Source organism: Esox lucius, chromosome 6 (assembly GCF_011004845.1).
Source record: "Esox lucius isolate fEsoLuc1 chromosome 6, fEsoLuc1.pri, whole genome shotgun sequence".
NCBI lineage: Eukaryota > Metazoa > Chordata > Actinopteri > Esociformes > Esocidae > Esox > Esox lucius.
This window is the reverse complement of record NC_047574.1, coordinates 16,263,906-16,384,714: the sequence shown is the minus strand read 5'-3', so window position 1 is coordinate 16,384,714 and position 120,809 is coordinate 16,263,906. Positions and strand designations below refer to the sequence as shown.

Below are 120,809 nucleotides of genomic sequence, written 5' to 3'. Positions count from 1 at the left end.
TTTGAATAGTTACCAAAGCTCCACCTATTTCAGGAATCCATTTCAGATGAATGTGACTCTTACAGTTGCATGTAGAGACATGGTTTCTATTTGCACTTAAGACTATATATATATTTTTATGTCCTTTTATATCTACCTTTTTAACGTAGCAGCCTCATGACATCCTAGCAGTCACATCCTGATCATTACTATATGGTTGAAGTTCATTATCCAGCCCAAGGTTTACATTTACCCTGGTCTCACTACAGATTGTCATTATAACCTTTTATTTACAGGAGATTCAGTAGTAGATATGATGATGGAACACTGCAATATAAAAAACACAATTTGCTTGTAAGTCTTAAGTGCTGCACCTTGGAAGTGGAATTAGAATGAAACATTATAAGCTACACATTTTTTTTTGTTTTTTTGCGGATATTGCTGGTTCTGAATTGCTGTGACAATGTTTGCAGTAATAACAATTGATATAGAGGCTCTGAAAAGTATTCCCTCCCCTTAAACTTCCACATATTGTGTTACAACATGAAATCAAAAGGTCAAAGTGAAACTTTCCTCAAAAATTCCTCTAAATGAATATAACACAGGAACTGTTGTATCTGGTTTGCTATGGCACTGAATGAGCTGTGGTGTAGCCAACTGTCTTGTCGTTGGTTGCTTGGAGTCCACCTGTATGCAATCAAGGATATTAGAACATTTTGACTGTATTGAAAATCCCTGGCCCACAGTGAAGTCCATTATTAAGACATGGAGAGCATATGACACTGTGAATCTGTCTAGAACAGGCTGTCCTCAAAACATAAGAGTCTGTGCAGGGAGGGTACTGGTAAGGAAGGACACCAAGAGGCCTAATTAGCGCCAATGGTGCCAATACCAAATATTGTCTAAAGGGAGTGAATAATTACGCAATCACTTGTAAATCTGTTTTCTATTTAGAACAATTTCTACATTTTATTTTTCACTTTTGACATTATGGAATTTTTGTTGGCAAAAATACATTTCTACTTTGTGCTGAAACAGTGTGGAAAAGTCAAAGAGGGGTGAATCATTTGGAGAGCCTTTGTACAAATAATATTATTAGCCTACTAATTTCTTCTGCCAGGAAAGTAGTGATAGTGGTAAAACATTATTTTTGTCATGTTATCGGTTTCATGAATTCATTTACTGAACAACTGACAACAATACATTTTCAATGTAAACTATTATGTATGTTTCTGGTTACTCAGTATATGGAGCTTTGAACAATCAGTCTTGTGCTGACCCTGACATCGAATCAATATAGACAGTCTCTTCAGGTACCGTCCATTTGTGTCTTGTATTTCAGTCTGCTTCGGGAATGTATAAATTATCAAATGTGTAGTGTTCAGATTAAAAATAGCAAAATTCACTCACAAAAAGGATGAGGCAAAGTTTATTCCAGTTCTCTTGCATGATAGGTAGAGATTTTGTTGCTATTCCCTCCACTGTCATGTTTACTTCTCTGTAACTTCCTCCATGATGGATCTTCTACAATACTCTGTAAAAAGGTCTTATTAATCTGTGTGCAGTGTGGGGTAGTGCTGCTGCCAGCTGTGATAAGGCCATAGTGGCCATGTCCACTAGGAAGTGCTGTAGAGTTCCCGGCATGAGTATAGGCAGCAGGTAGGCAATGAAGTGCAAACTGTGCCTGCTACCTTACAAACTGCTCTGGGTGAATAAAAGTAACACTCCGGACTGCCAGAGGTCAGGGTGGGCTTTGCCTGTTTTACTTTACAATTGTCTGGTATAGAGTTTGATACATCCATGTTTACTTTTCCTGGCTGACAAAGAACAAAGATGTTGAAGAAGTTTTTTATCTGAATTTTGGAACTGAATCTGAAAATATTAACCATATTGAAACTGAATATATAAATACTGAATTAGATGATTTATGTACAAATTTGAATGACATTTTGAAACTGAATGCAATAGTCCACCAATTTAATTAATGAATCCAATTATTGCAGAAAGGGAGGTGACCAAGAACACAATGGCCTCTCTAACGCCTGAATAAATGAATAAAGAAGTTGATACCTAGGTTATGATATTTTTTTCGCTTGTTTACTGTGTTTTTTTTTTATGTAGACAGATTGCAAAAAGAAATACATTTAATACATTAAGCCTGTAACAGAAGGAAGTGTGGAGAATATTAAGGCGTCTTCACACCGAAGTCACTATTTACAGCCTTCATGAGGATGGGTGTAGAGAGTAGGATAACGATTAAACTGTGGGATGACTATTGCTCTACGAATTCTCTCAGGGACAGAAGGGTCTGAGAGTTGCATTGCTTTCTCCCTACAAAAGCGATGTAATTTAACTTTGTGAAACGATTTTTTTTACCTGAGAATAATATTCTGTAACACCGAAAACTACACATTTGGGACCCCAAGTCGGTGGTTGTACAAGTACATGTTGTTTTAAAATCTGCTTTCTAGGTTATGAGATTTTTTTTTTGCTTTAGATAATTTTATTTAATCGATTTGATATTATAGCAAAGGCTGCTCATTACAAACTAGATATTTAACCAACGTAAGCAATACATCTGTAGCTATTAAATTATCACTTTGGCTACGTACGGAGTTCGTCTGGTATTACCTTTACTTGAACGTGCATCCTGCAACCAGCTCACAAATGTACACTCTATAAACCACGCCCATTCCAATGTAGTGCGAAGTGTGGAATGCTGTGTTTTAGGGGAGTGTGAGGAGAAAAAGGGAAAGCTTGGAAAAATGAATCGGAATTGTTATGCACCGATCACGCATGCTCAAATCCTACAACGAACTCCCTGGTAACCAAACTAAAGCCAACTGTGTGTGTGAGCCTCTGCACGTAGCGTTTTCTGAAAGGATGGCGAGTGGAGGATGATGACACGCAAACGATAAAAGAGACTGGAGGTTGGGCTGTCGTAAACCGAACCAAAGCTCGGAGCAGGAGACACCATTGGAGAGTTACGGGAGCCGGTGACACGTTTTGCACATCAGAGTGTGTTGGTGCCGCAAATTCAGGACAAGTCTCTCTTATCATTTCGGTAATTATTTAGTTTTGTTTGCATGTTGACGAATTTGTTGGGAATCTGCATGTATCATCAATAACGTTCTGTATGAACTCGTACTAAATGTAAACCTATTATGGTACTAAACTGTCTATGATTCAAACTGATATTCACATTTAGTTTATGTTTACGCACAAAACCTTTCGTAAAAATGTATCTATTCCAAACATCCGCTGCGTAAAATTCCGCTGCAATTCCATTGCAATTTACAACCAGTACGTCTGTTCTCCATCTTCCCAAGCAAGGCTATCACAAGTTCTATGTTTGAATTATACATATTGCTGTATTCTAGGCTTGAAAGGTGAGGGTTATGAATATGCCATGGCTTTAAGACATCCAAAACAAAACTTTCACCCAAATACTCCCGTGCCTGAATTGAATCGTGTATCTGTTATTGTTGTTACTTTTATATTTTATACTGTAGGGCAGCACATTTCATGCACATGTTGTTAACGTAGCCAGCTTATGTTTATTGCTGGGTAATTAAGAGAAATCTCCAGGCACGTTTGCTCTCTGTAGCCTATATTTGCCTGTCAGATTGTACTGAGAAGTGCTGCGGAATCTTTATCCTGGACCAACAGTCCGTTTTTTTCTACCTTCTGTGTTAAACTATGCGCACCTAGTGTCATAGTGTAGTTCTGAATAGACGGATATGATACAAGAGTTTGTGCTCTCCAAGCCAGCTCTGAAGCGGAACAATCACATCACTCACTCGCATCCCAAACGGAATCGTCCTTGCGAAGGAGGGGCGAAGACGTGGCAGCTGTGCTCCTGTCCTGACTGATTCTGGAACTTTCACTTTAAATATATTCGCCGAACTTACTGGGATTGTTTTCCTTTACATTTATACAATTACTATATAATTAGTAATTGTATAAATATATATATAACGTTTGTTATTACATATATAGTAATTGTTTTCTATGTGTGTATATATATAAGTTCTATGGTCTTTTCTATGAGGTTATAACAGATTGTCTACCGTTAGACAATCTGGGGATAAGACTCCATGGAAACGTGCATTTAAGATTAGACAATAGTCTGGATTTAAAAACGTCTTGTAAAATGGAGTTATGTTGTGCGTTTTTGAAGAACCAGAATTGTCATTTTGGTTATATACAGAAATTAATTGTACTGGAATTGGATGTTGACACGATAGTCATCCAAATGTCATGGATTGCTACACAGTAAGAATATGGGATTAACATGATAGTATTCTCTTATTTTTAAGTAACTCTTGTGGCATGGTACTTCTATCATATGTAATTCTCCCATTGACCGTTGCCCTCTATTTGAAATTCATTGGTAGCTGAAAGATAATAACAGACTGCTTTAAGCATCGCTGGGACATAAGCCTCAAACTGTGAATGAGTGATTGAACCCCATTGATGTGTGTGATTCCCAGGTAACACAGGGTAATGAGAGAGTTGAAATAAGGACTTAACTCCACAGTAGCACTGGATCACTCTAACCCCAGCCTTTGAAATTAGTGTCCTTTGCAGGCATATTACAAGAACAAGCGGGTTACAGGGCCAACAAGGTCCGTAAATGGTGAAACCTCAGAAGTACCAAGTTAGACATTTAGTTAAGTGTTTTTTTTTATACAGGCCGACGGATGTCTCCTGTGACTGGTTTTGAGCTAATTGAAACCCAGTTTTATAGCAGTGCATGCCAGGGTCTGTAGAGCAGCAATTTGAGGTTAGTGGCTTTCCTAAGGGCTTGGTAATTAACTATTAATAATTTTCATTATCTTATTTCCATTCCTTAGCCATTCTCTCATATACACAGTTAAACAGCCGGTCTTGGATGTTAAGAATTGTCATTCCTCAGTTCAGTATCATTCAAACTATCAAATGTTGCCAGATTGAAATGTGTCAGTGTGCCACTGCTTTTTGCTCTGTAAGATACTTATAACACCGGAAGGTTAAGCTGCAGTCTCTGTCCAGTGTTTCCATTAGATGTAACCTAATGAGTAATGATTGGTAGGTATGCTACTAATGCTAATGTTTAGACAGTTGATTCACATTTGTTGGCGAAAGAACAGCCAGCTGGATAGTGTCGTAGCATTCACAGAAACTTTCAGTGTTAGGAGTTGATGGCAATGTGTTCTCTACATTGGGTTTGGTCATTTTTTTGTTTGTTTTAAATCCCTTCCCTTATATGATGTGTGCTTGTGGAAAACAGTTTATGTGTATGTGTGAATGAAATTCCCTCCTCCCTCTTCTAACTTCCTCCATGTCGACCCCGCAGGGTAGTATAGACTGGCATGTTTATTCAAGGCCTACACTGCTTCCCTGACACACACACCAAAAACTAGTGGAGGCTCGCCACTGGGGGTAGTTACAGCACAGTTTCACTCCAGCGGTGCTGAGGCATATATGTGTTTTGGCAGCCATGACAGTACCAACTCCAGCGCTCCTGTGCCAAACTCACCCTGTATTCAGAAATCGAGGGTTATATTCTGCAGAATGTGGTGGGCGTGATACTGAGGAAGTCCTTTTAATTTAATGCTGTCTAAAAGACCATCTGTTCTTTAAACCCAACCACCCACTTGCTCTTCACCCAAGCCATGGAAAACCTGTCTTCCGTTGACCAATAGAAATTGAGACGTTTCGGATGCGTGTTTGTATGCACCCAAAATAATTAGTTGGGCTTCCCTCAGGCTATAGTCTTTACAAAGCCAGAGGAAATTAGTCAGCCGGGCTTTCCTGCAATGTAATGACTGATAGGATGATTAAGACAAGTTCAGTGGCTCTGTTGAACAGGGACAACTTTCTACCTGCCACTAGTGCGATTAAGCAGTCTGTGAAACACAATACTATCTGCAAAACACATACATTTTGTAGGCCAGACTTTTCCAGCACAACATTTAAAAAATACCGGTGCGACTCATTATTATAGATGAAACACCTTCAGTCTCTCAATTATATAGGGAGAACACCCCACATAGAGCCCTTGATGTAGTTCTATATACCAGTAGCAGAACAGCTGCAGTTAAATGTTTTGTTTGACATCTGTCAGATTAGTCTAAAGAATCTCAGGGGGAATACATAAGTGGGCTACAGTATAGATTATACTCATTGGCATTTGACTCATCTCCATTTTTCTTTCTTCCTCCCAGTATGTCAAATATGGAGCGATGGTGTGGGGGTTGTGTACTGGTGTTGAGCTGCTTGCTCCAGACTTTCTCAGCCTACAGTGACTTTTACACGTCCATTGGTAAGACTGTTTTATTTGGATGCTATCCCTTTTGTTTTGGCACCCATTCCATGACTTCAACAATAGGCTGATACATAACTCAATGTATTCCTTATCTCTTTGTTGATTATTTTAAATGAACTTTAAATACATTTTGTTTGTGTCTATTTTTCTCCCTTAGGTCAGATGACAGATCTGTTGTACACAGAGAAAGATTTAGTCACTTCACTGAAAAATTATATAATGGTAGAGGAGATGAAGCTGAAGCAGGTCAAACAGTGAGTGTACTCACACCTATACCTGTGGAGAAAATGATTCAGTATTTTCCATAACCCTAATCATAAAATGAATCTAACCTTAACCTCAGTAACCTAACATTTATGCCCAAACATAATCTAACTTTAACACCTAATCCTAACACCTAACCACTGCCTGAAATACCTTGCAAGGACCAAATTGTGAGATTTTACTTAATGGGAACTTACTGGTAAAACTGGGATCACAAATGTCTGTGTTTCAGATCTAACCCAGAACTCAGAATGTTAATCCCTGACCCCAAACCTTTATCCTAAATCCCAAACCCCAAGCCTTAATTTATCATTAACCTGACATGCACATTATACCTATATGTAATCTAGCCCAAACCCCAAGCCTTAACCTATCATTAACCTGACATGTACATTATGCCTGTGTAATCTAGCCCTAACTCTAAACCTTATTTTATCATTAACCTGACATTGTCTTAACTTAACCTGACATATGCCTATATGTATATAACCTAGCCCTAACCTGTAATCCTGTGCTTAAACTGTTTCAGGTTGTACTAGTTTTGGGGGGACCGGTTGAAACATGTGCACAAACATATGGATCTCTCTCTCCATCACACACACACACATACACAAATACACACACACTCACACACACTCACACACACACACACACACACTTCAGGAATCTCTGTTATTGATGGAACAAAGTGATTCCCATTCAAAATGGACCCCCTTTCTCTTAACCATATCCTAATTTAAACTGCTTGTTTAAACCCATAAGAAGGAAATAGCCTTCTTTATCACGGGAATTGGCGAAAGGCCCTCATATAACAAAGTTTAATTGTCCTTAATTTAATGTCCTTGTGGGATTTATTTGGCACTGTCAGTTCAGTAAAACAAGTATGTCATTCAAACCCTCTCAGGTGGGCAGAGAAGATGGACACGTTGTCAGCCACGGCAACACAGGACCCAGAAGGATTCCTGGGGCACCCGGTCAATGCCTTTAAACTTATGAAGAGGCTAAACACAGAATGGGGAAACCTGGAGAACCTGGTGCTGAAGGACAGCGCAGAAGGTTAGACATCATGACATTTAAAGGACCACATTACCAGGGATGAGCAGCAACAGCAGATAGGTTTTCTGCAATGTTTGCCTTGGACCCAGATCACACCAGATCAAGCTCTCTCAGGTGTTATCCAAGTAAAATTTCTTCCAGAAACTGCTAATTAATTGTTGAAAAGCACTGTTTCTATGGATTGGTGACCGGTACACCAACAATAGAATGGTGTGGGTGTCTACTAGTTATAATATATATTTAAGTGAAAAGTGCACTGATCTGTAGCTGGTTCATTCTTCTCTAGTCAATTGTTTGGGGAGCTCAAACTCAACAGAAGGAAGATATCATCCTTCTAAACATCTTTCACATTAGGTTTTGTGATAGGTGAAGTGTGTTGCTGGGGGTTTATATTAGAAGCATTTTCTGCCAGACAATGTATGTGGCAGTTATTTTTTTTCCTGGATATTTGAAAATTGTACCAGGTACATAGAAGCCCTTTTACCACAATTATGAATGCATAATTTTAAACTAAGATAAAATCCATGTCACATATCTTGAAAGCATGTGAAATAATTATAGAATATGTTTGCTTTGACGACAACCGTTTGGCATAAGTCTGGCCCTCTTTTGAAGACATCTTTCTATTCTCTCAGGCTTCATCTCTAACCTGACGCTCCAGAGGCAACACTTCCCTACAGATGAGGACCAGACGGGAGCAGCCAAAGCCCTGCTCAGACTGCAGGACACCTACAGATTAGACACCAACACCATTTCTACAGGAGACCTGCCGGGTAAGAGGTTAGGGAACCCTTGAGACCCAACTTAGCCCATTTGTAATGTTTACCGTTCTAACCACTCAGCCATCCACAGGAGTGACGCACAAGAGCTTAATGACAGTGGAGGACTGCTTTGAGCTGGGAAAGATTGCATACTCTGAGGTGGACTACTACCACACAGAGTTGTGGATGGAGCAGGCCCTGAAGCAGCTAGAAGAAGGAGAGGAGTCCACGGTGGACAAAGTCACTGTGTTGGACTACCTCAGCTACGCCATCTACCAGCAGGGGGACCTAGGCAGGGCCTTGGAGCTCACCAAGAAGCTGCTTAGAATTGGTGAGTTACCGTATTTTAGGAGATTAATTAGATGCACCGAGCAGGAATTAAAGGTCCCCTGACATGAAATTTTCATTTTGTGAGGTTTTTTAACATTAATATGAGTTCACCTAGCCTATATATGGTCCCAAATTTTCTAAAAATTCCATTCGGTGTAAATTGAGCATTTTCTATCTTTCTCTGACTTGGAGAAAACGGAGAATCAAACAGGCTGATCTGGACCCGTCTCTTTGTGACGTCGCAAGGAGAAATTGTTAACTCCCATGGTAACTCCCCTTTTTCTGCTTTGCCCGCCCAGAGAAAGAATTTAAATAGAGCCAGGTGTGAGGCACACATGTGTGTGAGCGCGACTTCAATTTGTCTACGCGACGAGGAGGGGCATCATGGCTTTTGAGCGAAGGAAACACAATAATTGCTCAGTAATAGGATGTAGAGATGAGCAACGAAGCCTTTTTTTACTTCCTTCGTACATGCCACAGAAGAACCAGTGGAATGATTTAATTTTCTCCGGAAAAGCGCCGACACAGCTTCCCAAAGTTTTGCATGTCTGTGGCAAACATTTCACCGACGACTATGTACATAATGTTACACAACAAAATTATTTACTCCTGCGCGCACATAAATATATAAGCTTTATATATCTTGTGTAACGTGACTTCATGATATGAAGGGAGAATTTTTACATTTAAAAAAACCCTCTTCTCTAAACTAGAATATTTACTGATATAGATGCTAACACAGCTTTAAAATCATCACAAATCAGAGAAACATGAAAAGGCAAAAGCAGATTAGCTTTAGCTTTAACTTACATGATAATCAGACATCCTAACAAAGTATCATATAGACATAATATTTTTAACTAACCATTCGGAAACATCCTTCTGGAGGCGCTGAGTTGCAACTTCTTCATCCGTTGCTTCTCCATCTGGATCAGATTCTGGGTCAAACTGAAATGCTTCAATGTGTCTTCGTGCCATTGCAATATGATCCAGACATACCGGTAAACATGCACGTTACCTTTGCCGCAAGATAGTAAAGGCCACGCCCACCCACCACCTTGCCCCGCCTTTTTCATCCTCATTAAAATTTAAAGTCACAGACACCAATACGGGCCGTTTGAAGGAAGCTCATTCTGTGACTGTATTGTAGTGGCTATAATTCTGCAGCAAGGCTGAATTTTTGAAAAAAGATTTCAGATACAGTACTAGGGACCACTATGGCCTATATTAAAGCCTACAAAAGTAGCATGTCATGGGACCTTTAATAGGGATCAAACAAAGGACAAAGTTAGAGTAAAAGAGGGAACATGAGTACACTAAATGACCTGAAATAAACGATAGCTGAGGGAATGATGTGAATGATGTCTTCCAGGTGAATCACTGAGCAACAGCTTTTAACTTGTGTAAGTGTGTCTAATGTTAGAAATCTAGATAATCAGCTGACTGACTATTAAAAAGGAGTCTTTCTTGTGTTGTTACTGCACGTGCGTTAGTATCACCTCACACTCCGCTCTCACCACACACTCTGCTCTATCCTCACACTCCGCTCTCTCCTCACACTCCGCTCTCTCCTCACACTCTGCTCTCACCTCACACTCCGCTCTCTCCTCACACTCCACTCTCTCCTCACACACCGCTCTCACCTCACACTCTGCTCTCTCCTGGCTCCAGACCCGGATCACCAGCGGGCCAACGGCAACCTGAAGTACTTTGAGTTTCAACTGATAAAGCAGAGGAAGGCCCAGGCTGATGAGGCCAAGAAGGCCCAGGTTGAGGACAAAGACAAAAAGCGAAGGAAGAGGCAGCCAAGTGATGCCTCCAAGAAAAAGGCCTTCAAGGAGCCCGTCCCAGAGAGAAAGATGTATGAAATGTTGTGTCGCGGAGAAGGTGTCAAGATGGTAAGGGAGATTCAGACAGTGAAAGACGGCGCTCATGTGTACGAGTATACCTGTTACATGTACATGTTGTAGTTATCCGATGTCCTTGTCTTACTGACCACACCCATCTTTTCTTTACAGACCAATCGCAGACAGAGCCGGCTCTTTTGTCGTTACTACACCAACAACGGTAACCCCAGTTACCTGCTGAGTCCGGCCAAGCAGGAGGATGAGTGGGACCGGCCCTACATCGTCCGGTACCATGACATCATCTCTCACAGCGAGATTGAGAAGATCAAAGAGCTGGCCTTGCCTAAGGTGAGTTTCTCTCTATGAGAGAGTGTGTGTATGTTATATTTCAATAATGAAGGGTTTCCTGTATAAGTGTTTCATTGCCACACAGATTATACTGATATAGTATCTGAAGGGCTGCTGCTGTGTCTCTGCAGGGTCAAGGACATAACTAGATATACTGCATCATGACACAGAATGTATTGATTTGGTCAATGTCTGTTGACTGATTTTGAGGCACAATTTCAGGTCATTCATAGAGGTCTTTGCACTCTATGTTGATCTGATGGCCATTGCCCTGCGTCCATGAAAAAAAATTTTTCCCCCCATTGATTGCATTTTTCTATTGTAATAAATGGTTAGGCAGGATGAATAATGTTTATTGTGTGGTGAGGGGTGTATTGTAAATGGTGGTGGAGGTTGGTTGAGCCCTTTTGGCACATGCAGAATAAAGGTTATTGAGGGGTGGAGGCGGGTGACAAGGGTGGTGTCAGGGTACCCTGTAAACCCCCTGTCCCTGGCTTACAGCTTCGCCGGGCCACCATATCCAACCCTATCACTGGTGTGCTCGAGACTGCCCCCTACAGGATCAGCAAAAGGTAAGTCAAAGCCAGGTGTAGGCAGTGCCAGAGAAAGGGGTTGAGAGGATGGGTGGAGCTAGATGGGGCAGACGTGACCCCCTCCCGCTCCATTTTCACCCACTTCAACCCTTTCCTCATACACCTTCTGCTGGCGTAATTATGTTTGAGTTTGGTCCATATTCCTCCCAACTTTCAAACACCTAGGCTGGGAAACCCCTCTGCAGAACCACCATTTTTTGACTGTGTACCAACACCCACTCCCACACAGACTTCCTTACATCATACATCAGATGATAAAAACATCAGGTTCTAGTGTCAATAGTAAAGATCAATGTTTTAATTATTGCCCAAATTGTTTTTAGGTTGTTTCAGGTCTTTGCAAAAACCTATTTTGAATGCATGTGTTGCTATCTAGAATGCTAACACCCATTAAAATACGCTGTTATGTTATTGGAGGACAATGCAGTTTATTCACATGAGCATTTTAAATCCAATTATAGTAGAGAATTTGTGTGAAATGCCCTCATATGCGTTTCTTCTTTTTTGCTGGTGTTTTCAATATGCATTCATATTTGTTTTTTGCAATCCCAAAATATAATTTACTCTACGGTCCTGTCTATAGTGAAAACGGGATTCTGCTTTGGATTTTCACCCAGTGACGAGGGACAATAACATTTGTAACAATATAAGCTAGTTAACAACAGTAGTTAGCATAGTTTTAGCCAACTAAGGGTGTGTCTAGAGCAGTGCTCTTCACAGATCATCTGTTCAAGTAATCATTAGTTAAGATTTCTCCTATACTAGAGAAACCTGGTGAAACTTAGGATTAGCTTTGGGTAAAGGACTGGTTCTGAAACAATCCCTGGCACAGGTTACAATGAGAATAATATGGACCAATTCTGATGGAGTCTCCTTCTCTCTCTGTTTCTTTCATTTCCAATTCCCCTGATTACAACGATCATTTTGTTTTTGTCTTTTCTCTCTGTCTCGTTTCTTTCCTTGTTTTCCCTTGTGTCTGGGGAAGTAGCTAAAGCGTGCCACAGTGCATGACCCTCTAACTGGGAAACTCACCACAGCCCTGTACAGAGTCTCCAAGAGGTAAGGGGAAATAATGCATTAGGAAATAATGCACATCTCCTCTTTTGTTTATTCCATCCCATACCAACATAACCTGTATCCCCCAAAAATCCAGTCCAGTTTTGGTATTTGGGTCAGTACTCCCACCCTCCCCACCATTTTCTGCCATTTTCTATGCTACTCTTCTACAGTCCGAGGAATGTTCTCATTCTGGCTTCTCGATGCTGAGGCCAAATAGTTTCTCTGCAGACAGGGCCAATGACATCTCAGGCTTCTATCAGCTAATCCTTAGTTGTCTCCCCCCACTCACAAACATGCACACGGACTTGGCTCGTCCATTAGAAAGGGGGACCAAATCAGCCAGTAGATGGTATGAGCATACACATCTAGAATATATCAGTTGATCTATGACAAAGTAGATTTAGTTAAAATGACCAGAATCTTCACTGAACAACCAGTTGAATATCCTTTCTTCCTTCAACTCCTATTGACATGCAGAATAGGCTACTAATCGGTAATTAAGTGATCTTGTTGGAAATGGACCATTCTGAGTGGTGTGGGAGAGTTCCCATTCACACCAGCAGCTCTTGGCAACAATGAATAATACATCAGGTTGAATTGCAATAATTCACCGATTTCATAGCACTGGAAAGAAGAGATGTGTTATTGTCTGAAAGATTGAAAAATGCATCTAATTATAAGTTTTGGGCTGTTGAGAGCAGATGTGTGCACATTTTCCTTTGAACTAAATGGTGCCCTTATATAAAACTCTTACTAACTGTTGCAGGTCTCATATTGCAAAATCATACATTTGCCCTAACTATGACATATTGTCCATGACGTGAGAGATCTAAGATAGTGATGATAAAGTTAAATAAAACATTTTCCATGACCTCCAGTCCAGTAAGATTGGTACACTCTATTGGAGTTTTGACACTACTTGGCCTGAGTGGATGTGTGGCGTTTCAGTGTTTACTAAAAGCAAAGGGAATTCTCCTTTCTGGTTCCTCTAAGTTATCAACAAAGCCCTTTTGACGTCCAGAACTCCCTGTAAGATGTGATGACTGCAAACAAATCAAAGGTTCAACCAAATAAGGCATTTATTATATTCATGTTTTTCGAAAAAACACAACTTGAATGACTTACTCCTAAGCGTCATACACTCCCACCACTGTTACACGGACCTGATTGGAGACTTTGTCAGGCTACTTTCTCAAGTCTTTCCTTTGTCACTTATCTACAGATAATGCTTGTATCTACCATAGTTTATATATTTCATGTTCGGCAGTTGCTTACAGCATGTCATGTCGGTTCTCTATTATTCCTCAGTACTAACTACTATACTATAGTAACTATAGCATTATCCTGTGACAATCTGTAATGCAACATATTTCACCTGTTTTCCTTGCCCCATTTGTCCCTGCTCTGTCCCAGTGCCTGGTTAACAGGGTATGATCACCCTATGATTGACCAGATAAATCAGCGGATTGAGGACCTCACAGGATTGGAGATGGACACAGCAGAAGAGTTGCAGGTGAAGTGTAAAATCTTTTGGGGATTGTCAATGGTTCAAATGTACAACAAAATGTTAATTTATTGTTTAAATTTGTTTTCCCCAGGTTGCGAACTATGGTGTGGGAGGCCAGTATGAGCCCCACTTTGACTTTGGGCGGGTGAGTACTGCCCTACTGCCCTGATTTAGTTAGTCCACACATTATTAAGGATGTCTGGGTACGCCGTTTTTACTCAGTGGTCATGTCATGTTAACATTGTCCTCTTTCTCTCTCTCTTCTCGGGCCCACAGAAAGATGAGCCTGATGCCTTTAAAGAGCTGGGGACCGGAAACCGAGTAGCCACCTGGCTGTTCTATGTCAGTGACCCCGCCCCACCCCGCGATACGTTCATTCATTCGTCCTTTAGATTGAGTGACGACCAACGACGGTAGCTGATTTAACTATTTCTGGTCCTCTTGGTTCTAGATGAGTGATGTGGCGGCAGGAGGCGCCACAGTTTTCCCAGATGTGGGCGCTGCAGTATGGCCCAAAAAGGTACCCGCTGTTTCTGAGCAAGGAGCGTGTGTGTTAGCCGCCTGTTTGTGTCAGCGGTTTTTGTAAGGACTCTCTGCTGTGTGTGACGTATTGCAGGGGACTGCCGTGTTCTGGTACAACCTGTTTCCCAGTGGCGAGGGTGACTACAGCACGAGGCACGCCGCATGTCCCGTGCTGGTGGGGAACAAGTGGGGTGAGTTCCTTCTGACTGTTGTTATCTATTGTGACTGTTAAAGCGTCCACAATAAATCTCTAATTATGTAATTATGTAATTGTAGTTTACAGTCAGTCTACCAGTTGTTGGGACATCTGATATTATAGACTGAAGTACTGTATAATGTTTTACTAGAAGAGACTATTAGGGGTAACGTGTTTAACCTGTATTTGTTTTGAGAACAGACTTTTGTAGCTAACATGTATCTCTATACTCCTTCTCAGTATCAAACAAATGGATCCACGAAAGAGGGCAGGAGTTCCGACGTCCCTGTGGCCTGACTGAGATTGCATGACGAAAGGAACCACGCACCTTCACCTCTGATACCCTTCCCTTTGAACCCCAGGACCTGAGAACACTGCTGCAAATGACGGGCCACGAACAGGCGTTTATGGGCAACGTTTCCTCCTCTTTCTCCCTCCCTTCAATCACACCTTCCCTTCACTTAGTGCCTCTCTGAGCCTAGGATGTTGTGGAGCTTTCCGTTTGGACAGTGTTAGTGGTGCTTGAACTGACATGGTGCTCTCATCTGTTACATATTCATTGAAGACATTCTGTGTTCACAGTATTGTGTCTTTGTTTCCCTACTTTATAGAATATTTTTGTACTCAAATACAATTTTTTAGAGCACAGATCTTCTAGAGGAGATTATGTAATGTATACAGTGGGGAGAACAAGTATTTCATACACTGCCGATTTTGCAGGTTTTCCTACTTACAAAGCATGTAGAAGTCTGTAATTTTTATCATAGGTACACTTCAACTGTGAGAGACGGAATCTAAAACAAAAATCCAGAAAATCACATTGTATGATTTTTAAATAATAAATTAGCATTTTATTGCATGACATAAGTATTTGATCACCTACCAACCAGTAAGAATTCCGGCTCTCACAGACCTGTTAGTTTTTCTTTAAGAAGCCCTCCTGTTCTCCACTCATTACCTGTATTAACTGCACCTGTTTGAAATCATTACCTGTATAAAAGACACCTGTCCACACACTCAATCAAACAGACTCCAACCTCTCCACAATGGCCAAGACCAGAGAGCTGTGTAGAAGGTGAGGGATCAGCCCAGAACTACATGGCAGGACATAGTCAATAACATGATGAGAGCTGGGACCACAGTCTCAAAGAAATCCATTGGTAACACACTACGCCGTCATGGATTAAAATCCTGCAGCGCACACAAGGTCCCCCTGCTCAAGCCAGCGCATGTCCAGGCCCGTCTGAAGTTTGCCAATGACCATCTGGATGATCCAGAGGAGGAATGGGAGAAGGTCATGTGGTCTGATGAGACTAAAATAGAGCTTTTTGGTCTAAACTCCACTCGCTGTGTTTGGAGGAAGAAGAAGGATGAGTACAACCCCAAGAACACCATCCCAACCGTGAAATATGGAGGTGGAAACATCATTCTTTGGGGATGCTTTTCCGCAAAGGGGAAAGGGCGACTGCACCGTATTGAGGCGAGGATGGATGGGGCCGTGTATCGCAAGATCTTGGCCAACAACCTCCTTCCCTCAGTAAGAGCATTGAAGATGGGTCGTGGCTGGGTCTTCCAGCATGACAACGACCCGAAACACACAGCCAGGGCAACTAAGGAGTGGCTCCATAAGAAGCATCTGAAGGTCCTGGAGTGGCCTAGCCAGTCTCCAGACCAGAACCCAATAGAAAATCTTTGGTGGGAGCTGAAAGTCTGTATTGCCCAGCATCAGCCCCGAAACCTGAAGTATCTGGAGAAGGTCTATATGGAGGAGTGGGCCAAAATCCCTGCTGCAGTGTGTGCAAACCTGGTCAAGAACTACAGGAAACATATGATCTCTGTAATTGCAAACAAAGGTTTCTGTACCAAATATTGAGTTCTGCTTTTTTGATGTATCAAATACTTATGTCATGCAATAAAATGCTAATTAATTACTTAATCATACAATGTAATTTTCTGGATTTTGGTTTTAGATTCTGTCACTCACAGTTGAAGAGTACCTATGATAAAAATGACAGACTTCTACATGCTTTGTAAGTGGGAAAACCTGCGAAATCGGCAGTGTATGAAATACTTGTTCTCCCCACTGTATGTTTAATCTCTATTCTGATGTAAATACTCTAAGTATGTGAGTGAGCTATATGAATAGTTTTTTCTCAATTCAGGTGCAGTGTTCATTCCATGTTAAATGCATACATAAAGTCACACTATACAAAAATGTTTGTCTCACACATCACACACACACGGTTCAACACTACCATGTTCTGCACATAGGCTTCTTTGCAGGGCTGGGGTCAATACTATTTAACATGTTGTCACTTCAAATATTTAACCAAATTCCTATTAAAAATGTTCCTCATTGAATTGAAGAAAAACTGTGAAATGTTTGTGTTAAAAAAAACTGCAGCGTGAACCAACCCATACGCTTCTGTGTTACCTTTTAATGGAGTTTTGGATTTGATTTGAATGACGGGTTCCATGTGATCCTAGCCATAATTTTCTATTGGACGTCAAACCAACAAATATATACAGTGGAATCATACAACATTTGAACAAGATCATGCTTAGCAAGTGTGGGGTATTGTTGGAAAAGTTATAATTAAATACAATGATTATTTATTTGACCCAGAAATGTGGCATAATTTCATTGTTTATACTTATTTGTGTCTCAGTGTTTACACTGATGTTCTTTTCATTGGCCTTTTACTGTTGTTGTAGAATAAGATCCATAAGAATTAAATTAGATTAATATTAGCAGTGTTGTGACCATTGCTTCAGGCAGAATGGGTGGTTTTTATTAATTGGCCCCCAATATGCACTAGTAATACTAAATTTGTTCTGCAAAACACTAAGAATGTTTATTTTTTATTTATTTCTACTGTTTATTTTTACCAAATTTTAGATGGAGTACCATAAGTTCAGGCTAACTGCGAGTACTGTCCTTTCCACAACGCAAGATGACCAGATCATATATATGACTTTTGATGGCTGTCACCCAGCTATGTCATAGCTCCTGATTTTCCTTATGAGCCAGCTGTAAAACAAGGTCAAATCGCTTGGGTGTGGTCACTCTGTTTTGGTATTTCATTCTTTGCTTTTACACAAGGAGCTATTCCATATTTGTGTGGGAAGAAAGAGAGGGAGGTAGGAACATAAGGACATGGTCACTTCAAAATCTGGGCGGAATCTTTATGATTTGTCCAACCTTAGCTTCTCTTAGTTGATATCAACGTGGGCCAAAAAGAGACGAGATATGTTGGCCAAAAAAAGAAAAGCCATCGGATTTTCATTTGCCTGTAACATTTCTTTATGCAAAACTTTCTGCTTGGGAGAAATACGCAGTACTGTGCAAAAGTCAGGCATCTGAAAGTCCTACTAAAGTCATTCATTTGGATAGTGTTTGTACATCCTTTTTAATGCAAGAATATTTTCTATGTGACCTTTTCTACTGAAATAAAGTCCTTTCCATTAAACTGGTTTTCATCCACAATATTTGTAGTTTCTTAAACAAAACAAATCAAATGTCTTTAAAATATAGTTTCTTAAAAATGTATGATTTGTTCACAATTTGTTCATTCAACATGATACTTGTGTTTCTGTAAACTTGAGTATGAGAAATGGTAGTGGAAATGGAATTACATTTCAAATGATGCAGGCCTTTGATCTGAGGTTCTCCCACTACAACTCAGGACAGCATGTCCTTTATTAGGCTACAGATGAAACAAGTTATAATGAATTTACAGGGTCTTATGCTGGTGTAATAAGGATCGCTGGATGTCTGCTGTTTTTATCAAATACAACCAGTCCCACTCTTACCCATAATGATATCAGTGGTTTTCTGCAGGTGGTCTCTAAATATTTTTAATATAAAATATAATGTTAGGAAACACCTAGGGTTTACAGTGCTTTATTTCACATTTTGTTGTGTTATAGTCTTTATGATTTCAACCCCATAATGTTAAAGCTTAAAACACTCTTTCATTGTCACTGGCAACACATATGTTAAATTAACCCTTTTATGGTGTTTGGGTCTGTGGAACCTGTTTTTAATATTTACAAACAGTGAAATTAATATTTCTTTCAAACCTGAGAGTCATTGGCCTTGGCTCATATTCTGTGAGTGTGGAGCAACATGTTTTCATTGAGTGCACACTGCCCGCCCTACACATTTGCACTACATACAGGTGCTGGTCATATAATTAGAATATCATCAAAAAGTTAATTTATGTCAGTAATTCTATTCAAAAGGTGAAACTTTCATTACACACAGACTGATACATTTCAAATGTTTATTTATTTTAATTGTGATGATAATAACTGACAACTAATGAAAATCCCAAATTCAGTACCTCAGAAAATTAGAATATTAACAATACAAAAAAATTATTTTTAGAAATGTTGGCCAACTGAAAAGTATGAACATGAACAGTAGGAGCATGTACAGCACTCAATACTTAGTTAGGGCTCCTTTTGCCTGAATTATTGCAGCAATGCGGCGTGGCATGGAGTCCATCAGTCTGTGGCACTGGGCAGGTGTTATGAGAGCCCAGGTTGCTCTGATAGTGGCCTTCAGCTCTTCTGCATTGTTGGGTCTGGCATATCGCATCTTCCTCTTCACAATATCCCATATATTTTCTATAGGGTTAAGGTCAGGCGAGTTTGCTGGCCAATTAAGAACAGGGATACCATGGTCCTTAAACCAGGTACTGGTAGCTTTGGCACTATGTGCAGGTGCCAAGTCCTGTTGGAAAATGAAATCTGCATCTCCATAAAGTTGGTCAGCAACAGGAAGCATGAAGTGCTCTAAAACTTCCTGGTAGACGGCTGCGTTTACCTTGGACCTCAAAAAACACAGTGGACCAACACCAGCAGATGACATCACTGACTGTGGAAACTTTACACTGGACTTCAAGCAACGTGGATTCTGTGCCTCTCCTCTCTTCCTCCAGACTCTGGGACCTTGATTTCCAAAGAAAATGCAAAATTTACTTTCATCAGAGAACATAACTCAGCAGCAGTCCAGTCCTTTTTGTCTTTAGCCCAGGCGAGACGCTTCTGACGCTGTGTCTTGTTCAAGAGTGGCTTGACACAAGGAATGTGTCTTGCATACGTCTGTGCGTGGTGGTTCTTGAAGCACTGACTCCAGCTGTAGTCCACTCTTTGTGAATCTCCCCCACATTTTTGAATGGGTTTTGTTTCACAATCCTCTCCAGGGTGCGGTTATCCCTATTGCTTGTACACTTTTTTCTACCACATCTTTTCATTCCCATCGCCTCTCTATTAATGTGCTTGGACACAGAGCTCTGTGAACAGCCAGCCTCTTTAGCAATGACCTTTTGTGTCTTGCCCTCCTTGTGCAAGGTGTCAATGGTCGTCTTTTGGACAGCTGTCAAGTCAGCTGTCCTCCCCATGATTGTGTAGCATACACAATGTCTAGCCTGAGAGACCATTTAAAGGCCTTTGCAGGTGTTTTGAGTTAATTAGCTGATTAGAGTGTGGCACCAGGTGTCTTCAATATTGAACCTTTTCACAATATTCTAATATTCTGAGATACTGAATTTGGGGTTTTCATTAGTTGTCAGTTATAATCATCAAAATAAAAAAAAATAAACACTTGAAATATATCAGTCTGTGTGGAATTAATGTATACATTATACAAGTTTCACTTTTTAAATGGAATTACTGAAATAAATCAACTTTTTGATAATATTCTGATTATATGACCAGCACCTGTATGTAATGTTGGGGTCCACTGGACCCGCGAGATTTTACATGTTCTAATTTTGAGTGTAATTTTAAGCTGAAAAAAGACTTTACCAAAGGTGACAATAATTGTGGATGTGTTTTGTGACTCAAACTGTGTTTGGATTCCTCAAAAACCAAAGTAAACATTACAAGTGTTAAGTCACTTGAAGGAGCCACTTGTCAAATCACTTTAACTTATTTAATAGGGTCCAGATTTACATTGCAAAGGTCTGCAGTTTCCAGACCAGGAAATACAATTCTATATGACTTAAGTTATATGGTGTCGTACACTGTGCCTTTGTGTGTACAGTTATTTTTATACCATTTTAGAAATACTGACATTATACAGAATATTCATTAATATAACCATTTCAGATATAGTGTGTGTGTGTGTGTGTGTATGTGCGTGAGCGCCTGCGCTCCAGTCATATGACCCGTCAGTACTAATTTCTATCAGTGCATGTCCCCCTGTGATTACTGTATGGCAACTGCAGCCAGACAGGGAAAGGGGCAGAGCTGAGTGAGAGGGAATCAGATTGAGTGAAACAGAAAGAGGGAGTTAGTGGAGGTTATCCAGCCCAGGTCCATAATTCAGTTATCAGAGTCCAAACACATTTGGAAGACAAAGACACAGTCATCTGGAGGAATACAGAGACACAAGAAACGATGATGACCCAGATAGAGACAACATTACATTATGATAACGGATTCATTGATGATGAGGAGGACTACATGTTGCAGGAGGATGAGTGGGACAGGGACTTGTTGCTGGACCCCGCCTGGGAGAAACAGCAAAGGAAGGTAAGTAGATATCACATCTCACCTGGAAAAACAGTAATGATTCGGTTTTTTTTCTGCTGTACTTTAAACACAGGTAGCTGAATACCTGTGGAATTGATGCATAAGCACGCTTAAAAGTTTTTTCCCATATCAGCTCTGGTCATCTCCACATTGGGAATGATGTTCCATAAAAATGATTTGGCTATTAAAAATGACCCCATTATTTCAATTGGTTGTGATTGAACTAGTGGTGGCTAAAGTTTGGCAAAGTTTGATATGGCTGGACCATTGATTAGAGTTTATTTTGATCCATTGACTACTTGTGAAGTGAAGAACCGTCTAATATCAAGTTCTCCTTTAATGATGAATGAATGTTTAAACAAATGTACTTTACACAATGAAGGACTGGAAACTCAAATGACAGCAAAATAACATTTGTTAGCATTTATCAATTGAGCGTTATGCGATTCACGTTAGCTCAGACTCCTAAGCTTTACTCCTGGTTCCTGGTATTTGTTTCCGCTGGAGCTGAGGGTCTGTCATGGCTCCAGTTGACAGGGACCGATGTGGTGGGTAGCCCTACCAGCTAAAAATAGCAAAATGAGCAGCTCTCAAGACTTGTCATACCACTGATAGGCCTACGGGTGGAATGCAAACTGTCAACAGATGCTTCTAACTCACAATGACGTCCTTGGGATTAGAATGGATGCTATATCTAATTTTAACCTAGAGACTAAAAGGCATTATAGTGGGTTAATCCATTGTACTATGTGTGGAATTCTTTTGTCTATTGAAACCAATAAATACAGCACCAAGCATCTTAAAATAGATCCCCAACTCAGTATCAGTCATCTGCTCTCAAACTAAAGGTTATGTCTTTTTTCAAAAATTCCTACCTGACCTACAGGACCTGTCCCTTAATATTGGTTTTTACAATGCAAAACAGATATTTTTCAGGTACATGCTAAAGACTGGGCTGCCATAATACTTATAGTAGCCTGATCCTCTCCACATCTCTTCCAAAATTCCTTCCTTTCTAGGCAGTTTTTCCCAGCCACTGTGAATTTTAACAAGACACCCAGCTAATGTGAAGCATTTCGACTCAATGAGGCACAGTCAGTGTTAGGTTTGTGCCACACATAGCACTTACAGTTTAAGCAAAAAAAAAGCTCATCATGTGATTATCTGTTTTTTTACCTGATGTTAAGAAATACGCACTCCAGAAAAAAATATGTGTGGAACACATTGATGTGCTCTCCCCTCAATGAATTATTTATGCAGTGTGAATATTCAATCTTCAGTGAATATTTTTGTAATTTATGTGGAAATGTGGAAACAAATTTCTCCATTCACCAGAGAGATTTGGTTCCCAACATTAACCAAAAAGAGCTGTTTGTTTGCGAACGACACATCACTAATAGGGTAATGTGAAAGATGGGAGAGTGAGCTTTTCCATAGTGCCAGTAAACCCTCAGCCTTTTTGCCCGAGAGTGGCGATTTGTTATACACAGTTTTGCTACAGTTATTTTTATTTCTGGTTAGTATTTTATTACTTTTTTTATAGCAGCTCAGTACTAATTTAACATGCTACTTGACATGTCTAGTCAAAATAAAATAAAAATGTAGCTCTGGTAATACTGGGCGAACCACATGAATGATGTGTTTTGAATGATGTTAGCTAGAGTCAAGTTTTTTGGGAATGTTCTTCGTCATGTTTGCACTGAAACCTTTTTAAAACATTCAAGAAAAAGTTCAAAAGTTTCTGTGCAGTGAGGAACAGGGAAGTAACACGTTAACACTGTAAAGTATTCTTACCTCAATGGCTGGGTGGTCGACATTGGACTTGATTCATTAATATATTTAGCTCTGATCGTCAGGGCTGTTGTGGGGGGGGCATCTTTAGCTATGGCAGATCGGGATGGCCTGCCATGTTTTACCCACAGGGCAGCAGTTCAATGTCACATACACTCTGGTCTCATTTGTCATGTGGAATGCAGCCTTTAGTCCAAAGCATCTAATGTTCTTAATTTAGACAGGCGTCCCACCGGGCAGCCTCTCTAGGCGGGTGGCATTCATCCACAGCACTCAGGCTATGCACTGTAAGAATGTAAGGTTCTTAGGGGCCTGAGGGTCACTCTGCCAGACATGCTGTGCGGAGGGGAATGGTTGGAGAACACAGCTTGCCACTGAAGCATGCGAACATTCTCAGGGTTCACACACAACACAAATAAATGCTGGAAGCGGACTGTCAGATCACATTCCTGGTTGAGTTTGATCCAGTGATGCCTGCTTGGAAGGGATGTAAAATGTATCCCATCAAATATACTCATGGTCATTCCCTGTTTGTGACACGTACTGTACATGCAATGACGCGTTTATGTGATTGAATTAAGGCCATTAGCCTCTGTCCTTTCAGGATTCACATGTCTGGAAGGCCTAGGGCGGTAGTTAACGCTTCAAGTACTTTTGGATTCTTTGGAAATCAGTTAAAGATGCAGAATATTCTCTTTAACCACTAGTTGTAAAAATGTCGCTGTTGAGCCAAAGAAAACTCCATAACATTTCTGCCTCATCAAAACCACTTGCTTTCAAACATGGAATTTCATGGCTAATTGATGTACGATTGTTTTTCTATTTATAGATTATACATATAAAAACAATACATCCACAAACAACATATTACTCATCCAGTCCAAAATCCAGTTAAAATATTTTGTTAATTGCAAATGTTTCAGACCACACCTTTAATATTTTAGTAAAAGTGCCTATTTGCAAAAACATGTGAGAGAATAATGGACTGTATTCATGTGATATATTCCTATCATCATGATACTCAGCTAAAAGTATTTCTAATGGGTGTCTTATCATTAGGGTCATAAGTGCACACTCAGTTTAACACCTTAGATAATCTGGAATGTGACCTCAAGTCTGCTCACAGCATTCCTCTGAACAGTGATCATCAACAGTAGGTTCTGTTTAATAGTGACTTAAATGTAAAAATAGCATTTCAGTTGTTGGCTCTCATGTTGGGTGAAAGGATGACGTACTTTAAAACCAAAGGGTTTGCAAATAGGTTAATCTCAGTATGTGACACTTTCTAAAGGTTATCACAATTTATGGCCTCAGGCCAGAAGTATTACTAAGCAGCATGGCTATAGTATGTTTACAACCAGGCTATAAACTAAGCTACCTTCATGAAGTATGCATGACAAGCATCCCTAAATGAAACAGATACATGAGCCTTCCAATTGTTCATGGAAAATGGACCGTAGTTTAAATGTTTTGGAAGATATAATCTTTGATAAACAAAACCCTTGATGGAAAATTCTCCCATGGTTCTCTGATGAGCTCACAGGTATCATTAATGCTCAACCTCTTATTTAAAGTAACTGCATCAAAGTTTTATGAAATATCCTTTTCTTGGTAGACCTTTACAGCTTGGTGCAACTCCCACCTGAGGAAAGCAGGAACACAGATTGAAAACATAGAAGATGACTTCAGGAATGGCCTCAAACTCATGCTTCTTTTGGAAGTTATTTCAGGTACTGTTTCTTGATAATTCTGTATAGTTGATGGTTAAATATATTCAGTGGTTGCTGGTCATCACCAATAGAGTTTAGTACTATCTCGCCTTTCCTCCAGGGGAGAGGCTACCCAAGCCAGACAGAGGGAAAATGCGTTTTCACAAGATTGCCAATGTCAACAAAGCCTTAGACTTCATCACAAGCAAAGGAGTAAAACTGGTCTCTATTGGAGCTGAAGGTAATCTTTCATCCAGGGAGTGTAAATTGCTCAGACACCCAGCCAGACATCCTACTGTTAATTATGTGATGGTTTCATATTTTATTTTTAAGAAATTGTGGATGGTAACGTTAAGATGACTCTTGGAATGATTTGGACTATCATCCTCCGCTTTGCCATCCAGGACATCTCTGTAGAAGGTAAGGTATAACAAAATGGCACACTTAGAAATGAAACATAGCATTGTTACTAATGTGTATTTAGGTAACTTCCAGCATATTGATTCCCAGTGTTCCCATTGGTCTTCCTTGAGAAAAGATTATCTTTGCTGACTTCTTGGTTTAATGATACAAAAATGTCATTTTATATTGCTGTTGGAGAATTATTTCTCTTCCCTCTCAGAAACATCTGCAAAAGAAGGCCTTCTCTTATGGTGCCAGAGAAAGACTGCCCCCTACAGAAATGTTAATGTCCAGAACTTTCATGTTAGGTGAGAATGTTTTTTACTTTTTCTGTTTCAATAAATGTGAACAGTATAAACAAATTCTGTTCTAATAAGTTTGAAATAAGTCATAGGAAAGTCAAATCCTGCACACACTATAGCTCCTTTGGACCAATGTTAGTGACCTCTGCTTTGCTCAATTATCATGCTACTCTGACTTCTGACCTGGTTCTTCGTTGCCTGTTGGTGAAGCTGGAAGGATGGATTGGCCTTCTGTGCCCTGATTCACAGACACAGACCTGACCTCATCGACTACGCTAAGCTCAACAAGGTCTCTAGTGTGGTCCCAAATACTAACGATAACGGTGTCCATTTGCTCCGACATACTAACAAAGAACCATTCCCTATGACCAGAATATTAACTCTATAATCTTTTCTCACTCACCAAAACCTTTCAGGAAACCCGTTTTCACTTACTGAAGCCTCTTAGACCATGCCATGCTGTGTCGGACACACTTACGTTGAAAAAATATTTTAGAAATGGGTGGGACACCGGCAATGCAACACATCAACCCACAAAAACACCTTCTAAAGCAATACGAAGTTGCCGTCACAGTCTTCTATTTTAATAAAATGAAGCATAAATAGTGAGTTTTTCTTGAAATTTTAAATCCTATAGAATTACCATTGAAAACAAACCTCAAAGGAGGCGTGATGAGATGTGGGAGGTCTTGCAAGACTGGACTCACTGTAATAATGTAGGCAGATATGTTACAGCTTTTTTAGCATGCATCTACAGTATGTTTCATACCCCAACTATGCCATACCTTAAATACATACCCAGTATGCCTTTGATTTAATTCTTAATTTTCACAATATGTTTTACTCTTCATGACAATACACAATAAGTTATTATTTAAAACAAATCCTAATTTTTAGGTCTAGCTTAACCCTAATACAGTTTCCAAAAATGGCTTGGTTTTCAGTCCATGTTTAATGTACCATAACACGTCACAATTTAAAACAGCTTCAATTTACATACTTGCATTCCTGGATTAAGAAAATGAAGGGAACTTGTTAAAATAACTAAAATTGTGTAGTTCACTTAGTTTTGCGTTAGTACCAGATTAGCATTATGAGTAATAATGACTATTCAATGTCTTTGATTTACAATATGTTTTTGATAGACATGCCTTGGGATTAACATTGGCAGGGTGGCTTAACGTAAAATTATAAAGTTGATGGACTGTACATATAGAAGCAGATATAAAATAGTTAATTATCTTATACTCACCTAATCTCTCTTTCCCTGATATGTTAATTCACTTACTTGCATGCTCACCTGGCTTACCACTGTGTAAAGGTGGAAGGACGGACTAGCTTTTTGTGCTCAGAAACACAAACAAAGGCAATACCTAATCATCTGTCACAACCGGAAGGTGTCATACGTGTAGGTACAAAAGTGGTTGAACTCGACTGTCATTAGAATTGTGTGTGCAATTGTAGTAGTAGGTTCTAGGCTCACCACTTAAATGGTAGATTGGGTCTACATTCTCTAAAACCACCCAGGATTAGTTATTTGGTGATCACTTTGAACGTAGGAATAGCTTCATTTGCACTGATAAGCTAAAACATTATGACCAACATTATGACCAATATGCTGTTGATTTTCCACGTGTTGCCAAAACAGCGCAAACCCGCCAAGGCATGTCCTGTGTTATCTGGCACCATCACAGAGATGCTGAATCAAATGAAGATCTGGGGAATTTGGAGGCCAGGGAAACACCTTGAACTCTTCATAATGTTCCTCAAACCATTCCTGAACAATGTGTGCCACAGTAGACATTCTGTTGGTTCAGACCAGACAGGATAGCCTTCATTGCTCTCACGCATTGATGAGCCTTCAGCGCCAAACACCCTGAGGCCGTTTCAGAGATGCCTTGGCCATAACAATTTGGCCCTTGTCAAAGTAATTTAGGCCTTTACTCTGCCCATTTCTCCTTCATTCAACATGTTGACAAATGAGAACTGATAGTTCGCTTACTGTCTTATCTACCCAGACCTTGACATGTGCCCTTTGTCAGGAGATGATCAACGTTATTCAATTCACCTGTGAGTGGTCATAATGGTTTGGCTCATCAGTGTTGTAACGATCCTGGCCGAATGGGATCGTTCCGGTCCTTGTTTGAGTTTCGGTTCCTTGCTGGTTTGTGTCATGTCCTTATTTGGAATTCCTGTCCATGTTAGTTGATTGTGTCGTTCCTGTCCATGTCGTTCACCTGTGTTGAGCCCTCACCTGTTTCTGTTCTCCTCATGTATTTAGTTCAGTCCTTTTCTCCCAGTCCTGGTTCTAGTCCAGTCCTCTGCCTCCATCCCTAAAATGTGAGAAGTGTATGTATAATGTTCAGGTGTAGTGCATAGACGTATTCTAGAATGTGTGTTTTGAAATAAGACTAGGCTACAGTTCAGAATACTCCGGTTTGGAACCTGTGAGCTTCATAGTAGTCAGTCATATTTCCATCTCAAAACAAAGTAAAGCATGCCGTTCTGGTTGTCGCAGGTGCCTGAACTGTCTTGGTTGTGTCTCTGAATAGACAGACAAATGTGAGTCACATCCCAGGAGAGCCCTGGCTTTACCTCAGCTGTGGCTGTCAGATAGCTCTGGCTGGGAACGCTCTATAAAGGGCAATCAATCTATTCACTGTTAGGAAATAGACAGAAAAATGTATATATCTAGGGGTCCTAAACTTCATATAAAGCCTGAGGCTTAAGGTTTTAGTATAGGTCTCCTTCCCATTTCTCTTTTACGTATACACACACACACCCTTGCAGACTCGCAACTACACATACAAATACACACACTAACAAACACACAGAATCACTTACACGTGTGCACGCACACACACATACAGACACACACACACACCTATATGACCCCCTCCAACAATCCCACACATGCATTGAGCCCAGACAGACCCTGTCAGCTGTCATGTCTGGCTCCAGGTGAGCAGGCTCTGTAAGCCCTGAGTGCCTGAGGAAATGGCTTAGTGCGTGGAACAGGCCTATGGGCATCTGTCCATCCACAATCTCTGCAGCTGCCACTGTCCTGTTAGCCTTTGTCCTCTGCCAGAGTCAGTGGAACAGACATAGAATGGAACAAGCAGCGTGAGGCTTATCCTTCCCCTAAACACACTGACTCGCCCCTAACCCCAGAAGTGAGGACATATTGTCCATCGCTGTTTGGTCAGTTCATCACTATGTGCTAGCCAGTTTGTGAACCTGTTTATAATGCTGGTCCCTATGAAAATGCTTACTTTCAGTCTCAGTAAAGAAGTGTTAAGGTGGCCAAAGCTTTCTGTGGTTGAAATACAGTTCAGACATTCTATGATATCATCTTCTAGGATGATCCTATGGGAAACCTGAACCTGGCCTTTGAAATAGCTGAGAAGCACCTGGATATTCCCAAGATGCTGGACGCAGAAGGTAATGTCTTAAGGAAACAGAATGATGGTGGGTTTCAGACTATGGGTTTGGTTTCAGAATTGCCAGGAGGATTGTAGTTGCATACAGGTGTACCAGGTTTCACCAGACATTACATAGGCACAGCCAGCCCAGAGGTCAGGATTGTTATGATGTATACGTCCACGCATTTGCAGTGGAACAGAAGGTGAGGACACATTAATGCTCCGGTCCTAGTGTCCATAGGACCTGGTAAAGTTGTACATTCTTGTCTAAAGCTATTGGATTGACCACCCCGAGAGAAGCCCTGATCTAAAACATCAAGGTGTGGAAGGTGCACTGCTCCTTCCTCTCTCCATTCCGTGTCTTCCTCCTGTTCATCTTTTACCTTCTTCTGTCTCCCCCTTCGCCTGTAGATATCATCAACACCCCCAAGCCTGATGAGAGAGCTATCATGACCTACGTGTCCTGCTTTTATCACGCCTTTGCTGGAGCTGAGCAGGTATAGGAACTTGCCTCGTGAACCGTTTGAATTCATTTTGTGAATGAAATGCTACCACTCTTATGTCAATCATTCAAATTCACATGTTCATCCAATTAAAGTTTAAGTTTCTTCATTGCCCCTCACTACCAAACTACTGTAAACTGAATCTGTCCACGTGTCAAGACTGCATGTCGTTTGAGATTATGCATACTTTGTTATTGGTGAACTGGTAAATTGTTTGATATTGACATTAGCATTAAAAAATTATGCAGGCAAGTGTAATTCATGTGCCCGATGATATTAATATGCACATTAGGCCATGGCAACAAGGATCCCCCCCCCCCATCTCAGCTCTCAACCACCTACCCCTTGTCTTTTTTCCTCCTCCCCGTTTCATAGGCTGAGACAGCGGCCAACAGGATCTGTAAAGTGTTGGGTGTGAACCAGGAGAATGAAAAACTTATGGAGGAATATGAAAGGCTGGCAAGCGAGGTAAAGCTGTTATACTGGTGGAATGGCTTTCCAAAAGAACTGCCTCATTATGTTTTTTGATCTGCACCGAAATGAAGCTGATGGTGATAGACAATATTTATTTAGGCTTTTTTGTTTCATGTTCTAAAGATATGATGATGATTGACAGTCATTGACAGTCATGTGGTTCATGATGTGCAGTGAGATCAATGGTTGCTTAGATAGATCACCAATGTGGCACTAAAATGATGATGTGGCACTAAAATGATGATATGTGGCACTAAAAACCAATATGGCCAATATGAGTAGCACCTTTGACTCAGTCACAGTGTTTTAAACAATCTAGCCTAGCACATTTCAGAATGCAAAGAGGCAGTTGCTTAGAAATTACAGCAAATCTCTTGAGTTATTTTCTCTTAACAGTTCATCTTCAAGTTTAAAAAATTGTATTTACATGTTTGAGCTTCAAATGTTTATTATTTATGGTATCAACAGTTTATATCGCAACTGATAGTGATGGAGCTATTCACATATTTTACAAAATCGATAATGAACCAGCTATTCTCATGTTCATTCACTAGTGACTGACTAAAGATGGGGCGTTTGGCCTATCTCCACTGAAATATATAAGTATATACTTCTGGTCTGGATGAACGCTAATGGAGGTGCATATTAACATCAATTTTATTACGTTATTTATCAGGTTCTAGCAGTGTCACCTCATGCTACCTGAATTTAACTCAGAGTAAGGGACTTTCTTAGTATTACAGATGTGTAGATCTGTAATAACAACACATGAACCCCAAATCTGTAGCTTTTGTCATCCCTTGTGTTTTTAATAGCTATTGGAGTGGATCCGGAAGACCACCCCATGGCTGGAGAACAGGACTCCAGAGAAGACCATGGTTGAAATGCAAAGGAAACTGGAGGATTTCAGGGACTACCGCCGCATGCACAAGCCCCCCAAGGTGCAGGAAAAGTGCCAGCTCGAGATCAGCTTCAACACCCTGCAGACCAAGCTGCGCATCAGCAACCGGCCGGCCTTTATGCCCTCTGAGGGAAAGATGGTGTCTGTAAGTGTAAACACACAGCATATAGTGATAAATCATACCAAACGGATGGAAGAAAAGCTACCAGCCAAAGTAAAGTAGCTGTAAATACAGCTATGAAAGGTGTGAATTACAGGGCAGCAGGGCTTAGTACCCCTGGAATGAGACCTGAGCCTCCCAAATGCAATCATGGCTTAACTGCCGTGATTCAAGGGTGATAAGCACATGATCATTCCCAAAATGCAGCAGCATTCCCCAATCCAATTGATCACAAGGTCAAGCAGAGGTGTGTTCGGTAGCCTACGTTTAGGTTCCACAATGCTGTCAGTCAATTACATTAATTAATCAATACATTTACTTAATTCTTGCACCAAGAGATTAAAAGTTAAAGGTTAAACACACTACTCCAATTAATGAGTAACTCTGGAAAATTGTGTCAGTAATCAATAAATAAAATTTAAAAGATCAAGTTTTACCCTACTTGCATTATTTTCTGGTTTGGAGTCAGAGAACAAATATATATCATGTCTCTAAAAAAGCTATTTATTTGGATATGTACTGATTTTGCTGCATTACTTATTTTATGCTGGATGTGTGTCTGTCTCTGTTGGCTGCAGGACATAGCCAGTGCCTGGCAGGGACTGGAGGGGGCAGAAAAAGGCTACGAGGAGTGGCTTCTGACAGAGATTCGCAGGCTGGAACGACTGGATCACCTGGCTGAAAAGTTTCGTCAGAAAGCCACCACCCATGAGACCTGGGCTAATGGTTGGTCTCGGCTTTTACTGTCTGTCTGTGTCTGTCTGTGTCTGTGTGTGTGTCGGTCTGTGTCTGTCTGTGTGTTTGTCAATCTGTGTCTGTCTGTGTCTGTGTGAGTCGGTCTGCATCTGTCCGTGTCTGTGTGTATGTCGGCCTGTGTCGGTCTGTGTGTCGGTCTGTGTCGGTGTGTGTGTCGGCCTGTGTCTGTCTGTGTCTATGTGTGTCGGTCTGTGTCTATGTGTGTCGGTCTGTGTCTGTGTGTGTGTCGGTCTGTGTCGGTCTGTGTCGGTGTGTGTGTGTCGGTCTGTGTCAGTCTGTGTCTATGTGTGTGTCGGCCTGTGTCGGTCTGTGTCTGTGTCGGGCTGTGTCGGTTTATGTCAGTGTCTGTGGAGTGTTTACTTATTTATATGGTATATCTAGAGTTAAAACATTTAGCTTTAAATTATTTTAGGTTAGTCACTGGGATAATTTCTGAGTAAATCTTCAACATTTGTTTTTGTTATTTTATGGTACGTTCACGTGCCTCTCTTTCTTGCTGTCTTGCTTTTCCTCACTGTGACCAGGGAAAGAGCTGATTCTCTCTCTGAAGGACTATGAAACGGCCAGCCTGACTGAGGTACGGGCGTTGTTAAGGAAACACGATGCGTTTGAGAGCGACCTGGCTGCTCATCAGGACAGGGTGGAACAGATTGCTGCCATTGCCCAGGAGCTCAAGTATGGATCCTTCCACTAACCCTTCTCCTAACTGTCTTCCTAATCATCCTTAAAATCATTGCATTCACTACAACCAGTATTCCATTTACAGTCATACAATACTTTAGATTTACTTCCCGTGGTCTTGTGCAGTGAGCTGGACTATCACGAGGTGGCGGCTGTCAACCAGAGATGTCAGAGCATCTGTGACCTGTGGGATCAACTTGGTACACTGACCCAAAAGAGGAGAGAGGCTCTGGAGGCGAGTAACATTTTGAACATACTATTCTCTTCTAAACTACACTGGGATCATGAAGCAAACACTGTACAGTTTGGTAGTCTGAAAATACTGGCACTTACTGGCACTTATGACATCAAATATGTCACAACCCAAAACCAGGTCCAGGTTAAGAGAGACTTGCATGAGCTTCTGTCAACCCACTATCCATGCCCAAAAGATAGAGGTCTAATCCACATATATCACAGGGGTGATTTGGGTAATTTCACTGGGATGCAGCTTGGTATAAGGAATTAAGATGAATGAAATGAGATGACTGACAATGTATGATTTTTTTTTTTCTAGAGGACAGAGAAGCTGCTGGAAACTATTGATCAGTTGTTCCTTGAGTTTGCCAAAAGATCAGCGCCTTTCAACAACTGGATGGAAGGGGCTATGGAGGATCTACAGGACATGTTTATTGTACACACTATTGAGGAGGTCCAGGTATGCAACACCACCTGTTACCATATAATCAGTTGGCTGTAGTTACAAATGTTATGGCTATGGCTAAGTTTCATACAGTGTCCATCAATTGCTACATTATTGTAAGTATAAGCCAAAACTACAACTTCTATCTTTACACCCGAAGAGCCTGATCTCTGCACATGAGCAGTTCAAGGCAACACTCCCAGAGGCCGATGGAGAGAGACAGGCAATACTAGGGATCCAAAACGAGGTGCAGAAAATCTCTCAGAGCTACAGCATCAAGGCTAATCTGATCAACCCTTACAGCACAATCACCACAGAGGAGCTTCTTGCAAAGTGGGACAAGGTGCAACCTTTTTACATTGCCTAAAGAAAGTCTACACCAACTAAAACTGTTTTTCACACTGTTTTTTAAAACTGTTTTTTTGTCAAGTCAGGGCCAAACTGACAGAATTTGGAGTGCTTAGTGCTTGTTTTTGTGAAACACATTTGGACTATCCAACGAAGTGAACCTACAGAAACTGCAATGATGTGTGTCCATACTATTTAACACAGTGGGAAGACAGTTAACATGACGTGTGATTTTGAAGCTCGGGTATGCCAGTTCAGGCTTGCTACTGCAAGGGGGATGGAGATTTAGCTTTCTGCATGTACGGTATGCATTGTTGCTATGCTGTTTACCAGGTGAAGAAGCTGGTTCCTCAGAGAGAAGGTTCCCTTCAGGAGGAACTAGCCCGGCAACATGCTAACGAGAGGCTGAGACGGCAGTTTGCTGCTCAGGCTAACCTCATTGGACCCTGGATACAGACAAGAATGGAGGTCAGTTTTAATTAATCATAATTCATTATTTTACCCACAGACCACTGACTGAAACCTAATGGTCTGGGGGTAACTTTGGAACTGGAACAAAATCTAACTTCCTCATTTATGTGGTTCTGACAGGAGATTGGGCGCTGCTCCCTGGAGGTGGGTGGTACCCTGGAGGACCAGATGACCCAGCTGAAGCAGTTTGAGCATGTTATCGTCACCTACAAGCCCAACGTCGACAAGCTGGAAGGAGACCACCAGCTCATCCAGGAGTCCTTGATTTTTGATAACAAGCACACCAACTACACCATGGAGGTACAGTACTGTGGAGCACCACTGCAGGACATTTTCTACATGCAGTTTATGTTCTGTAGATTTGGTTGTGGCCATAATAATCAAAGTGCATTATTGGGATATTGTTTGGACAGTTGATTCATTTGTGTGTATTTCCATCTTTGTGTGTGTGTGTTATCGATGTGGAAACAGCACATCCGTGTGGGCTGGGAGCTCCTTCTCACAACCATTGCCCGAACCATCAATGAGATTGAGACCCAGATCTTGACCCGTGATGCCAAGGGCATCAGCCAAGAACAGATGCATGAGTTCCGCTCTTCTTTCAACCACTTTGACCGGGTACAGTGCTCTCTTCACACCCTCCAATAACAGTAGTCTGATTCAAACAACAAGATTCAACTCGATTTTTAAATAGCATTATACTGAAAATTAGAAATAACAATAAATCATTGAACCTTAACCCTAATGTGTGGCTTAATCTTTATAATAACCCTTATTATGATAACTAAACCCTAACCTGGAAATCAGGTTCTCTCCTACTGACATCTAATCCTTCCTCATCCCTGAATGACCTCCTGTTGATGACCTAGGCTTCCATCAATATGTTGAGCTCTAAGTAATGTACTGCCGCATTACAATTTTGGTGTCCTCAGGTTGGTCTGGGATGACTTAATTTAGAAATGATTCATAATGTCTTGTCTGGCTTTCTCTCTGTCCCCTGGTGCCACTGTGTGTCACTGTTCATCTGTCTGTCTGGTTGTGTGTGTGTCTCCATGTTGTTGTGTTTCCACTGCTCTACCATCCACCTCTTCATGTTCTCCCTCCTCCTCTTCATCCCATTGCCTCGCTGTGTGGCGACCCACTCCCGACCTCCTTCCAATGACACCTGACCTCCGTCTACAGAAGAAACATGGGGCTATGGACACTGATGACTTTAGGGCTTGTCTGATCTCTATGGGTTATGATTTGGTAAGGGCCGCAATGCTCATACAAAACGACAGTATGTTAACGTTTCATTTTAGGTCGGAAGGTTAAATTAAATTAAATGAATCAACCACAAAGTTATTAGTTCTCTTTTACCTGATTTCTCATTCTCTCTGTGACTGTCTGATAGGGTGAGGTGGAATTTGCCCGCATCATGATGATGGTTGACCCCAGTGCCACTGGCATGGTGTCCTTCCAATCCTTTATTGATTTTATGACCCGAGAAACGGCTGATACAGACACCGCTGATCAGGTCGTGGCCTCCTTCAGGATCCTGGCTGCTGATAAGGTATGTATATGTGTGAGTCAGACACTGATCAAGACCGAACTTGCATATCATTCTGAGATTCTGAAAATGTGCAAGAGCAGACCTCCCTAAATGATCCCCTGTTATCTCTCCTCTCCCCGTTCTCCCACCTCCACAGCCCTACATCCTGGTTGAGGAGCTGAGGAGGGAGCTTCCCCCGGAGCAGGCTGAGTACTGCATCTTGAGGATGCCCCCTTACAGGGGCCCAGGGGGGCTCCCAGGGGCACTGGACTACACCGCTTTCTCCACTGCCCTATATGGAGAGAGTGACCTCTAACACTGCCAGATTACCTTTAAACCCAAGCCGACACCTCTGGATGAAATCCCCCAAATCAAACACATTGTAGACTAAGTTAGCTATGTTCATTTCACATTAGGTATATGAACGTTATTGTACATGTACCTGTTATGTGTGGCACAACAGATTCCCTCATATGAGTTCTGTGGTTAATGTTAAAAGATAGCTTTTGTTAAGTACATTTACTTGTAAGCTATAGGTGTTTGTCATCATTCAACAGTGTTTCTTTGCTGATTACAGTAATAGCAGCAGTTATCTAGCTAGAACAGACAAATGTCAGACTAATAGTCAACATTGCTTGTGAATCTCTTTCAGTGGCTTAGTGGGAACTACGTCATGAGTTCGGATTTGGAATGAGACAAACGGTTAATGATTATTTACATTTTGGTATATCTGTTTGCTCATTTTGGAGATTTGATCTGAAATATTTTAGCTATAGCTAAAATTGAATGAATCTAAGTACGCTATTACATGAATCTTGAATGAATCTAAGTAAGTAATCTAAGTAAGCTATTACACAATCTAAGGGGGAACAAAAGGTGTCTGATTAAGGCTGATGAATGCATACTTTGTAATTTTGAGCAATGATCCAATAAACAAATTTTTCTTGATTATCATTCAGGCCTTTTCTTGACATATTAAATCAAACCTTCACCATGCCAGCCTGCTCTTGATTTCCATTCATTTAAATTAGCCATGAATCTGGAATCTGAACTGTGCTGAGACCAACTTGACTGACAGCCTCACTGTTTGGTATGGCAACTGCTCTGCCGTTAATTACAGGTGCTATATAGACGTCTCTGAACACCTCTATCCTAAGTGGCTACCTGGACCGGGATTTACTTCTTTTTCACTACTCATTTGCAATAATTATATGTACAAACACTGGACCTTACGATGAGATTACATTTCACCTTCTACATCATTTAGTACATGCTCTAATCCAGAGTGTTTTGCAATTGCGAGTGTACACATTTCACAGGCTATCCATTGACAATGAACACACAGCCCTGCCATTACACTCCTATTGAAGACATATGACAAAGTGAAAAAGAAAAACCGGGACTACAGATGTCAACTAGTTTTCAGTAAACTCTACTTATTTTAAAGGTTTTCTGTATGAAGGGTACTTCAAAATGTACCCCAACTTCAAAATGTACCACAACTCATTTAAACCTGCCCTGAAGGGATGCCATCAAGTCAAAATGGGAAAAGGAACAAGACACTTAAATGGGAGGTGAACTTATTTTCAATCATTGCTACTATACAATTCAAGATTCTAATCAAATTACATTATCTAAAAAAATGACAAAATGTCTGGTCTTTGTTCCAGCCTTTCTGTCAGATCCTGGCTGGGGTGCCTCTAGGCATCTCCATGCACCCGGGGGCCATACATTTGTTTATTTTGTTCCTACTCTGTTTTCAGTTATTTTGAAGAGAAAACAAAACACTCTTCTTGTATTATTCTGTTTGTGTGTTCAATAAAAAAAAAGGAAATATTGATTCCATAGATTATTTCTTTACCTGATTATACATTAATATCTTAATAGTTTGTTGGTTGTTTTCAAATACCTGACCAATTTTCTAATTGTTATATTTTATTTTAAAACATTAACACTCAGAATCAATTGTTGAAAGGTGCCATAATGATGCCTGCATAAGTATAAAATAAATTGCTGTAAAGAAGACAGTTACCTAACCAATGGAATCTACATGAGAACCATTGCTCTCACATTTTGTATAAAAACCCACTGTTGAGATAAAGTAATACAGGAACATGCTGTGGGGTAGAGTCATGCTGTGGGGATGATTTTCAACAGCAGACACTGGTCATCTTGTTAAAACTGAAAGAAGAGTGGAAAGAGCAAAATACAGATAGACACTACATGATAACCTGCTTCAGTCTGATAAAAATCTGATACTTTGATGGAAATTTACATTTCAGCGGAACAAGTGTCCCAGGCTTAAGATGTATGTACTTTGGAGTGGCTGAACACCAAAAATGTGAATTTACTTTAGTGGCCCAGTCAAAGCCCTGATCTCAACTACACTGAGAATCTTTGTCGCTATTTGAAAACTGCAGTCTACAACTATTGTAAAAGCATCGTGAATCAACTGGACCAAATTGTCCACAAACACTCCGAAAATGTGTGTAAAGCTGGTACATAAAACAGACTTAAAACTATTATTGGACTAAAAGGTGGCTTAACCAATCACAAATGTGTAGGGGTTGAATACTTATGCAAGTAACATTCCATTATTTTGTACATGGTTTAAAATAAAAGGGGGAAACTATTCAGCAAGATTCAGGTATTGGAATTTTCATTGTTAGTATAGCATTGCCCAGTTTTGTGGATGCATGCATGGTCATCTCCAAAATGTTTGCATGCAATGGAACCAATCAAACGTTTACGTGTCATGTATTGACTGGGACAAAATGACAAGGGAAAGGCGTTACTCCACTGCCAGCCAATCTCAAGGATTGTTTTCCCACAAGTCATTCCGTAACCTACCGTAGTACAGTGCATTGTTTCACCTGGTTGGACATGCCTGAATCAGGAGAAAGCGAAGATGAAATTCAATTCATCCGTACGGTGAGTAATATAATCTTACTGAGAATGTTACACAGGTGTTGGCATTGATGGAAAGTATAAACATTTTGCATGCCATGTTGGCTATACACAGTAGCCAGAAAAATAACTGCAGCAGTTAGAGTATACAAGGTTATTTACACTAAATTCTACTGATCACTTTTAGTCTACTTTGAGCCACACTGGTCTAGAGTACATTCACTACAATTATATTTAAGACACTCATTAAACATAAAAAAAAATTTGACCAAGCATTAAGATTAAATTGTGTTTCATCTTTATCCATTTACAAGTTACAAGATTCTTGGATTGACTGTTTGAATATTAAATTGCTTTAGATTAAATGTTTTAACAAGTTCCAATGTCATTTAGTTGCTAAGAAAATTAAACTACCCTCTTTTGTACTTTACTTTGAGGGGAAAACAACAGCCATCCCGGTTCTACTCTTGCAAGTGGCTTGCTGAGCTTTCCTTCAAACTGAAACTTTAAATACAATTTAATTCTATTAATTTATTATTCAAAATTATTCTATTAATATATGTTTTCTAAACATATATATGCCGCTCCTGCTACACTAAATCAAACTGTAGCACTGGTTCTATTTTAAGTGTCTTATCACTACTGGCATAATGGAGGCCTGCAATTCTCAGTAGTGGTGAATCCTCTCACAGCTTGATATCTCAGCTCTCTGATAAAGGCTTGTCATTTGTGGGGTGTTGATTCATGCTGTGCAGGACAGTCACATGCTTTGCTAAGGGCTGTAATGTTCGTTAACAAAGCCTGAAACGCAGTTTGCAGTTCATTGTCCCCTTCAATGAAAAGGGGGAGAGGACTGTGGGTCTGTCTCAATCCATATAGTATAGTACATCCATACATCGCATGCATTTTTGTAGACTTACATTTTTCTGGTATGGACTGCTTTGTTATGGACTACTCTGTTTTCTTTCTTCTTTTTTTTTTTATAAATGTTAGTATAAGGTTAGTATAAGGTTGAGTCATCCACTCTAGGGGTCATTTTAGGCGTACCAGGCCTTTTCTTGTTGCTGTGTTCATCAGAGCATTCCTTCTTTTCAATATTGTTTCCAAACTGTTGTTTTGGTAAGCCTAGGTTTTTAGTTGTGTTTCACATTCGTTGGTTCTGATATTTAAGCATTATAATGGCACCCCTGATGTTGACAGACACCAAAACAACTTGCCATCAGGGGGAGAACTGGTCTCCACGGCAACTGGTGTATCCATGGGAGGCTACAATAACAATCAGACTTGAACCATTTTGTCCACATTTGATTGAATTTTGGGTTCTGCAGAATACTGTATATCTGCATATTACATTGACTGTCTCAATGGGGTCACTGCATCATTCATGGGGGATGTGTTTACTGTTGCTTTGGCCATTATCTCTGCACACAAAAACTCACAGTCAGACAAGTTAGTCTGCTGCCCTGTCATGAATCTACAATGAATTGGTCGGAAACAGTTCTAACCCATTGAAATCGAATGGGCTTATTGACCATTTACAATTGATGACCTAAGCCAAAATGACAAACTCAAACATATCAGAGTCGTCGCCTTCCTAAATTAGGTCCCTAAGTGGTTTTGCATTGCAGTTTAAATGATAATGCCTAGAGGTTGCTGATAGCAGTTTGGAATGGAGTGAGGCACAGGTCAGGCACCAGAGTGACTCCACAGTTTTGGCATCATTCCCGTGGCATTGAGGTGTCCTGGCTCTGGCTCCCTTCATCTCTCTCCACAGTGTCATATCTCCTTACACGGCCTGATTGGCTTCATGTGGACTAAGGAATTAAGGACTCGTTGATATACAGTATAGAAGCTTGTTGTTATGTACACCATTTATTAGGTGAACTCAACTCGCTTAAAATATCTTTGTAACAGCAAGGTAGTCTGAGATATTGCGTGCATTTTGTTTTTAAAATTGGCACAGTAAACTGTCAAGTGTAACAACACTGGCTGCTTTTTCCTTGCTTCTGTTAGGATGATGAGGTTGTCCTGCAGTGCATCTTCACCACCCAGCAAGAGCATCTGAAGTTTTGTCTGGCCGCCGAGGGCTTTGGGTGCAGACTCTGTGGTCTGGAGTCCACCTCCAACTGCAAGGTAAAAATCTCACACAAGGCTCTTACTGTAGGACTCCTTCAACTTTGGATTGGGCTGTTTAAGTGAATTTAGCCTGTGTGTTTCCCAGAATGTTCCTCCAGATCTGTCGGTGTGTGCCTTTGTGCTGGTCCAGTGTCTGTCTGTCAGAGCTCTGCAGGAGATGCTTGTTAAGAAGTTGGACCAGACAGCAAGTGTAAGCCAACAGCTTGCGTCTCAGTCAAATATACTGTGCACTGAAAATATATTTGTCCCCTTTCTCGTTCTCTATTTTTGCTAATTGTTGTCACTATATTATTCAACAAAACGTTCAAACATACACCCGATGCCCCAGATGAACATATGATTGCCCCCATACACTCAATAGATGGTTAACGCTCAGTGACCTCAACCAAATGCTTCCTGTACTTGAACCAACGGCTTTACCTTAGCAACATTTGTAGGTTTTTGAGCATGAACTACACATTTCAGTTCCTGCCACAGAATCGTAATAGGGCATAGGTCTGTAAATTGTCTGGGCTATTCCAAAGTGTTAAATGTATTGCTTTCCTGGACCATGTCGGCAAACCAAGTTGTTCAGGTCTTTTGTCAATATTAAAGGCCTAATCTAACAATATCAGGAACGCAGATAGGCAATAGAATTCCATGTACAAGTGATTTTAACAAAAAAACAGCACCAGCTTTTTGCTAAATTAAGAGCCCTTTATTGTGTGATTTTGGGTGATGTAGGCTTGTCAGGGAGGTGGTCAACGCACTCTTCTTTATGGTCATGCTGTACTGCTCCGACACTCCTACAGCAGGATGGTGAGTATAATCAGAGAACCTTTCATTTGGTTGATTCAATTACATTTTCTGTAGATTCATGGTGATCCCTTCACACTAATTGTGAGGTTTAATATTGCAATTCATTTCCCCCTTCAGTATCTTGGCTGTCTGTCGACATCCCAGTCGTCAACAGATAAACTGGCATTTGATGTTGGTTTGCAAGATGATAAAACAGGTATTTTGCACATGTTCAATTGCTAGACAGAAAACTTAATGCTTGTTTTCATAATAGTTAGATTTCAGTTTGCCTAGAAAGAGGCATTCATTATTGACACTCAAAAGAGATGCTGTTTCCTCTGTTTCTAGATGAGGCATGCTGGTGGACCATTCACCCTGCCTCCAAGCAGAGGTCAGAGGGCGAGAAGGTTCGTGTCGGGGATGACCTCATCCTTGTCAGTGTTTCATCTGAGAGATATCTAGTGAGTGAGGAGATACCCAACAAGTAACAAGATACCTGCTGCATTTGCAAGACATAGCCCTTGGCCCAATAGTTCGATTTTATTGTCATGAAAGCAGACAATATTTTTCCTAATGGAATCAGTCCTTCAGACAGCATGTCATATGCCTTTTACTCCGGAGTGGCTTCCTTCTCTCCACTAAAATGTAATGGCCTTTACAATAAATGATACATTTTTGTGGCCATACAGAATATGCAATATACAGTTTCACCTGGTATTACAGCACTGTCACCTTTAAAAAAGCTTCTGGGCATCAACTAGCAAAACGACAATCATCATTGTGTTTCAAGGACTCTACTGAGTTTAAATAGATTGTAGGTCCAATTGTTAGATCCTAGCACCACATTTTGTGATGAGACTTCTTCAGAAAAGAACTGAAGAAAATGCTGTAAATAGTTAATTACAGCATTTTGTATGAATTGTAAAACTTTCCAGAATCCTTTAAAACACTGTTATAAAGTGTTTAATCTTCATAATAATCATAACAATAAAACCGTGCATTCTGTGCAATGCATTGGAATAATGCCTTATATAGGATTCAGATTCATAAAAAGATTCATAAAAGTCAAACAAGCACAGTTAAAAACATTCTACTACACGTGCACCTATTGATCACAGTAGGGGATGTTGCTTTAATTATTATCATTATTTGAATCCTGGTAACCTGTCTTGATGTCCTTATTGTGACTATAATATTGTTTTTTTTCATGCAGCATTTGGCCTATGGGAATGTGAAAGACAATAAGAACCAGAGTGGCTGTTTTATTGTGGATGCATCCTTCCAGCAGACTCTGTGGAATGTCAGCCCCATTTGCTCTGGGAGTGGAGTCGCTGATGGTAGGATCCCTCTTTCTGTCACTACAGAGAACACAACCTGGGTATTTTTGAAGTTACATCATTATGTATAACTATTGGATGGTAATCCGTGACTTTCCTTTAGGTTTTTTACTATCCTACATTTTAACAGGTTATCTGAAGGGCGGAGACACGTTGAGGCTGCTGCGTGGACACACAGATGAGTGTTTGACCATCTCATCTACCAACCAGGGGGAGGAGATGCGCAGGTTAGGCACAGAGACACACTCCTACCCATCTCATACTCAACAAAACATTTGGATGGATCAGATAAAGTCCAAAACATTCATTAATGTGAAGCTCCTCTATTACAGTGTGATGCATTTTGAAGGTGGAGCAGTGTCCAGCCATGCACGCTCTCTCTGGAGACTAGAGATGCTGCGTGTTGCGTAAGCCTGTCTCATGCCTGTTTCATACTCCTCATACACTGATTTTCTAACTTCACTCTACACTTTGGAGGATTGTGTATCGGACGTTATTAAAGATGCACTCAGCTTTGGGGGAAATCTGATTTTAGACATGTTTCTGCTACAGTATAATAATTATGTAAACTGCATGTGTTACATTTTCTATTTTCTCTGCCAGTGCACCACTTAAACAAAAAAGCATCACATAATTATGGATCACAGCCTGCAGCACTTAAAAATTATGGGTCTACATTTTCAGCACCACAATGAAATGATTATATGTAAATCTGAAGAAACTGATAATACATAAACAGCGTGAGAAAAAGTAATTACCAGTGTTTTATTAGTTTTGCATTTTTCATTAGTTTACATTTTTATTTTCGTTTTCATTCGTTTCAGTGATAGTTTTAGTCTTTTTTTTCTGATATGGGATATTTGTCAGAGGCGAGAATCAAAGGTCAGAAAATGTATAGTGTAATAAAAACTCAACAAAACATACCATTTAATTAAATGTATTCACTTAAGACAGATGAACAACCATCCACAAAAGATAACTATAAAATATGTCAGTCAGTGTTTGTGTCATTAACCAGCAATATTCAACTGGACACAACAACAGTACATTAAATATAGGAACAAATATGTTAAGTCTACACAAAACGCAGCCTTATGTGCAAAGTGTGCAATTCTGCTTCTGAGTTGAGATGAAGCTAGTGTGCTTGGTAAAACTCCAAACAGCCAATAGACTAAAGACACACATGAACAGCACTTACAGTATTAAACCCATTCATGAGCCACACATGACATGACATTAATTGGGAGCCAGAAGTTTCAGGATGCTCAATCTGAGAAAAAATTTAAAAACCCAATTTTCTGGCCTACGGTTGTCTCATGCTCCATCATGCTACCTGGAGTGGGATCAGCTGTTTAGGGTGAGTGGGGCTTGGCGTTCTCTCTTACCTTGTCAAGGTAAGCTAGATTAGCCTTCTTGTGCAAGCTTTTCAAATGGACTTTCAGATTTGTGGGATTTTTTCCCTCGAGAATATTTGATCACCTTCGACTGCAACGCACTTGCTCTTATCTGACATCACTGGCGTCGTTAGCCCTGGGCGTCCGGGGTTATAGCCCCGGATCTTCTATGAATAGCCCCGGATCTCAAACGGACCAAAAATAATAATAATTTTTAAAAAAGCCCCATATCTATTCATCTATAATTCCGATCGCGCATTATGACAATGTAGACGTGTAGGATGCTAGCGTGTAAATCCACATTTTCAGCATGTACATTCAAAACCCTGTACTTTCTGACCCGGGCGGGGCGGGAGGGTGGGCTATGCCCCGAATTAATTGTGCTCTTAGCGACGCCTCTGTCTGACACACAGAGTCGTATTTGAAGAAATCCCTAACGGGACACAGCCGCTTTCTCCTGACTTTCGCCGCCATGATGCCATGTAAGGGGCGTGAACTAAAACACGCACAGTAAAGAAATTGGAAAATGTGTTTCATATCCTCCAAAAATAGTAGGAAATAAATCGACAAAGAGGAAAACTGAAGACATTTTCTTTATAATTTGTGTTCATTTTAGTCAGTTTTGCAAACTCACAATACAGTTAGTATGGTAGCGTCTGGGAGGGCAGTGTCTCGAACCCGTGATGCTCCCCCGGCGAGCACACTACCCACTGCTCCAAATAGGGATATTCCAATTGGATGGGCGAGTAGCGGCCCTACCGAGGTCGCTACAGTATTTTTTATTGTCAAATCTTGTTTTTATTTTTATTTCAGTTAACGATTTTTTTTTTCCACACCTAGTTTTCGTTTGCTCTCGTTAACGATAATAACCTTGGTAATTACCTTCTCAAATATGTAATTCCATGGAAGATAAGCCTTCCCAAATAACAATACTTGTTGGCTAATTACATTATTCTTATGCTAAATGGTCAGTTGTGTTTGCGAACATAATGGGTTAAGGCCAGTAAGACTCTTCCCTTCGGCCAGTTAAATAAACACAACCCCTGTTAAACTGTCCCGGACTCTATAACTACTGTCACTGCTCTATGCACTATATCCTGACTTACTGCTAGCTGACTGAGCAAAACAAAATGCTATTTTCAATAGGTGGAGTAGTAGTCACATATGCTGGGGTCAGCCATTCCGGATGCACCATGTTACCACTGGCAGATACCTGAGCCTGAATGAGATGAGAGGCCTTCACCTGGTAGACTGCGAGGGGGCTGACGTCAAGGATACATCATTCTTCTTCCAACCCTCCAAGGTCAGTCAAATTGGCAAATTTAAAAATGTTCTATTGGGCCCGGACGCATAGTCCAAATCAATTGTAATACCCTGTGGTGATGATTGGTCAATTGTCGACGCTGACCGGAAAAACATTTCCTCATCACTCTTTAGGAAAGGCTGAAGTGTGTGCCAAAGAAGGACATAGATGGTATGGGTGCCCCAGAAATCAAGTATGGAGACTCCATATGCTACATCCAGCATGTTGACTCTGGTCACTGGCTCACCTACCAAGTCAATGATGCCAAGTGTGCCCGCTTGGGAGGGGTTCAGCGCAAGGTAATTGTATCTACAGAATCTTTCCGGTACTTGTTTTCGCAGAGCAGGGCTCTTTGAATAATTTCAAATTCAAATACAAATTCCAGTGCACACAACAGAAACATTGACGTACACATACAAATGAAACAGGTGCACTGTAGACTGACATGATGCCAGTCATTACTGGAAGAAGCATGTCTTGTGTAACTTTTATTCGTTGCCTCTGATTAGTGCTAAATGACTTCTGTATCGTGTTTCGTCGTAACACTTCACCACACCTAGGCCATTATGCACAGCGAGGGTCACATGGACGACGGCCTGAGCCTGTCCCGTTCCCAGAGGGAGGAGTCCCACACGGCCAGACTTCTCCACAGCACTGTTCTCCTCTTCACACGCTTCATCAGGTACTGTAGCCTTCTGGGTACCGGATTAACTGGGTGTCACCGTACGATTGGTCGGGAGTACAAAGGTGGGGCTTGGATTAGCCAAGCCTGAATAAAAACATGTTTGGAAATGTAGATCTGGTTGAATGCTGGCCGTCTTCTCTGAGACATTTCTGCTGTTTGTAGGGGACTCGATGGTCTCGGTCAGCGGGGGAATATTCCACTACAGACAGTGGGTAGGAGTCTGGAGGATCTTATTGGTTACTTCCAGCCACCTCGGAAAGAGCTGGGTTATGAGGCCAGGCAGAGCAGCATGCAAGCACTGAAAAACAGACAGCATCTGTTTCAAGAGGAGGTAATGGTAATTATCATGTTTGTAATGGTTGAGGGATGTTTTTGTTCCGAATGTGCTATATAATCTCTTTTTAACCGTCTCTCAGGGGGTCATAGGCTTGGTCCTGGACTGCATTGACCGTTTACACCTGTACAGCAGTGCCTCTGATGTTGCTGCAGCTGCTGGGAAGGAGACAGAAGATGAGTGGGAGAAGATTGTCAACTTCTTCTATGAACTACTGGGTGACAATGAACCCCTCAGTATCCAAATCACATAATACACCTCCGACACTCGGTTGCGTCATTGCCATCTACGTAGATTGGATTCAGTCCATACATACTACATATCAGAATTCCACCTACAACAACATAGATCCGCATGGTAAATATCAACCAGATTCATTAATGGGAGCTGAAATGGCTGGGGCATTAAAATGAAAAAAAAAAATTTGCAAAAAAAAAAAAGATTGACAATTACACCTTTTAACATTGCATACAATTTGGCAAATTTGCTTGAAATATTATAATACGCTATAGTTTCACATATCTTCCCTGAAAAAGAAGGTTACTGTGCACATAGTCACTTTGCTGTCACAGTGTAAGGGAAAAGGACGAAGGCAGATAAAGGAACAAAAATGATGTTTAGTTGCCAAGGAGTAACAATTGTGGGAACACCACCAAACCAGTGGTGGTTAACAGGATCTCCCCCCTAAGCAGACAAAAGAAGCTGGTACTCGGAATGGGGCATAAGGCCAAAAGAGAGACTGGTCAAACAGGTACACAGCGCTAGACGCGGCTAGAAACAAATGAGCACTTAACCAGCTAACGAACAGTGTGACGTTGAGACAATACTAGACAATGAACCGGGGAGCTGAGGGAACGTACATACACCCACTAATGGGGAATGGGAGTCAGGTGAGTGTGGTAGAACAAGACAGTCGGCTACGTTCAAGAGCGCCAGGTTGAGAGGGATTGGGAACGATGGTGATGTGGACCTGCACCGGGTAGGTTGTGTAAGAAGCACTGCTCTGGGAGGATCCGTGACATTTACACCTAATCTTCGTCGGCACCCATTGGACAAATTGGACTCAAATAAATTCAAAACAATATTTTGACAACATTTGCAAACCATTAATACTCCCAGATCTGCCTAAACACATTAATGGCTAACCAATTCATCTTCAATAAAAAAATGATCACCAGTTTCATAGTTTCATCTTTGGTTTTCTCTTCGTACCAGCTGCTCTTTTAAGGGGTAATCGGAGGAATTGTGCAGAGTTCTCAGGCTCCCTGGACTGGCTGGTGGGCAGGCTGGAGAGACTGGAGGCTTCAACAGGTAAGTGTAACAATTTGGGGATCTAATTTCACCCATTACCTCTTATGACCAGAATGGTGACACACGTACATTTTTTAAATTAAAATTCTGTCACTAACTCTCTGTTATGTAGGGGTCCTGGAGGTTTTACACTGTGTGCTTGTGGAGAGTCCTGAGGCTCTTAATGTCATGAAGGAAGCAAACATTAAATCCATCATCTCTCTACTGGATAAGCATGGTCGGAACCATAAGGTAGGTGCAGGCTCAGAGTAGAGCTGTTTGGGTTTAATTGTTGCATTTACCAGATTTATTCAGATATTAACCTTTGGATGGTTTCATTCCAGGTCCTGGATGTGCTCAGTTCCCTGTGTGTGTGCCACAATATGGCAGTGCGTTTCAACCAGCATCTGATCTGTGACAACCTGTTGCCAGAACGTGACCTCCTTCTCCAGACTCGTCTGGTCAACCAGGTCACCAGGTTGGTACATAACCATTACCTGCATTCTGTATTCACTTAATTTTTTAAAGGAAAACAGTGTGTGAGATTTTCTTATGGATTTATAGTTAATGAAGCCATACCATGGCATTACGCTGTAGCAAACATGTTATTTTGGAATTAGTAATTGTTCATCGACATGATGCCATGATTTGGCTTCATGAAAATATATTTTGTCCATATGCATGTACTCCTTAGTGGTTCTCCAGCACTTCTTGATCCCTCACCTTCTCTCCTTCATTTGAATTTCTCTCTGTTGCCATATTGTCTTAAGATGATCATATGCTTTCTTTTTTTCTCCAACTCTGTCACCATCACTTGTGTTTTTATCAAAGGTTCTCAGCCATTCTGGCCTATTTTTCTCTCATCTCTTCCAAAACGTTCTTCATCTCCCTTCTTCCTCTTCCTTTTCTTGATCAAGGTCAACTTGGATCTAGAGTTGGATCTTTCTGGAGTTAATCACATCTTCCTGTCCATCTCCTTAAACATTTCCTCTGAATGTGTGTCCTCTTAGTCTCCCTGATTTTGGAAAAAGTATTTCCATTTATTTTTCTCACCTTTTCCTCTCCCTCTTCAATCCTCATCTAATTCCAGCCTTCTTCCATTTTCTCATCCCTTCAGTACTCTTTTCAACTCTTTGCTCTTAATCGCTTCATTCTTTTTCACTCACAGTTTCTCAGCTTGTCCAGCCTCTCAATGGTGCGGTTTGAATTCTGTAATATTTTGCAAGAGCATATTCCAGCATATTCTCATCTGTGTGTTGGACATTTTGGCATGGACTTCTTTACCAATATTCTGAACTCCTGAGCATAAAAACACTGGGATGTTGGCACTTATCTTCTTATAAAAAAAATGTGATGCGATGAGAACATTTGTATGAAGAAAATAATATAGACATAGCAGGGAAAGCCTGGCCTAGCAAAACATTATTTTTGTAGCTTGATTCAAACAGATTAAAGCCTGTTTTCAGCAGTATATTCTTTTCCAAACTGTACACTAAGTAATTTTGTTTTGAATACTGCTACAGTACACTTGAGTGAGTCTATGCAATGCCTCAGAAGTTTCTTTTTTTTTTTTTAAGTAGCTATTGATAGTCATTGGCTTGATTAGTTTAGACTAGTCATGCAGATCACCAGTCTTCATTGTGCTGGTCTCGGTGTAAATAGTTTGCCAGTTAGATGTTCTTTAAAACTTTACCCCACATGTTTATTCTCTAACATAATCCCCAGTGTCCCATTGTCCTTCATTAATCCCTTTTTTATAAAAACACAATGCCCTCTAACAAAACAAACAAACTAAATTAGAAAGAAAAAAGACTTAACAGACATTAACAAAACAAACACGTTAGACCTGTCACTTTGCAAGAATAATTTGTCCTTTCCTTTTTAACATAGCATGAGGCCCAACATCTTCCTGGCCCTGGGTGATGGCTCTGCCCAGTACAGGAGGTGGTACTATGAGCTAACCATCGACCAGGTGAGCCCCTTCCTCACGGCTGAGCCCACACACCTGCGTGTAGGCTGGGCCAACACTGAGGGGTTCCACCCGTGTCCGGCCGGTGGAGAAGGATGGGGGGGCAATGGGGTCGGAGATGATCTATGCTCCTATGGCTTTGATGGGCTGCATCTCTGGTCAGGTGAGGGAACACTAAGAGAAGTTTATCTCTGTATTTGGGTATGTGTATCACATAAAATATGAACGGAGCTTAAGTAAATGATGTGTCTTACCCAAGAGAAAGAGCTTTAAATGGTGTCTGTTAATCATTGGTGGGGTGTAATTTGTTATGTTACCCTGTTATATGTGGGATGAGAGTCTTCACTTTCAAATGAATTCAATCAATTTGTACATTGAGGCATTTCATGGAGAATCTAATTGAATGCCCAGTCTGATGCTCTTTCTGTCCCGGACGTCAGGCTGTGTTGGCCGGAGAGTGAGCTCTCCCTGTCAACACCTGCTTAGGGAGGACGACGTGGTCAGCTGCTGCCTTGACCTTGTTGCTCCCTGCATCTCCTTCCGGGTCAATGGGCAGCCTGTCCAGGGCATGCTGGAGAACTTCAGCTGTGACGGGCTGCTCTTCCCAGTGGTCAGCTTTTCGGCTGGGGTCAAGTGAGCGTTTTGTCTATGATAATGTCAAAATACTTTCCTTTTTTTTTCCTTATTAATTATGTCAACGCATCTACTTGTACGTCAGGAGAATATTTCACGAGATATAATTTCCCAGCATCTTTAGTCTTGTGAGTACAAACCAAAGTTCCACCCTTCAGGAAATACTGTACACGTGTGGCTGTGTCTTATTAAATTCATGTGAACGTGTTGTCTAAACTGGGTGCACCCAGGGTACGTTTCCTGCTGGGTGGGAGACATGGAGAGTTCCGCTTCCTGCCCCCTCCAGGCTTCGCTCCCTGTTCTGCGGCTCTGCTCCCCAAGGTGAAGCTGAGGGTGGAGCTGTGTCAGGACTTTAAACATGACCAAAACCTTTTGGGCCCCATTATTCCCATCAGCCCTGCAACCTTTACCCCTAAACCAGTAGACATCAGCCAGGTAAAATATTAGGATATTTCTAAAGAACGATAGGATCCAGTAGTAATTTGACATTGAGTTTTGCACATTTTTACCGTGATATTTATCGCATATCAGTTACACGACCTACTTTAGGTCAATAAAAACAGAGTAGGGGCTTTCTTCTATCTTCTGTCATATTTCCCTACCCCATGTTGTTCCTTAGGTGGTATTGCCTCTTCAGCTGGAGCATATTTGTGAGAGACTAGCAGAGAACACCCATGAACTGTGGGTCATGGACAAGATTGACAAAGGCTGGACCCATGGACCTGTAAGTTCCTTTCATTTTTTTATTAGTCTGCTGCACTTCTACAAGCTCATCAAATGTTTTTGAATGTAGATGAGAGTGGAAACTAAGAAGCAGGACCCCTGTCTGGTGGAGTTCTCCAGCCTGCCGGATCAGGAGAGGATCCAAATCCTTCAGATGTCCCAGGACACTGTCCGGTAAGACTTTTACACCATTCACACATTAAAATCACAAGGACCAGTCAAGACACTTATTTTGGGTTTGTTCAATTTTAAGGACTTTTCTTGCCTTTGGCATCCATATTGGACTGGCAGAAGACTGTGCCGATGAGGGAGTGAGATACACAAGTCTCTCCACCAAGTAAGTAGCTTTGGAGAATCCATCCATCATCTACCGCTTATCCGGGGCTGGGTCGCGGGGGCAGCAGTCTAAGCAGGGATGCCCAGACCTCCCTCTCCCCAGACACTTCCTCCAGCTCTTCCGGGGGGACACCGAGGCGTTCCCAGGCCAGCCGGGAGACATAGTCCCTCCAGCATGTCCTAGGTCTTCCCCGGGGTCTCCTCCCGGTGGGACGGGACCGGAACACCTTCCCAGGAAGGCGTTCCGGAGGCATCCGAAACAGATGCCCAAGCCACCTCAGCTGACCCCTCTCGATGCTTTGGAGAATCATCTGTTATTTTTCTCAGAATTAACCCTCGCTTTTCCATTCAGGTATGAGTTGCCTAGTGGGTACAGACCGGCTCCATTGGACCTGAGCCAGATCATCCTGACTCCTGCCCAGGAGGCTGTGTTGGAGCTGCTGGCTGAGAATGAGCACAATGTATGGGCCAGGGACAAGATCAGACAGGGCTGGACCTACAGCTCACACCAGGTACACTTGAATGCACAAATTGACTCGGCTGAACAACACCGGTAAACACAAATGTACTTTTGCTTTACCAAGAGACTTGAAATAGAACAGCGTTAGGGTGTTAACTGGTATTTATAATAGTGAAGTCAGTCGTCTCATGGTGTATGTTTTGGTTTTCGAATATATTTTGGTGTAGGGTTTAATTTGTTTTGTAAGTAAACTAAGGATTAGTAATATTGCAGAAATTAGTTCCTACTCCCTGATCCTCCTAGGATGTGAAGGCCAAGCAAAGCCCCCACCTGGTTCCCTACTGTCTGCTGGATGAGAGATCCAGACAATCTGGCAGAGACAGAGTACGGGAGGCTGTGTGCACCCTGCTGGCATATGGCTACAGTCTGGAGCCCCTGAGACAGGACAGAGGTACGGTGGGAATGATTTCACACTGCGTATACTATGTCTTTTTGGTATAATTCTTAATGTGCTACATGCAAATTGAATGTAATGTTACTCTTTTGGATTTTAGCTGCAGTGCCAGACCCACGCCACACGGTGCCTGAGAAGTTCAGGGTTTTTAGGACAGACAATTCGTATGCTGTGACCAGGGGGAAGTGGTACTTTGAGTTTGAAGCGGTGACAGCAGGAGACATGAGGGTGGGTTGGACACATCCCGACCGTCCTCTGGTTGAAGAGCTTGGTTTAGATGCACAGGCTTTTGTGTTTGATGGCTCCAAGGTAAGAAGACTGAACTTGTCAGCATCTACTCCATGTGTTCATGGCAGGGCCTCTAGCTGAATGGATGCAAATCTCTCTCTCTCTTTCTCTCCCAAACATACGCACACACAAACGCTGTACACACAGGCCCACTGGTGCCACCAGGGAGGTTACTGTCTGGGTCGTCCCTGGCAGATTGGTGATGTGGTGGGTTGTATGGTAGACATGAGTGAACGTACCATGATGATCTCTCTCAACGGAGAGCTGCTTCTGAACGACAACGGATCAGAGCTGGCTGCCAGGGACTTTGACATCGGCAAGGGTTTGTAAAGGTTGTAATGTCTTGTTCATTTGAAACGTGCAGTTAATGTGTTAACTGACTGGTTCGGCTCCTTGTCCGGTTTCTATCATCTCCAGGCTTCATCCCTGTCTGTAGTCTGGGGGTGAACCAGGAGGGAAGATTGAATCTGGGTCGTGACGTGGCCTCCCTGCGTTACTTTACAGTGTGTGGCCTACAGGAAGGCTATGAGCCATTTGCTGTCAGTATGGCCAGAGACCCATCCCTCTGGATGAGTTGGAGAAAGCCTCAGTTCATCCATGTACAGCCAGACCACGATAAAATAGAGGTAGTCATGACACAACGATAACCTGACCTCAAAATGTGTTGAATTGTCCTAAAGAGATTTGCTGGATTCTACAGTGGGCCTTCATTGAGCTCATTTTGTTGTGGAGGCACGGGCAGTAGGGGAGGGGGTTCATGTCTGAATTCAGATAGGGTGACAATGGTGTATCTTTTTGTTTTTCTTAGCTCGTACGATATTTTTTCTTTTCACATTTTCTTTATTTAAATGTTTAAAAAAAACAAATCATCTCCCCCACTGTGTGATGTGTTCATAAAAAAAAATGAATGGAAACCAACTTGACTACATGTATGCACAGTGCATTTTTATCAACCCATACCTTAAGTAACATAGAAAAAGTTATGCAATTCAATTTTTCAATTCTACAATATCTTCCTTTGCAAGGTGACAAGAGTCCATGGCACTGCTGAGAGCCCACCATGTTTAAAGGTGTCACAAAGGTCATTGAGGCCCCAGAGTTGTGTCAGTCACATGGGATTTTACAGACTCAGTATGCCTTTAGAATGTGTTGGGACCCTCTCAAGACCAGCAGGGTCTACTCTACCTATCAGCAGCAGTGTCTCCACAGCCAGGAAAGACCTCCAGGAGTTTGAGGTTGACTCTGACTTTGAGATGCTGATGAAATCAGCTCAGGTTTATGCAGACTCCAGGGATGAGCTGAACCACAAGGACTACAGTCATGATAAAACATCCAAACTCAAACAACGGTGGGTAATGAAGGCCAGGCATAGACAAGTGATGATGTTAGGGTAAGGGTTAAAGTTAGGGTTAGGGTGAAGGTTGAAGTTAGGGTAAATGTTAGGGTTGGTACATAGATAGTTAACGTGCATTCATTGGAGGCAGTGAAACAATACAGCTTCATTCATTTTTAATGAAGGCAATCAAAGTGAGCAGATGGGCCATTGGTGTGATGCGGACATGTTAACACCCACTTGACATTGAAGCTGTCATGGTTATCTACATTTCAGCTGATAGTTAAAGTGTCAGTATGCAGAATGTGTGTTAACACTTTCCCAAAAGTCTGCCTGCAGTTTATCTATCTGTAACATTTTAACTATCTATGTACCGACCCTAACATTTACCTTCACCCTAACCCTAACTTTAACCCTTACCTTACCCTAAAGTTAGCCCTAGTCTTTACAGGCATCCAGTGTAGAGAGTCTAATACTGGTGTATTGTGATCATAGTATTTACATTTAAAGTTAAAGTTCTAGTAGCCGTATTAAGCACTAATTGTCTAGTGTTTTTTTTTACCTTTAGCAACAATGCATCCAGTTTGAAGTCCAGTCCTTGTGATTGTGTGCTTAGGTTCATGTTGAAGAAGCCTAAACCAGAGTTAAACAAAATCCACTCATCTGCCCGTCTACTAGAAGAGGTTCATGCTGACAGGGACGAATATGACCATCTGGCACAAATCACTACAGTAATGCATGACCTTTTATAAAAAAAACAAAATTGTACACCCACCAAAACATTTCACGCCATTTTTTTTAAAGAACAACGGCAACTGACCCCCATTTAATCTTACACAGTACCATTACTCTGTGAGGGTGCTACCGGGTCAGGATCCCTACAGTGTGTGGGTAGGCTGGGTAACCTCTGACTTCCACCAGCACCTGGAGACCTTTGACCTGGACATGATCCACACAGTTACCGTCACCCTTGGGAACGACCTGGGCAAAGTCCATGAGAGGTACGTTTTTGAGGGACAAAGTGCCCATATCATGTTTTCTACTATTCTTAGATCTCCAAAATAAAATGCACACTGTACTTTGATGCTGCTTTCATACTGAATTTAGGCTTATTTTCCTGTGAGTATCATTTTCAGTTGATCTTTTTCCTTCTTGGGTCAGTGTAAAGCGCAATAACTGTTACATGGTATGCGCTGGAGAAGGCACGGGCCTGGGTCAAAGCAGGAGGAGTGTTGGTCTGACCATTGGCTGTCTGATAGACACTACTAGTGGACTGCTAACCTTCACCTCTAACGGCGTGGAGCTGGAGACCTTCTTCCAGGTAGTTAAACACTAATGACAATTAATAATGTTTCTATGACTCACACATATATAAAAGAGGGTTGTTTCTGAGCTAAAAGAGACCTTTGCGCGATACATTATGTATCATCCCTTTAGTACATTTAACAATTAATATTCAGCTTAATAAGAGTCAAGAGAAGTGGAGTACAATTGGGGATGTTTATTTATTTCACTTTACGTAATTGCTTCTATTTTCTCAATTGTACTACAGACAGTGCCTATTGGGCATTGAGATATGTAACATAATAATGATGATTAATAATGATGAATTCCATGAGAAACAATAGGTTAACTTGCAGCATACACAGGTATTTATATTTACTGTGCATATATTTTTTTGTTCTTGCTTGGTGGATGTATGAACATTTTTCCTACCAGTTGGGATATAATAGAACGTGGCTATTCTTGTTAACTGTTCAAACTGTCATGAACCAGGTGGAACCCAGTACTAGGTTGTTTCCTGCAGTGTTTGCTAAGGCCTCCACCACTGATATGTTCCAGTTTGAACTGGGGTGCATAAAGGTAACCGAACATATTAATGGTCACAGAGAAATTATCTTCTCCATTCGTCCAGACGCAAATGTATCATTAAAATGTCTTGTCTTGTCAGAATATGCTGCCCCTGTCAGCCGGCCTGTTTAGGAGCCAAAGGAGGAACGCGACACCCCAGTGTCCCCCCAGGCTGCAGGTGCAGATGCTGTCACCCGTCCAGTGGACCCGTGTGCCAGACCACACCCTGAAGGTGCAGGCCGACCACCTGGAAAACCACCTCGGATGGAGAGTCCAGTGCTCAGAGCCCCTGCAGGTCATGACCCTGCACATCCCAGAGGAGAACAGGTCAGAGGGCAAAGGGCGTCTGAGTAGTTAGGCGGGAGGGGGGGTACGAGGGTGCGCGGCACAAACAGAGTGCGTTTCTTCACCTGCAGGTGTGTGGACATCCTGGAGCTCCATGAGCGAGGTGACCTGCTGAACTTCCACCACCACACCTTGCTCCTCTACGCCGCTCTCTGTGCCCAGGGCAACACACGTGTGGGACACGCCATCTGCAGCCACGTAGACCAATCGCAGCTCCTCTACGCAATCCAGAGCCCCAGCCTACCTGGGCCGCTCCGCTATGCCTTTTACCACCTTCTGGACCAGGTGCACCTGAGTACACACGCCACCACCCGCATTGCAATGAACCACGAGTACATCGTGCCCATGACGGAGCAGACCAGAGCCATCACCCTCTACCCCACCCCCAGTGTCAGCAGAACCCCCCAAGGGATACCAAGTATGGGCCACAGCACTTCCCTACGCCCCACCATGCACTTCTCCTCCACCTGCTTCGTCAGAGACAATGGCATGGATGTCAGTGGTGATAGTTGTGGGGAGGCAGTAGGGGGAGGAATCATTTTAGACAGCCCAGAGATACCGCTGGACTCTCTGAAGGACATGACATTAGAGATGCTGACTGAGGCAGTCTGGGCATCAGGGCAGGGCATGAGGTATCCAGAAGGGGACAGCATTGAGCTTCGACTGGTGCCTCTAGTTCGGCTGCTGCACACTCTGTTGGTGATGGGAGTGTTTGGTGACGAGGACCTAGAGTACGTGCTCAGGCTTATGGAGCCTAAAGTTTTCTCTCGACAGGCAGATACAAAAGAAGAGCAGGAGGAAGAAGATGAGTCAGACAATGATGAGGAAAGTGTGATGGAGGGAGACAGTAACAAAACAGGGAAATACTCCCTAATTTCAAAACCTCCTTCACTTGGACTGCTTCAGACGAAGTTACCAGAAGCCGTCAAACTTGAGGTAAGATCAAAGGCCTAGATTTTGGGTCTAATGCTTCACTTTACAGCATCGCATTTTCTCTCACCACAAACTCTACACCCTGATTGGTATTTTTCTGTCCAGATCTGCCATCTACTGCAGTACCTGTGTGACTGGGTGGTGCGACACAGGGTTGAGGCGGTGGTGGCCTTCTCAGATACCTTCGTGGCGTGCCTGCAAGAAAATCAGCGCTTCCGTTACGACGAGGTGATGAAGGCTCTCCACATGTCTGCCGCCCTTACTGCCAGGAAGACCAAGGAGTTCCGCTCGCCACCCCAGGAGCAGGTCAGAGCACAAAGAGAAGACGTCCACATTTACATAATTTAGCATTCAGCTCTCTTATTCAGGGCTGCTAGGTGGGACAACCGCGCAACTCATTAGTAGTAAGTACATCCTAGTCAGTGAATTAGCTATCTGCGAAATCTGCCTTGGAAGGATAGCAAGACTACAGAAAGGCAGCGTTAATTAGGGGAGTCAGCGGTGCAGGAGGCTGGAGTGACGGGTGATAAGTTGATGGTAATGGTCTTGGCACGCGGGGATGAGAACACAGATGGTCACGGTGGTGACTATAATTGGATGGATTAAATCACTTTAAAAGAAAAGAGACACAGAGAGACACTTTTTCATCATAGTTGTATTTAAGCTTGTGATTTTCTACACAGGATAATCTAATGGCTGTTGGAAAATGTTGTCAGGAAAAGGTAGATGTTGTATTATTCTAAATGGAGGAACAGGAGCTGAATTCACAAAAAAAGAGAAATGTTGATCATTTGTGGGGAGACGTGACTAGATACTTAGTAACACTAGCGTTCTACAGTTATTCAGCAATTTTAAGTACTGGGGAATTAGAGATGTCCTCTAATCTCCCCCACTCAGATGAACATGTTACTGGGCTTCAGAGAGGAGCAGGGGGAATGTCCATGTCCAGAGGAGATGAGAGAACAGTTGCTGAACTTCCACCAGGACCTCATGACACATTGTGGTAGGTTACCTGAACAATCTAGAACCGGGTAACTTACATATTACCCTTCAAGGTCCAAAGAACTGTTTATTATAAACTGGCATTGAGGTCCAGAATTGAATTTGAGGTGTCTAGTAACATCAGTTATAATGCAGTTGTATAATGAATTCAATTTGATGGGAGAGATCTTTATTTGAAATGACATGCAAACTTTTTTGAAGAATATACGTATTCACTTTTCATATGTTCTTTTATTATATTTATAGTATTAAAGTGTTTCAACATGAATAATTTGCATACACATGTATGCTTTATTTAATACATTTGCATGAAAAAATATTCTATCCATCTGGCTCTCACCAAGATACAGTCTCAAAGAGTATTTGAAACTGCCCTGCACAATCACCGACAACTTTTACCAAACTGTTATACCAATGAACTGTAACTGCTAGATAACTTACTGTATTCAAGAGTGATTTAATGTCAGAATATTTTGCAACAATATAGTGCCAACCTGTTGTGTACATTAAATGTCCATATGTCTAAGGTTATATATATTTGACAATTGGTAATAGGAAACTTTAGCAATACATTTTTAGTTTAAATTATCATTTACCGAACTGAAAAGTGAACAGGTGTCGTGCCATACAGTATAACCGTGTTTGTATAAGTGGTTATAAAGATTCCAGTTTGAAAGGCTTTTTAGAGACTTCTAAATGGCATATTTGTTTGGACTGGTATCACTCTATCACTTTATTATCACAGTTAAATGCCTGATACAGTGGCTTACTGTGTTCAGGAATTGAAGTAGACGTCAATATGGGGGTTGTGGATTCCAATACCTCCATCAAAGAACGTCTCTTCAACCTGGTTGGCAGAGTCATTGGCATGAAAAGTAGATCTGTACACCCGGGCGAGGCAGAAAAAGCATTGAATACCACAGGTCTGGACCGAAATAGCTAATCTATACAAGACACAAGCATAATTGCAACTGATCTGTCTCAATATTGTTATAAGATAAAGTTAGCTACATACAGTGGACATGATCTACTTGCCTTTTCCATTCCCCTCCATTGTCTGTTCACTCGTAGTCACTCTCCGGCAGCTCATCTCTGAAACGGTGGTTCGCTGGTCCCAGGAATGTGTGATAGAGGACCCAGCACTGATCCGGGCCATGTTCAGTCTGCTGCATCGGCAGTATGAGGGTCTGGCTGGCCAGATGGGTGCTCCCCTCCACAAGGCCTACACCATCAGTCAGCTGTCAGTTGAAGACACCATGTCCCTGCTTGCTTCTCTTGGACAGATCCGCTCTCTGCTCAGTGTCCGCATGGGCAAGGAGGAGGAGATACTCATGATCCGGGGACTGGGGTACGACCGCAGGACTGATGCTGTAGCTCTACTCACTTTGCCCTGTTTGATAGATACCAAGTTGAACCAGGTCTTGATATCTAATACAAACACTATTTTGTGAAAATTATCAAATGTAATTTACATTCAAAAATTGAAATGATCAATGAAATTGTGTCCACCGTTCTTCTTCTCCTCCTTCATGTATTTACTGTGCAGAGACATAATGAATAACAAAGTGTTCTACCAGCACCCGAACTTGATGAGGACTCTGGGAATGCATGAGACGGTCATGGAGGTGATGGTGAATGTTCTGGGGGAGGGAGAGTCAAAGGTGAGAGCTGAGTTGGTGGAGCATGGTCCTTGCAACCCCAGGTTTGGCGCCTATATGAAAAAGTATTAAAAAAAAACTATGCCCTCCCCATTACTAAATGACCTAAATAGTAAATGTGAAACAGATGTGGTACATATTGTTACATAAGAAAAATGTAATTAAAAAAATATAAAACGGACTGGGACCATTGTGATAACAAATGTTTATTATCTTTAGCTCTATTCTTCTTCCATAGGAGATCACATTTCCTAAGATGGTGGCCCATTGCTGTCGCTTCCTTTGCTACTTCTGTCGCATCAGTAGGCACAATCAAGGGTCCATGTTTGACCACCTCAGCTACCTGTTGGATAATAGCAGTGTTGGTTTAGGTGAGCTATGGAACATACTATGATTACAATTTACAGTAATTCTCATGCTTCCCAGCGTCAGCAAAATCAGCTCACTAACACTCTAATCCTGATATTAAAATATCCTGAACGGTCTTTCTAGCCTGTCCGTCCATGCGTGGAGCCACTCCCCTGGATGTGGCAGCTGCCTCTGTCATGGACAACAACGAGCTGGCCCTGGCCCTGAGGGAAAACCATTTGGAAAAAGTGAGAGAGCTCTGTCCCTGTCTAAATGGGTTTCTTTCCCTTTCTGCAAAACATACTGTCCATAGTGCAGGGGACCAAGGCACAATACACCACGATCCACAGTCTCCTGTCATTTAGTGGTTTGGTGTTTGTTGTTGACCAAACTGATCTCAACTCCTATCCTTTGACGTCCACAGATCAGTTAATCTTTCCCAGTATTCTATAATTTTATCATTTTGTTAATTGCTTTAGCAATATATCAAATACATCAAATCTACAGTGGTGTCCCCCAGAAACGTTGAACCTTCCTATCTGTATCTGTCACTGACGAACACAATGGTATTTCCCATGTGATCCCATGTGATTCTTTGGATCTCGCAACAGTGAAGTCTGTTAGTCCAACCACACACTGATATTATCATAACAGGCATTCCGTATACCTCAGAAACAGAAGAGATTATCGCCTATTGGTTTTCCAACTATCCTTCAGCTATGACAAGCATTGTGTTCATTAAAGATATTTTAGTTGACAGTTCTTCAGTCCATGCATTTTTTCTGTTGGTAGTATAGTTTAGTGTTAACGTATTTGTTTACCCGAGTTAACGTGTTTGTTTTCTCGGGTGTGTCGACACCCGAGAAAACAAATGTTGCCATTTCAGAAACATACTGTTTTAAAAATTATATAAATTGAGCCATTAGCGGGTTGTCTCATTCAATCGTCTTCTGAAAAATAAATCCCATGTAGTATGTGTTACCTTCTAAGTTTGTTCAGTAACTCAGTGGCATTGAGGTGAGTGTGTCTGGTCTGAGATTCAAAGGTCTGAAGTTTGCTCTGAGTCCTACATGAACCCAATGTGTCCTCATGATGCTCATCATTAAGGAGATAGAATCTGGTAAATCCCAGCTTTTTGACTAGCCTCCTGTACTGAAGACGCACACCAAGTTCACCAAACAATCTCTCTCTCTTTGTCCCATTCCTCTGTCTCTCTGTGTCTGTCTCCGTCTCTCTCCCTCTCTGTAGGTGGTGTATTACCTGGCGGGCTGTGGTCTACAGAGCTGTCCCATGCTGGTGTCTAAAGGCTACCCTGACATTGGCTGGAATCCTGTGGAGGGGGAACGTTACCTAGACTTCCTGCGCTTTGCTGTCTTCTGCAATGGTAAATCGTCAGGTCTGACAACACACACTGAAGTTCATAATTGTTGGGACAGGATTCCCTTAACTCCAAAGGTTAGGATGCAATTGTTTTACATTTATGATGATTTAAAATTCCTGTAGGTATGAAAATAATAATTAAACGTACTTTGAAAAGGTTTTATGCAATCAGATTTTAGAAAGCGTTTATAAAAGGTAAAACAAATTAAGGGGAAGGAGCTTTTCTATATCTAAGATGTATTTCAAAAGATATAATGCGCTTTTGTAGAATCATATTTGATCATGATTTTATTTCCATGCTTTCTTCAGTAATTGAACAGCTTTATATACTAATAATGGACATAGTAGTGCCCGGAGAAGTGGGTATTACAGCTACTCTGAAGCTTGTATGTATCCTTGGGAAAAAGCCAAATGGTTCAGCTGCAACAGAAATGTCACTATGGGGGACATTCCTGTGATAGTTATACTTAGTTTACAAATTAAAAAAGAAGGTAACACCCAATGCCATAATTCCAGAGTGCACAAGATAATTTAATATTAAATGTAGTCCATAGTAGAAGTATAGACCGTAGACATCAGATCAATAATCAGTTGGTTTACAGGGGAGAGTGTGGAGGAGAATGCCTATTCAGTGGTGAAGCTTCTGATTCGCCGGCCAGAGTGTTTTGGCCCCGCTCTCCAAGGTGAAGGAGGTGATGGTCTCCTGGCAGCCATGGAGGAAGCAATCCGGATCTCAGAGGACTTGACCATGGACAAACCCACTACGGCCTACGAGTCCAACAACACATTGTAAGTTAGAGGTAGAATACTGCATGTAAAACACAAGGGTTTTACGTGTTTTCTGAAAGGTTTTCATGTTGGCCAGCTTCCCCACAAAGCTTCCTCACAAATAATCAGAAGACAAATGCTATCGTACTGCAATCTATTCAAGAATTGTAGTATATTGTAATAACTGTAGTAGTGTTTGGCTATAATTCCAACACTTCTGTCTTACAGCTCACACAGGGACATTCTGCGAGATGCAGAGGATGACATCGTCCATATGGGCCATGCCATCATGACCTTCTACTCCGCCCTCATTGACTTGCTGGGCCGCTGTGCCCCTGAGATGCATGTGAGTCTTTTGAACCTCCTGATGATAGAACACTGTCAAAATACCAACAGACTAGTGGTTTAATGTCAGACTGCACAAAGCTGCCCTGGAGTTTCACTGAATGTCTATGGAGTGAATGGCATAACAATTCAACATCAGTTAAAAAGCTTTAGGGCCTATTTACATTTATTACCCTGTTTCCTAAAAATATGGGACCCTGTGTAAAATCAAAAGAAAACAGAATACAACGATATGCAAATAATTTAAACCCTATATTCAATAGAAAATAGTACAGACAACATATCTGATATTGAAACGGATACATTTTATTGTTTATTGAAAAATATATGCTCACTTAGAATTTGTTGTCAGCAACACGTTTAAAAAAAACATGGGACAGAGACCACAAAAGACTGGAAAAGTTGTAAAATGCTAAAAGAAAACCTGGTGGAAAATCTCACAAGTAATTAAGTTAATTGGCAACAGGTCAGTAACATGATTGAGTATATAAAGAGTATACCAGAGAGGATGAGTCTTTCTGATGTAAAGATGAGGAGGGGATCACCTCTCTGTGAAAGACTGCACTGGCAAATAGTGCAACAATTTAGGAATAACGTTCCTCAACATAAAATTACAAAGTGTTTGGGGACCTCAACATCTATGGTATAATATCATAGTGCGAATTATAAAATGACAATCAGTGGGGGGGGCACGAACCACACAACGAATTATGTAGTCAGGGTTCACCGACAACGAATCCTAGAGCAAAACTGGCAGCAAGCCAGACCCTCACACACACATACACACACACAACGAGACCAGACCTTAGTTTCCACTCAAACACAGACCCAAACAATGCTGTACCAGAACCAAAGACACTATGAACATGTCAAAGAGGTAGACAGATGTGTTACTACCATACATATAGGCCTGTGCCTGACTAGGGCATAGACCACCCCATAATCTTAATTCATAATCTTAAGTATCATATACTTGGAGGCAAAACCCTTGTTGGCAATCACAGAGGTCGGACGTTTCTTGTAGTTGGCCACCAGGTTTGCACACATCTCACGCATCACTGCAGATCTTCTCCAAGTCATTAAGGTTTCGAGGCTGACGTTTGATTTTCTATGGGATTAAGGTCTGGAGACTGGCTAGGCCACTCCAGGACCTTAATGTGCTTCTTCTGGAGCCACTCCTTTGTTGCCTTGGCCGTGTGTTTTGGGTCATTTTCATGCTTGAATACCATTGAATTACCATTGCCATTTGTTGTAGGAATTATTTTATGCGTCAATACCCCCGACCCGCCCCATAAATCGATATATTTCTTATTATTTCCATTCACACGACAGAATAAACGCGGACGTCCGGCGTGAAGAATTTAATCTCAGCTCAGCGTTTCGTGAAACTCGGACGCTGCCATTGGATGTGACGCAACGCGCGTAGTGTAGCAGCTGTCATTTATTTGAAAGGGGGCGTTCCATAACGGTTGACGGCTGATGGCAGCGCTGAATGCTTCATGGCTGTAGTGTAACTCCCAGGTTGACTGTGAACATTGTGAGTCTAGGGAACAGTTTCAAGGGAAATGGGGGCAACAGGATGCTAGGGATGATTAGGTGCCCACAATGGTATGAAATGGGACGGATGTAGCCAGGACACCAGGGTTTATTCTTACGATCTTTAGTGAACACAGGGAGACAGAGCAGTGTCATCCAGTGGGTCACTGGAATACACCAGTGGTCTCCTGTCCAGGGACTGGCCCTGCTTTAATTCAGGAGCAAACCAGCAGTTGGAGTGCAGGATGTCTGGGGGTTCTTCCCTCATGACTGATGTTTTATTTCTCAAATGGTGCAATGTAAAGGAATAAAATGACTTCCTTACATGTTCCTTCTAGTACTGGACACAGCAACCTGGATTCAGTCCTGCCCTGTATTGCTTTTATCTCTCCCAAGCTCCAGTAAATTGTATTAAAAATGTATTACCTGCAGTTGGGATTCATCTATCAGTTTGCCTACTTCATATTCCTGTCTGTAAATGTCAACAAGGATGAAGTTAGTTAACATCAGCTAAGCTAGCAAATGCAGTTAAGACAGACATTGGTTTGTTTTGTGATGAATGTGAAACAATTGACACTGGAAATACTATCATTCCCACCCTGAACCACCCAGAACTAGCTAGCACTATACCAGTCCCGTTCCAGTCCCGGCAAGACAAGGAGGAGACAAGTCATGTTATTGTTTAGAGGCAGGATTCTACACAGTGCCCCTTTAAATAAATGGCTGATTTTAAGGATAGAACACACTTTCATTATGTTCGTCCAGCTCATCCATTCTGGGAAAGCTGAGGCCATCCGTATCCGTGCCATCCTGAGGTCTCTCATCCCCATCCGTGACCTGGAAGGAGTCATCAGCATTCCCTTGCAAATCCCCTCTCTAGCAAAAGGTACATTATCTTTAAACAATTTAGTCTGTAATATGCTGTTGCACCTTGTAGGCAAACTGCATTGTGCTCTTGCTTGTGCTCTGTCTGTCTTATGGTGACAATTAAACTGGGGTGAAAGACAAGTGGTTTAAGGTTTGAGACTGATCACAAGGCATGCAAGTTAATATCTCATGTTGTTTTGCTTGCTATTCATTCAGATGGCTCTTTAGTTGAACCAGACCCATCTATTGTGTTCTGCCCGGACCACAAGGCAGCCATGGTCTTGTTCCTGGACCGTGTGTATGGCATTGAGGACCAGAGCTTCCTGTTCCACCTGCTGGAAGTGGGCTTCCTGCCAGATCTGCAGGCTGCTGCCTCTCTGGACAAAGTAAAGGGGATGTTAGGTGTATTTACACAGGAAAATAAAAATTATCCACCCGTTTTGACCCGAGGGACCTGTAGCCAGAGATGTGCAGTATTCCTGCATTTGACGTATATCCAAAATACTTTAAATATGTTGTAATTTGGTTTCAACTACTGTCTGAGGTATTTTGTAAGAATATAATTCACATAGCTGTATATTATGTATTATAAAGTTGATTGTTTATGGATGGTGCTTATTAGAATAATACTAACCTGCATTCTTCAAGTGATTAGTTTGACAGTTCGTGCAAGTAGATAAACACCCACATATCACAGTCAGAGCAACTTTATGTATTTTAATTAATACAATACTTAGGTAGGCTACATAATACTACTACCAATATTACCTAACCTGATTTCCCCAAATATAATTATTTGAAATAAGTTGTCTTGTATTTTACCTTGATAAAATCAGATTTTTAGGGTATTTGGTAAAAGTGCACTGTAATTTGTAATTTAGGAATGCGCAATGGAGTGATTCACTATAACCCCACTGGCACTGACAAATAACAGGAATTATTCTTTGCAAAACAAGTGAAGTGCACCATTAATTAATGTGATATCTTCATTAGGGTTAGTGTTCAGTGCATAAGCTGTAGTGTTCTTAAACAACCACTGAGGGGCAGTGTGATCATAATCACTTAGCAGAACCAAGGTGAATTGTTGTTTTTGTGCGGTCCATTGATTCATGTTCATCCCCTTCTGTTCACTCGCTCACTTTTCCTCTCATTCTAATCAGGCTTAACTGTGTATAGCGTGTCCCCTCTCCATGTCCCCCTCCTTGTCTTTCTTTGATTCTTTGTGATTCCTATGTAATCTCCTTCAGCAGGTGGGTTGTCCCACAAATTCACCATTATCGTTCGGCTCCTCGCTCTCGTTTTCCTCTCCTCCCCTATAGCAAAACCCCAGCCTCTATTTGTTCTGACACTTTAGTAAACTAAACTTGACCCTGCCGCTCCTTTCCCTGCAGAAGGATCTGAATTCTACAGACATGGCCCTTGCTCTGAACAGATACCTGTGTACGGCTGTGCTGCCCCTGCTCACCAAATGTTCCAGCCTGTTTTCTGGAACAGAGGGCCAGGAGCCTCTACTGGATAGTCTCCTTCAATCTGTCTACCTTTTGTCCAAGGCCCTCAGCCTCACCAAGGCCCAGAGATGTGCCATTGAGGACTGCATGCTGGCCATTTGCAGGTGAGGCACATTGCGTTACCATCAGCGCTCCGTACTTCTCTGTTGTTTCTTCCGTCTCTTGTACACTGTTAACACCGAAACGGCAGACAGGATGATATTTAAGGAAACTCAAATGGATTTGCTGGTGCAAGCACTCCATGTTTTTACGGATGTCTTTACGCTTGTATCCTTAGCAAGCTCAGGCCATCCATGATGCAACCCCTCCTTCGTCAGCTTGTATTTGATGTGCCCCTTCTGACTGACCAATCTACAATGCCACTCAAGGTTAGTTGTCTGCAATAATAACTGTCATAGAAATACACAGGCCGTGTGATGTAGGTGTGAATGTGTACAACTTTTCTAGAGATTTACTTCTGGCCCGCTCCCTTTTTTCAGCTCTTGACCAATCACTATGAACAAAATTGGAAATACTACTGTCTTATTGGAGGTTTGGGGCACCCGGTCTCCGAGGAGGAGCTTCACCTCTCCAGGAAGCTGTTCTGGGGGGTGTTTAACACACTTTCCAGGAAGGTACACTTGGACCAACTCTTCAGTGTGTCCCAAAACAACGTTGATGTTGTTAACATATTTAAAAGGAATGGATGGGTGTAGGCAATAGCCTACAAGGAGAGTTCCAAAATCCAATTTCAAGGCTATGTGGAGCTGTCATGTTATAATCGGCTCCATTCATATGTAATCGGGTCCATTTAGATCTGTAAACATCTACTGGATATGGGAGAGGCCATGGAGTTTGTTTACAGACCAAGAAATAATGCTACTGCCAACACTAATCCACACAGCCTATGATGTACTTTATATTGTGTCTCTGCTCCTGTGTAGCTCCGAGGCATGTGTTTGTTCATACTCCCCATATCCTCTCCTACACAGCCTTATGACAGTGAGCGGTCCAGGCTGGCTCTGCAGTGTCTGGCAGCTGTTGCTGGAGCCCTGCCTCCTGATCACATGGACCCTGGCTGTGCAGCCCGGATGGACAGACATCCCTGCGTAGGCACACTGGGGCACTTTGACCCTCGACCTGTCGACACCTCTGAGTGAGCCTGAGGCCGTGGCCCTTGTGCTGCCGTTGTTTCTCTTCTCTCTTGTAAAAAGGCTCCTTGAAGGTCTTTTCAACTTGTTTTGTAATTGTTCCATCATTAGGAGAGAAGCATATGGGTCAAAATAACCTGCAGTCTATAACCAGCTTTGCCCTACTTTTCCCTAATTTTGCATCTTAGTTTTAAGATGGTTGTAGCATGGATCATTTAGGAATGTTCATTATGGTTTTAGGAACAATGTAGACAGCCACCAATAGGAAGTATACAGAAAATCCGGACATTTGGCTTCTCTGCAATTTTTTATTAGGCTGGATTGTTTGGTTGCATGGTTAGTGCATTCACAAAAGTGGTTTTGCATCGGCATTTTGAGTTTATGGCTGGTGTTTGAAAACATGTGGAACAATAATATGTAAAAGCTAGTAAAACTTGGCATCGCGAGAAGAACAAACCAATCAGTGACACAATAAATGTTAGTTACATTAAGTAGTGAGAAAGCAGTAGCCCGGCAACCGCAAGCTATCTTGTAGACCAAGCAGGACCACAAGTAGATGGTCGTAGAATGCTTTCACTTGTGAAACATATGAGTCGGTTTTAAGTTTGCCAGACTTCAGGCAATCGTTGCATGTAAAGTATATGCAACCAGGTGTTTTACCTGACCTGGGGTCGTCCAGCCCTGCTCTCACCACGAGCTTACTTCCCACTTCCTCATCTGGGTCAGATATTGATATCACAGACCAGTTTTCCCACAAATCTCATAGGTGGATTCATGAAAGGCCAGATATGGTTTTGGGAGACACTAAGATTTTTTTCATTCCACCATGGTCTTGAAAATGACATTGAAGTCCTGACACAAACAAGTGAATATGGCTAAAACTCTAATAGTAAGCCAAAGACGTTGATCTTTTTTATCAATTTGTTTTTGTGTAATCAAGATTGTGTAATCAAGGTTATCTCAAGATGTCAGGAAGACCAGCAGTTAGAGCATCTAACTAGTAAGTAGTTATCTAAAGGTTGCTACATCAAATGACTGACATTAAACATGAAATATAACATATTTCAATTTCCCCCCTGTAATAAATAAATAGTGAAAATTAAGCTCATTATTGTACACAATGTACTTATATTTTCCCTGGTGCTCTAAACCTGGTGCCTGTCATGCCAAAAAGCCGCCCTTTCTAAATAGGCTACAGAAGGGAATTTAGAGCTAAGCACATTTTCTTCCCTTACTGACCTTAATGGGCATCGCCTCCACCCACTTGCTGAAGTAATCGGTCACTGTCAGATGCCAGTGATTGCCATCCCTGGATTCCCCCCCCCCATCACATTTGATTAATGTCACACAATCCCTAGAGAACGTTTGTTATTTAGAAGCAAATGTCCTTACATTCGACATAATTGTTGAATGCTTTTGACATTTTTAGGTAGGCTACATAATACTACTACCAATATTACCTAAACTGATTTCACCAAATATAATTATTTGAAATACATTTGATGGAAATAAATACAAAATATCAGTTTAAATATAGATATTTTTTACAGGAAGTTTTGAAATGATTGCTTCAGTTGAACATTAAATATGTTTATTGGATCCCAAGCAAATACTGACTCCTCAAATTTTGCCTTTGAATGAAAAACAAACTATGTATTCCTGTGTACCAGATATGCCCCTTCCTTCCAAATCCTTAATCATTGCAGATTCAAAGTATGTGTCAAGACGGGTATAAAATATTATGAAATTGTTGGTGTGGCCTTTAGGTCGGGAAGCCATGCTATAGATTAGAATTTATAGGGTCTGTGAAGCAGGCTTAACATACGAGGTCCGTTTCCAAAATGATGGGACGCTGCGTAAAATGCAATGATGTGCAAAACATTTATCCCTGTATGTAATTGAAAATAGTACAAGGAGAACATATCAAATATTGAAACTGAGAAAAAAAAAACATGCCTATTTTGAATTTGATGCAAGCGACACTTTCCAAAAAAGTTGGGACAGGGACATTTTTACCACAGTGTTGCATCACCTCTTCTTTTAAAAATACCCAGGGAACTAAGGAGACCAAATGCTGTCATTCTGAAAGTGGAATGTTCTTGCTTGGTATTGGATTGAAGCTACTCAACAGTTCGGGGTCTCCTTGATGGATTCGTCATAATGTGCCAAACATGTTTTCAATAGGGGATAGGTCTGGCCTGCAGACATGGACAGTTTAGCACATGGACTCTTTCACTTCCAGGCCATGCTGTTGTGATATTTGCAAAATGTGGTGTGGCATTCTCCTGCTGAAATAAGCAAGGCCTTCCCTGCAAAATACATCTGGATGGCAGTATATGTTGCTCCAAAATCTGTATATATTGTTGAGCAGTTATGGTGCAGTCACAGAAGTGCATGTCTTAAACTTTATTCTTAAATTGTTGCGCTATTTGCCCATGCAGTCTTTGACAGAGTGATGAACCCCTCCTCACCCTCACTTCTGACAGACCCATTCTCTCTGTGATGTTTTAATACCCTGTCATGTTACTGACCTGTTGCCAATTGATCAAATTAGTTGTGTGATATTCCACCAGGTTTAGATTTTTAGCATTACACTTTTTTGAAACGTGTTGCTGATGTCAAATTAAAAGTGAGCATGTATTTTCCAAGAAACAATAACATTTCTCAGTTTCAACATTTCATATGTTCTCTTCGTACTATTTTCTATTGAATATAGGATTTAAATGATTTGCATATTATTGCAGTCTGTTTTCTTTTTTTACCCAGCCTCACAAATTCTTTAGAAACAGGTTTGTACATGGATTGTTGGTAAACTGGAAATTTATTAAAATATCTACCATTTTAAAACATAAAACATACTACTTAGAGTGTCTAAAACAACCAAAGTTTAATTTATGAATTGAAGGATTTAATGTGTCTATTACATGCGTTTATTGTCATAATAATTGGATTTCAGTTAAATATCTTTATAAAGATTAAACAAATATATATTTTAAAATGCAGTTTCTGTCAGCAATGATAGTGCTCCATATTCAAGTCAGGAAGTTCTGCTGCATTTAAACTGTTTTCGAATAATGGTTTAGGTGAAAAATACATTTAAAAAAACATCTGATACTGGTTTTGTGTTTCTCTCCTTCACATTTAAAGCATAGTATACCAGGAACTCAAAGCACTGCTTTTGTAATGTAAAAACATTTGTTTTGGGCCAAATTAGCAAATATAATGTTGACAATGATGCAATGAATTGTAATTATTTATTACAATAGTTTCAGCCTTATTTATAATGTACTATTACTGTTATGTTTTTTCTTAATTAGTGTGTCAATACCCGAGAATCTGGAGTTTGTGGTGAATAAATATGCAGAACACACCCATGAAAAGTGGTCAATGGAAAAGGTAACTAAGCTTGGAGTTTACCATAAATATGCCAGCTATGTGTATACATTATGTACTTTACAGTATATCTGTGGACAATGTCATTCTGTGTTGTGCTGTCTATGAAGACGATTATGTTGTGTGTACAGGCATACTGTATAACTAATTCTGTATGTGTATCTTTGCTATGTCTTTCAGTTTTCCAATGGTTGGGTCCATGGGGAATTCTGTGAACAGACCAAAGTACACCCTCTTCTGAAGCCTTACAGAGCTCTGGCTGAGAGGGTAGGTCTGATAAACAACATACAGCATACTTTTTGCTTTAAGATTTTGAAACGTACACTAAGATATGTAATGATTACTGATGTTTTGTCAGTCTCAAAGTTTAGCACAAAAGTTTCATCAACAATTTTCAACTCTCGTCTGTTGGTTATCCTCAGGACAAAGAGGCATATCGCTGGTCCATAAAGGAGACAGTGAAAAGTATGTTGGCCTTTGGTTGGACCATAGAGAGATCTAAAGAAGGAGATGGCAGTGGACTACTCATCTGTTCACGGCGCATCTCCCAGGCTGGACAGGTATACAATGCCCTCCACAATAATTGGACTACCGTTCACATAAAAGTTTACCAGCAGAGCTCCAGAGACTAATCCACAAGATGCAAACCACTACTAAGCCTCAGGAACAGAAAGACCATGTTACTCTTTGATAAAATGTCCACAAAAGAGCTATAAGTTTTGGAGCAAAGTCTTGGAAAAATATTAGCCTGCACAAGAATCATTGAACAAGGAGATGTGGAGACAAAATGATGGACATAGTGTTAGTGCCAGGGCATGTATGTTTGCTACTGGAACTGTCTCATGTCTCATGTTGATGTGAGTGCTTACAGCAGCAGCAGAGCTAATTCTGAAGTGTACAGAAATATCTTGTTTGCTCAAAATATATTGGATGTTGTTTTGTCATGCGGCAGCGCAATGACCCCAAAACATACTGCCAAGTCAATCACCCGATCTGATCCGATTGGGCATGCCTTTCCCATGCTGAAGGCAAGACTACAGGCAAAACTCCCCAAAAACCAGCAGGAACTGAAGATGGCATTAGTACAAGCCTTGCACAGCATCACCAGGGAAGGTACTGAGCGTTTGATAATGACTATAGGTCCTAAACCTCAGTCATTACACACAAAATAAATGTTTCCTAGTAGTATGACTGTAGGGCATAAAACCATTTGTCCAAATACATTTGGTATCCTAAAATGTGGGGGAATATGGACAAAACTTGCCACAATCTAAAAATGGCACACCAAAAATGGAAAGTAATACCATCAAATCTGACAGTCTGCAGTTTAAACCCATGGTCTTATATAATTTCAAATCCAAAGTGGTGCGATGCAGGAACAATGACAAGATAATGGAATGTGATACTGTGTTGTTGTGGAAGACAATGCCTTAATCTTTACAAATCACTTTATTGAGGGAATGCAATGTGATAGTGATAGTATGAGGTTTATATTCTATTCAACCAGCCTAAACATTGCTTGAAGTAACAGGACAACATACAGCAGGTACTGTCAATACTGCTTGCAGGAAAACCTTTGTAGATCATGGGGGGACTTGGCATTGTGGTGGTCATGAGAATTCCCCTAATTAGGTGGTGTGTTTTGTTTTAAATAATTGCATTGCAATAATGGCTTATATATTTGTATAGCAAATTCATTTCTGTATGTCTCTGTTTTTAGTTGTCATTTGAAGGTGCATCAACCTTCACCCCCAAACCCATGGATGTGAGCAGTGTGACACTTTCATGGGACCAGTGTGTAAGTCAGAATGTTCTGTACTTATTGTACTAATTATTATTATTGGTTGTAGAATTACGGGTGAATCTATGGCTTTTCAATGAATTCTTTGTAATTATTATTTACGTTTAGCAGACACTCATATCCACAGTGAGTTATAAGCAATTAGGTTAAAGCACCTTCCTCAAGATAACGGCTGATTTGTTGGATCAAGATTTGAACCAGCAACTTGTTGGTTACTAGGCTTACAATTTTACCACTAGAATTTCTGTAGCCTCATTATTCTGCAGTTAGCCTATTATTCATGGCGCATTATCTGTCGGCCAGCTCCATCATTGTGATCACTGACAGGGCCTCCCATGCTGTGGTGAAAAAGGGCTCAGCACCATTAGGGATCCTTGAAAACAAAGTATTGCTATTTTAATTGGCCCGTATGTTGCACTATAATGAAAACGCACAGTCTAAGGCTCAGCCCTGTACAGACAAGGGACATTTTTCATTACAAGGAATACTTTACATTGCCGCAACTCCCAGTGAACTCAGACAGTCAATGTTGAGAAATGTGTCTCCTGAAGCACATCTGGTACTTTATTTTGCTGCTTGCCCAATCAGGAAGTTTACCTCAGAAAGAAAATGACATATTTGTATGAACAATAAAACCCAACTTTAACTTTCACAAAGTGTTTTGAATATTTAAATGTACATGAGAGGATGTATAAATACAATGCATTCCATAATCTGGCGTCCCTTTCATTGCTTCTTGTAGCTATGATTTTTTTTATACTTTCCACTAGTCTATGGCTGAAATGCTTGCTGAGAACTACCATAACATCTCGTCCAAGAAGAACATGGAGGAAGTTGATACTAAAGGTAGCAATGCATCAGAATCTATGATTAATTAAGTTTGGCCTTAAAATTAGATTTTATATACTTCAGTTGTTACGCAATGGTTTTTAGGTGCAGAATGATTAATCTGCATTCAGTTTGATTTTGATTCCCTTACAAGCACTGATTATCAAAATCTGATTTATTTTTCTAACCTTTCCTCAATGATACTTTGATTTAATTTCAACCTTCAGGAGGTGGTCATTCTACAATGGTGCCCTATGATACACTCCCTGCGAAGGAAAAGGCTAAACTGAGAGAGAGAGCCCAGGATGTCCTCAAGTTCTTCCAGCTCAACTGCTACTCAGTGAGGAGGTGAGGAATTGGCTGTTTACAACAGTATAATATCAACTGATACTAAGAATGAATGAAAATGTTTCTTTAATCACAATTGGCATACATAATTCAAGTTAAAATCCTTAATGTTGAAACTGTCATGGCTGTTTGAAGATATTACATCTAAGAGGTTGCTGCAAAACAATGTACTTTTTACTCTCTTACATCATTGCACTCACGATAGACAAGCAGCATATGTACTGCATTTACTACGATCTCCACTCCTCAGCCCTGCATAACCCACAGTGCAAAAATAATAGCAATGGGGCAGATAGTGTGACTGTTTCTTATACTCCAGACTCCATCTTTAACAGGTCACTGGTTAATTAAGTGTTTCAGTGACTTGCTTAAGGATGTACAGTGAACCTTCAGACTCATAGTGTCCTGTCTCTCATCCTAACCTTTTAAGATCACTAAGCTGCTTTTTTTCTGGACAGGGACAGAAAGGCAGCAGAGATGGACTCACCAGCTATAGCAAACCGCTTTGCCTACACCTTCTTACAGCAGCTCCTTTTATATACAGAGGAAGCCCAAGAACACATGCTAGAGCTGGGTACATTTTTAGCAATACTTTATTTTGGTATATTATTTTAATAAATGGTATATTGAGATTTTGTTCTGTTTAGTATTTTATTTTAAAATACGGAAACTCAAAACCATTACTTTAAGGAGACATTGGTTTTATGTTGGGAAATAATTGTAAGAGAAATTCATATTTTGCTTTTAATAATCAAATAATCACATTTTTATTAGTTTTTGTTACATGTAAAAATGTTTAAAACCACTACAAAGAAAACCTTTATTATTTGATTTGGAAGGTTCTAAGAAACACTATTAACCTAAGAAAAGCAAATGGTGCCAAAGCTGTATGCATCGACTAGAGCTATCTGTGTTGAATGCATTGAACTGCAGTTAATTGGGAAAGTGATATTTGACAATGATTATTTATTTTATCATTTATTATGTCCTCATTTAAACTGTGCACACATTTTGGAAAATGTTTGGAATATCAACATTTTAACCGCATTAGTTTGTTAATGTATTGAGGAAAAGTCAAGGAAATAGGGTGACATGTCTAAAAAAAATTAGAGCTTAGATTTTTTATTAATATAATGTCAAAAGAATAAATCAGGGTTGAAGATTCAGTCAGGGACTTTTGCAAATAACAAAAAAATAATTTAACCTCCTGTGACTGCATGTGTGATATGTTGATTATATGAATAATTCATAAGTTGAATCACTATCATTTCCAGTTAGCCATGAAATCCATCCAAGTTTGAAAGTGAGTGGTTTTGATGACATAAGTACACATTTCTGGTGACCTGTTTTGGCCGACAGTTCCTCTTTTACGACTGGGGGTTCAACAAAGTTACTTTACTGTATGTTGTTTTCATGAGAATTCATTATGTCAACTCATCATTACCCAATTGTCACAGCCACACAACACATAACATTTAATGTGATTTTTTGTTTTTTGCTCAGAGGTCACACAGGCAAGAGGTCAGATAAAAAAAGTAGAGGCTCCCCACCAGCAGCAGATTAACTTTTTCAGCAAGGTTTGTAAATATAAAATGTCCTTTTTGTGTGCTTCTGTCCAACAACACAAGTGAAGATTTTTCACTGAAAGCTACTGTGGCTCTGGAATTAATTTAGCCACTTTGGAAATCCAAAGGCTATGTCAATTTCCATCACACCATTGATTAAGCCTTCCACGCTCCATCTAAGGAGAAAATAAAAGTGGCGCATTTCCATTGATGGGACCACTGATTCAGATGGCACTCAGCCATTTCTCTCTGTCTCTCAATTGAAACAGGTCATAGAAACATATGCAACACAACAACTATTTCTGTTTCTTAGTAATGCCAATCATACATGTTGGATAAAAAAACATTAGCAACTTAACTAACTTCAGTTCCAAGTACATAGTATGTTACAGTGCCTTCGGAAATGTTTTCTCCACATTGCATTGTGTTATAGACTTTAGTTTTAGCTGATTATATGTAGGCTATTGTTTTCTATCACAGACAAGAGCCCTTAATAACACAGCAAAACACGTTTCAGAATTGTCTACCGATTCATTTAAATGAAAAACTGATATCTCATTTACATATGTATTCAGATCAATTCAGATGTCTCTAGAACTTGATTTGAGTCCACCTGTGTCAAATTCAATTGATTGGACCTGATTTAGAAAGCCCAACACGTGTTTATATAAGGTCCAACACTTCACAGTACATGTCAGAGCAAAAGCCAAGTCATTAAGTCCAAAGAAATCTCTGAAGATCTCAAATAGATTTGTGTGAAGGCATAGATCTGGTGAAGGTTATCATGAAAGTGCTTATCACAACGAAAGTTCCTAGGATCAAAGTGGATTCCATCATTGTGAAATGGAAGATGTTTGGAACCACCAAGGCTCTTCGAGTCTGGCCAAACTCAGTATACGGGCAAGAAGGGAGGTAACCAAGAACCCAATGATCACTCTACCTGAGCTTCAGAGTTTCTGTGCAAAGATTACATTATCTGCAGAACTCCATCAATCAGGACTTCATATTAGGGTGGCTAGACAGAAAACACTTCTGAGTAAAAGATACACGACATGGCGCAATCATAAAAATAATGTTCATTTTTAATACTTTGTCAAGAATCCTTTGCAGGCAATGCTTGAATCTGGAACGCATTGATAATCTAATGCTGGGTTTCCTCCTTTGTGATGCTTTGCCAGGCCTTTACTGCCTTCAGTTGTTGTTTGTTTTTGCCTAAAGTTTTGTCTTCAGCAAGTGAAATGCATGCTCGATCAGGTAGAGATCAGGTGATTGACTTGCCATTGCAGAATATTCCACTTCTTTGCCATAAAAACAAAACTTTGCTGAATTTGGCTGAATCTGATCAGACAATATATCCCTATACACTTGAGAATGAATCCGTCTGCTTCTGTCTTCTGGCACATTATCAATAAACACCAGTGACCCAGCGCCACTGGAAGCATGCCCATTCCATCACACTGCCTCCACCATGTTTTACAGATGATGTGGTATGAGCCGTTCCAATCCTTCTCCATACTTTTTCCTTCCCATCATTCTGCTACAGGTTGATCTTAGACTCATCTGTCAAAAGAATGCTGTTCCAGAACTGGGCTGGCCTTTTTAAATGTTTTTTATTCTTGAGGCCTATGAGTGGTTTGCACCGTGGTGAACGCTCTGTATTTGCTCTCGTGAAGTCTTCTCTTGGATATTGATATGCCTACCTCCTGGAGTGTGTTCTTTACTTGGCTGGATGTTGTGAAGGTTTTGTTTTTTAACATGGAAAGCATCCTACGATCATCCACTACTGTTGCCTTCCGTGGACGTCCAGGCATTTTGTGTCTGGACAACTCCAGACTTTTATTTATTATAAATTCTATAACATTATAAAATGTGTAAACACTAATGTGGTCTGAATGCTTTGCAAAGGCACTGTAGGTCTATTGATTTGACGTTGCCTAAGATCATGGTGATTCAGTCCTTTCTATCATAAACTTTTATCCCACAGGTAGTGTTTCCCCTGGTGGAACAATACCTGAAGGACCATCGACTCTACTTCCTATCCACCTCAGCCAGCTCACAAGGCAATGGAGGCCATGCCTCCAACAAGGAAAAGGAGATGGTCACCAGGTACTGGTTATTACAATATTGTTATTCCTAGTTTATATTCTGGTTATTCTGGAATATAAATATAAATGTTTTCCTGTCATAACAAATGATGAATGCCAAAGGTCCTTTCTATGAATGCAGTTTAAAGTGTTTTTTTTTTCAAATAATGTTGTTTTTTGTTTGAGTACTGTGAGTAGTTATACAAAAGTTATATGATGGTAGCATTAAGCTTTATAACTGTTTAACTGTCTTTGCATTCCAAAAGGACATTGACCAAACTTGACTTTATTTGCCTCCATTCCTTGAAGCATAAAGGGCTTGCTCTTCTACATATTACATTGTCATTATATTTTATTTTCTCTTTCTCTCCATCACTCTTGTGTTTTCCCATCTTTAGTCTATTCTGCAGACTGGGAGCTCTTGTCAGACATAGGATCTCTCTGTTTGGTAAATATGGTGTAAATTCGTGCTTATTGACTCAAATTCTGCTTACATTTCATGGTCCTGTTTTCATTGCTGCTATTTGTGTTTGCATTTCATGGTCATGTTTTCATTACTGTTATTTGTGTTCATCTGTCTACATACGCACATACATTGCTTATCTGTCTCCGACTGCTCATGTGATGTGGTGGTTAAATGGGTGATCAGATTATGATTACCGTTCTTATGGTTTTGATTTTCCCTGTTTCCTCAGGGAGTGATGCACCTTCTATCATCAGCTGTCTTCTCACACTGGCCCAGTGTCTGGATGCTAGGTAGGGAACACAGTGTCACTGGCCCAGTGTCTGGATGCTAGGTAGGGAACAGAGTGTCACTTGTCCAGTGTCTGGATGCTATGTAGGTAACACAGTGTCACTGGCCCAGTGTCTGGATGCTAGGTAGGGAACACAGTGTCACTTGTCCAGTGTCTGGATGCTATGTAGGGAACACAGTGTCACTGGCCCAGTGTCTGGATGCTAGGTAGGGAACACAGTGTCACTGGCCCAGTGTCTGGATGCTAGGTAGGGAACACAGTGTCACTGGCCCAGTGTCTGGATGCTAGGTAGGGAACACAGTGTCACTGGCCCAGTGTCTGGATGCTAGGTAGGGAACACAGTGTCACTGGCCCAGTGTCTGGATGCTATGTAGGGAACACAGTGTCACTGGCCCAGTGTCTGGATGCTAGGTAGGGAACACAGTGTCACTTGTCCAGTGTCTGGATGCTATGTAGGGAACACATTGTCACTTGTCCAGTGTCTGGATGCTATGTAGGGAACACAGTGTCACTGGCCCAGTGTCTGGATGCTAGGTAGGGAACACAGTGTCACTGGCCCAGTGTCTGGATGCTAGGTAGGGAACACAGTGTCACTGGCCCAGTGCCTGGATGCTAGGTAGGGAACACAGTGTCACTGGCCCAGTGTCTGGATGCTAGGTAGGGAACACAGTGTCACTGGCCCAGTGTCTGGATGCTATGTAGGGAACACAGTGTCACTGGCCCAGTGTCTGGATGCTAGGTAGGGAACACAGTGTCACTTGTCCAGTGTCTGGATGCTATGTAGGGAACACATTGTCACTTGTCCAGTGTCTGGATGCTATGTAGGGAACACAGTGTCACTGGCCCAGTGTCTGGATGCTAGGTAGGGAACACAGTGTCACTGGCCCAGTGTCTGGATGCTAGGTAGGGAACACAGTGTCACTGGCCCAGTGCCTGGATGCTAGGTAGGGAACACAGTGTCACTGGCCCAGTGTCTGGATGCTAGGTAGGGAACACAGTGTCACTGGCCCAGTGTCTGGATGCTATGTAGGGAACACAGTGTCACTGGCCCAGTGTCTGGATGCTAGGTAGGGAACACAGTGTCACTGGCCCAGTGTCTGGATGCTATGTAGGGAACACAGTGTCACTGGCCTAGTGTCTGGATGTTAGGTAGAGAACACAGTGTCACTGGCCCAGTGTCTGGATGTTAGGTAGAGAACAGGGTGTCACTGGCTCAATGTCTAGAGGCTAGGTAGAGAACACATTTTCACTGCGTTAAACCCCCCCAAGTTTGCTAAGCTGTTGCTATTAAGGCACTGATACCCTGATGTTATCTGATATCTATTGGTTTTACTTTTGCCAAGGCTCCTTGTAAGATTGTGATCTCAGTGGAACCCGCCTAATTAGATAATAGATTTAGTAGACAAACAAATAGTGTTGCCTTCTATCATCAGGCCTGTGGGTGATTTGTGTGTTACACATTTTTATTGTTCTTTGAAGAAGAAATACATTTGGGGAAACTCGACATCCTTCAAAAATGTGTCTACATTCAAACCATTGTTTTTGTGCCCTGTTCATAACCAGTAATAAACCACGATATAGAAGACAGACAGGGCAAAACTGAGAATGGATGACTGTTGTTCTTTAAAATTATTTAAGAAGGAAACATGTCAAGTGTGTCCCCCTCTCTGGACCTGGTTGAAGGCTGAATGTGGCCCCCGGGGCAATATTTGTTTTAAACCCCTGAGATACAGGATTAATGTGTAATGCCCTGTTTATGTAGACTTATAAGGGCATTAAATAATATGTTTGACCTCCTTCAGGGCTTTGATGGAAACTGCTCCAGAATCAGCCAGGGTCTCGTTACAGTCTTTCTTCGAGGATGCAGCAGTCGACCTAGAGATGGCATTTGAGAATATCTTTATGACCCAGAGCAGAACCCAGTCTAGAGAGGTGGCCCAGATCCTAGACTACACAACTACCTGTCTGCTGCCCACACTGACTGCCATGTTTGAACACTTGAGCAACAACAAGTTTGGAGAGGACCTATTGGGTAGGTTTGGCTCCTGTACTGTATCATGGTAGGTGGAATGATATGGTGTTAGAATTGCCGATAAGTTCAGATAGCCGGAATAGCTGGATTTATGACATTAAATCTTTCAGTGATGCACAACCATCTCAGCCAGCTTGCGCATCGCATCTTTTTAGATCTCAGCTATTTACACTGCGAGATGGTCCTTTCTGGTATTGAACGATATGGACATTTAGCTTTCATTCGATTAATCTAATTCCACCTACTGTGAGCCCTCTTTTTCTTCACATATCAACTTCCATCTTGCCTTTACACTATCTAGCCCAACCACCAAACATTCTAAGCTTAACCTTCTCCTTTTCAGTGGACAGTGTCCAGGTATCCTGTTATAAGATCCTCAACACACTCTACTCACTTGGCAACAGCACAGTCTTCTATGTGGAAAGGTACTTTTTTTAATCATTTAGATTTATGCCATGTAACGTTACAGTATATGATAGTCAATGCACATGCATATCCTCAAGGGTTCAAAATAAAATGTTTGATGAACCGTACACATCAGTATGCCTCTCTCTTCCTCTGTGGATTCTTCTGGCTTTATGGTCATGCACATGTCACCTCTGTGGCTGTAGTGGGGTAACGTGTGGCAGGCAGGGCTTTTCAGAGCTGGCAGGCATCTGTGTGTGTGTTTGCAGGCAGAGAGCGGCTATAGGAGCGTGTCTTGCAGCTCTGTCAGGGGCTTTCCCTGTGGGTTTCCTGGAGCCCGCTCTGAATGAGAACAACCCTTACTCCATTTACAACACTATGAGTCCTGAAGAGAGAAAAGGTAGCTGTACACACAACCACTACTCTCTCACACTACTCCCTAAGCTTCATTGCACATGCTGTTTGTGTGTTTTGTAAATATTTTGTATTTTTCAGGAACTTTCTGTCCCTTCTTGTCTGTTTCAGCTGTAGGAGTTCCAGACCAGGTGGAGAAGATGTGTCCTCTCTTGCCCTCTCTTCAGCAGCTTTTAGCCAAGATTGATGAGCTGGCATGTGCAGGCTCAGGAGGACACCAGGCCCAGTACAGTCATGCCACTGAGGTCACAATGCCTCTGCTCTGCAGCTATATGTCTCACTGGTGGCAACATGGTCCCGAGGGTCAGCTGGAAAGCCCGGTTTTATCCTCCTTCACCTCCCAGCATGCCAGCACCCTGCTGGGCAACATCCTCCAGATTATATTCAATGGCCTGGGAAAAGGGCACGGAGACTGGATCAAGGGCCTGGCAGGTAGACAAATACTCCTCTGGCTCTCCCACCATCATCTACAATGGATATAAAAAGTTTACACATCCCTGTTAAAATGGCAGGTTTTTGTGATGTAAAAGAATGAGACAAAGATTAATCATGTGAGAACGTTTTCCACTTTTAATGTGACCTATAATGTGATCAAGTCAATTGAAAAACAAACTGAAATCTTCAAGGGGGAAAAATTACAAATAAAAACCTAACAATAACCTGGTTGCATAAGTGTGCACACCCTCTTATAACTGGGGATGTGGCTGTGTTCAGAATTAACCAATCACATTCACATGTTAAATAGAAGTTATTACACACCTGCCATCATTTAAAGTGACTCTGATTAATCACAAATAAAGTTCAGCTGTTCTAGTAGGATTTTCCTGACATTTTCTTAGTTGCATCTCAGAGCAAAAGCCATGGTCCGCAGAGAGCTTCCAAAGCATCAGAGGGATCTCATTGTTGAAAGATATCAGTCAGGAGAAGGTTACAAAAGAATTTCCAAAGCATTAGATATACCATGGAACACAGTGAAGACAGTCATCATCAAGTGGAGAAAATATGGCACAACAGAGACATTACCAAGAACTGGACGTCCCTCCAAAATTGATGAAAAGACGAGAAGAAAACTGGTCAGGGAGGCTTCCAAGAGGCCTACAGCAACATTAAAGGAACTGCAGAAATGTCTGGCAAGAACTGGCAGTGTGCTACATGTGACAGCAATCTCCTGTATTCTTCATATGAATGGGCTATGGGGTAAGGTGGCAAGACGGAAGCCTTTTCTTACAAAGAAAAACATCCAAGCCCAGCTGAAGTTTGCAAAAAACAAACATCAAGTCCCCCAAAAGTACGTGGGAAAATGTGTAATGGTCTGATGAAACCAAGGTTGAACTTTTTGGCCATAATTCCAAGAGGTGTGTTTGGCGCAAATACAACACTGCACATCACCCCAAGAACACCATACACACAGTGAAGCTTGGTGGTGGCAGCATCATGCTTTGGGGCTGTTTTTCTTCAGCTGGAACCGGGGCCTTAGTCAGGGTGGAGGGAATTATGAACAGTTCCAAATACAAGACAATTTTGGCACAAAACCTTCAGGCGTTCGTTAGAAAGCTGACAACGACCCAAAGCACACATCCAAATCCACAAAAGCATGGCTTTACCAGAAGCAGATTAACGTTTTGGAATGGCCCAGCCAGGGCCCAGACCTGAATCCAATTGAACATCTGTGGGGTGATCTGAAGAGGGCTGTACAATCTGACAGATTTGGAGTGCTTTTGCAAAGAAATGTGGGCAAATATGTGCCATGCTAATAGACTCCTACACAAAAAGACTTGAGTGCTGGAATAAAATCAAAAGGTTCTTCAACAAAGTATTTTTTTTAAGGGTGTGCACTCTTATGCAACCAGTTTTTCTTTTTTTTTTTTCTCAAAGATTTCAGTTTGTTTTTCAATTGAATTGATTTATCTTTGTCTTATTCTTTTACATCATATATCCACTGTACTCTTTACCCTTTGCCTGCTATGTTAACCGCCTGCAAAGGATCCGGCCCGGCACAGAATAGTAGTTCCTTTCATTCTGTATGTTTTCTTAATGCTCTCGATCACTCACTTATTCTATGTGACACCATGAAACACATTAAGGCCTCAGTTGTTTTATCCGTTTGTGAAATATCAATCAATTCATTCAAAATAACTGCTCAATAACAAATATTCATTTTAGTCATTCTCTTCAGTGTTTTCCCAGCCAATTATCTGCCAGGCAAACCCCCAGCTACTGTCAAGCCACTACCTGCCTCTTATGGAAAAGCTGAAGAAAAGGGCTGAGTTAGTAATGCAGGAGGAAGAGCAGATGAAAGCAGAGGGGCTGAGCACTGTATCTGAAATGGAACTTCTGATTCAGGAGAAATTCACTGTGCTGGTGCGAGACCTTTACACATTTTACCCTCTCCTCATCCCATTCGTGGAGTACAATAGGTGAGGGGCGCTTCACTAGTTTGGAATTATGGGAAGGGAGAAAGATAATGTTGACTGAATGTTATTGGTAACATAACACTGTAATGGAAAAGTTACACCATATTTATAGTAATTATCAACAGTAAAAAAGTCATCTGAAGTGTTTTTTTAATTGCATTGTTGGAAAAATGCAGTGTTTTCAGTGGTACGTTAATTCCAACATACAAATGTGAAATCTTGGGTAACCTGTTGTTGATTCTGATTATTTGATATGATGTAGAACACTAATTGCTGACTTGTCTCAGCTGCAAGCGGGGGAATTATTCACACAGTGCCTATTCAAGAAAACAAAACCTTTTCTCTATAATTTCTAGTGAAGGCTTTTACTTGGCACAAGCTGCCTGTAAGCTACTTTCAAATGAATGGATAAACCTGTAATTGATTAATATGGGAATTTTTTCAGGATTTGTTTTCTCTCTCACATTAAATTTTTCTAGAGCAAGTTGGCTGCGGGAACCAAACTATGAAGCTGAGAGGTTGTTTGGCTTGGTGGCAGAGATCTTTATATTTTGGGCCAAGTCTCATGTGAGTGAAATTACAGTGCTGTGTATGTGGTCAAGGCATCTAAACGCATTTTGACTTTTAACCTTTGTTTGATTCTAATGCAGAACTTCAAATGGGAGGAACAGAGCTATGTGCTCCAGAACGAGATAAAAAACATGGCCTTCTTGGTCAATAATATCAATCACAAAATGAGCAAGGTGAGAATCTAAAACTACCACAAACAGGGTTGGGTGTCTAATATGCGATATGCTTGGTTTAAAAATTTATAAATTACCTTCTGTCCATGCAAGGTGATACTGTATACAGTATAAATGATTAGCACAATGTATTCTTATTCATGGTTTTTCATCAGCAGTTGTCTGATCAGAGGAGGAAGATGAAGAGGAAGGGCGACCACTACTCCACACAGACGTCTCTCATTGTGGCCTCCCTAAGGAGGCTGCTTCCTGTGGGACTGAGTATGTGTCCCCCTGCAGTCCACGTTCTCATTTCAGTGGCCAAACTCCACTTCACACAGGTGTGGATATTGGAGCAGTACGTTATTAGACAGCGTTGCCTGATGCTGCTCAAATATCTAGGTCTGACTTGCTAATAATAATATTCTGTGATTGCTTTTCACAGAAAGACACAGAAGATGAGATTCGAGAGAGCGTACTTAGTGGACTTCTGGTTCTTCAACGCAAGGTTCTTACAGACAAAGTCTGATGTGAAGATGTTTATTCATATGCTACAAAACATTCAGTGGATTTAAAAAGTCTGCACACCCTAACTGAAAATGCTGATTTTGTTTATGTAAAAGCTGAAAGCAAAACAGATCATATCAGACCTTTTTCATATTTAGTAAGACCTTGTGACCAACCATATTTAAGTGACAAATAAATAGATTATTTCTCAGAAACAAACCCTAACAATCGGCTGCTGCTTGTTCTTGAAGAACGTGTTATTTGTCTGGCAGCAGCTATATAAGGCATTCAAACCCCTACTAGTTTTGCCCCAACAGAATGTGTAGACAGTATACACAATACATTAAGAGACATAGACTACATATGAAGACCGACACGTGAATGTTGTATAACATGTACCTGTACAAGACAGTGATTCAAATATTTGGTTTGAAGAGGTGTGGGCAAAAATTCTATTCATAGCACTGGTGGGCTGATTTTTTTGTTATTGTTTAAATTAGGTATTGTGGCTTTTATATCTGTGCCTATTCGATGTACTGCTTTTTAATGGTATATTGATTTATTTGATGGTTTACAATGTTGACTTTCCAAATGGGCTTATCAGTGTATAATTTGTAAGCAGCAAGTCCTAGCAAACTTTTCTTAACAGCCTGTTCTCTGTGTTTTAGCAACAGGTCATACCAGGGGCCCGATGGCAGGATGTCTTGTATAGGGACTTCCCAGGCCTGAAAGGAGACATGTCCGACCCATTGAAAACAGTAGAGAGGGTCCTAGGACTTGCCCGCTTGCTCTACCACCTAGACCAGGTGGCCAATCAAAAGGCTGTTCTCTTACCCAAATAATACTATTAGTAGAGCTTCTAGTATAGCTGTGGCTTTTGTTGTGTAAAAAACACACAATTTCAGTTTCATATGAACATGTGCTTTTGTCCCTAGTTAGAACATCGCCAAAGGAAGAAGGCAGTGTGGAATAAGGTGTTATCCAAACAGAGGAAGAGGGCTGTGGTGGCCTGCCTTAGAATGGCTCCTCTCCACAACCTTCCAAGGTAGCCCATACGGAACCTAGTGGATGACTGGTATTAGATTTTATTCAAAACATGCAGGAGCGGGGTTGAAAAACACTGATTTAGAAGAAATGTCTGCTGATTCAATGTTACAATGCAATAAAGAACAGAAACATTGGTCAAACAATACACTGTTAAACCCCGAGATTATATATAGCCTTCCCCGGGTAGTTATGTAAACACAACAACATTACAACAAAAAGGTTTACATACAGCTATTCATGTAAGCTAGAAAACGCAAGCCGATGCCCCAGCCTCTTGCCAATAAATAGGGTGTCTGAGTTAGATTAAATAAGATGCCTGGAGTTTTATGAGCCTAATGAAAACTCTATTTCCATTTTCTTTTTTTGACATTCTGTCTCTCTCCATTTCTGATATCTCCTTTATACCTCTACAACAGGCACCGGGCCATGAACCTGTTTTTACAGGGCTATGACAAGACCTGGATCGCTGCCATGGATCACTCCTTTGAGGAAAAGTTGGTTGAAGATTTGGCTGTAAGTCTCTGTGTGAACATTCTCAACATGCAATTTAAATTCATATAAGTACTTAGCCTTTGGTGTGAAGCTTCCACAATGTGAAATTGTAGCAACTGAATTAAATAAACGTGTTGAATGTGTTGGTGAGATAGAGACACACAATGGCAATATTTTCATTTTTGGAACAATCCCTCCTGATTGACAAGGGGGGCCTGACAGACACGGACATCGGCGGTGACTGACAGACGCCGTCTCCTTGTTTATTGAATAATAATATAATAATAATGATTGAAAGTACATTTTCAATCACCACAACTGTATAGCTCATTTGGTAAAGCATGTCACTTGCAATGCAGAAGTTGTGGCTGCAATTCCGATGAGGGACTGTATATCTTTTGTCATTTTTTGAAAATTCCATTCTGACATATCACAGGACAGATTTAGTCGATGGCTGACCAAAACTATGCACCTTGGTTTAGGTGAACATCTACAGTACTCCAGAATGAAATGGTCCAATAAATTGTCTAAAATTGTAATGTTTCTCTCTCACACCAACAAAATCAGTAAGTTTATTTCATTCAATAAACAAGGTAGCACGGTTTGTAAAATTCTGAATGGAATTTTACAAACATTACAAAATGTAGGCAGGCTCTCATTGTAATTTGTACCCACAACCTCATTTGCTATCAGTGGTGGTGATAGTAGATAATTAGATGGAATATATATATTTCTCTCACACCAATACATTCAATAGGTTATTTTATTCTGGAGCAAATTTTCATTCAATAAATGGTACACCGTTTCTATCAATCTCCTGCAAAAACTGTGCCCCCCGTCAATTGCGAGGGATTGTTCCGAAAATGAAAAAAAGCTCTCTCGTCCTACAGGGCGGTTCAGATTTTATAGCGTTGGTAAAACTTGTGTCATTAGGAAAAAGGCACCAACCTCCCAAACATCACATGACTAACCCCTGAAACAAAGAATTTGCACACCCTACTAGAAAAGACAGTATTTGGCATATCGACTAAAACCATTTTGCTGATATGCCAAAGAACCAGTCATGATTGAGAAATTAAATGTAGGATAATTAACATTAACGGTCTAACAACTTGTTCCTGTCAATACTCGATCTATGCTTGGTTCCAATTAAATGATAGTAGTGCAAGGCCAGTTCCTGACAAATATAAATACAGAATTAAAGTTCAGTACATAATTTAAAAAAAACAAAGTAATCAAGACAGTTTGAAGGGTATAATGAAAGACAACATATGTTTGAATTGTAGAAGCCAGTGCTTGCATATGCGTGGGTATATATATATATATATATATATATTATAATATTGTATATTATAGCAAAACCTGCAAAATTACTAATGTAAACATGGAAAAAAACTTCCTATCCACACCTGTCACCAATAAAAGAACACAATCCTTCCCAAAGCAAAACAAAACAGTCTGAAAAGCTGAACAAATGAACTGAATTGTTCAGTTCAGTTATTTTAAAAAATGTTGATGGTTTGGGCATACAGGTTAGTGTAATCTATATATCCTAAAGCACTCAACACGCAACATGAAATAGATATATTAATGACATAATGCTGTATACTGATGTACTCCTCCACATTGTAGTGTTGGTATAGGAATGTGAAAAATGTCCCTTTTGGTAGATTACAGTAAAATAACATTTTTATTTACTAAGATTTTACATTTCTTTATTGCACTATTCATTTTTTAAAAGAGATTTTAGCCCTCATAAATAAACTCAGTTTACTAAAAATGACTGAAAAATATCACTACATGTTCTATATGATGTGGGGTCTGAGGGAGGAATGTGTAAATGCCTGTGGAGAGACCGTCAGTGTGCAGAGTGTATCTTGGGATTAGTCTTGTGTTTACATTGTAGAGGGCCGGAGAGCCGGAGTGTTCAAAGGTGACAGATGAAGAAGAAGGAAAGGACGGTGACAAACCGATCGATCCACTCCTGCAGCTAATCACGCTGTTCAGTCGGAGTGCTCTAACTGAAAGGTGTGTGTGTATATGTGTATGCATGTGTGTGCACTCCAAAAGTTCTGTCAGAAACATAAGATTATTTGACTTTAAAAGTCTTGAATTCCCTCAGGGTAGAGTAGAGTTTAAAAATGTCTCCTTATCCATTTATTTTATTAAATGGTTTAGTACAGTTTAGTGTTTTTCGACAATTCTTTTTCATCTCCTATACTCCTAAGACTCCTATAGTATGAAAGGAAACTCAGTTGATACCGCACATTATTCAAATGATGAAGTAATTAGACTATGCCTGTTCTGACATTTGTCTCACACCTCCCATTTACACAGTAAGCTTGGAGATGACGGTCTTTACATGTCCTATGCTGCCATAATGGCAAAGGTAAGACAGAGCATAGTACTACTGTGTTATTATTATGTATTTTAATTATTTTATAGAAAATAATGAATTGCAATGAATGGCATCATTTTCTGTAATTAATAGAAATGAATTGCCTTCCATGGACAGAGCTTGACATGGAATTAAAGAATGGTCTTTTTCTAAATTACTACAAAAGCCCAGGGTGTCACCACCATAAAATGTTCTCCCTCAAATTACCACAATAGCTGGCAGTGTCTATTTGTAGCTCCTGTATATCTAAATAGTTGATTGCTGGTCTCTGATCCCATGGTTGTACCATCTCTTATTATTATGCTCTTGATTTAGTTACCAAATACAATAACTGCTATGTTAAGATACTGTATAAAACACATTGGCCCCTCTTATCTGGAGAACTACTGGTTGGGCAGGTATTGGATACAACACTGAATCACACCTGAGCTTTTCACTGTATTGTTCTTTGATGATGAATCTGAGATGTGGTTATAATGGGGATCAGGTGGGGGCCTGGAAACAGTAGCTTTCCCCATAGATTGGTTGTCCACAACCAAATGCTTGTGTATCTATTAAATTATTCCTAAATTCAACCAAAAGCATATGGTAATTGAATAGGCAAAGGCATAACTTAGTCAGCGTGACTTTAACGTTAATCTGGAGAGAGCTGTAATTTATGCAGACCACAGATGTTGTTTGTTAATTCCACTTTTAAAATATATTCTGGTGGAAACGTGACTGGCAATTACAGTAATGCTAAACTTAAGCTCATAAAAACATGAAATATTACAACTTACCATGCTACTAGCATTGGGCGAAGAGGGTCAGAGTAAGGGGAGGCGATGGATTACTGGAGGGAGAATGGGCAACGGGAGGCATCCATTGTACTAAAGGATGTGTAGCCTACAAAAATAATTTTAGGCATAATTCATAAACTAGTGCTGAAGTAAACACGATTCACAAAATGAATGCTTACTCCAATGCTACACTGACAACATGTACCTGTCAAGCACCAATAAAATGTGCAGTATGCTGTTGCAAAAAAACAATAAATGTGAATACCGTCAAGTCAAGCACTGCCTATGGATCGCTCTGACACCCCCGAAAGAAAGTGTTAATGGCGACCAAAACATTACGGCATTAAGCATAATATTAAATTAATCGCATGCGTTAAACTTTAACTTTGACATCCCTCATTTTTATACTTATGAATGTTATTTTTCCCTGTTCAGGTTAGGTATAACATTTTGACCATTCTGATATAATCTATACCTCCTCAGAGTTGCTGTGGTGAGGACAAGGAGGTGCTGAAAAGTTTTGAAGTAAGTGTCTCAATTCCACCTTATAATAGTGTTGCTCATTGTAAGGACAGACACATTTGAAAACACATTATAGTGAAGTAAGGTGGATTTGAAAAGACTAATTTCCTTCTTGCTAAGATCGTTTATTTCTTTTCAGATGTATAATATTCATTCTACCCTGAGATTCTCAATCATGAAATAGTACAGATTTATTGGTTTATTCATTTGTTCGTGATGCATTCTGATATTTTTGGCCACTGTAAAGCCATCCTAAGCTAAAAGAAACGGTCCCAGTATGTGCCGAATCTGCCGATATGTGACCCATGTCATCAAAACCAATTGCTTTCAAATTTCATGGCTAACTGAAATATAATAGCGATTCTACTGATAGAGTATGTACATACAATTAACATATTCCACATCCAAAGAGAGACATATATTTTTTTTACATATATATATATATATATAGATATAGATATATTGAGCTAATCAGACAATCAGAAAAATAATTATGAACCTTTCCTTTAACGATATATGGTTAAGTGACAAATTCATTTGTTTGCATTTTGGTCGTTCGATTTGTATTGGTTTATCGAACCTGACTGAAATATTGTCAAATAACTGATGATTGATTGGGTGACTGACTGATGGATGATCAGAAGAAGGAGATGGAGAAACAGAAGCTGCTGTATCAGCAGGCCTTGCTTCATGACCGTGGAGCTGCAGAGATGGTGCTCCAAACAATCAGTGCCAGTAAAGGTAACCAACCTTTTTTTTAAATGGCTTCTTGGATATCACTACTAAAAGTATCCAAAATACAGTATTATTTAAGAATTAAATTGAGTGTTTTGGGATTGTTTCTCATTATAACCTTGAGTGAATTTCTCACTTCAATAGGTGACTTGGGGTCCATGGTGGCATCCACGCTGAAGCTTGGGATTTCTATTCTGAATGGAGGAAATGCCGCTGTTCAAAAGGTATAGTCCATCTTAGAATGGAGGAAATGCCGCTGTTCAAAAGGTATAGTCCATCTTAGAATGGAGGAAATACTCCTGTTCAAAAGGTATTGGCAGTCTTAGAATGGAGGAAATGCAGGCTGTTCAAAAGGTATTGTCAGTCTTAGAATGGAGGAAATGCTGCTGTTCAAAAGGTATTGGCAGTCTTAGAATAGAGGAAATACTGCTGTTCAAAAGGTATTGGCAGTCTTAGAATGGAGGAAATGCTGCTGTTCAAAAGGCATTGACAGTCTTAGAATTGAGGAAATACTGCTGTTTAAAAGGTAACATCAGTCTTAGAATGGAGGAAATGCTGCTGTTTAAAAGGTATCGTCAGTCTTAGAATGGAGGAAATGACGCTGTTCAAAAGGTATCGTCTGTCTTAGAATGGAGGAAATGTTGCTGTTCAAAAGGTATTGGCAGTCTTAGAATGGAAGAAATACCACTGTTCAAAAGGCATTGACAGTCTTAGAATGGAGGAAATACCACCGTTCAAAAGGTATTGGCAGTCTTTGACCACATAGAGATTTCAGCTACAAGAACGCTATGGATCATTCTGTTTGGAAACACTTTTTTTAGACTGCTGATTCAGTAGACAGTTCAGGCAAAGCATAAACCTTATTGGGTCCTTCTGCCTCAGCTCTTTTCCAAGCATTTTGTACATGCTTTTGGTTCACTATAAGATGGTGTTCTGGTCAAGATGTACTGTTTGGACTGATCCGGAAAACAAGTGTCAAGTAAATAAACCAGAAATAGTTTCTGACATATCAAATAAAAATCAGCAAACTAGGCTAACTGTATGCCACACCCTCTGATTGGCTAGCTTGCTGGCTACTTTCTTGGACACAGAACATTATAGCACTGTTTATTAGCTGATTAGCTAATGGATTAGTCTCCTTGAATCTTCAACTGCCATAATGAAATGCTTGACTATTTAGATCAAACAAACATTTTCTAGAACTCCAATGTGTCACATTTCATCTATGTACAGTGAGGGAAAAAAGTATTTGATCCCCTGCTGATTTTGCACGTTTGACCACTGACAAAGAAATGATAAGTCTATAATTTTAATGGTATGTTTATCTGAACAGTGAGAGACAGAATAACAAAAAATATTCCAGAAAAACACATGTCAGAAATGTTATAAATGGATTTGCATTTTAATGAGTGAAATAAGTATTTGATCCCCTCTCAATCAGAAAGATTGCTCTAATGTTACCTGTATAAAAGACACCTGTCCACAGAAGCAATCAATCAATCAGATTCCAAACACTCCACCATAGCCAAGACCAAAGAGCTGTCCAAGGATGTCAGGGACAAGATTGTAGACCTACACAAAGCTGGAATGGGCTACAAGACCATTGCTAAGTAGCTTGGTGAGAAGGTGACAACAGTTGGTGCGATTTTTCGCAAATGGAAGAAACACAAAATAACTGTCAATCTCCCTCTGTCTGGGGCTCCATGCAAGATCTCACCTTGTGGAGTTGCAATGATCATGAAAACGGTGAGGAATCAGCCCAGAACTACATGGGAGGATATTGTCAATGATTTCAAGGCAGCTGGGACCATAGTCACCAAGAAAACAATTGGTAACACACTACACTGTGAAGGACTGAAATCCTGCAGCGCTCGAAAGGTCCCCCTGCTCAAGAAAGCTCATGTACAGGCCTGTCTGAAGTTTGCTAATGCACATCTGAATGATTCAGAGGAGAACTGGTTGAAAGTGTTGTGGTCAGATGAGACCAAAATCGAGCTCTTTGGGATCAACTCAACTCGCTGTGTATGGAGGAGGAGGAATGCTGCCTATGATCCCAAGAACAGCATCCCCACCGTCAAACATGGAGGTGGAAACATTATGCTTTGTGGGTGTTTTTCTGCTAAGGGGACAGGACAACTTCACCACATCAAAGAGACGATGGACGGGGCCATGTACCGTCAAATCTTGGGTGAGAACCTCCTTCCCTCAGCCAGGGCATTAAAAATGGGTCATGGATGGGTATTCCAGCATGACAATGACCAAAAACACACAGCCAAGGCAACAAAGGAGTAGCTCAAGAAGAAGCACATTAAGGTCCTGGAGTGGCCTAGCCAGTCTCCAGATCTTAATCCCATAGATAATATGTGGAGGGAGCTGAAGGTTTGAGTTGCCAAACGTCAGCCTCGAAACCTTAATGACTTGGAGAAGGTCTGCAAAGATGAGTGGGACAAAGTCCTTCCTGCGATGTGTGCAAACCTGGTGGCCAACTACAAGAAACGTTTGACCTCTGTGAGTGCCAACAAGGATTTTGCCACCAAGTGCTCAGTCATGTTTTTTCAAATACTTATTTCACTCATTAAAATGCAAATCAATTCATAAAATTTTTAAAAAACGTGTTTCTCTGGATTTTTTTGTTGTTATTCTGTATCTCACTGTTCAAATAAACCTATCATTAAAATTATAGACAGATTATTTCTTTGTCATTGGGCAAACATACGAAATACATTTTTCCCTCACTGTATTAGGCCTGCAGCTCCCTCAGAGCACCTACTTCCCATGGTTATGCCTGTAATGGTCCTTCAGTGTTTTCATCTGAAAAACCAAATGAGAAAATTCTAAATTCTTCAACCCTACTTTGGGTCCAAACCAATAGTTTAAAAAAACTGCGCTAAGATCATCCATTAGGGACATATCCCCTTTATTAATTCAGATTGTACTTTTAGAAAAAGGTACATTTTGTCTTTCGGCTACTACCAGATTTATAAAGCCATTTGTGACTGTCCAGCTTATATCGGTCCGCTGATAATACCATTTCAATTTACATACATTGAACAATAGTGCACTCAGAGCTTAAAAATGTTACAGTACATCAAACACTGCCGTTGGTGGAATAATGAGACAGCAATGTTCCTTTGAAAGTTGATTAAGTTGGATCCCCATTTTTTTTATGTTGAACTTTTCATTCATCTTTTATATGTTGTACAGGCTCTTCTATTTTTAAGCTTAAATCTATGCCAATATTAAACCCTATTAAGCTTTAGACCCACCAATGGCAATACATTTTTGTTACAGTGAAAGGACATTTTGTGGCAGTTTTTGAAATTAGCTATTTGAGCTCAGTTGTTTTATTAGTGGTTGGTTGTTGCATTATTGGGATAGGCAGCTTTTAGAGACTTTAAACCACAATTTTTTCTCCAATGTAAAGTAATGTGTAGTGTAGTTGTATGAAGAAGTGTTGTAAAGTATACACATTTTCCAGACCAAAACTGTAGTAAAATACAAGTAGAAATCATAAGCATAAATTATTGAAAAGTTCTTAGAGAATAAGTTTGTTTTTTTTAACCCGGGGGCCTATTTACAGTTTTTCGAGAATGATCCTAGTTTATCGAGAAATGTTTTCCTAAATAATTGAAGTTTTGAGTTTTTGCTATTTTTCCTGCAGTCTCTCTCTGGGCTGTGAACAGGGCAACCATCATAGTGAAAATACAGTATATGATACATTCGGTTTTCCAAAACGGGAAAGCCAGGGTGTATTGATATATAGGTCTCAGTGTGTTAATTCTTATTTAGTCTTTGGTTTAGGGCAATGTTGTTCTTCATATTGAACCAACCACATCAAATCAAATCAAAGTGTAAATAATTCAGACAGACCATAGTCCTTCATCAAAAAAAAAAAAAAAAAAAGACAATCCAATGTTTACCGGTAAGCAATAGAGTCTCCGCATTGAGAAGGATAGAGGACAGACAGCTCTGCCACAGAGCCCAAGAACAGGTACCGATCCATCTTTAGAGAGATAAAGAAAAGGTTCCTTAATTACCTGACAGCCTCACTACAGCTACATGCATCTCATACCTCAACCTCACAGAACAGGAGGTGAACAGGCGCTTTATAAACCAGAACTGCTAAAAGGCTGTTGGCCCGGTCTCAACAGCCACACTGCCGACCAACTCTCTCGTGTTCAGGGAGATATTCACCATCATCGTGGAACTACTACATGACAAACTCTTCCAGCTGAATACAGTATGTCCAGCTCTATAAGTGGATAACTGACTTCTTGACCAACTGGACAAAACCTGTAAACGACTGTACCTCCAACAATGCATCTGTCAAGCTACTCAAGTTTACAGATTACACTGAAGAGGTTGACCGGTTGGTTGCCCGGTGCAGTAGACAAATTAACTGCAATGTAGCACAGATAAAACCTTGGTGGTTTATTTCAGGAAATGCCCACACCTATCCACCTTGAGATTCTGGGCTCAGCTGTTACTTTGACTGAATCATTCTAATTCCTAGGGACCATCATCTCACAATTTCAGGTGGGAGTACACTATCATAGCAATCACCAAGAAGGCACTAGAGAAGATGCACCACTTCATCTACTGTAGATCAGTGCATAAACTGTAATTGTAAAGGTACAATTGTGTATTGGATATACTCTTACCACTGATGTCCCATAATTTTACTGTAAATGCTCACCACCCATTGTATACAGTAAATGTCAACTTAATGTAGATTTTTTTGTATTCTGTCCATGTTGTCTGCTACTAGCAGCACCATCACAACCAAGAAAAAATCTGTGTATGTATAATTTACTTAGAGAATAAAGGCGGTTCTGCAGCCTTTGCCCTTGAGCATGATGAAAACCCTGTCTGCACCAACTTTGTCCTTGTCCATACGAATAATATTGAAAGCTAGAACAACAGGTGGCTTATGGAAAGCCCATGAGAGCAACAGGAATGATCATTAGAAGTCACAGAACTGAGCTTGCCTTATTACATTAAGTGATAATTGTTTATATAAAAATAATAGACAGAGTTTCAAATAAATATAATCCAAATGTGATCCTTATTCTCTCAAAAACATTAGGATGTGACCTCTATAAGGCATTACTGTGTGCATATAGTAGAACAGACTGTCTGCATATGCTGTTCAGTTGCCTACAATTCAAACAGAAGAATGTTGTTATTTCTATGACACACGGCTTGTCAGACAGATAAAAATGTTTAGGTGTTCTATATTCATTTTCACATTTTTACTTGTTTCTGCTGTGTGTGAAGTGTTATGACACTTGCTAAATAAATGCTTGAGGAGTGAGCGCACCTTGAGATTTGTGTCCAGCAAATGCCACCTGCAAATTCAGTAAATCTGATTGGCCAGATACGCAGTGGGCCTGCAGCAGCACTTCAAAAGGAATGAGAGAATTGTAGTTCACAAATCATCAGGCAAATTGGTCTAAAAAACATACCTTTGTCAATGTCTTTTACGTAATCAAAAGTGCTGTGGCGCTGTCACACCTCACTGAATAGGGCTGTGGCAATTGTTCTCTCATCAAATGTTTTCCCGAAGGCCCTGGTTACTTGTTACCATTCATTCCATGAGTGTTTTGGCATTGTATATGAATGCCTTGGTAAGTATTTCGGATGAAAAAATGAATTCTGTTGTTTTATTTATAGATCTCTGACACAGTTAAGCATGCCATTTAATTAAACAAGGAAGCCTCTTTAGGGTTGGGAAATAATGCCTGCTTGTGATTTCAGAAATCTATTCAGAATCAGATTTCAGAACCTGCATGGTGGAACTCTAGCAAATGCTACATACGGTTGAATCTGAATGTACCTTACAATTTTGGGTTACTGAACCAGTACAATAGTGTACTCTACACAAATTCACTTTTCTCCCTGTTGTTTTCGCCACTGCTCCCCACTGCATACCAACAAACATTATACATTTGTGTCTCCTTTCCATAAAAACCTATGTGAAGTTTCTGGTGCCCAGCACTGTTTGGAACTGTCAATCTGCGGTCAACAAGGCCGGGTTTATCTCTGATGCCCTTCAGACCCTTGACATTTTGGTCCTGAGGGATCCTTGGATTACCCCTGAAAACACTGCTATTTCAGCTGCTCTCTCTTTATCTGTTCTTTCTAGACAGAGCTGCTCTTTCTTCCGGAAGGTCGGTCCAGTCCTCCTAACAAAGTGTAAAAAACCTTCTAGTTGTAGCTTGTATCATCTTCAAGAACATGATGCTTGCCTATAGAGCAGCAACGGGAACTGCCCCTCCCTTCCAATAGAAAGACAGTCAAAGCTCCTATATGTCCCGGACATCTGCTAAAGAACTATAATGTAAAAATGACAGTTATTTCAACATTTCCAGATGAGAGGTTGTTACAATCTGATTTAAAAAAATAAACAAATTGAATAGACATACATAATTATAATAACAAACTAAGGAAGCAAACTAACAAATAAAAGAAAGAAAACTATTTAATGTGTCGTTTCTGCAAGTCACACCTGTCCCTGGTTTTATCCATGATCCCTGTATATGTTATTTTACAGGTAACCCTAAAGGTGGGCACCAGGTCACACAATAGCAATTTAAGGATTTTCTAATACAATTCTAACTATTCTATTTAATTACAATTCATATTTTAATTTACCACATGGTATAGCATCATATTTATATTCCCAGAATTTTTAATTCTCTCTGTCATGCAGCATTACCTCCTAAATTAAGCAAATTCTCTGTGATCTTTGTTTGACAGAAAATGTTGGAATATCTAAAAGATAAGAGAGATGTGGGTTTCTTCCAGAGCGTGGCAGGACTCATGCTATCTTGTAGGTGGGTAAATGCCAACATAATCCTCAATGACATATGTAACAGAATGATCACTTAGTAAACATGACAGGACTGACATGTAAGAACTGTTCTCGTGTTAACTTTTATTTCACCCAGTGTGCTGGATTTGAATGCATTTGAGAGGCAAAACAAAGCCGAAGGATTAGGGATGGTCATTGAGGACAGTTCAGGTACAATATTCATAGTAATAATATATTAAACTAACAGTAAAAGTAAAATCCTTGGCTTGATAACAAATTAATTTGTTTTCCTAAATATCTCTCTCTCAGGGAAGAAAGTAATGCCTGGCGAAGAGTTGACCTGTGACCTTTTTCGTTTCCTACAACTCCTCTGTGAAGGACACAACTCAGGTGCTCACTATACTATTCACATCTCACATGTCTGTGTTACACCTAACACGTGTTGTTGGCATATTTTAAAATGATTACAATTGCAAATTGCTCTGTAGATTTTCAGAATTATTTGCGAACGCAAACGGGAAACAACACAACCGTGAACATCATAATCTCCACTGTTGACTACCTTCTGAGAGTACAGGTACAAATGGGATTCGTCAGAGCTCCTTATTTGTATAATGCATGCTTTGAAATGGTCTGTATGATTCAATATTACTTACAAGCCTTTTTAAATATATATTTTTACTCTTTTCAAAATTTGTGCCCAGGAGTCGATAAGTGACTTCTTCTGGTATTACTCTGGGAAGGATGTGATTGACGAACATGGCCAGCGTAACTTCTCCAAGGCCATTAATGTGGCCAAACAGGTCTTCAACTGTCTCACAGAGTATATCCAAGTTGGTTGACTGTGCTGTCAGTTTCTTCACTATGAGGTTGACCCATTTATTGTGTTGTTAAATGTAAATGATCGTTGCTCTGCTTTTACTGTTCTTTTTGAGGGTCCTTGTACTGGCAATCAGCAAAGTCTGGCCCATAGTCGCTTATGGGATGCAGTGGTGGGCTTTCTACATGTTTTTGCTCACATGCAGATGAAGCTGTCTCAGGTTAGTATGGTGTTGATCACATGTGTAGTTATAGAGTAAAGCACCATTTCTTTGTATTTGTATTTCTAAAGTAGTTGTTCCATGGTTTATTTTGGTATGTTCCCATTCATAGGATTCAAGCCAAATTGAACTTCTGAAAGAATTTATGGATTTGCAAAAGGACATGGTTGTTATGTTGTTGTCCATGTTAGAAGGTAAGATCCATAGTGGTTGAGTTGTTTTTCATAGTGAATATACTGTATTTTACCCTTGCAAGCCAAAGATAAACTCATCTCACTTTCGTCTCTAGGTAATGTGGTAAATGGAACAATTGGCAAACAGATGGTGGATATGTTGGTGGAATCCTCCAGCAATGTTGAGATGATCCTAAAGTTTTTTGACATGTTCCTCAAACTCAAAGACCTGACCTCCTCTGATGCATTTAAAGAATATGACCCTGACAGCAGAGGTTGCATTTCAAAGAAGGACTTCCAGAGGGCCATGGATGCCTACAAGCGTTTCTCCCACCGTGAGACACAATTCCTACTGTCATGCATGAAGACGGATGAAAGTGAGCTCCTGGATTGCCATGCATTTGTCAATCGTTTCCATGAACCAGCCAAAGACATTGGTTTCAATATTGCTGTTCTCCTAACAAATCTGTCGGAGCATATGCCTCACGATTCACGCCTTGGTACCTTTCTGGAGCTAGCAGAGTGTGTTCTGAGCTACTTCCAGCCATACCTCGGGCGCATTGAGATCCTTGGAAGTGGCAAGCGCATCGAGAGGGTCTACTTTGAGATCAGCGAGGCTAGCCGCACTCAGTGGGAGAAGCCTCAAGTCAAAGAGTCTAAGAGACAGTTCATATTCGACGTGGTTAATGAGGGCGATGGGAAAGAAAAAATGGAGATGTTTGTCAACTTCTGCGAGGACACCATCTTTGAAATGCAACTGGCTGCTCATATTTCAGGGACCGACACTGACAGGTCGGCAGGTAAAAAGGATGAAAAAACAGAGAGTAAGAAAGAAGTGCAGCTTGAGAAATCAACAAACTTTCTTTTCTCTGTGTCCACAATGTGGCTCCTTTTTTTTGCTCTACCGTATGGTTTTATGAGGCTGATGTCTATGCTGTCTGTGAAGAACCTGAAGAAGCAGCTTAAGAAGAGGACTGTGAGGGATTTAGTCATGGTAAATGTTTCCTTCTTTGGGGCCATTTTCATTGGTCTGGTCCACTGTGTCTGTTCTGTAGTTCATTTTTCCCTCTATGTACTTTACATTGTTTTTGTGAATGGAGGACTGATAGAGGGGGCTAAGAAGATGAGGATGGTCAGCCTTTTTGGTGGCATATTTGAGCCCACACTTGATGAGGTCACCGGAGGGTCTGGGGGTTACGGGGAGAGAATTCACAGCACACAGTTCTCCTTACGTGAGGACCTGAGTGGTCCAGATCAGTCAGCCATTTCCCCCAGGGATACCAATTTCTTGTCTGACATTTTTGGTCTGCGAGTGAGGAAAGATGGTGGTAAATACAGGCTAATGACTTATGAGTTAACAGACAGTCTGACTGACCGGTTCAGTGCAGCTGCTGGCCAACACTCCACTGCTGGAACCAATGGGAAACACCAGGTATTACTTATGTCTTTTTTCAAAGTAGTCCCAGCATGTTTTACATACGGAGTATTTGTTTTGTCCATAAAAACATACTGTATTTATTTAATTACATTTAGACCTTCACATAGGTTGATACCTGATGATAGTTTGTATAAATTATATTGAGTGATAGAAATTACCAGTGTGCTCATGTTTAATGCGTATCATGTTAATACCAGAGTCCAGGTGCCAAAGAAACAGACAGAGAAGAAGAGAAAGTATCTGAGTCAGAGAAAGCAGAGTGAGTTTCTTTCTCAGTACATCTTTAGGCAAAGTGAAACTCAAAATATGACAACCTTTAAGATGGAACATGTATGAAAACATATGAACATGTTTAAGTTGACACTCAGATTAAGTTTAGAAGTGCCTTTGCAGAATAGAAGATTCTGAGAAGAAGGGAGCCAAAGATAAACAGCAAGTTAGAAGATGCTTCAACAAACCTGAGGAGCCAGAGCATCAGGAATCAGCCTTCTGGGAAATGATGACCACTGTCCAGAAGAGACTGTTGGTTAGAAACGCTCTAACACACTCACACAGGCACACACACATTGTCATGCTCCTCTAAATTTAACCGTGTCTCACTCTCAGAATTACTTTGCGAGGAATTTCTACAACATGCGGATGCTGGCTTTGTTTGCTGCTTTTGCCATAAACTTCATTCTACTTTTCTACAAGGTGTGTGACTACCTCAACGTATCTTTTTTTTTTGTTGTTGCATTGATCCTGTTTATACTACAAGCAATTGTAACAAAATAGGTCAAATACTATAGAGTAGTTACACAAGGATACCCATATATACGCAATTATAGGAATAAGACTAACAGGGGCTAAATGCAAAATGATATGAATAACAGTATATACAGGAGGTACAAATACACAATTCGTGTGACGGGGTGATTTCGGTTTAATCTCCATATACAGTATTAACATGAGTAAACATGAGTTTATAATGGACCTCAACTTGACCCCAATTTTATTTATTTTTTTAAAATGACCAATTAAGAGAAACTGTAATCATACCATTTCATGGAATTCCTTTCACCAGTGTTCATTTGGTATTCAGTAGTGTCATGGTATTTTATGCTTTTGTATGTCTTTTAGGGCCAAGTTTTGTTTATATGACAGATGGTTTTGATTATAATGCTTAATCTTGTGTGAGAAGTCTGGGATTTGGTTAATATGGTGCAAGTTACGTGTGTTTATAGTTTTGAGAAAATGTAGTAAACATTCAGGCATTGTGTGTTGGCCGTTATGAGAAACTATAAAACACTTGTTACTGAATTAGAAAAATAACTGAAAACCAAGATTATTTTTGTTTACAGCAATAAAGCCTGTTTATAATTTCAAAGTAGAAAAGAAATCATCCTGTGATAATGTTATGTTACATACTATGTGTAAAGTATGAACAAATGGCACAGAGATATGAAAGAATATTTACAGTGTTAGGCAATGTTGATGGCTGTAATTTGTTTTCTCTTTTTTGGTCCGTTGGGTAATGATTGATTAAAAGGCAAGGCAGGTTTAATTGTATTGCAAATTTCATACACATGTCCAGGTGTCATCATCCTCTTCTTTAAGTGAGGAACAGAAGGAAGTGGGAGTGCTCATTGTCAGCACAGCGCACATGGATAAAGAAGATACTCGGGTTGATGACACCTCAGAAAGTGTGCAGTTTGTCCTGGAGGAGAGTACTGGTTACATGGAGCCCACTCTCCGCTTCCTGTCCATCGCTCACACCCTTATATCTTTCTGCTGTATCATTGGCTACTATTGCCTCAAGGTACAGGAGCTATGAAGCAAACAATGACAGCAAAAAAAGCATTGCCTCAAACTATAATACATGACATACCATACTGTGCACTAGCAAGTAATTCAATCTATGGAGAGCTAAAAAATAAATAAATACAACGCCAAGTAGGAAATGTTGTGCATTTAAGGTATAAACCTTTTTTTTTCACTCTGTTGTTTGTGACATGCTGCTAGGTCCCGCTGGTTGTCTTTAAGCGGGAGAAGGAAGTGGCAAGAAAAATGGAGTTTGCTGGCCTCTATGTCACTAAGCAGCCACCTGACGAGGACATCAAAAGCCAATGGGACAGGCTGGTTATCAACACACAGTCAGTTCACTCATATTCCCATTACACAGTTGTTGCTCTCTTGCTGAATTGTGTTTATCATCTACATTGGCTGAACTGCATTGCAGACAGCTGTAAAGCAGATGTACTGCAGTTTAACAAATAATTATGGAAAAACATAAAACAACCAATGCCAAAGACCATTAAAACATTTATTTTGGACCTCTTATCTATTTATTCTATTAGTTTTAAAAATTAGTTCTGCCAAAATAAGTAACATAGTGAATTATAATATTATTATTTTTCTGTTTGTTTTGTTGTAGATCGTTCCCCAGTAATTACTGGGATAAATTTGTGAAAAGGAAGGTAGGTACATCAGCCACCACACCATCGTGATACATTATTCTAATATATTAATACATAATAATACCCGTAACTAGAGGACACCTGCTCTGTTAAATGATAATAAGTATATTTTTACATCAATTACATCCCAATATTCTACTTGCACTATAAACCAATTAGCTGCTAGATGACTCTTGACAGATCAACTAGTGGCAGGGGCAATTTGTCATTGTTTTGGTTATCTGTGCATGCATTTAAGGGGGGAAAGGTTTCACCTATGCAAGGCAAGCATCAACTGGGGGGAGAGCTAATACTCCCTGTGTTGTTGTCGAAAAATAGAGAGTGAGGGGAATTGGAATTACAGATGTGTCCCGGACCTGCACAATCCATGCAGAGTTTTTAGACTTTGAACTTTAGATCTGCTGTCAGCAATGTCAATTTCATCTTGGCCCGTACTGCTCATCAGGACCTTCATTATTTTCCCTTACAGAGACCTGGATAACCCAAGAAAATACTGTTATACAACTTGTGTGACGTGTGTTTTCCCATATTCCCAGTGTTTGGTAATTGTGGTGTTGGCACAGGGCCATTTCCCAGAAGCAGTGGTTTTGTGTGTCCCCTCCTCCCAGTTCCTACTTGCATCTGTCCCATTTTTGAGTCCTCTGAATGAACCAAAGTTGTCTTGTATGGGACACTAGTTGAAGTCCATGGTAAACAGTTATTAGGCAGGCAATCTAAGGGGTTTTCCAAACTCCTGAGTTTTTAAAAAGTATCTAACATAATCTTTCTCCTCAGGTGATGGATAAATATGGGACGTTTTATGGCTGTGACCGCATTAGTGAACTGCTGGGGCTGGATAAAGCTGCTCTGGACTTCAGTACAGAGGGACAAGAGAGGAGAAGGCCTAAGAAAGAGGCTGTCTGGACAGCTCTGTGAGTGGATATGTGTTTCTCCCTTAAATCAGAACTTCTCATAATCAGATTCTGTTGTTATTAGCTCTGTGTTTATGGAAGATTCCTAATATTTGCAAATCTCAAATCAATGTTGAATAACTGTGTGTAATACTCACCATTGTAAAATAGGACATAACCCTTACAAATAATAATGTACTTTAAGAAGGGTCACAGTTTGTGCTGCCTTGTTGGTGATGGCTGTGATGTTGTCTTCCTACCTGATTGTGGGAGGTGATGGTCCCTAGACGTTTGAATGATTCAACTGAGCTAACATCTGAGGCCTCAGTCTCAAAAGGTGGATGCGGGGTGTGTTTCCTCAACTAGCACTTCTATAGTTTTGTCTGTGTTAAGTTCCTGGTTATTTTAACTGCACCAGACCACCAGCCTGTTCCTTTCTCCACACTTCATTATGCCTGCACTGAGGGAAACATCTTTTGGCATGGTGAATCCAAATGTGCTATACTCCTGCTCCATGTTAAAAGACATTGCCAGTGTTCACACCCTGTCTTAAATTATTACCAGTTGTGTATACAAAGATGTGAAATATACATTTTACAGTATTGTGTCATACATAAGCAATGTAAGATTTTTATAGCTCTGTTGTTTGAGCACAATGGAACACTGAGTATTTGATCATGTGTATTGTACTCAGTCAATGTTAAATGTTCTTACTGTTTTGTTTTTTTACCAGATACTTGTGATAACAGTACCCAAATGATGAAAATAAACTGTAATGCGTTTCAGATTCAACTCCATTGATGTTAAGTACCAGATTTGGAAACTAGGAGTAGTGTTCACTGACAATGTAAGTAAAGCAGCTATTCATATAATCGTCTAACAGTGTTTGGGCCCAGTTTTTTAAATGTTATCTGATCAGATTTTATAATTGGAAAATATTCAATTAGATTTTTTAATTAAAATTTAGTGATAATAAATGTTTTGATACAAAAAAATCTGGATTATCTTGATTTCATTGAAAGGGTGGCTTTAGAGAGCTAAAAGCCACTACAAGATGTGATGATTTTTTTAGCATATTAAATCTGACAAACAAAGGTAAATTATGTTTGGGGCATACCTACAACCTACTTCTTGGTCAGATCAGATGAAGAAAGTTAGAAAATTCTTTTTTTTTTAATACTTCCATATAATCAACTTAGCACTGAATTCTTCCTCTTCTTCTGTGCTTCCACATTACCACTATCCATAGATTGTATTACTTAGCCAAGATAGCCAACAAGGCATATGACCCATGTCTTCCTGTTTTATTTCTTGTGTATGTACATAGTCATTCCTGTACCTGGCATGGTATATGACAATATCAGTCCTAGGCCATTATAATAACTTCTTCTTCGCTGCTCACCTGTTGGATATTGCCATGGGCTTTAAGACTCTAAGAACTATCCTGACCTCTGTTACCCACAATGGCAAACAGGTACAGTATTTAAAACTATGTGTGTGCATGCGTGTTATTTCAGTCTTTATTCTTTTCCCCTTTGGGGCATGATACTTAAAATGTATAACCTTGTATCGCTTTCTATGTATTTGTCAGTTGGTCCTGACTTTGGGTTTGCTCGCAGTGGTGGTTTATCTCTACACTGTAGTGGCCTTTAACTTCTTCCGCAAGTTCTACAACAACAGTGAGGATGGAGAAGCCCTTGACATGAAGTGTGACGACATGCTCACTGTGAGTTAAATGCAGGGGTGTCAAATCAGAGTGCAAGCGGGGGGGGGGGGGGGGGGGGGGGGTCATGACCCCAACAATGTTAGTGAGAGCTCAATGTGACCCCCCCTGGAAAAGAGTGAATATCCTGGGATCCATTGACCCTGACCCCCCAATATGCAACACAAATCTATGCTGTTGGTTAAATGCATTTAGCAGTGCAGAGACACACTCACACATAGTCAAAATCAGATAAACCTAGGAAAATCTTTTTTTGGCAGTGATGCCCCTATTGAGATACACACTGATGAGCCAAAACATTATGACCACTCACAAGTGAAGTGAATAACGTTGATCATCTCCTAACAAGGGCACATGTCTGGGTAGATTAGATGGTAAGTGAACAATCAGTTCTTATATTCAACTTGTTAGTGAAATGAAGTGAGATCATGAATGAGTCATACTGAGATGTAATTGCAAATCATCTATTGGTGTTTTAAGGGGGAGGGGGTTGCAGTCCCTGTTATTGTCACAGTATACTGGAACTCATTCACAATGGAACTATGCACCACCCCAGCAACTCAGAATAAAAGTACTTTTTTTCAATTTTTTTCTGCAGTGCTATATGTTCCACATGTATGTGGGCGTACGGGCGGGTGGCGGCATTGGTGACGAGATTGACGACCCAGCCGGGGATGAGTTTGAGGTGGTCAGAATCATGTTTGACATCACCTTCTTCTTCTTTGTTATCGTCATCCTCCTGGCCATCATTCAGGGTTAGACTAGACCTGTTGATGCGACACGCATACACACACACACACACACTTATCCATTATTCTCCATTGAGTCAGACAGACATTTCTGTCTTGTTGAAAATGTAATGTGAGAATGCCCAAATGCATGTTTCTGTCCCTGTTTCTTGCAGGTTTGATAATAGATGCTTTCGGGGAGCTGCGTGATCAACAGGAGCAGGTGAAAGAGGACATGGAGGTGAAATGACAGAAGTGCTTTTCACACTGTAAACATTTTGGCTGATTAAAATGTGTATTCGGGTTCGCATCGGTAAGCTCAGAGAACAAGTGTACCATCAGAAATGATACCTTTCCATTATGAACATGAATGGAATAATCTGGTTGGTTATTCTCATGGGTTTTTCATTCTAATCAATCTTAGTTTAGCCTACAGGTGCATGTCATCTCTTGTTAGTATAGCGTTTTAAAAACTCTGGTTGTCCCAAGTGAAATAGAGAACGTTTGGGTGTCGGGCCTACAAACACACACACACACACACACACACAGTTTCTTCTTGGAGAACCTCCTGCACATGAAATATTCTCTTTCAAATAGTTCAGATCTGTAGAAGTTACTTTGGAAGTTATCCTCCTAGTGCCGATTTGGGTGTGGTAACAAAATTGCTTTTGCACTCAAGGTTACCTCAAGGTCAGCTCTAATAAGTAAGTGAGTTGATGAGACTAGCTGATGTTTTAAGTAGATTCAGAAAGTGTGTTGTCAGAGTGTTTTAAATGGGTTATCAGTAGCCTTAATGAGGGGACACTTACAGTATATTACTAATGAGTTGGAGATAATTGGGACACATTTCAGAGAGAACATGGCAAATGCAGAAAAAGCCAGTTCTATGTTTTTCCAGAATGTATATTTTAGCATACAAATTCTGTATGTTTGAAATTAAATCCACTAGGAACCTTTTAGAAACAAATGCATGAGAGTATTTGTTTTGTCTAATGCATGCATGCCTTTCACACAAAATGTATAAATGACTGTTTAAGGAATGAGGTGTTCTGAATGTTTCTACTGCCGGTGATTTTGCCCATTCTAGCTATCTTTAGTTGAATGTACTAACTGTGGATAAAGTGTCTGGTTATCTTCCTTCTCTGTAGACCAAGTGTTTCATCTGTGGAATAGGGAATGAGTACTTGGACAATGTGCCACATGGATTTGAAACGCACACTCTCCAGGAGCACAACATGGCAAACTATCTGTGAGTACTTGTAAAACTTCACTTGACCAAACCTCCAAAACTGTAGCCTCGAGCCTCTGCCTTTTGAACGGTTGTGAAATTCTCCCATTACTTACATCCCACTTTCACAGCAATTACATGTCAGTCATACAAAGGTTGCTGATGTCATACCTCTGTCATATGCGAACTGTAATGCATAACATGTTCTTTATACAGTGCCTTTTGCAATTATTTGTGATCTTAATCTTTGCTTTTTTCAACTCTAACTCTAAATGTTTGGATTTTACATCAAACAATTATTATAAGGTAATAATATACACTCTCAGATTTTAATTGGCTCTCAAAGCTATTCACCCCCCTTTGACTTTCACCAGTTTTTCACCAGGCACTGGGTATCTTTTCTGGTGATGCTTTGCCAGGCTTGTACTGCAGCCTATTTACTTTGCCTTGAATCTCATCTTCAGTATAATGTAGTTTGGAGATATCGGCTCTGTAATTAGCCAGTAATTCCGGGAAGCACCGCCATGTTCATCTCAATTAAAGTGGAGGTTCACTTGTCCAATAGGAAGTTTGTATACTCAATATATGCAACTTCATTACATTTTATGTGAAGGATGCACTAATGTGTTTTTTAGCTCCTTTATGTCTTCTCTCTGCAAAGCCAATGACCTGATTCACAGCAGGGTGTTTTTATTTAACACTGTTTATTGATATACATTTTTCATGATACTTTCAAAAATAATTTCATAATATCGTTAACCAAGTAACCATCCAACCACTGTAGATGAATTACCTGAAGCATAAAAGTCACGATTGAGTAGGAGCAAACAGGATATGTTGGTACAATTTCACAAAACAGTTGTCAATTTGTTGCTATCATTATTTAAGCAAGAAATGACAATGGACATGTCATTTCATAAATCATTGATGGAATAACATTACATAAAATATATCTGGAGGCATGCAATGGTATGTTGCGTGGACCTCCTACTATGATTCTGCAACCAATGCAATTTATAAAGCTACAGATTAAATCGTTCTGAAAGTGTAAAGCAGTGAGCTTGGTTCTCCCTTCCAGTAAATATTGAGGGACTATTCTGGTGACATGATGATGGAGAAATGGGGAAGCAGCCGATTCAAAGTGATAGGAGGGCCAGGAAACCAGAAGTGAGTGCTTGGGTAGGGACGTGGGGTTGGGGCAATGTGAGCACCATGCTCTTGCTTGGACTGAAGGCAGTGGAGTGTGTGGAGAAGCTGGGGTGACATTGGGGAGAACTTGGTGGTATGCCCAGTGGCTACAGCGTCCCGGATAAGTTGCCTGTATTGGATTGCATACGTTTGAGTTGCAATAGTCCAGGGTGTGTTCATGCCCTTGTTCAGATTGACAGGTTACACTATACCCATGTGGTTGAGGTGTTGGAGGGTAATGAGATATTTTATGGAATGGTAGGTGGTGGGAGGGCTGAATGGCAAATGTAGGAGTAGCCAATTTTTTTGATTATCTGTAATTGGAGAATCAAAGCCACATTTTCTGCTGTCAGTACGTCATCTCTCTGTCACTCAAACAGTGTGAAGTGCTGTTTGCTCTCCCCCATGCTGTTGGCAAGTCATGTTTACTGCAAAGAAGCATACAGGTATCAGTTGAGCCTGCTGCTGCAAATGGATTTAGGCTGCTCTCTTTCCCCTCTCAGTTCCCCAGATAGGCACATGCTTGGCTCCATATTTATCATTCACCACCTGCTCTTCCCTTATGTTGCCATTCCCCCCCAAAAAATGTAATCGTATTTAGATGTTGGGCTGTATTTAGCTATCAATCTAGTTATATTGTACACTTTTTGTTGCCCTGTTTTTTTTTTGTCTCATTCAATTGGGAAAGATTTGCGCATTTCGGTTTCACTGTCAGGGTCACAGCAGTCACTTTCCATTTAGGCCCCCGTCAAAGCTCATGAAACCTATTGAACTGTGTTAAATTTACATTCAAGTTACTCAGCAGTTGCTCTGATCCAGAGAGATTTCCCGGAGTGTGTGCATACATTTTCATACTCCATATTCCCCCACTCATATTGTTTTATAAAGCTAAATACTTTGGGTTTTAGAGAAGTATGGGGAACGAATAGCCTACGCAAAACATTTGAGTAATAGAGGTTGGAGTGTGCAGAAAGCGAATGAGCGCATTATTCATCAGACCATACTGAATGCATCAAAGAGAGATTAAAGTCAGTGGTGGGTCTATAAATGGCATGAACAAATGGCTATAAACAGCCATGCACGGTCTGATAATCATGACAGATACACATTGTGCTCTATATATCAAATGAGTGACACCAACATTGCATCCTTTCATATTATATTTCTACATATAGTAAGGCTGCATGAAAAAAAATAAGGGTTTTAATTGTCTGGACTTCTTTAAGGTTAATCTGCGTGTTTGTAGAGAAATGTTTTCTCCTCACAAAGGTGAAATGTAGCAGCCTATGCATGTGGCGAGCCCAGTTTCTGTAATATTTATTGAACTATAGTGGAAATAGGCGACTACATCAAATGTTCAATATTTGCAACAACAATATCAATTTATACGCATACTGCACTCAATATATTATTGAATGAGATTTAATTTGATTATGAAAGCATCATCCCTATTGACAAATGATTCTGCCTGTAATTGTGACAGTAACGTTTCTCATGTGTCTCTCAACCTGTTCTCTCCTTACAGATTCTTTGTGATGTACCTCATTAATAAAGATGAAACCGAATATACAGGCCAGGTGACCTTGCTGATACCCACTTATTCAGTGCTTGGAATTACGTCAAATTAGATGGTGTTGCCTAATATTGTACTGTTGCCCATGACACTGCTGATTTGTGCTTAATAGGAATCCTACGTGTGGAAGATGTACCAGGATCGATGTTGGGAATTCTTCCCTGTTGGTGACTGTTTTCGTAAACAGTATGAAGACCAACTGAGCTGAAGGGATAAGGGATACCCGATGCTTGTGGTATAATTTCAATCATGATATTTTTAAGGCCAAAATACCCTGGATAAGAGCTGGGCATTTTTAAGCACACCACATTGTGGAGTGCCTGGATGCAACACTTAGCTTAGGTATATTGACAATACACCCCAAACCCCTGAAATGTGTTATTGCTAGTATGAATCGGTTAACCAAGCTACAGTTTTATAACAGTAAATAGTGTGATCTCTTGTGGTATGCAATCTTATATAACATAGCTTCCAGTCAATCATCATTCAACCATTTGGTAAAAACATGTAATTGACCCAATACTTCTAGAGTTCACTGTATATCCTTTAAAAGTATTCACAAACATGCTGTGTGAGATGCACTCAACTATTGTATTTTTGTGCACTGCATCTGTTAACCAGATACAACATAATAATTCAGTCAGCCAAATAATGTGGACTGTCAAATACAGAAGGATGATATTAGTAGCTGGGAAGAATAATGAATGTGTTTTATGTGGAGAGAATTATTCACTTCAGCAGGTTTCACTCTGGTTCTTCTAACTTTATGTCCTTAACATTCTGGCAGAAGGGTAGAATTAGTTGTTCAATTAAAATAAAGACGTTGATGAAAACCAAATGGTGTTCAAGGCCGTTAGTCGTTTTCCATTTCTGAATGTGTATAAGCTGCTCTGTAGGCATTACCAATAAGTAGCACACTAAATGTGTGTGGATGTCAACGAGGCATGTTTTCACGGTTCAGTCTTCTGTCTTCTCTGGTGTGCTTCTTTTACACGGACAAAAATCACTGACATTCACATCTGTTCCTGCCACCCACCCATTATCAGGCTGACTTTCCAGTTTCAACTATGCTCAGAGGAAACCAGGGCTAACCCTTACCATGACCGTGAAATGGATCACACATGCTTAACATTGTGCTGCTTCAGATGTCCTTAAACTGTTCTTAGAGGCTCTGAGCATGACACATTGATTACTGGACCAAAGGAAGGATATATATGCAGTAAAACACTAGATTGTTAGGAGGAACACAGATCAGGTGTGCCACCTGCAGTTATCACGATGATGTTTGCATTGTGTTTTACAAAGCCTTGGTTTAGATATAGCTGGGAATTATAAGGGCTTTGTTTTGCTGCAACTGCTTGATCATAGACAGGTTTAATGTTCCCTGTTTATAGTTGAAAGCTCATTAAACTTGTTCAAGTGTCTATACATATGCTCTTGATTTGTCCTGTATTATGTCCATTGTAGAATAAAATTGAATGTCCCTACCATGTTGGATTATATTATGATAGAGGCCACTCAGATATATCTCAAATAACACTATCACATGAATGGATGGTAGACATTTCCATGCAGAACCTAATCGAATATCTCAGAGGTTTATGGTGGTCACATCCTTCAGAGCATGAAACCCCTCTCTCATCCCATTTAAATATGTCTGAATGTTTGTAATTCTTCCAAATAGAAGAATAGAATTTAACTGGTAAATAAGCTGAGCAGACCTCAAATCTACCAGAACACAGTATAGTGAAACGTAGACAAAGGTCCTAAAATCAACCCAAAATGAAACGTCGTATTTAGGGCTACATGCCACATAGCCTCGATCAAAGACATACTGAACATGATGGACGACTACAGAGCAGACAGCAACCTTGTTATTCCATAGTCCAACAGACGGCACCACTTCCCAATACCCTTAAACAGTACTTAAGTAATGTTGACTGCAGCTGGAAGTATATCTATGTCTGGCTGCTGCGTTGGAGTCTGGCTACATTAGATCAGCCTTATTACTGGGGCGAACAGAGAAGTGTGGACAACAGCACAGCACAGGTCTGATATTGCAGCCCAATTAGCAGAGTATTGCATATGTGTAGATGTATCAACTTCAGACCACACTTATAAAGTAATTATGAAATATTGTATTGGCACGTTATACCACATACAAGGCAAACGTGAATACTCTTGAACGAAAATGAGCAAAGATAATAACTCAAATTTCTAGAGTTGAAATCCCCACTAGGTTTCTATGAATGATGGAAACCAATAATATACACTAATGTGACATAAAGGAAAATATAATTAGCAGTCATATGATTTCAGTGGAAAATCAATGAAGTATGTATCCATCAACTCTGCCCGGAGGTCCAGATTATACAAAAGCATTCAGATAATGAATGTGTGGCTGGGAGTCAGGAATATGAAACTAAACAATTATTCATGTGCAGATGGCTGTAGAATATCTGTGTATGCATCACAGGCAAGGTAGGTACTTTTGGACCACTCCCATTTTTTCGCAGCAAAATATATGAAAATATATTAAACAGTAGAAGACAATAACAAAAGGAAATAAGGTCTTCAAGCAGAAAGCTTTCTGTTTCAACTTGATGAGTGGGATGCCAACGTTACATCTCCCCCATTACCATCATAGTTCAATTGGGTCTTACAACATGTCTGAGCATATTTGCCATAGCCTATGCCTGTCTCTCCCTCTTTATGACTCAACATGTCATTATAGAATTCTTTCAAATAAACTAGGGCTCAAACATCATTATTGCTTTACATTGTTCATCCCTACTGAATGTTTTGCAGTTATTAACAGATACGACCATAAAGTGTTGACTCCATCAGTGAAGACTGAAAGGTCTGAAGCAGACAGAAATGTCAAGCATGGTTTTCTTACTTTCTCAAACCAGATTCACTTGAGGTCTGTTTACTTGCCTGAAGTAAGATAAAGGGACTCATCGTTGATGCTCCAGCAGAGGCAGAGACTGGGCAGGCTCAACGCCATGCATCCATAATTAGGCACATTCTTACTGTAAAGTCAGCCAGGTATTTCTCAGTGCACTTGGGAGCTTATCATAGAATTAAGGGAAGACATAGCTGGGTACACTGTTATTTTTCTGAGACTTAAAGGCCCTTGTACCAGCTCTCAGACTAATCTGGTCATTGGAGACCTGAAATGTGTGCTGGACCAGTACTTAGATTGATCCTCTGCCCGCCGCGCTTCTAACTCCTGGGAATTCCTTAATACTTACATACTTTAAAGTTGGTCGATCCATTCTCCATACCAAACACAAATATTTTGTTTCCAAACATACCAAAAAAAACTATTGACCTAATAGATTAAAAAAAAAAGTTAAATCTGTGTATGAGGGACTACTTACTTCCCCCAAGGACATTAATGACATATTCCATATATATATATATATATATATATATATATATATATATATATATATATATATATATATATTATACATCAGGCACTACCCTGGTCCTTAAACATGCAGAACGTCCGAGAGGAATGTAACCCCCCCCCTCACTGAAACCAGAGGATTTATAGTTTCTATAAACAGATCTCGGTAGAAATACAGGAAACTACTGTGAAAACCAAGAAGAGTAAGCTGATACCAGAAAGGAAGCAAAGCAAATCAGAGCATTTCTCTTTTTACCCTACTAGAAGTGAACATCCACTCTCTATAGACAAACATTTTGGAGAATCTTACCAATATCTTGGCTGGGAAGAATGAATGACACTCCCTAATGTTGTATTGCACTTTTTGGCTGCTAACATCTGTATTGTCATGTTTGGGCTTGACGATGCTTCTGCTTTGTCCATATGACTTAGGATAGAGCATGAGAATTGCAAAGCATTTTTTTTGGCACTGTGATCATGTCTCTTGTCACTATGTATAATGATCCCATTATACCGGACATAGCACACTTTGTATCTGGAAACCAATTAAAGATAATTTTGACCTTGTTTTTTTGACTAATGTAATTCCTGTTGCCTAAATGGAGAAACATCCTTTGCCCTTTCTAACCTTGAGAATACCTTAGAGACCTGGGGATTTTTACCACAGGGGATTTATTCATAGAACAAGCCATTGCCTCCTTTGACTTGTTGAGGGAAACCTACAAACATTTCAGAAATAAAATTTCAGATGTGTACAGATTTGAGACTACGGTATTACATACATCTTCCTAAATTTCAAAATGCTACAGCTCTGTAAAATTTAAAATGTCCCATGTCAACCAATACATTTTGTGTAAAGCATTTGACACTTTTCCATCAAGGAAAGAGAGGAAGATAGGGCCTGGAATCTTCAAAAGAGAATGAGAATAGCTTGTAATACATTAATACCTATTCTGTCAAATCCAGATATTTTTGTATATAATTCAAGATCTTCCCAGATACCTTTTATTTGTGTAAAAAGTTTCAGCCGGCAGAGAGCACACGGCTCCAGTGCTTTTCCCTGTCCTCTAACCTGCTATTGGCCTGGAGTCTTTTGAGGTCCTCTCGGATGTCTTTGAGGGACGATATCTGGCTGGGGGAAGCAGTAAAGGGGCACATTTTCTGTTTTATCTTTGCTTTATTTGTTCATATCTTTTATTTAATTTTGACTGTTTCTATTTCATTTCTTGAAACTAAAAGAATTTAAAGATACATCCAGTGTAATTTGTTTGTTAAAATACATGTACTATCCATAATATATTTTTTGTTTAATAAATACATACAGTACTGTTTAAAAGTTAAAGGGTCACTTAGAAATGTCATAGTTTTCCATGAAAACATACATGAACTTAGTTTGAATAGGAAATATAGCTAAATTAATTGGAAATATAGTCACTGACAAAGTTAGAAATAATGATTTTTTTATTCAAATAATCATTGTGTCCTTCAGTCTTTGCTTTGGTCAAAGAATCCTCCACTTTTACAGTCTTGCAGACCTTTGGCATTCTAGTTGTCAGTTTGTTGAGGTAATCTGAAGAGATCTCACCCTATGCTTCTTGAATCAACTCCCACAAGTTGGATTGGCTTGATGGACACTTTTCATGTACCATACGGTCAAGCTGCTCCCACCACAGTTCAGTTGAGATCCGGTGGCTGTACTTGCCACTCCATTATAGACAGAATACCAGCTTACTGCATCTTCCCTAATTAGTTCTTGCCTAGTTTGGACCTGTGCTTCAGGTCATTGTCCAGTTGTAAGAGGAAGTTGCCGTCCATAGGGTATGGCATGGCATTGCAAAATGGAATGATAGCCTTCCTTCTTCAAGATCCCTTTAACCCTGTAAAAATTGACCACTTTACCACCGCCAAAGCACCCCCAGACCATCACATTTCCTCCACCTTGACAGATGGTGTCAAGAGCTCCTCCAGCATATTTCCATTTGTTCTTTGTTTGATGAATGTTCTTCTTTATGATCAAAACACCTCAAACTTAGATTCATTTGTCCATAATACTTTGTTCCAATCTTCCTCTTTCCAATATCTGTGTTCTTTGTGTTCATTTTATTGCTTGTTTAATTAGCACAACAGTTTTCAACTCTGCTAACATAATTGCAAAATAGTTTTTGTAATGATCAATTAGCTTTATAAAAATTTTAACTTAGTATTAGCCTTAGGATTAGCAAACACAACGTGCCTTTGGAACACTTCAATGATGGTTGCTGATAATGGGCCTCCATACGCCTATGTTGATATTCCATTAAAAGTCAGCCGTTTCCAACTACAATTGTCATTTCCAACATTGATAATCTCTACACTGTTGTCATTTGATGTCATAAAATTCTGTTTTTCCCATCTGACCAATGTTCATGCCCTATTATTATGGTTAGAAAACTTTCAAAACCACTACTCAATGCTTCATAAAGCTACTTTGGGGTTATACTAGTACTGTTTCTGATCCAGTTGGGAAGATTGTTCTCTAATAACTAGAACTACAGAAAAATGAAACATGCTATTTCCTTTTCAAGTTCAAAGACTTCAGCATTAACATTTCAATTGCACAAGTAGATGAAAAGATTGATTTCATACAGTATAAAACATTTGGGTGTAGGTACATATTAAGATCAAACATGCATATGTTACAAAGTGGTATAAATATATATTGTATTAGAATGATCCTAAAGTAGAAGCAGGTCAATATTGTTGAAGAATGTTCAACATACAATGCAACCTGACAACACAATTACTTTGAATGCACAAATAAATTGCTAATATTGTGTGGTTATTAAAATTATTTAATGCTATCTCTTGGTAATTGTTGGATATTTTTAGAGAACGAATAGAATAAATTCAAATCCCCCAATATAAAACATATATAAAACATAAACCTACCTTCTTAGTTCCCTCTGACAAATGCAAAATTATCACAATATAATAGCAACTCTAATTTCCCCTGCAACTGAGACAGTTTCTATCATGTTTCTCACTAAACATGTATATCCATCTGAGAGCAAGAGAAGAAAAAAGGCTCCCCAAAATTACCATTTAGATTGGAGACCTCCTCGCCAAGAGAAAGACCATTATCAATGAGGATTTTAGTACGAAGGAAACAAGGCGGAAATGGCAGAGACCACAGAGGCAAGTTAACACTTCACTCTAGATTATCTGAATGAACATTCCATCTTTGACAGAAACCCAATATTCATCCCCGACTCTATGCAAGTTGGAGACCATGTCTCTTTTTAGAACACCTGTGTTGGAGAAATAAAGTAGATAGCATTTATAATACACATGTAAATGAGCTCACTCAAATGTAGGCTGGACAAGTACCTTCTATTTCAAAATCAGTGCATTACAGATGATTATATGGCATACCATAATCAAGCTTTATAAATTAACCATAATATATGGGTTTAAATGGAAGCAATGCAATTATGGAGGATTATCCATAGGTAGATTGAGCTCACAACAAAACAAATCAAGTTTAGTAAGTTTTCTAGTAATAGAAAAATAACTCTGGTTACTCCATCAGCACTACAGTATAAGTTAATATTTGTTGCCAAATATTATATATTTTTGCCAAAAATAATCCTGAAATTCCTATCTGTGAGGGATATTAAATTGTCACTGGCAGCAAATCATCTCCTTATGTTGCTGCATTACTTGGCCCACAGAAGCAGTGTAGGCTATCTATTTGGTTCATTGCATTTCATGTTGCAAAGTCCATTCAAATTACAGATTTTTTTTTTTACTGCATAATGCTAAGCAGATGTACAAAGAGCTCCATACTTAAACCAACAACCCAACTTCAGCAGGAGACTCTATCCTTTAGCAATATCCAATAAATCCAAATACCAAGACATATTGACATAAAAATTGCAAATATTTAAATTCTCCTTTATTTTTTACTGTAGCCTTAGGCTTCAAGTACCACACATTCCTGAGTACAGAAAATCAAATGGTTACCAAGCTTAAAATGTTCCATTGTGAAAGACAGAAATTCCAGTTGGTATTTGTTTTACCACTATCACACCCAAGGAAAGTTAAATTGCTGGAGGTTCTCCTTTTAATATTGTATTGGCTATGTAGCCACAGATACTAATCCCCTATATTCTCCACAGGCGTCAGACTTCAGGCAATCTGACAATGTTCAACCAAAAGGATGTTGTGACATTTGGGATCCTTTCTTGTCACTCGAAGGCTTTATTATTTTCTTTTTCTCTATCTTTTACCCTTATTCCAGGTAAGAATACTGAGGACACATTTCCAGCAATGTCCTAGACCTGGGATCACTTAAGATTTTCTGCTAAATTATAACCAATATGCTTGTATTCCAAATTTGCTGAGCTAGCTAGCCAATATTAGGTTGCTAGGTAGTTAATTAAGTTAACAGCTTTTATTTCCCCAGTTGTTTTTTAAATGAAGTCAGTTGTAAAAGTATTGCTGAAGACAAGAAATCGTAATTTACTTCAAAAAGAAACAATAAACATCTTCACTGTTGTAACCAATACATTTCTTCATCAATCTTTCAAATTGTCAGGCTACAATATTGAGGGAATTCAGTTTTGCTAAATTATCAAGGGTTCAGTTGGCTCTGGTAATTGTTTTGAGGGCATGGACCTTAGTTTTGAGAAATGTATCATATCAGTTGAGAAAAATTGTAAATTGCCAAACAAACAATATATTTCCATTCCATCCAGGGGACTCATAGTTGATGTAAAAAAAAAAAGCATGTCCATTTAAATGTACTCATGACATCCTAAAGATACACAAGGGTTGAGTATTTAATTCATTAATAAATTCATCACCTGGCACCTGTTATTGAAAACATATCTTTGGTTTGTGACATTATTTTCTCTCACCAAATGATTTGTGGATGAATACTGCAAAGTGGAATATATCATTCTCCATAATTTCCTAACTAGATTTTTCCATAGTTGAACAAGACCTTTGCCATTATTATATATACTATAATCATACCAATCAGTTTAATTAAACACAGCAAGACTCCAATGAAGGAGTAGAACCATCTCAAGGAGGATCAGAAGAAATGGACATCATGTGAGTTAAATATGAGTGTCACAGCAAAGGGTCTGAATACTTATGACCATGTGATATTTTAGTTTTTCTTTTTTAATACATGTGCTAACATTTCTACATTTCAGTTTTTTTCTGTGAAGATGGGGTGCTGAGTGTACATTAATGAGAAATAAAATGAACTTTTTATTTCTCATTAATGGCTGCAATGAAACAAAGTGTGAAACATTTAAAGGGGTCTGAATACTTTCTGTACCCACTGTATATGTATGACCACTTGCTAACCTTCAACAACAAAAATGAAGAACCCAAAAACTGAGGAATCTCTCATTGTCTCCCAGTCAGCGCTAAATTCCCAGAGGCACAATAATTATTTTGTAATGCCCCCATTTCAGTTGATTTACTTTTACTTTATTTGGCACTTAACAAGCATTTACTACAGCAATGTTTTATTATTTCAATTCTTAAAATTGGAAAATGTTTTTTTTATGAAGATAAAAATAACAGAATGTTTTAATGAGGAGAAATCAAATACATTTTTTAGAGGTTATACTGCTCAAAAGACACCAGTTTGGTCAAACCCCCACATATGTTCAGCTATCCTCTTGCTTCATTCTTTATTTCATGCTAACAATTTTTCATGTTCACAAAATACAAAACTGTCTGAATACACTCCAGCTTAGCTGTTTCATTTTTGACACTTGCCAAGGACTTCATAATTGGGGATTTTGTAATATGACTTATCCCTCCATTCCACTCAAAGCATGTTGAAAGAAGGTTAATTTAAACCAACACAAATCATTATGATCTCACACTGCAACCCTTCAGATACAAACAACACCACTCAACAGTATAGTGACTAGGCTCAGATTAAAAAAATAATTAAACAATAAGGAACATTACTGTGTCTTGCAATTTCCAGAACCTTATTTGTGGTATAATTTCTTACTTGATGGAGAGAAAACCTTTTAAATCTCAATGCTATTTTCTGGATTTGTTTTTGTAAACCAAGCAACCATGGCATATTGACAAGTTTTCTAATTACCTGTCACATTTTAGGGAATATATATCATTAAGCCAAAGCAACGTCAGCATAAGTAAACTTAGCAGCTGAAGATCAGAATCACTACTCCTGTTTTGAATATAGTGGATTTCAAAAGTCTACACACCCTTATTGAACATTTTGTTTAAAGGCTGAAATCAATACATTCTGTCAGACATGTCTTCACCTTTAATTCAAATTTGTAATTAACAATACTTACGTTAAAAAAAAGGTTAAATTCTTGGTTGCATTAGTGTACACTCTTTATCTAATACAAGGTTCACCTGACAGGACTTTAATTAGCCCCAAAAAAAAATTAGCAGGTCCTGTAAGATTTCCCAAAAGGTTTTTTACTGCAGGTTGCATTCTGTAGAAATACTTATGGTCCATAGAGAGAATGGTGTTGGAAGGTACAGGAGAGGGATGTACAATACGTTTGAACGCATTACATTTATCATGGAACATAGTAAAGACCATTATTAGGAAATACTATGGGTCTTCTTCCAGGGTCAGGCTCTGGTCAGGATAGAGGGACAGTGAATATCTCCAAATATATATATTTGGACAAACCCCCTTGATTTCAGCTTTTACATTAACAAACGATGTGTTTCAATAAGAGCGTGTAGTGTTTTGATATTCATTGTGTTTATACGTTCATTGTGGTTTACAGTTTCTGTCCATTTTCATTCCATGTGCCTTTTTTCACTGCATTATTTTTATGCAATTTCCTCCATATGAGTGCTACAAGCGTGGCTTGTGGCTAATTGTCTGCTTTGTTTGTTTGTTTGTGTGTGTCTGTGTGTGTGTGTGCACGCACATGTTCATGTATTATTCCTCTGTCCCAGATGTAATTTGCACCTACGCTGCTGCCACTCTTAGCCCTGTAGTGTTGGCACCTTGGCAATGCTTCGTGCCAGACCTAATGAAGACACGCAGATGTGCTTCTATACACATCGGGCCCTGGCAAAATAGCATCGCTGCACACATCTACCACAATTCAGGAAGACAAAGGATGTCTAAAACTAGCCAAATTTCCTCAGACAGAGAGGGGCAAAATAGGTTTGTGCTGATGACCCAATATACGACAAGTGGCCAAGCTACTCAAAACATAAGGACGGAAGTCTTACAGCTGTGTGTTATGCAGCCATAATGTCCCAGTGATTTTTAAAATATTTTGACATGCAAGCCTCAAAAACAAGTTGCTCAAAGCATGTTACAGAACACACATACATTCTCAGGCACAAATGCGTGCACATTTAACAGATGTAGCCACACACTTGCGTGCACACAATCATATTTCCTATTACGG

At 40.2% G+C, this 120,809-nt stretch overlaps 3 protein-coding genes across 13 annotated transcripts; all 3 read left to right on the top strand.

Annotated features, from left to right (window-relative positions):
• The first annotated feature begins 6,206 nt into the window (after positions 1–6,206).
• On the top strand, positions 6,207–15,505 carry LOC105010554 (prolyl 4-hydroxylase subunit alpha-1-like). Its single transcript, XM_020047492.2, is given in 15 exon segments — positions 6,207–6,221; positions 6,223–6,286; positions 6,447–6,543; positions 7,458–7,609; positions 8,245–8,382; positions 8,462–8,701; positions 10,372–10,598; positions 10,719–10,895; positions 11,397–11,467; positions 13,961–14,060; positions 14,146–14,199; positions 14,331–14,396; positions 14,506–14,574; positions 14,671–14,767; positions 15,013–15,505. Coding segments are annotated over 15 exon segments (1,638 nt in total). The 3' UTR covers positions 15,084–15,505.
• Positions 15,506–21,180: 5,675 nt separating this feature from the next.
• actn2b (actinin, alpha 2b) lies at positions 21,181–36,402 on the top strand. The gene is made up of 21 exons (XM_010869905.5): positions 21,181–21,315; positions 24,722–24,836; positions 24,937–25,056; positions 25,149–25,235; positions 25,438–25,525; positions 25,730–25,808; positions 28,879–28,960; positions 29,353–29,438; positions 29,820–29,912; positions 30,734–30,964; positions 31,558–31,705; positions 32,260–32,410; positions 32,543–32,651; positions 32,973–33,113; positions 33,259–33,441; positions 33,780–33,914; positions 34,038–34,217; positions 34,389–34,535; positions 35,100–35,165; positions 35,311–35,469; positions 35,606–36,402. The coding sequence occupies exons 1-21, from the start codon at positions 21,181–21,183 to the stop codon at positions 35,762–35,764; spliced, it is 2,694 nt and encodes an 897-aa protein (XP_010868207.1). The 3' UTR covers positions 35,765–36,402.
• Positions 36,403–38,258: 1,856 nt separating this feature from the next.
• LOC105010552 (ryanodine receptor 2) lies at positions 38,259–111,397 on the top strand. Of its 11 annotated transcripts, none has more exons than XM_013134215.3 (103): positions 38,259–38,379; positions 40,369–40,488; positions 40,577–40,681; positions 41,215–41,289; positions 41,407–41,485; positions 41,617–41,729; positions 42,482–42,605; positions 42,736–42,832; positions 42,938–43,012; positions 45,146–45,302; positions 45,437–45,601; positions 45,863–45,984; positions 46,150–46,318; positions 46,404–46,539; positions 47,537–47,632; positions 47,745–47,863; positions 47,956–48,089; positions 49,502–49,743; positions 50,021–50,213; positions 50,444–50,648; positions 50,833–50,937; positions 51,007–51,110; positions 51,190–51,273; positions 51,625–51,784; positions 52,036–52,183; positions 52,287–52,495; positions 52,622–52,796; positions 52,892–53,100; positions 53,500–53,822; positions 54,424–54,538; positions 54,648–54,808; positions 54,969–55,128; positions 55,584–55,670; positions 55,759–55,985; positions 56,075–56,939; positions 57,042–57,242; positions 57,834–57,939; positions 58,718–58,861; positions 59,010–59,286; positions 59,485–59,599; positions 59,835–59,967; positions 60,089–60,192; positions 61,193–61,328; positions 61,927–62,113; positions 62,321–62,438; positions 64,739–64,859; positions 65,057–65,226; positions 66,232–66,452; positions 66,626–66,716; positions 66,828–66,962; positions 67,320–67,483; positions 68,419–68,478; positions 70,796–70,874; positions 71,052–71,138; positions 71,294–71,431; positions 72,592–72,669; positions 73,443–73,518; positions 73,728–73,848; positions 74,307–74,422; positions 75,352–75,425; positions 77,398–77,519; positions 77,896–77,945; positions 78,193–78,253; positions 80,055–80,284; positions 80,628–80,709; positions 80,959–81,089; positions 81,215–81,535; positions 83,280–83,520; positions 83,997–84,084; positions 84,168–84,260; positions 84,416–84,580; positions 84,685–84,747; positions 85,415–85,552; positions 85,682–85,791; positions 86,210–86,306; positions 88,192–88,313; positions 88,623–88,674; positions 89,946–89,987; positions 90,626–90,725; positions 90,864–90,943; positions 97,479–97,555; positions 97,670–97,743; positions 97,843–97,923; positions 98,022–98,110; positions 98,238–98,366; positions 98,469–98,573; positions 98,686–98,767; positions 98,863–100,178; positions 100,382–100,443; positions 100,578–100,710; positions 100,791–100,877; positions 101,758–101,982; positions 102,186–102,316; positions 102,598–102,640; positions 103,415–103,551; positions 104,317–104,377; positions 104,858–105,004; positions 105,122–105,256; positions 105,852–106,008; positions 106,158–106,222; positions 107,130–107,230; positions 109,923–109,974; positions 110,083–111,397. In XM_013134215.3, the coding sequence occupies exons 1-103, from the start codon at positions 38,332–38,334 to the stop codon at positions 110,176–110,178; spliced, it is 14,931 nt and encodes a 4,976-aa protein (XP_012989669.2). In that variant the 5' UTR covers positions 38,259–38,331; the 3' UTR covers positions 110,179–111,397. The 11 variants fall into 11 exon arrangements, 10 of the variants coding, with proteins under 10 accessions (XP_012989669.2, XP_034148533.1, XP_034148532.1 ...); XM_034292642.1 differs by having other exon boundaries at positions 42,709–42,832; positions 81,221–81,535; XM_034292641.1 differs by having other exon boundaries at positions 42,709–42,832; positions 84,419–84,580.
• The last annotated feature ends 9,412 nt before the right edge of the window (positions 111,398–120,809 follow it).

Excerpts from the sequence above, each read along its gene's own strand:
- actn2b (XM_010869905.5), top strand. The coding sequence starts at position 21,181 with ATGATGACCCAGATAGAGACAACATTACATTATGATAACGGATTCATT. Across the intron at positions 33,442-33,779 it reads TTCTTGCAAAGTGGGACAAG|GTGAAGAAGCTGGTTCCTCA; the intron begins GTGCAACCTTTT and ends GCTGTTTACCAG. Across the intron at positions 33,915-34,037 it reads GGATACAGACAAGAATGGAG|GAGATTGGGCGCTGCTCCCT; the intron begins GTCAGTTTTAAT and ends TGGTTCTGACAG.
- LOC105010552 (XM_020047432.2), top strand. The coding sequence starts at position 38,332 with ATGCCTGAATCAGGAGAAAGCGAAGATGAAATTCAATTCATCCGTACG. Across the intron at positions 40,489-40,576 it reads AGTCCACCTCCAACTGCAAG|AATGTTCCTCCAGATCTGTC; the intron begins GTAAAAATCTCA and ends TGTGTTTCCCAG. Across the intron at positions 65,227-66,231 it reads CTGCTGCCTCTCTGGACAAA|AAGGATCTGAATTCTACAGA; the intron begins GTAAAGGGGATG and ends CTTTCCCTGCAG.